The 114,727-nt window shown below is 38.9% G+C and overlaps 1 protein-coding gene across 6 annotated transcripts; it reads right to left on the bottom strand.

The window, feature by feature from the left end:
* Window positions 1-21,015: 21,015 nt before the first annotated feature.
* Window positions 21,016-102,104, bottom strand: LOC124711284 (zinc finger CCCH domain-containing protein 4). Of its 6 annotated transcripts, none has more exons than XM_047241285.1 (14): window positions 102,020-102,104; window positions 52,962-53,487; window positions 51,109-51,277; window positions 49,502-49,857; window positions 48,882-49,103; window positions 44,586-44,964; window positions 34,188-34,482; window positions 33,827-34,008; window positions 33,608-33,723; window positions 31,668-31,781; window positions 30,110-30,372; window positions 28,929-29,360; window positions 26,906-27,293; window positions 21,016-22,119 (listed from the first exon to the last, which is right to left on the bottom strand). In XM_047241285.1, exons 2-14 carry the CDS (start codon window positions 53,484-53,486, stop codon window positions 21,496-21,498), a joined length of 4,065 nt encoding a protein of 1,354 aa, XP_047097241.1. In that variant the 5' UTR covers window position 53,487; window positions 102,020-102,104; the 3' UTR covers window positions 21,016-21,495. The 6 variants fall into 6 exon arrangements, with proteins under 6 accessions (XP_047097241.1, XP_047097239.1, XP_047097243.1 ...); XM_047241283.1 differs by having other exon boundaries at window positions 101,828-102,098; XM_047241287.1 differs by lacking the exon at window positions 102,020-102,104 and adding an exon at window positions 101,099-101,114.
* Between the last annotated feature and the right edge of the window lie 12,623 nt (window positions 102,105-114,727).

Here is a 114,727-nt window from a genome sequence, read left to right as displayed (position 1 = left end):
GGTCATATGTAAAGTATGCCAGTGGCAAGACACAATCTATACTTTCACTGTGTGACAGCAATGGTTACGTCACTGATGACAGTGTCACTAAAGCATAGTTACTAAATACAGTTTTCCAAAATTCCTACACCAAAGAAGGTGAAGGAAATATTCTAAAATTCAAATCAAGAACAACTGCCAACATGAGTAACTTAGAAGTAGATATCCTTGGTGCAGTGAAGCAGCTTAAATAACGTAATAAAGGCAAAGCCTCTGGTCCAAATATTATATCAGTTAGTTTCCTTTGAGAGTATGTTGACGTAGCTTCATATTTAGCAGTCATATGCAATTGCTCACTCGACAAAATATCCGACGTAAAAAAAACGAATGGAAAGTAGCACAGGTCACACCAGTGGTCAAGAAATAAAATAGAAGAAATCTGCTGAATTACAAAGCCATATCACTAACGTCGATTTGCAGTAAGATTTTAGGGACCAATGACCGTCGGAGTCTGGTCCCTTTAATGTCCCAAACCAACCAACCAGTAAGATTTTGAAACATATGCATACTGTGTTTGAACATTACGAATTACCTCAAAATAGCCAATTATATCCAGAAAAAAATATTCTTGTCAAACACAAATTCACATGAATTAACAAGTGCTATCAATGGAGCATCTCCAATTGGTTCCATATATTTAGATTTCCAGAAGGCTTTTGGCACCATTCCTGACAAGCACCTGCTAATCGAATTAAGCTTATTCATTAACTCTGTGCCAGCAGAGTATCATCTCAATTGTATAACAGGATTCGTGATTTCCTATCAGAAAGAGCACAGTTTGTAGTAACTGATGGAAAGTCATCGAGTAAAATAGAAATGATGTCTGACATTTCCCACAGAAATCTTATAGGCACTCTGCTGTTCCAGGTCTATATAAACAATCTGTGCAGTCATCTAGATTGTTTGCAGATGATGCTGTTGTTTACTGTCTCGTAAAGTCATCAGATGATCAAACTGAGTTGAAAAATGATTCAGACAAGATACCTATATGGTGCAAAAAGAGACAATTGACTCAAAATAATGAAATGTGTGGTTATCGACATGAGTACTATCAGGAATCCCCAAAATTTCGGTTACTGGTATATGTTAAATCATACAAAGCCACACACACACACAGCATTAGGCACACTCTGATTGCAGTTGTCAGACAGGGTTAAGGAGTTGTCTTTGACAGTGTGAGGGAAGTGAATATAGATAGAGGTTGAGGGGTAGATCTGAGCTGTTAAGTGATGGTTTTGGCATATTCAACACTGGGATGACTGGACAGGCAGTCTTTGTAGAGAGAAACTACTAAGGCAAGAGCACAGACATTAGATATTAGCATAGGTTGGGAAGCAGCTATTGAAATTCACCAGATTGTAATGAGCGAAGTACCTTTGAAATAAGTGATAAGATTTATCTTTGGCCAGGTTTCATATTGAGAGGACACAGCAGGGGGGGGGGGGGGAGGGGGGGATGAACAAATGGTGTAGAAACTACCAGAAGTTTGTCAAAAGTTACAAATCAGTATTGAAAAGGTCAGCCATCAACAACAAATTAAGAACCCTGTTGTGCCGTGCTTCATTTGGAAAATGCTAGAAGCAACAAAAATTCATATAGATGTTAGTATAAGCAGTTAGAGCATGAACAGTACTTACATGTAGCGATGGTACAGTGTAGGTATCTCACAACTCCATATTTTATTAATAAACAGAAATTTTGAATCTGAATGTTTGACTAAGGAACACCTCACCTGGTTTACCATCTCCAACCAGCCTTAGTGTCTCCAGATTACCTTGAGGACTACAACAGAGGACAATTATACTGGCAGCTGCTGTCATCTCCAAAGGACAACTGGTGAAAATGGTCAGCATCTAAGGGGAATGCCAAGTCAGTGGGAACAGTAAATAGCAGCAGTACTTCCAATGCATTGTGTCCAAAGTCTTAAGCCATTGACAGTGTTGTGTTTTGTGGCATGAAGGAACTATACATGTTGACTGTTTGAATGCAAGTTTAATAGTGAAGATTACAGCTGAGCTTACAAAAAAGGTAGAAATAGGCTGTGATTAAAAATAAAAAGCCAGTAATCGTATGAAATGTTTATCAGATGTAAGGAAATTACTTAAAATGAGAATTTCAGGAAAGAGTGAAATATTTACAGACAGTGAATGAATTGTCAACATAGAGAGAATATTCGGCAGCAGAAGTACGTTGCCTGAAGGAAAATAAAACTATTGAAGGCACAAAGAAGTAAATCACTCGGCTCAAATCAGTGTGAAAATCTGTTAATACCATGAAAAGGAGGGTCAAGGCTCTGGAAGATACACTAACTACAAAGAGTACTGAAGTACGAGTAATGATACTGCAACACCTGTAGATTCTGTTAAGAGTTGCAACATGTAATGAGGACTTCATAAAAAATGTGAGGCACTGTTGATGGACATAAAAAATAGCTGATTGTTTCATAAACCTGAAGTTGATAAACTACTCTAGTGTGTGTTGGTTTGACTCTTTCAAACAATTGCATAACATTTACCTGTAGCATGTGTTAAACTGTGTGTACTACTTTTAAAAGAGCTAGTGTGAATGCTGTTTTCTGTTATATGTTTCTGTGCTCAACTCATCAGTACACTATAGGTGAGTGGTATTCCCTTATTTTATGTATTGCTCCATCCAGGAATTTACATTATTGTTATCCATCTAGATATTGTTATTTTCTTGGGTAGATGTCAACATCATTTGCACTACCACTTTGTTGAACTGCAGATGGAATTGCTAGTGTACTTTTATTCAGTACTTATCTGTGGGGAAAGTTGACAATCATACATCTAGCAATATATCTTTAGGGACTTTATTCTTACACTTATGTACCAATACATTAATTCCCTAGTGGTATTTGCAGTTGTTAATAATAATAATAATAGTGAAGGAAACAAAAGAAAAATTCGGAGTGGCTATTAAAGTCCATGGAGAAGAAATAAAAACTTTGAGGTTCGCCGATGACATTGTAATTCTGTCAGAGACAGCAAAGGACTTGGAAGAGCAGTTGAATGGAATGGACAGTGTCTTGAAAGGAGGATATAAGACGAACATCAACAAAAGCAAAACGAGGGTAATGGAATGTAGCCAAATTAAGTCGGGTGATGCTGAGGGAATTAGATTAGGAAATGAGATGCTTAAAGTGGTAAAGGAGTTTTGCTATTTGGGAAGCAAAATAACTGATGCTGGTCAAAGTAGAGAGGATATAAAATGTAGAATGGCAATGGCAAGGAAAGCGTTTCTGAAGAAGAGAAATTTGTTAACATAGAGTATAGATTTAAGTGTCAGGAAGTCGTTTCTGAAAGTATTTGTATGGAGTGTAGACATGTATGGGAGAGAAACATGGACGATAAATAGTTTGGACAAGAAGAGAATAGAAGCTTTCGAAATGTGGTGCTACAGAAGAATGCTGAAGATTTAATGGGTAGATCACATAACTAATGAGGAGGTATTGAATAGAATTGGGGAGAAGAGGAGTTTGTGGTACAACTTGACTAGAAGAAGGGATCGGTTGGTAGGACATGTTCTGAGGCATCAAGGGATCACAAATTTAGCATTGGAGGGCAGTGTGGAGGGTAAAAATTGTAGAGGGAGACCAAGAGATGAATAGACTAAGCAGATTCAGAAGGATGTAGGTTGCAGTAGGTACTGGGAGATGAAGAAGCTTGCACAGGATAGAGTAGCATGGAGAGCTACATCAAACCAGCCTCAGGACTGAAGACAACAACAATAGTGAATACAGGCTGGACTTTGAAATTCACAACCACAGTACTATAAGTAAAATAATTTCCATGTAGACCACACATTCAAGTCTAGGTTTCAGACTGGAGGTTTACTTTCTGGTGATAAAGTTTGTATGAAGTTGCTGGTGAACGTCACACAGAGAACTGAAAAGCCCCTGATATTAAAAACAAAGTAAATGAGTACTCTATTAGTCACATCATCTTCTAGAATTCATAAGAATGTTTGGACTCTGTAGTGTAAATTCAGCTTAACTTTAATGTTTATATTAAACAGGTTTTGACATCACCAATACGTAAATAGCAAATATTATTCTGTGTATAGTTACATAAATACTTAGTTTTATAGTATTAAATAAAACAGCTGAATAGTGTAAGAGGAGGAGCAGTGCCAATTGCTTGTTTTGAAGTAGCTGTTTTTCTCCTAATATTATGAAAAGGATAGACTGCTACTCATCATATACAGGAGATGTTGAGTTGCAGGTGGGCACAACAAAAATACTCCTAAACATGTGAGCTTTCAGCCAAAAGGTCTTCTTCTAACATAGAAAACACATACATTCAAGCAAGCACAACTATGTTATAAGAAGGCCTTTCGGCTGAAAGCTCATATGTTTCGCAGTATTTTTGTTGTGCCCACCTGTAACTCAGCATGTGGTAGGGTAAGTAGCAATGTATCCTTTACATTACTGTCATTATTCCATTCTGGGGTTTCCATTTTTTATTTGGTTTTTCTTCTAATATACATACTCATACTCATAAAAAGTCTAATGTAGAAGTAATTACTATGAGTATGAAGAAAGACTTTGTTCTGCCATGCTGTGTTTTAAAATTGTACTTAATTAAGCTTAATAAAGTACAATAATATCTTAACACACCGTGGTGGAATGATGTATTTCTTTAAATTTATCAAGCTTTGGTGGTCACCCATAAGAAACTTATTACTGGAGTTATTTCAGGTATTCAGCTGTTCATTTCACTACATGTAAACATTTCAATGACCCAAAAACATACCATTAGTAATACTCAACAATTATAAATAGATAGCATTAGTCATAATTTGTTGTTGGTATATTTCACACAAAAGTAGCGTACAGTGGCTGCTTCTACTTATAACTTGACTCATTCTACATCCCTGAAGGTTTTCCCATATCATGAGATTTATGGAACACAATGTGTGAATGAATAAATGATGACTGACCTTTATGGCTCTGATAGTTAATTTACACATACTAATCAACCAGAGCCATGATTACTTCACTCCACTAAGAGACACAATATATTCAGTTCTGCACATTTAGTGGTACAAAGTGGTGAGAAAATAATGAATAGGGTGGAAACGGTAAAATTCTTAGGCGTTCATATTGATGAGAATTGAGATCAGAAAAAGCACATTTTGGAATTCCTAAAACAGATTAATTCAGCCACATTTGCACTTAGAATTATTGCAAATATTGGGGAGAGACACATCACTAAGCTGGCATTTGATAATTTCATATGGAATAATGTTCTGGGTAACTCATCTTTAAGAAAAGAAGTCTTCAGTGTTCAAAAATGTGCTGTAAGAATATTATGTGGTACCCATTGACAATCATCTTGTAGACATCCATTTAAGGAGTTGGGTATTCTGAGTACTGCTTTGCAGTATATTTATTCCATCATGAAGTTTGTTGTAAATAATTCACTACAGTTCAAAAGGAACAATGATGTACGTAATTGCAAAACCAGAAGGAAAAATGAATTCATTACTTCACATTAAGGCTATCTTTAACACAAAAGGGGTGCACAATGTTGCAACTAAAATTTTTTATCACTTACCGAGTGATGTAAAATGTCTGACAGACAACAAAGTAAAATTTGAGAACAAACTGAAAAAGTTTCTCCTCAACAACTCCTATTTTGTAAAAGAATTTCTATTATTGTAATGTGTAAAAGGTACTGGGTAGGAATTAAAAACTCACATATTTACCCCTATTTGAAAAAAAATTATAAACAAACTCAAATGTTCAGCATGTAGCCATATTTACATAATTTGCAATGTGAATGAAAAATGACTTGTCCCACGTCATTGTCATTTGTCATGGAGAATGGCCCATGGAACATGAAACTTCAGTGATCTGCCTTTTACATATGTTATAGCTGTAATTCATTGTTGCATGGTAAGGTTTAATTCTTTGGCCATTGTCTGTAGCTGAATGGCACCAATTATCCACTGAGAAAGATGATGCAATGTCTGTACAAGTCGGGTTTGAACCTCAGTGATAACCCAGCGTGTCAGTACGGTCGATATTTGGAACAGATTATGGCAAAAATCTGGATAATGTGACCACTGTGGCTCCTGATATTTGACTACTGATTCTGAATACTCCAAAAAATGATGTGGCGTGCCCGCATGTTGTTCATAACAAGTGTGTGGACTGTTCTATTCTGCTATATTTTCATCACTTCTTTAAAACTCCACATTTGCACTTTATAGGGAAGACTTTATGCCAGCACAGCAACTTCTGTGTGTGACTGCAAGTACTTCACATGGTAACATTGTTTCATACAAATGTGAAGGTTTTTTGCCAAATACTTCACTTATTACTTGAAGATTCGCCAATTTTAATTGTCTATAACAGTCTCATTTCTTCAGCGACTTGTCCTGCTGCATTATATACCTTTGTTAATCTTCTGATATTGATTGTACACAAGTGCACAGATAAATGACTTCAATGGTAAACACACAACATCCATATTTTAAAATCATTTTTATTCGGATTTAGCTGTTCAAGTTGGGATACCCCTCATGTCAGCTGTTCAAATACAGCTTTCTCTGCAGATTAAGTTGTGGGACACCTGAAATGTCCTCAGCACAGTAAGTGGCTGGATTTTCCCGTGTGTATTACTTGCCTTGATTGATTCTTTGCGAACATTATTGTAATTCTGTGTGCTTGATTGGAACAGGGAGGAGGACTGAATAGATATATATATAAAGTAAAAAGGAAAAAAAAATGTATTAGAATAACACTCAATACAAATACAAAACTGATTATATTTTATTAAAAAAATAATGTAAACAGACTATACTGTATCACAGCCTTTATATCACAGCAGTTTTTTTTGTGAAATTGTCTCTAAACAAACTTCAAATAACATTATTATCATAAACAAAACCAAAGATCAGCTTTGCTAATAATTGACAGTCTTCAGTAATACCATACTGCATCTTATTTCAATCAACATTATATGAAACTTACGTACAATGTGTATCACCATTCATTTGATATTAGTGATTATTACTTGTTTTCTCAAAATTTCCCTGGAAGTTGTGGGAAATGTTGTCATTATCTTTTTTATTTTCGTATATTCTCAGAACTGTAAGTCTTAAAAAATTGCAAAAATATTTAAGTTTTAAAGAGTAGTAAGAATATTGTATGGAGTGTTATGAACAACACTAGAATTGCTGAATGATAAATCTTCACAATGCACATAATAGTTCATATTAATTAACTTTATAGTTTCAGCCTGAAATAAATGCAGTTTTAATGAACAGATTTAAAACATAGGTTGTATTCATAAAATATGACAGTATCACAAGTTATTAACATTACAGTAAAGTCTAAAAGCTAGACATTTTAATATCATTTTAATATCATGTGCATTCTACGTAAGTTCACAATGTTCACATGATTATGTATGTGAACAGGACTAGCATAGGAAGTTCTGTTTTCCATAAATATTTCAAAATTTGTTATATATTTTACCATTTACAATAGCTCCATATAGCCAGTTGAAAAATTATTATTAGGCAAATACAAGTGTGTTTAACAAAATTGAATGGAAACCACAAGGACTGCTTTACATTAACCAAATAGACATCACTAAGGATTAGCAGTTCCAGAAATACATTAGTATTGTATATATGGTAGCTTATTACTTTCATGATTTTTACCCACTGATCATAACTCAGTTTTGTTGAGTATTTATATTTAAAAATTATACAGTGTCATGCAACGTCATTTTAATTGTAATGGTAATTAATAAATATCTCCCTTGATATCGCACTGCAAAATTACTAAAACATTAAATTACTGCCCCTATTTAAACAGAAATCACAAAATGAAAGAAAAACACACCTAACGAAATTGTAAGTAAAAATATGCTGCCTTTACTGGAATCTGGCCTCACAGTTAATGAAGTAGCATTTTTGTAACATTCATGTATCCATATCTAAAGACAAAAATAGACCAAGGAGTATGTCAATGCTACACTGAAACAGAAGGAAAGACTACCACCGTCAGATGAGATAAGCTGTAATGTCTGTTAAAAGACCTTAAGCAACAAAGGTACACAAAAAAATTAATTTTAGAAAATTTTAAGGCTTACGCCCAAAAAATGGATGGGAGCAAGAAGCTGGAAAAAAAAAATTCAGGTTCAAGGATATCCCTTGAAATACAAAGTACGAATGTCAGTGCATGTGGAAATTTGAATGCCCTGATCATCACTAGTTTTCCTTGTTTCAGCATTTTGTCTTTAAGTTTTTTGTGACCCGTCCTTTGAACAATTATTTCCATTTCAGATGACAAGTATATTAAAAGAACTGGATCTTATTCTCTCTGCTACTACATTCTCCTACTCCTTTGTATCATGTTTCAAAGCCCTTTGTCTTATGTTTGGAGTTTACATGGATTTCAGTTTGAATTATTTTTACTACTGAAAACAATCATAAATAGACCTCATGTTAAACAGTCACTCTCTCTTGTTATGTCCTGAAGATGGCCAAGAAAATGAGTTACATAATCAGGTAGCATACATATGATATATCTGAGAGGGATTATGGAGGAAATTCACAATATGTAGAATCAGATGACTTTATCCTGTAGTGGTCTCAGCATTGTATCAGTTTACTATGATTTTGCAGCGTCTGTGTTGTTCAGAAGTACGATGCAATGTTCCTTCGAACAGGCATCAACAACAAAGGCAAGGCAAAATTGTATTTAGCTGTCGGTACTGGACAAGCGACTTTCAATTATGTCCCCCTGTACAGGAGTACACATAGAGGATGTACAAGTGCAGGTTTTAGACAGGAAGTGTGCTCAGATAGCCTAATGGTAAGGCAACTGCTTGTGATATGCAGGAAATAACGGGTTCAAGACCTGGTCTGGCACAAAGTTTCATTGTCGTCACTCCATTATACACCTGTTGGTTACCCTTATTCGCAATTATGAATACATATCAGGTACTCAATTTACTCCTCTTCTACATCTTACTGTTGGATATGGTAAAGTTTAGGAGGAGGGATTTTTGGTGATAAATTAGTAGTGCTGTGGGGTATGGTTAAGTTTAAGAGGAGGGATTTTTTGTGATAAATCAACAACGCAAGTCTTGTTGAGTCTTAATGGGGAAAAGCCTACAGCCTTTATAAATATACAGTCACTGCCACTACAAACTACCACTGTTTCATTTTACATAACTAAAAGTACATTTTTTTCATGCGAGTATAATTGTTCCATTTAAAATACACAAAGTTAATAAAACAATGTGGATGATACTGTCTAAACAGGCCAAAGATTATTTAGTGAAGCCAGAAACATCTGCAAACAAACTAACCTACTGTGTAGAAATAAGGCACTGTTTATATAAGTGAATAGCATTATAAAAAAGGCTGGTTGCAGTTTCCTTCTTTGCAAGAATCGACCTGTATTTTTTATACAGCCACAGTCTCAGTATGTCAGTTTTCAACAAAGTAGCAATAACATAGACCTTTCCCATTGTAAATGTACTGAATGGGTATCCAGTTGATATTACATTTGCATTCCTCAATCGCTGCTTAGATTTATTAAATGAAACATCACTATGCCTAAGATCCATGAAGGCAGCACACAGAAAAATTTGTAAATGAACATGAAAGTGAAGTTTTAATATTCATTTTTTTGGTACCAGTTATGACACATTTTCATCTTCCAGTGCGTGTAGCAATTATTGGAAATTATTTTTTATTGCAATAAAAATAATTGTATGAGAATATACCAATATTCCGGTGATGTAGCAAACAAAAGAATGAATGGACTGAAATGAAGAACATTTGGGTCTAATCAATGTCTTGTAGTCCAAGTTGAAACATTTCCTACTATCTTTCCCTAGCTACCCCCTCTCCCCACATATACCTTTAATGTCATTATCCCTTTGGTGCCTGTGGTAATAAATTATAAATAATCACCCTTTACATTATCATTTCCTGGAATTTAAGTATCCTTCATTTCACAACTGTAACAGACCTTTACAAGAGAGTTAAACTCTCAAAACAATAATTCTACTTTCAAAAGATGAGATTTCAAAGTACTTAGAGGCTCTGGATTCTGTAGAATTTTCTTTTTTTTTTAAAAAAAAAAAAAGAGCTGCATTGAGATAACAAAGTCAAGATTAAAAACTACTTTTTTAGGGAGCAGTGGCAACAATAAAGTGTGCACACTATGAAAAATGAGAAGAATGCTGAAGATTAGATGGGTAGATCACATAATTAATGAGGAGGTATTGAACAGAATTGGGGAGAAGAGGAGTTTGAGGCACAACTTGACTAGACGAAGGGATCAGTTGGCGGGACATGTTCTGAGGCATCAAGGGATCACCAATTTAGTACTGGAGAGCAGCGTGGAGGGTAAAAATCGTAGGGGGAGACCAAGAGATGAATACACTAAGCAGATTCAGAAGGATGTAGGTTGCAGTAGGTACTGGGAGATGATGAAGGATGCTGCATCAAACCAGTCTCTGGACTGAAGACCATAACAACAACAACATGAAGAATGAAAAGATTTGTTTTGTTGTAGACAAGGAACCTGCTGTATGCATGTCTTCAATCACTAACTACAAACATTTTGTTTTTTAAGAGGATGGTGTTAACAACTTTGGCTACCACATACACATACAAGGTCAAGAAAATACAAATTGACAATTGCACAACTATTAAAGGAGCACAAATACATATATATACACCTTATAAAGAAGTCATTACTTCTAGAACAAACTCCAAAGATCAACATACCTGTCAAAGGATTATTTATTGTGAAGCAACCCATGTGTCTATACATGCTATGTAAGACTGCACACCACTGTTGATGCATAGGACTTTTGTCCCTTCAAAAGCACAACTTGTAGACTCTGAATTTTTTTATTTGTACAAAGACAAATCACACCTTTCTTCTTTGCTCTCCCAATTGTATAAGCATGTATCAACACCAAATTTTGACTGACCCAGATAGCCACGCATGTTAAAGCATTGTTTATGGGACAGGGAGGTAAGTGGCTGTGGATTGAATCCACCCAGGTTCTACGTGCAAGCCAGCCTAGATGGGGATTTTAGGCAGTGTCCACATCCCATTAGGTGAATACTAGTCTGGTACCCAAATGACTCACAAACATTTCGAAAATGTTTGCTCACTTTCACATGAATAACACACTATGTAGACAAATTTGGATACACATATTCCGTCCTGGGGAGGTAATGGGGTGGCAACAGGAAGGCCATATGGCGAATCTGTTAATAATGCTGTTGACCTATGCTGATTCAGAACAAAGGCACAAAATAAGATCACCACCATCAAGTTTTGGCAGTGATGTGTCATCAAACGAATAAAACTCTATTTCTTTCTGTATAGGCAGCAAAAACTTGTACCTGCTGGCATAGCATATGTAAGAGAGAAACTGGTTCTGCAAATGTGCAAACTCTTGAACAAAATTAACACAAACAGTAAAGTAATTTGACAATCACTGCAAAACCAGTGAAAAGGAGTTGGGTCCTGTGTAGGTAGTCTCAATAACTGATGAACTGTCTGCAAAGAGTGCTTCAAGAATAAGTATGTATTGCAGTCTACTTAGTGTGTCACCTGAGAGCCACATTTCCATCGCTGTAGTGTGATTGCTTAGATGAAATCTTTCATGGTTGAATGCTAATTTTGAAATGTAATAGCCACTCATGCCTAGCATCAAGTCCAGTAGAGCATAGTGGTAAAAGCAGCTGCATTCAAATTTCCATCCATATTTCTCGACAGAAAGAAGATTACATTTTGAAGATGGTGTTGATGACAGGGTGATTCCTGGGATTTGGAAAGGATGTTGGTTGTCGCCTTTTCAAGGGAGCCTGTTTGGCATTTACCTGAAGTTATCTAAGAAAATCAAGGAAAAACCTAAACCTGAGTGGCAATTCATGGATTTGAACTCTACTCATCTCTAATGAGAGTCCAGTGCACTGCACCACCACACACTGTTATGATATGGAATATGATTATTGAAATCATAACACAATCTCCGATAATTATATCTTCCCTTTCACCACAAATTCCCCCCCGCCACACACACTACTTCTCCCTATCTCTCACCTGTCTAAAAGAACACCAACACCCAAGACCTACAAAAGTACAACCAATTTATATCACTGACATCATATGGCTCAGTAGGTATGTCTAGGGTTACAAAATCCAGAGGCCCAGGTCCAGTCCTCAGTTGGTTCTAGGATTTTTTCTCTCAATTAAAACTATTCTAACATCTGGTAATTACATATTAATTTCACAAATGGCATATTGCACCATTGTTCAGAATCCACCTTAAATTGTAGGCCCCTCCATGAATGGCTGGTAGCACACTTCGAGATCAGAGGCATCAAAGGCGTACCACTTACAATAAGAACATGCCTCATAAAGCACAGTGATGTTCAAGCAAACATTCAGGTTGATGATAGCTTTACTTGCAATAGACTGTGAAATTCACAATATTATCACCTTGTAAAGAGGTAATGTATATGGAAGACACCCTGATGCACAGATTTTTACAGTTACGCGAACTGGACGTCAGTGAAGACAATGGTAATGCACTTCCATCTTGAACAAGTTCCAATTGCCCTCAATCAGTGTCAGGGACTTCTCAAAGAATATCTACCAATAATGATGAGATAAATAACTGCAAAGAAAAGCATAGCAGGTGACTGGACTTGATATCACATGAAAGAACCGTAGAACATTACAGGCCACTGAGAATGGTTTTAATTATCTTGTTGGTCTCTTCAAAGACCTTAAACAAAAAGTCTGAAAGAAACTAACATATTTCTGCACCCATTACAGTACCAGGTGGTAGTCTGAAGTATCACCAAATAGAATATGTTACAGTTAGATGCATCATAATCTCATGCAGGAAAAAGCAGTTTGTTTTCATACAGTATTTATATTCTGTATGCATCAAACAACTGATGTTTCTTACCGAGTGACAACTAGAATCTGCTACAAGAGCAATGTGTACAAAAAGTAAAAATCATACATCCCAGAAAGGGTGTAGTGTGGCAGTATGAAAGGAGAGATGTAATGTGATGATATTAATGGGCACACAGGTCCAAATTTACATTATTTTGTTGCCAACACTAGCAGTGAGGTGCAATGGTATAGTGTGTACATGCTATTCTTTCTCTCTTTAGTTCAGTAATTTTTACTTAACTAGCTTTACACAGTTTCTAAGAACCTTTTTTTTTTTTTTGCAAATGTCCACATACTTTTCGTTTTGTTTTGTTTTGTTACAGCTGAAAGTCCAAACACTTCTCCCTTTACCTCATAAACCAAAGATAATTTTATTTTAATGTACTGTACGTGGTCCTTTTATGACAAGACTTGTTTGTTTTTCATTATCTGTAACCTAAATGTGTGTTATCTCCAGGTGAGGTGATCCATACAGACGGAAGATGCACACAGGAAAATGGTGAACTTAGATTACAGGACTATTTGTGAAGCGCTTTATTTGCAAGGACTCCCAAGGGCTGTCATTGAAATACTTAACACAATACAAATTACAACCTTTCCAACATTTGAAAGAGTGAAAGAAAAATATACTAAAAACAACATATTTTTACATTTGAAATTCACCAACCACATCAAATATTAAAGGTTAGGGCTCTCATGAAGTAAAGCATCCAGAAGAAAAAGACATAGTCAGCAAGTGAGAGTAAACTACAGCTGTATTCCTATTTACGGCAAAATTTAAAAATGGGAACTATATATGGGCGTAAGAGGCCCATGTTATTGAAAAGAGCAATGTGTGAGATAAGTTTAGTATGTTGTTATTATAAACCACACATGAAGGTGAACTCGGCAAACTGAAGTCAAAAGCACAACAACACACAAACCATATAGTAAAATTGGTGACATTTTGAATAGACAGACATGTACAGTCTGCAGTTTAAGTACCGGTGTCATGAATAACCTTCATACAGTGAGTCAAGATTGGAAACAGAAAACCTATCAAATGAGCAAAAAGGATGAATATATCTTTGTCACTATTGATGATTAATTTCTGAAACTTAAGAACCGGAGGTAGCAATTTCATGTGCACTGTCAAACAGATTAAAATTATATACTGTTTTGTATGCCCCAGATAGCATTTGCACAGAATTAGTTATTGCTTAGAGCAAAACATATTGGGAATAATTTGTTGCTATTTAGTGAGAACATATATTACAATCATATTAACAGAGAAACCAATATGATATAAAACTGCATACTGACAATATTGTTCCTCAATACTCCTGTTCTGTGCAAAACTTGAGTCTATTTAGTCTGGCTCATTATAATCATAAAAGAAAATAAACAATAGGAAATCAAGAGACTTTTAATCTAAGGGGACTTTCAATGCCATGACCAATAGCATCATCTTCCCCCCCCCCCCCCCTCCCCCCTTACAGTTAATCTCTTCATAATGGGAATTGTTTTTCACAAAGGTCCAACACAATTCAAAATTACATTTTGTTGAAGCAATTGTGTATGGTGATCTACTGTGTGTACTTCACCAGCCCAGTAAAATCATTACTTTTTTTCTTTAATGATCTTGGCACAAGGCAGTCATGAACTTTTTGTACCACATTCGAAAGTGAAACTTCTTGATCTTGGATGTGGGTTTTTAAGCAGTGTTACATAACTATTCTCATGTAGTTCCGCCTACAACAGCACAACACTACCAAAATGAGATATGATAACAAAAACAACGTTCAAAGTCAGAAGTAGCTCCATTTAAATCACACACATGTAAGAGACAAACTGAAGCTAACAACTGTTTTCATTTCCAATACTCCATCTCATATCTCAGTTTTCAAGACTGCCTCAAAATAAGCCACATTCTTCATAACCAAATGGCCACTGGCTCACCAACATTTCATGTTTACAATGTCCAAGCAATCCAGAAAGAAGGCATTTAGGATGACACTTGATATTAAGCTCTTAATTCAAATAACATGAAAGAAGCTCACTTCATAGTTTGCTACTCCTTTCAATGTTAAGTAATTAGATCCCCCCCCTCCCAAATGGCACTTAATTTAATGCAATCGATTTCTTTAACATTCTATGGATATTTTGCCTAATCACTTGTAATACTAATATTAATACTTCATAAACTGCAAGACAGCTGCCCACGAATTCGGGCACTAACTGCAACAAACACATTCAGCACCACTGGTGACAAGTTTTCGGCATATTATACGATTATGATGCCCAAGCAACAAAGTACAAATGGATGAGCAGTCTGTGCCAGATGACAAAATAAAATGTTTTCAGCTTCTGGCTAATGTTATAATTTGTGTTGTTCTGTTTCTTGCTCTATCATGGCATAAACTTAGCTGACCTTGACCTATCCTCCAGTCCCCCCTCCTCCCCTCCCAGGCCTAGACCCACCCTTTTCATTCCTCTCCGTAAACCAGTTTTAGTTTAGATAAGGAGTGCAGTTCATAAGCTCTATCCAATTTGTTTCCTTCAACATCTGCAATTTTACCTTTACAGCACATGAAGAATGCTGCTATCTTACTGCTGAAAGTGTTTTCAATTTTTACTTGCAAGGAGTGGTGGATCAGCTTTTTGAAACATACAGTGATATAGGTTAAGATCCCAGCTATCAAATTCTATAGCCATTCATCCAGTAGGCCCTTTGCGTGACAATCAGTACCATAAAATAAGTATTATCATATTTACTGGTTGCATGGTGTAATGGAATGGACAAGGTAAGGCCTTGACTTGCAGTAGGTTGTGGAGTCTTATCTCGCCAAGTATTTTAATTTTCTTTTACTTATAAATTTTAATCGAAATTACCTTGATCATTATTTTATTCAATTAATTAGTTTAAATTGATTTTTTTATTTCTATTCCTTCTTCACATTTTAATCATCGTATCAGTTCTTCATTTGCTCTCATTGTTCTTCCCATCACTCTTTTTCTGCATGAAATTTCTGATTGCGTGATTTTAATTAATTTTGATTTTATTTCTTTTGTTTTATCGCCCTCTTTTTTGCCCCATGTTATTACATTCATTATTTCTACTCCTCATTTTGCTGGAACTTTGTTTTACTTATAATCTCTTTTAAGGAAAAAAAACCCTTCATCTGCATTATTTTGTCCATAGTGTAATAGGAATTTAGGCTATGTTTTAAATGTTAGTATGATGATTACAAAACAGAAAACTAAATGCATAGATTGTAATGAAAAATACATTTTTGGCGCCACTGCACAGTCAATATAAATAGATTTTGTCTTTTGTTATTAGACCAATAGAGTAGCATTTTCAAATATTATAATTAAATTCACATTCACAGAAATTCTGATCGAAAAAAGAATGATAAAAAGAAAAAATGAAAAAAATTCACATGATGATTAAAATGCTGTGTTAAAGCAATAGAAATACAAGATTATAGTTAAACCAATTATTTGAATAAAAATAATGGTCCTAGGCATTTCTAAAAAGATTTTAAAATAAAAAATTTTTAGCACCTGACGAGATTCAAACCCATGCCCTTCAGTATGTATAGGCCTTATCCTAGCCATCACATCACACAACCAGTGTACATAATTCTTCTGTTTTAATACTACTGAGCATCGTGTAAAATTCCAAATTTTTGTCGTCAATTATGCGCAAACGTAAGTCCACCAGGGTGAATAGCTGTGGGGTGTGATACCCGAATTCTTAACCTACTTCACCATATAGATGGTTTCAGAAAGTCAATCCATTTGCTGGGGACCTAATTTTGTTGGTGATTATGGGAAGCCATAAGAGATAATCATCATTCACGTCACTAATAATAAATGTGAGAGAAAGCACGCAAAAATGTCAGGGACAGCAAAAAAATACTAATATACTAATCAGTCTTTAAAATTTTAAATTACTAAATTATTTTAAAAATAATAAAATATCTCCTGTCCTTACCCCAATATTTATTAGATAAGCTAGTTACCACAAAAACACCTACTCTTCATGACACCTAAAATATTGTGCTGCCCCCGCCTCTCCTTACTAAGAAGAACGATTCTCCTCCATCTTAAGAGACAAACCTGAATTTCCTGCTTTGCACAAGTAGTCGCCTTACCATAAACTATCCTAGTCATGCCTCTTGTCCAAACGAAAAGTCTGCAATTCACACAATGTTTCTGTACCATCCATGCCCCCCACCCCACCCCCACCCCCACCTTTGACACAGGACTGCCATAGATTGTTACCCATTACTGTTCATTTTTGTCACTTATCTCATACTTCATAAAATACGGAAAGAAATATGTATTCTGGAAAAACGTCATTTCTGACTTTAGCATTTTATAATAAGCTGGAGGATGTTGGAGGAAAGGTAATTGTCAGACGCAGCAAAGGATGGAAATATTAATTGTTAGTTTGTCCACATTTGGAGAAATTTGCATTATTCCTTTTTTAAAAATGTATTTTGTGTATCTCCCAGAATCTGTGGATGTCTTGCATGTGAGTAGTCATGTGATAAATGGACTTTCAGGGGTCCTAAGAAGCATGTCATACATTTTGATTTGCGAAACAGCAAAAACCAGCAGTGTCAAAAAAATGGATACAAAGTCAGATGCAATATATCTGCAGAGCTGCGGAAGATCAATCCCATTTGTTCACCATATGCTACAGCTACTTCAGGATGTCACATTATCAGAAGCATTTCACATCAGATGCCTAAAATGTAATACACAATTGTCCTTCTATCAAACGAGTGGCTGAGATATTTACAATTTTTTAATCAAGTACGCTGTCTTTAATACACATTTCAGTCCCAGTAAAGAAAAGAGATACAGTGTTACTATTGAATGAAATAATTTTTCATACTTTTAAATTTGACAGTCTTGTTCACTCTTGCACACCATTAATCAGTTGCAGAAAAAATAGTGGTGTTGCACTGAAGTAACGGAAGTAGTAAGTAGATGAATTGCTCACAATCAAACAGCACCATAGAGGAATGAAGCAATTGAAAGTGCTATCCTGCTCATGGTGGTACATTGAATGATCACATTTCCATAACTTGAAAATATTTTTTGTGAGAAAAATCAGCGTAAAAATGAATGGCTCTCATTGAAGTCAAAATTCTGGAAACGTCCATGGCCATAACAGGACTATTCATGGAAACACAAAGTTTTGTGTTAAATGTTACATGTGCACGAGATCCTACTGACTAGGCAATTTGAATGGCACCAGCTTATCAAGGATAGAATTATGTCTACTGACCCACACAGAAAGAAAATACTAAATTTCCTTCCATCAAAAATATAAAAAAAAGGCAACACATCACAATTGCCCTGAAGTCTCATGTGCTGCTACTGTATTATGAAAAGGGTACTTGCTGCTCACCATATAGCAGAGATGCTGAGTCGCAGATAGGCACAAGAAAAGACTGTCACAAAATAAGCTTTCGGCCAATAACGCCTTTGTCAAAAGCAGATTACAAGACACACACACTTGTGCAAACAACACTCTCATACAAGACATGACATGACAAGTCGTGTATGAGTTGCATTTGCATGAGTTTGTGTCTGTCGTCTATTTTTTGACAAAGGCCTTGTTGGCCGAAAGCTTATTTTGTGACAGTCTTTTTGTTGTGCCGATCTGCGACTCGGCATCTCCGCTGCATGGTGAGTAGCAACTATCCTTTCCTTTATACTGTTACATTCCATCCTGGATTTTCCATTGTTTGCTTTCTGCTGCTAGTATAATTGCATTAATATCCTAGTTTTGATTCCACAGCCACTTATGTGGTCACTGAACTGTTTCTATCCACTGCTCTGCACTGAATAATATTATTATTATTTTATTATTATTATTATTATTATTATTATTATCATCTGAAAATACATGTAGTATATACTGGTATATCTGCATGATTTACAAATTTCATGAATGTGTCGAATATTCAATCCCCTGTTTCAAATTAAAACACATGTACTTCACAATAAAGGTATGCTTTATCCAGTAAAAAGGTAAGCATTCTTTCTGTATCAGTATTTCCTTGCTGTAATATTAATGACATTACACTAGCATATCATTTGAAAAGTGAGCAGGATGTCTGGCAAAGAAGTGCTGCACAAAAAGCGTGTGTAAATCGTCATATTATCTTCTTGTTCCAACCAATAACAGTGGTTTGAAAACTACCAGTAATCATTACTTTTTGTGTACCTGTACAACAAACAATATTTATTGTTAAAGATGAGATATTGCCGGAGTTCTCAATTATTATTTTTCATTCCATTGGGGAATTTCTATTATTGCAGTAATGACACTTTAAAGCTTGTTATAACTCATGGACTGCTTGATGTGTAATACTATTGACAGCAAAGAAGGGAGGGGGGGTGAGTTACACACAGGACCTAAATCCAGTCTCCAAGAAAATAATATATGTAGCACTCCAACAGAAAAGGAACAAACTGTTTTATCTGATAAGCAGTCTACAAACATAGACAACTCGTAAAAACCTTTCACACTAATATAGTGCAAATCATGATGATGCAATCCATCACTCTGGGTTTAAAAAATAGCACCTATCAATAACAATTATTATATGTGATGCACGTCAGTTTCACTGTAATCTGAACCCATGTGCTGATTGATTTCATACTGTCCTTTTCTATAAATCCAAATCATTTGAATACTGGAATTAGATCAAAGGGCTAAGAAGAAATGCAATGGGGTCATCTAAAATGTTCTTCATGGGATCTTAAAACAGAATTTTAATTATGAATGACTAGTCAGACTACGGTTTTGTCTAACAGGACTGGCCCATTAGCAGGACATAAATATGGATCTTAAAAATAACAACTTAAGATTGTGAGAACTCTCTCTCCAGTAGAATTCTAACACAATGCAAACGAACATAGGAAAACCTTGTATTTACCACATCCTGGAAACACTCCTTTCCATCACAGAGCAGTGGTCCTCAAAAACAATGTGAAGTCTTATTATGCGATATTAAATACAAACTTTGAAATCTCAGATAGAAACTGATTTTGGAATATCAGTTAACTGTCAAGACATTCATTCTCCAACAATAAAACTTTGCTGACAGACTTCTCTTCTTTACTTTCAGTTTTCAGAAAGTAAAATTGCACCTAGAAGACCAGGCATAAATAGCAGGTAACACACATGCTCACCCAAGCCAACAAGTTTCCTGAGCACTTGCACAAGAAAGGCTTTCTTGTCTATTTAAACCAGCTTCACTAATATGTGTATTTCGTCACACTGATTTAAAATATATTAAAAAAAAATCTTTATGGACTTAAAAAGGAGAACTGTACTATGAAATAATTTTAGCTATAGTAAGAAAAACAGCAAAAAAAGAGCACAAAAATGTAAAATTATAAAGAAAAGAGAAGACTTCATAGATCTTGCGGCTAATTATACACATCAATAATAATTTCAGCCACATAATAAAAACAGCAAAACTGAGTGCGAAAAATGTGAAATTGTAGAGAAAAGAGTGAAACTATTAGGGCTAATTATACACATCTTGTACAACTTAAAGGAAAACATCAGCTCATAGAGCAAAATGATATTAAAATATTTAGAAAATTTTATTTATATTTTGATTTATGAGATTTACTGTAAAACAGAATATGAAAATAGAACAAAGCAGTATAAAAGTTAATTCACTGTACACTAACTAGAGAATGATTTGTGTAATTCATTATTTGTGTCATTATATTTACATAACACAATGCAAAAGTCCCTTTCAGTTAATGTAGGAACATCTGCCATAAACAAAACAATAGTAATGCAACTATTAACAGCTAAGAAGTAAAATATCTTAGCCACAGCTTAACTAAATAAATATTACCTTCAGCAGTTGCACCAAGTACTATGGAATACTTGTGATACATAATATAAACTATACATAAATATTGCACTTTGGACAGACTTTCAAAACTTAGTGTAGTTGTTGATGGTATGGTTTCAGTCACTCCTCAGTTTTTAATTAAGTATCACATACATTTATATCTGTACAAAATTAATTACACCACTTTCCATTTTTCCACTTGTCCATATTGCTGTCTCAGCTATTTAAGTCCTTAAAAAAAATCCAGGCTGCCACTTATAAAATTGTTCACTAAATGAGATCAAGGCTTTCTTCAGCCAGCATAATCAATGCACAAAATATAAAGAGGAGTCATATATTACATGTAAAGACTGATGAAAAATGTAGTTATGAGCACCACCTATTTTTTTCAATTTATTGTGAATGTATTGATATCAAGGTTACATGATACCACAACTCGGGCATGTCACACAAAACACCTGCACTGTTGAAGTGTAGCCATGAGAACACTCACTTCAAATACAGTCAATAAATAACATACTAGTAACACTAGTATACTCAAAGTACTGATTGAATGAACTGCCAATTATTGTGATGGGGATTGTTAAATTAACACTATAGTGATGGAGTAAAAGTCTGTCCACCAACCATATCCTGCTCACCAAATGCACCTGGGACATTTCTGCGCATTCCTCTCCATATAGGTCTCTGCTGATGTGGTTGCATTGGATTCCAGTGGCCTCCATCACCATCTTCCACAGGAAAAAATGGCATCCGCATACCTACAGCTAAGGCTGGATTGGGTGCAACAGGGAAACCTGGGGGCGCTACACCTAGCAAGCCTTGACGACCCGTATTCACTGCAGGTGTCCTTGGTAGCCGAGGATCCACATTGGCCATTGTTCCAACACCAGGCATTACCATGCCAACAGGTCCCACACCTAGATCACCCATATTTCCAAAAGGTGACTGAGGTACACCAAGAGTATTTGGTTCAGGGGCAGATACAACTGTAGAACTTGAGACAGTAACTGCAGTGTGCGGGACTGTTGATTTGACACTTGCTGCATTTGAGGAAGCTGAAGTTGGAGTTGCCAAGCGTCTAGGATCTGTCCTAGGGGTGGTTGTTGTAGCTGTAGTAGTAGTTGTTGTTGGACAGCTTGTGGAAGTCTTTGAAGAGGTAGTCACAGGGGGATCAGGTAACTTGAATATTTTTCGTAATCGTGGATCATTCTCTGCCTGTAAGAACACAAGTCAATAAACACAACATCTTACAAATAAGGGTAAGTACATTTTATGTAAGCACATCTTCATATATGATAAACATAATAATATAAACAAATTTTGGACAGAAATGACAATAAACTATATACCCTATATATCAACTGTCTATCTTTAATCTAAAAGATTCTTTTATAATCATAACCACAAGCAAAGAAACAAGCTGGTTGCAGAAGTGGATACTGCAAATGGATCTTTTAAAAAGGTGAAAGTATGAATTACAACTGTGCCTAGGATACATGAATGTTTTTAAAAAAGCTTTTGGTTCAATTTGAAGTAAATGTATATTAACAACTCTTTTGAATCCATCAAACTACTGATTCTGTATCAGCAAAATTATTCTCTTCAAAACCCTAAACTGTGAAAATTAAGAAGGAATACATATTAATGGGACACAACAGGACCACTTTCATTCTGCTGAGGCCATTGTAAGGCTTGCCTGCAGAGCAACAACTAACTGTAGAATTTAATTGGGAAAGTAAAGGTCAGAAAATCAATTATTAAGACTGAAGTAAATATACCCCAAACATTTCCAAAAGAAAATAGAGCAAATTAACAATGAAGTAACAGAAACACTTTCTCATTTTTTTTTGTATTTAGCACAGTTTACGGCAATTAATGAAAGCACAGGAAAATAAACAGAGTAAATATGGCTCGAGTGCTGAAATTAAACAGTATTTTTGAAACTAAGCTTCCAATATGCCTGAAGTGAAAGTTTATAAACAATTTAGACTAATGACAGGAACAAATGGAACTCGAATGCGAGAACATATCAAACCCTTTGAGTTGCTCAGTGAGCATTCATTATTTATTCATTCAGATTCTCGACATCTGCTATGTCTTCCTATTCACAGAGTATTGCCATTACTTTAAGTTGTATCATATCTGTAGAGTTGTGGAAACAATTGAATTAGGGAACAAACTAGAGTGGTAAATGAAGATACATCCATAATGCATATAAAGTGCAATGGGTGGGAGGTATAGCCAAAGAATGAGTGACACACGTACCAATGAAATTCTTTGTTGGATTATTAGAGGGGAAAAAGACAAAAATGATGACTGAGTGGAATGTGGGTACAGAACAATGGAAAACATGAAACAGCAATATGGAAGCTATTGCTGAAGAACATAACACATGGTGAATTTTGGAGGGCCAATATTCAGCAGTGGCTGATGATTATGGTAATTTATCCAGTTAAACTGATATATTTTTGGGGGAAAGCACACTTTACTGCCAATTAAAATAGAAAAATCGTGGTTACAATCAGTTTTATTTTTTGTTCACAAGTTAATGTTTTGTATTACAGAGTTTAAAAAATGGCAATATAACAGCCAAATCTTGTACTTGCATCAAGAAAAAAAGGTTCTCAAGACAAATAATGCAGCAGAGGTCACTGTTGGGGAAAAGATGACAGTGGGGCATACAATATGTTTTAGAAGAACTGCAGATATTTCTGCACAATAGTTTGGTCGAGATACGGTGAAGCTGTTACAGAGAAATGAGCATTAATAGAGATTTGTTTGGTATCCTAGAAGGCTAACACATTCAGAAAGTTATGACAATTTAAAATGGGAGGTAATTAAGAATGCTCTCATGTATAGAGATCAGGAATATTAGAAAACCAGTAAACATTAAACCTGCTGATAGCATTCACCATAAAAATTACAGTAATTCCACTCATTGGCTTTCCCACCTTACGTCCAAGCTGTCACCACAGACTACATTCAAGAAAGTATGTAGAGCCAAAAATAATACTGCCAGCATTATGATAGAGAGAGAGAGAGAGAGAGAGAGAGAGAGAGAGAGAGAGAGAGAGAGAGAGGCACCAAAAGAAACAATGATGACAGTAAAGTCAACCACACATCCATCATCTAGATGAAATACTTCAAGTATATAAGCACTGCAGTAAGAGACTGAAGAATGCAAGTCAGCTTCGGAAATTCTTCAAAACATTCACACACACAAACACAGAAGAGAGGGTGCCAGGAGGTGCGGGGGCAGGAATACATAAAGAGAGAAAACTTAGAATTATAATAATATTAAACAGCAAGGTTGAACTATTATGCAACAAGAGGAAAACAGTGAACTTTAAAAACTGAAAAAAAATCACCATGAAGATTTTGAAAAAGCAACACGCAATATAGCTGTAAAGAAATAACAATAAAAGGAAAGGACGTATGATAACACACAGAAATGAGTGACAATTAAATTTACAAAACATTGATCGAAGCAAATGAGCAAAACTATGTTAGACCTATACCCATTGCATGGTTATGTGAACCCTTGCTTCTTGGCGCACAACAGCACAGAAAGACGGAGATAACTTGAATGTACATGTACCACATAATAAATAGGACATACAGTGGAACCTCACATAGCGAGCATAATTCAGTCCAGAATCTTATTCATAGGGTGAAACAATCATTAAGCAAAACAACTTATCCCACATAAATTAATGTAAAATACAATAATACACCCCATGCAGAAAATTACTAAGAACTTCATCTTATTCATGCCATTTATTCAAATAAAATTATACATACAGTATTATGTGCTTTATTATTCATGATACATAACTAATTCTTTTTTACTCGGAAGCTAGCTATAGTCATTTGTTTCTGCTGACACTACAACACTTTGCAAAAAATGTGACATAGCATTATCGTCAAATATGTAGCACACGTAGCAACTGCTTTATTGGGGTAATGATTTTCAATGTATGATGCAACCAATTCCCATGCTTTCATTTCCCCTATTGAGCCAGAATATTGCTGCTTTGCTGTTACTGCTTCCTCCTCCTCCTCCTCCTCCTCATCCTAATCCTCCTCCTCCTCCTCCAAAGAAATCCTTGCCACAATTTCCTGCTGTGAAACACATTGCAACTCCACTCTTCAGTGGTCATTTATTGGCTGTGATCTTCCACGAGTTCATCAATATCATTGTTATCCACTTCTAGACTCATGCTCTTGGCCAAAGACACAATCTTGTTGACTACGGGCTCCACAGGTACTGACTCAAATGCCTCAGTCACATTTGACAACGAACTCCGGTCAAAGCTTCTTCCAAGCAGAAGTGAGAGTTCTGTTCTCTTAGTAACCTCTTCCCATGCCTTTTTTATTATCTTGACGCAGGTAACGATGTTGAAATGATATTTACAAAACTCTCTGAGTGTGAGATTGGTAGCTTCAGTTAACTCAAAGCAATGCTCAAAGAGTGCTTTACTTTAGAGCTTCTTAAAGTTAGAAGTAATCTTCTGGTCCATAGGCTGGAGAACATAATAATCTGGTCCACAGGCTGGAGTAACAGAGTGGTGTTGGGAGGCAGAAATTGGATCTCGATGAATTGAAATTTTTCCTCGAGGTGGTCTTGTGGACCTGTAGAATGGGCAGGAGTGTTGTCCATAAAAAGCAAGACATGGAATGGCAGATTCATCTCAAGCAAATATTTTTCACTGAAGGACCAAACACTTCATTGATCCAATCACAAAAAAGATCACGTGTCCTCCAAGCCTTGTTGTTGGACCTCCATGGCCTATTTAACCTACTCTCTGGACTTTACACTTCTTGAAAATTCATGGAGTTCCTGAATGGTAAACAAGCAGCAGTTTAATTTTCAAACTGCCACTCACACTGGCACAGAATAGCAGTGCAAGACAGTCTTTCCTTGGCTTGTGATTGGGCAATGCATTCTCCTCTGCCATTTTTCCAGAATAGACGTGTCTCATCATAATTAAAAACCTGTTGCGGCAGGTAGCCCTCAGAATCTACGAGCATGTTGAAGTTGCTGATGAAGTACTCTGCAGCCTTTGCATCGGGAATGGCTGCTTTGCCTTGCTTCACAATACTGTGCACGCCGGTTCTTTTCTTAAACTTCTCAAATCACCCATGGTTTCACTTAAACACTTCTTGGGCACTAATGATCCTGGTGTCTTCTTAACAAGGTCAGTGAAAATCATTTTCGCCTTCTCGCAAATGATGTTTTGGTTAATAGTGTCACCTTGTAACTTTTTTCATTTATCAACGTAAGGAGCAAACTTATGACACTGGCCAGAATACGAAACCATTCTTTACGTACTCTTGTAACTCCCTTTGAAGCATTTATCTCCTTAATCTTGTCCTTGTTCTTGAGGGTAGTGCAAATGGTTGATGTAGACCGATTGTATGTGCATGGTAAATCAGCAACACTCACACCACATTTGCGTTTTTCAATGATTTTATGTTTCATTTCTAAGGTCTTTTCTTTCTCTCATGGTTGTCTTCTAGCGGCTTTATCTTCGGGGACATTTCTATGATGGTTATTAAATTTGCACATAAAAAAACACTGCATGAACACAAGTTTAGAAAAATGTGTGATCACAAGCTGTCCTAAGATGGTAGTGGAAACAGAGCTAAACCCAGACAGCAGTATGTACTAAAGACATTGTTCATATGCCGCTGCCGACAATGAAAGATGTTCATATTGTTGGAACATTTACCCCACCATGTGCGAATGGGGGTGACATTGTCATTACTCATTATACAAACAATCATTCGTTGTGCAAAATATCGGTTGTTAAACAAGTATTTTTTTACAATTTGTTTTGCTCATTACGCAAATTGCGCATTATGAGAGGTGCTCGTTAAGCAATGTGTCCACTGTATTTCTTTGCCAATCAATAAGGTGTCACTTCTTTAAATGTATCTCTTTTAATGAACGATTTCTATAATGCATCACACTATTGAATTTGCAATGAATGTTCCTTACCTGTGGATCAGATGTACTCAGCTTCAGCCTCGTGTAATCAGGCCTTGGAATGGTGATTTCTACAACCTTGTATGGAATTGGAGGATGTGAAGTGAGAGAAGCATCTATTTCAGTAGCTGGTGTATGCATTGGTACTGGTTTAAAAGGCAACTCGAGGACACGGCGAAGATCGACATCTCCGCTAAGAGCAGCTGAAGGATCAGCTGAAATTCGTGGCCGCAGGTCAGTGTCACTGGACCCACCAAATCCTGTGATATGCCTAAAATCAGTATCTCCGACATGCCTCAGGTCCACATCTCCTGTTGTAGATGAGGATGCTGTTGTAGCTGCAGCAGTCATGCGAGGTAGGTTACGGAGATCCACGTCGCCTGGCGAAGTTATTGCATTGCTGCACACAAATGTAAATATGTTTCTATTAATTAAGATAAGTTACATGGTTATTGAAAATAATCATAAGGAATTTATCAAATGCCAAAGTATAGAATATAGACATAGCTACAAACTATTTAAAATTACAAGACACTCAACAGTAACAAACAATTTTTATCTTTTGCATCAGCAGTAAGTGATGGCTGCACTTCTATATTTTTCATGTTATTCTCTGTGAACGACTACTGTTTGGTGTGTGTAGGTACATCTCAAGTAGCAAACAATCAAAACTGGTGTAAAACAGTAAGACTTAGATCTTTAGAGATGTGACTAGATAAGTAAAGGAGGGAACATTTGCAACAAATTAAAAATAAGTACCTTCTGCAGGCAGTGCACAGGCAACTGAACTATCTGAGCACATCCTCCCAACTTCCCATTAGTTCCTTGCCATATCTCCAAAACTATTCGGAGGTTTTCCAACTATACTGTTGTACTAGCATTTCTGGGATAACTTAAGTAGTGGTGAATTTCACTTCGTCATGGCCTCAAAGACGTTACTGAAATTATGTATTTCTAATGCAGTATGTGCTACAATGAATGCCTACGAGAAACCAGAATTGTGTTTCAACTAAGGACTCTAGCCTTGATGCCTGTGAATATGCCTCTAAACAGATGAAATAAGTCATTCCATTAAACAAAAGTATTTACAACTCATTTTGCTTAGGACATGATCTAAATTTCAGAGAAAATGGAAGTCCTACTACTCAGGATGTTACACCCATCCCCCTAACTAAGTAGTTCAAGGTGCTTCTCCCACTGACACCTAAAGTAAGTCAACGAGACTGATTTCACCTCTTGGGAAATGTGCTGAGTCCCATGTTAAGGGGGGCCAAACATAAAAGGGTAGGGTCTATTAATCATTGGCAATTCAAACATATGGCAAATAATGGTACCCCTTAGGGAAAGAGCAGCAAGGAATGGGAAGGAACACAATGTGCACTCAGTGTGTACGCATGGAGGCCTCATTCAACATGTTTTAAAAAAAGGCTATTTTGGCAGCTGTTGAGGAAACAAGAGGTAATGATTGTGGATCAGACACTTGAAGATAGATGCAAACTATCCCGAGAAAACCTACTTAAAAAGTTTCTAGAACCAACTTGAAGTGATAAATCTAGGAATATGTGACAACCCCCTATGTATCACTGCCATATGGATTGCAAAGACAAAATCAGAATAATTACAGCTTGCACAGAGGCATCTCCACAATCATTCTCCCCACAATCCATCTATGAGTAAAATGGGAAGAAGCCCTAATAACTGGTAAAATGGGGCGCACACTCTGCCATGCACTTTACACTGGTTTGTAGAGTATATAAACGAAAATGCAGATAATTTAAAATACTCAGCAAATACATATGTAACCATTCTATGAACTACACAAAAAATAAAACCAATAGTAAAACATTGCAATAGATAAGATTATTTTCTTTAATGCTATGCAGTCTGCACAGCTGATATTTTTGCAGTAGTAGGATGTTACCTTGTGCAATATTCATAATGGATAGTGGATATTTTCATCTGCATTCAGATTTTAAACTACATCTTTTATACCCTGCCATTTTATGTAATGTAATTCCCATAAGTCATATTATACCTGTAGATACTCGTAAAGCTCGTCCGCCGAGGTGGTGGGCCAGACAAAACGCTTTTGCTGTGGCTGTCATCTCCACCTGGACTAGCTCCAACAGATGATGTGGATGCAGAAGCAGCTGCAGCAGCTGCCGCTGCTGCAGCCTTGCGAGGATCTGCACGAGCCGTTCGTGGGTCAGGTCGACGGGTAGGAGGAGCAGGTGCCTCAGATGGAGCAGAACAACTCGTACTTGGGGACAAAAGACCTGGAGGCCCAGGCCCCACTGATGCTGCGGCAGTAACGGCTGAAATACCACTAGTTGAAGACACAGGTACGGCAGCTGCTGCTACTGCTGCCGCTGCTGCTCTACTGCGAGGATCCCGGGAAACGCGAGGGTCTCGTATCACAGGACTGCCCTGTTGCTGAGGTGACTGTATTGGTGTCGAAATGGTCGTTCTAAAACAGCAGAAATAATGGAAATAAGACTTTTGATTCAAATCAACCACTAAGTACTATCATTAGTACATTCAAGAAAACAGTTACATTTTGTATTTAACATACAGATCTTGAATGAAATTACTGCATACATATGAAGACAAAACAAAGTTGTGTAAGAAATTTCATCTAGTATTTTGTGTAATGGCAGCGAGTTGTCAAAAGTTACATTCTGTTGTACAATGAATGTTCACTATGTAAGACATAGCCCCTGCCACATTCTCAAAATTTGTCTTGCAGCATCTCATATCACAAGAGATTATTATTATCTATCAGCAAACTCTCTTCTTTAAAAATGAAAAGGAAATTTATCTTCACAAGTAACAACTGCACAGACACTTCTGCAATTGCATTTATGATTTCTGTAGTTTACTTTACACACTTTTCTTCACTGTCATAATTTCATCCTTTCCTGTGCAAAATTTGCCTTTTGATTCAACAACAGAATTATGTCCACTTGAGCACTGCTTTAAGACATTACATTTTTCCATGACATCGCAAGTGACTAGAGAAACAGTAATAAATTTGCTTTGTAGTGTATGCGGAATGAGAAAATGGCAGAGGAAGGACACATGATGAGATGGGGAGTGTGACAAGGCAGTGAGTGAGTGAGTGAGTGAGAGAGTGTGTGTGTGTGTGTGTGTGTGTGTGTGTGAGAGAGAGAGAGAGAGAGAGAGCGCTTTCCTGTATTGTTAAACACATGGACGTACCTCTCAGGTGTCTGAGTCACCATAGCAACTGTTGATGTCTGTACAGCTATGCTGGTTGCAACTGGCACAACACCTTGGTTCCGTATTGTTGACAAAAGTTTTGTAACTGATTCTGAAATATTTATCTGTGACAAGTCTTTCAATGTTAATCCTGTCACAGTTGGGACAACTGGTGCTGAAGTCTGATCTACAGACTTTGGTGGGGTCATTTCTTTTCGTTCTTGTTCATCTTGTAGTATTTGTTGTTTAGGCGGCTGCGGCTCCTGTGAAAAATAAACAGAAAACTCAAATTTGATGCCCATATACAATTTTCTTTTGAAGTATATATATAATTTACACTCTTATCATGCAAGTGAATTATAACAAAGTTCAAAATGCAGATAGCTACAATTTTACAGCATATGATGATTTCATTCTCTTATTATTACACTGTAACATATAGTGATTTCATTCTCTTATAATTACACTGGAGGAGAGTAACAAGTGAGGTTAAAACTTTAAGAATTCCTGCAAGCATGCCAGTAAAAGTTGAAAACAAACTGCAAAAGTTTTTCCTTGACAACTCCTATTCTGTAGAAGAATTTCTGTTGTTGTAATGTGTAACAGGTGGTGGGTAGCAATTTCTAACTCACATTTGTATATTTAGAAATAAAAATTAAGAAAAAATTATTAGTCTTAAAAATGTTCAGCATGTAACCAAATTTGCAAATTATTTTGTGAAGTGAAAGTAAAATGACGCATTCCACATAATTATAATATATTGTGCAGAGTGCTCCATGGAACATGAAACAACTAATTAATTTTCTAACTACATAATAAGGAGTACACATGCAAGTGAAGAGTTTTCACTGTTTAACTTTATCTGACTATTTGTCATAAACACACATTTCAGGTGAGATTCTTCACACATATCCAAAAGCAGTATTGGTGGGTACATAAATTAAGTGCTGGTTAGCACAAATGACTTTTCATTATAATTAGGAAGAGAACTAGAAGACTGTGCAGACTGACTAAGCATAAAACCATGAAAGGTGAGGCTGTAGAGAGCGCTAACACCATTAGAGTATTTGTATGGAAGTGTCTAAAACACAAGTTGAAGTTAAGATCTCTGTTATCACACTCACTCTCAACTAGTATCTCTAACTTACAACACAGGCTCCAAACATACAATCCACACAGAGTGGAGGTCCTTACAACATACAATGTGAGCGCAGTTAACATCAGTGAACAGAATAAAAGTGTTCCTCAAGTTGCCTCCAACATTCTGATCTGATAGCGCACATGCATTTCTGAACACAGCTGCCATTTCAAGCATATGTTGCAACTGGAAGCTCTTAAATTTCTGTGCTAATAGTAAATATTTATGTATGTAGTTTGTATATTAAACTACTATTATTTTCTGTGACTTGTTCAGGACTTTTCAATGTTCCTGTGTAACTGGTCCTAATTCCATACCTTTCCTCTTCATAACATGTATTGTAACTGTCTCTTGTTTACACAGATCCAGTATAACAAATTTGATGGGCTGGGAGAAATATAAATACAAACAATAGCGTACCTGATTGGACAGCTTTTTCAGTAAGTCAGTCAAAGGTACATCCTCTTCATCACTCGAGTACCAGTTTTCATCTGCACAATTGTCATCATCATCCTCATTGTCCCCACTACGCTCCTAAAATTTAGCATTGGAATAAATAAACACCTCAAAATTTTACAGCATGAAATAGCAATACATATTCAAATGGGCTCCTTACAACAGCACTGCTAACTACTGAAATTATATAATTACTTTCTCATGAAACTCTATTCAAAGCTGAAAGAGAAATCAGACAAAGTGATTCCATACAAAAAGCTATTTCAAGGGTTCCTAGTCAAAGTTTTCAGGTCCTTAAACTGGATAACCTGATAAGGAATACATGTTAATGGTTATCTGAACCCGTGTATTTTGTGGATGACAATTTATTGTTTGTCGCTAGCACAGATGAACTATAACCATGCTATGGGACCACATCAGGTTTTAATTTAGGCTTATAAATCAATTATAATAATACAAAACAATGTATAACCAACACATTCCATAGAAAATAAAAACCAATTAATAATGAAGTCATAGTATCAGTTCATAATTTTTTGTATTTAGGATAGCTGAAACAATAACTAGATGGAAAGGAAAAGACATGAAAAGAAGAGTAACGATGGCATAGAGTGCTTTTGATAAATTAAATAAGGTTTTTAAAACTAAGCTTTTGATGTCTCAAAATAAAGGAAGTTTATGATCAGTATGTAAACATACAGAAAAATATACATATGCACATAGCTGAAAACTGTAACCCATGGAGAAGTCAAAGGAGGTCTTTATCAAGCAGTGGACATTAAATGGCTGATGACTACAATCATGATAGTGGTGGTGGTGGTGGTGGTGGTGGTTGCAGTTACTGGGATAAGTGGGAAACTGAAAAATAAATTTAGGGTGTATGTGTAGTCTTACTCACAGACTAAAATTCACTGAATGTTACATGAAATCTCCCTCCACAAAGAATGGTCTACATTTTAGACAAAAAATGTAAATTCTGAGCATCTGTAATCTTTACAAAACATATTCATGAAGAATAACAAACACACTGTATTATCTGCTATGTTATCCTGCAATAATGACACATACATTTCCATGACACACAGTACTATAGACTAGTTAATCAACTTGCTTGTCACAAGACAATATGCAGGAGACTAGCTTATAAGATGTGTGGCTTCTCATTGCTGTGAAATAATTGCATTTGTGTCATTTGCGTGACTGATAGTTAATACGAAGGAGACAACCTCACAACAAATCACCAAACAATTGTATCTAGAAATGTCCAGCACTGTTAATGTCTGGCACAAAGTCAAAATCATAATTACAGTTTAATGATTCGCTGGACATATTCACAAGCCAAGCAGAAAATTGTAAATAAAAATACATGACCCACACCGCAAAACACATAGCAGATACCAGAATAAACTAATATTATTTGCTGCATAGCGTAAAAACCAAACTCATTAAAATATTATGCTAGTGTTGTTACGCCATCTGCCAATCTTACGGATTAATGTACACCCTTCTTAACATTTTACGTATGAAATAATGTTTCATTAGAGGTCCAGTGCCACCTGACAAGCAAAGTTAGAGATGATCGTGGTGAATTACAATTAGAGTGGCCAACTGTGAATTACTAGCACCTACAAAAATGTAATACGCAACTGAAAAATCTGATGACATAATTATATAAATCAAAGATGGATATAGTATATAATGTGGAAATATGTACTGAATCAATCTCACCCAGCTGCTGTGATGAAAGCACTCACATTTGTGGCACAGGCTCAAAGCATCCACTTAATATCTGTCATAATTTATTATTATAAGCATATCGTGGTCTATTCTTTGTTCAGCACGGATTAGCATGGCTTCATAATTTATCTAACTGATATTGCAAACAGCAATAGCTTCCTTCATACCTGACTGCTGTCTGCTTCTCTCTGTTGCTGCTGTATTCTCAAAAACAGTTCTCGCTGTTTCTTGGGAAGGTGGAGAGGAATATTGGCTCCATCGTTGCTTTCAGTGCCACTTTCACCTAGGAATGTTAATTCAGATTAGATGTTATGAGAGATCCTTAACTTCAAGACACCTTCTTTTCTCGAATCAATTATGTGAGCTACATAATTTAATAATTTTACCAGTCTCTGCCTGAGAATCTCGTGCATCATGTGCTGAGTCAATCTTCTGTGGTTTCTCATCTTGCGGCTCTGATTTAACAATACTTATTTCTTCAGAATTTGAAGATTTTTCATCTGTTGTAGTCATGCTGAAACTTTTACTTTTTACAGACTCGTCCAGTGTTGCAGAGTCAGGAGAAAGCCTGTAAAAAAAATTCCACTTAAATTATTATGTATGTAATTATTGATGATTTTCTTCATACAGTCTATCATTGATTGGAGGAAATAAATACAGAAAGATGCAGTATGTGCCTTCTTTTGAATCTGTAGCTTCAAATCAACATCATAAAATCTATGCAGAAATAAAATACTATTTACTCACTTTGGGCGTTTATGATGACTTTCTCTTTTACTCTTGTGTTCTCTCTTCCTATGCTTATCATCTCCCTTTCGATGTTCTCCTTCATCAGAACTTAAAGTATCTTGATAGAAACGGAAAGTCGGCCTTTGTACATCATGTTGCACATCAGAGTCATTCTTTCTCTCTGGTGTTTTCTCGGCATTAAATTCTTTGTTATGCCCTGATGGCATTGAGTTATCAGAAACCCATCTATTTTCCTTGCTTCTAGACGGCCTTGACTCCAGTTTTGAAGATGAAGTAGGTGAGTCTGTTCCATCTGTAACAGAGAAGTATGTGTTGCATACACTGTTTTTACTCCAATGAAGAATATTTAAATGTCTGGAATGTATTTTTTGTAAATTTAAATGTTTATGCAAATAAATCACTTTCACCTAGTTACATGTAAACTGACTTGTCCAACATCTTATGCATAAGCTGTTTTTGTAGGAAAAAGGACCAATGAAAATACAATATAACATGAATCACCATCACAAAATGAAAAGACCACACAATGAAATTGTTAAATGTAAGAGAATGTCCTAGTAAGATTGCTGGCATGTAATATTATGTGTCATTTTTCATATATGTATAGCTTCATAAGCATGACAGTATAAACATTGATAATTGTGTATGCAGTGTGTTAGTGGTGGCTATGGCTAATGCAGTGTAAGCTATAATTATATAATAGTAGTTTTTGAGTAACAGCGTACATGAGTGTGTGTGAGCAATCCGGCTGACAAGACATAATCAAGGTGGACAACAAAAACTGTGGTAAAGAATGGTTACTAATTAAAGAACTGTGTTCAGTCTTTTCATAAGTAATATCTCCGATTTGCAAGCATGGAGAGGGTTCTACACTTACTTGGAGAGAAACTTAACACTGTTTAAGGTTAACAGGAAGAAAATTAGTCCTATGAACCAAGAAGATGCACAATATACCGAGTCATACGTTTTCCCAGCACCCGCCTTGCATTTTACTGCTACAGTTTGCCACTGGTGTTGCAGTCATGGCTTCTGCATACAATGGAGCAATAGTAGATTATTACCAGCTCAGCTGGAATGGTAAAGTGAAGACTCACTTCCTTAAATGATTTCTCCTGTCTATTTGTGCAACTGTTATTGCTGTCACATAACAACATGCAGCACATACACACAAAAAAACTAAGATGCAGTGATGTGTGCCTGTACGTTAAACACCTGTGTTAGACCTTTTTCTTAAACACAAGACCTAAAGTAATGTAGTAAATCATCCCTACATATTAAGAAGTGTCATTCTCAAATATATCTATGTCTCATTAAGTTAAGAAAGTTGTGGAGGCACTTACTGGGATCCTATCACCAAAAGAAAAACAAAATTAATGTGTCTGCCATACATTGTTCTAATATTGTTCTTGGGTGGCTTTTATTCACACAAAATAGTCAGTGCCATAGAAAGGGGATCTCAGATTGATCCTATATTTCAAGATATGGTCATAATTAGTAGTAACTGCCAAAGTACAGATGGACTCCCCATTTGATTTGGTTTTATAGAGAGAAAACTACAGCACTGGCACATTACTTAGCTTGCATTTATCACGAATCTCTTGCTAAGCATAAAGTCACAAGCAACTGGGAGAAAAAAATAAAATAAAAAAAATCATAAGTGTCACCTGTATGTAAGAAGTGTAAAAGAACAGACCACTATCCTTAACATCAATGTGTTGGAGAATTCCTAAACACATTCTCAGTTTGATTATAATAAATTTCCTTGAGATGGTAAAGCTTCTGTCTACAAAATAGCATGGACTTAGAAGGCATTGCTTATGTGAAACTCAGCTTGCACTTTTCTTGTACGATATCCCGTGAACCACGAATGAAGGGCAATAGGCAGATTCTGTACTCCTAGATTCCTGGAAAGCATTTGACATGGTGCAGTACTGCAGACTGTTAATGAAGGTATGAGTATATGGAATGCATTCCAGATGTTTAAGTTGCTTCAAGACTTTTATGTAATAGGAACCAGTACATTGTCCTTGTTGATAAGTGTTCATTAGAGACAAGGTTATTAAGAGTGGAGCAGGAAAATGTGGCTCTTAGTCTCTATTCATCTATTAAAAACACCAGAAGATTCAAACCAACTGCAAAATCATTTAAACATTATATCTTCATGGTGCAAACAATGACATTTGAGTTAAACAATAAAAGTTGTGAGGCCATCCAGATGAGTAATATAAGGAATAATAATGAAATAATAAGCAACCAGTTGCATAAAAAAATTTAATTTCATTATCAGTTTCAGGCACTTGAGTGCCCTTCTTCATAACTACATATCGCAATATTTTCGAGAGTCAGCATACAGCAAAATACCATGGTTACATGGTTCACAATGTCTGTATAAACAAACAGATCAATATCCCTAACATCAAGATTCTGCAGAATTCTTGAGCATATTCCCAGTTCGAATATAATAAATTTCCTTCAGACGGTAAAGCTTCTGTCTACAAATCAGCATGGACTTTAAAGGCATTACTTACATGAAACTCAGCTTGCACTCTTCTCACGCAATATCCTGTGACCCACGAATTAAGTGCAACAGAATTTTATACAGACACCATGAACCACATAACCATGGCATTTTGCTGTATGCATCTTACTGTTGACACTCGCAAATAATGTGATTTGTATAACCTTCTGAAAAAGAGCACTAAGTGCCCAAAACAAGTAGAGAAAGAAAATTTCTTTTATGCAATTGGTTGCTTATTATTTCGTTATGTACAATTACAGTTGCTGAGGATGGATAAAACACTAAATAATAAAAGAAATCCATTAAATTTTGGTTACATGATAAATCACACAAATCTATAGGCTGTCAGTTTAATTAAACACCTACGGATTACAATTAGAAACAACTTAAACTGGAATGATCACAAAGAAAATGTGGGGAAACCAAATCAAAGCTTGTGTGTGTTTCACTGTCAGAATATTTAGGAGATGCAACATATCTACTAAAGATACTGCCTACACTATGCCTGTCTGCCCTCTTCTAGAATACTGTTACATGGCGTGGGATCTTTATCATATAGGATAGATGGAGCACATAAAAAATTTCAAAGAAGGGCAGCTCATTTTATATAATCACAAAATAGGGAAAGAGTTTCGCAGCTGAGATGGTAATCATTAAAACAATGAGTTTTTTACTGCAGCACAATCTTTCCATGGACTTTCAGTCTTCTCCAGATGCAAAAATACTTTTATGATGCCCACCCACATACGGAGGAACATTCATTGTTACAGATGGGAACTTTGGCAGAATTTCTTTTTAAATGTGTTAAATCTATCTTCAATTTCAATGTGAATCTGTGCAATTTGCATTTTTGTGAATGCCAAGCAGCAGTTTTGTGTTGCCTTTCTCAGCCTTTTTTTACATAATTGCTGAAATAAATGCCTTTTTTATCATTATTTGCACCTTTATTATTAAAAATATTAATAAGTGTCCCCATGAAAAGAGGTACCAGTAGGTAAGGGATTTTTAATTATCACTTGTGTTTCCTTGGCCTATTATCAGATGATATCTCCATCAAAAGCAACAATGAATGTTGAAGCTGAGATATGGTTTCATTATTGTTCTAAATTTCTCTTTCTTTCAGTTTCCATTGTGACACTGTTGAGCATGTATCTAGTAACTTGCTGAAATGTTGTGTTCCTATCACAGTAGATTGTAAAGTTACATTAATATTTCAGGTTCCAATACATTTTATAATAACGGTAGAATAATTCTGTGCAAAAGTCACCAGTTACCCATTTTACCTCTGAAGATGTCTCCCACAGTCTGAGAGAAAATGTTAGGAGAAAGTTTTGTACACTGACTACAGCCTAACAGCTCGGAAGTTTTAAGTGATGTCTGTGAAAAATATGTTAGCAGTCAGTGAACTACAGGTTGTAGTATTATTATCGACAAGCCATAAGACAAAATAAAAAAGACCTTAGGGGAATGAAAAAGGCAGTATGGGCTACCACAGGTGACAACCCATGTCATGCACTCTGCCCACCTGGCAGTGAGTCATGGTGTGGCTACCAGAGTGCTATTACTCAAGGCGAGACCTACAAGCATAAACATTCTTTGCAATTAGCTATAATAGAAGTTATAAAACCTATACACAGGGATCTTAGTGACACAAGATTATTGGAAAAATGTTTACATGGCAGGACTCAAAATCCAAATGAAAGTTTCAACAACTGAATGTGGGAACGGATACCAAAAACTATTCTAGTAGGACTAAACACTTTGAAAAATAGGCGTGCCAAATGCTGTTCTATGTTTCAATGATGGTGCACAGCGAAGGCTTAACGTTATGGAACTGTGTTTCAACGACGGTGCAGTGTCATGGCTTAATGTTGTGAAACTGATGGGAGTGCCTGGTGGACTAAATATGCATAGAGCTCTAAAAGGCACTGACAGAAGAAGACTCTTTGAAGCAGAAAAATTGATGTTGGAAGCCCCCAAAGAAGCAACGAGAGCTTAAATTTTGTATACTGTCTTGAAACATGCGTAACTATAAAGTAAACTACTCTTGTGAATTAACTTTGAAAATAAAAAAAAAAAAGAAAGAAAGAAGAAGAAGAAGAAGAAAGAAAGAAAGAAAAACCCTGAATTCATTTCCAAAATTTTTGATAATCATACTTAAATGACAGCACCATCTTTTCAATAGTTGGCTTTCAAGATAATAGTGTAAATAACTTACAGGACAGAAATAAACGTTCTACTTTGTTTGTATTTTGCGTAATGTGTACATAAATAATTAGCATGGTTTGTTTCACTTGCAACCAAAAAAATACAATTAAAAAAAGTGTGAGCACTAAAGCTGTGGTTCATACATAAAAAATGTTCCCAAATGATGTTTCAAAAGAGGTAAGCATCATATGGGCTTACAAATCTTATCCTTTGGGTTACACTATTTATAAAACTCACAATTTTTTCAAGGTTTCCCCTGGTATTCAAGGACCGTCCCCTTAAATACATTGCAACAAGTATCCCGCTGCCCTTTCAACCAATTGCAATGAAATGATAGTCACGGATTTCAGCAACAGTTTAAAATACTTCCAGTTTTCCCTGAGATGACTAAGGTGGTGCTGCTCTGGAAGAAGAAGTATCTTCAACTGTAGCATCAAGGAAAATTCTTGAATCTTCAGACATGAGAAATGACTGAAATTTCATTGTGGTCCAGTTTGTTTCCTCCCACATGTGATCTGCCAGCTTCAAGAAAAAGGGCAACCTTTGATGCAGTGATAATGGTGGAGCATGTACCAGGGAAATGGGGTTCATTAGTTACGGAAAATTGTAAAATTGGCTTTTTCGGGAAGTCCTGATCTTGACAAACTTAGAAATATTCCAAAAATTCTATAAGCTGACAATTCTATTACAGTAAAAAAGGATCCCACAATAGCTTAGTACTTTAGGTTTGCTCTAATTACCTCTGTAGATGTTGGGAAGTCATTTACTCAGTTGAAAAATGTATTATCTGACAAGAGACTCAACATGACTCCAGAAAATTTAAAAAAGCATTTGGTTGTCAGGTGCAACCAATAAGCTGATAAGGTATTGTAATGCAGAAGCTTTCAGGAATTTTTTTTTTCCTTTTCCTATTGAGTACATTTCTCATTTTGTTTAAAACTCTAAATACTTTAAAGATATAATATGCGGATTGTGTGATTGTCTTAGTGTAGCCTAGTAAATAAATTGACGTGATAATGTCAGGTTTTTCTGTATTACCTATTTTAGCTATTTATAATGTGTTCTGTCTCCTTGTTTTAATTATTCGTACGTTCTAAACTTCTGGCCTCTGATCATCGTAATAAAATAAAATGAAGTCATAATAAAATAAAATCAGTTTGCACAAAAGGATTTTCCTGCACATTATTTGACAGTGGAATGGAAGAGAAATAGTTTGAAGGCAGTTCAACGAAACCTCTGCCAAGCACTTATGTGTGAATTGTAGAATAAACATATAGATGTAATACTAGAGCTGATAAGTAATCCCACAGAGGCTCCAACACGTGTACCAACACGAGAAGGAACCGATCACTGTATTGTTAACCCGTAACTGGTACACCTGGGTCCCAGGGACCCGAGCGAAATTTCTTTTTTCCAGCTCCGTGATGTGTGTGGTAGCACTGACTTCCCTCTCCCTGTACTCTCCTAACAATCAACTGGCTACCAGCCCACAACATTGTTGCAGGCGTTTCTTTGTTAGTTTTGTTTCTATAAAGGTGATCGGGTCCCGTGGACCCAGGTGTACCGTTAGTGAAAGTTTTCTTTTCGTGGCATTATTTCCGGTATCTTGGATTTACGGTGTAGTGCTTCAGAAAAATGAGCGAGGAAGATACTACAGATAATCTGAACGAACCATTGGACAGTGATATTGAAGACATAAGTGGAAGCGACAGTGACTATGAAATTAGTGAACATGAAACTGGAAGTGATGAAAGTGATGATGGAGACAGTAACAACGAACAATCTGGAACTAATTATATCTATGGAAGAAACAGATTCAAGTGGTCAACAACACCCAGCATACGTGGAAGAACCTCTCAAACCAACATCATTGCTCCAATTCACTTTCCTGGCATACGTAATGCAGCTAGACAGGTAACAGAAAAGACCCCTCTAGCATTTTGGGAACTACTTTTCAGCAAAGAAATGATTGCAGAGGTAGTACTCAGAACCAATGAAAAGATTATGTCATTGCCACCTGAGTCAAAAAAGAATTCTTTTTCAAATCTAACAGACAGTACTGAAATAAAAGCTGTCATAGGTCTTTGTTATTTGTGGGGAGCCTTCAAGTCAAACAACGAAGATCTGAATGGTTTATATGCTACAAACGGCACTGGTAGACCAATTTTTAGGGCAACTATGCCCTTGAAACGTTTGCTGTTTTTATTACGTTGCCTTCGTTTTGATGATGCAGCAACCCGTGACGCAAGGAAACTCACAGATAAACTGTACCACATCTCTTGGCTCTTCAATTCATTGATAGAAGCTTGTCAAGAAAACTATTCAGTCGGAGAGTACGTCACTGTTGACGAAATGCTTGTAGGATTCCGTGGTAGATGTCCATTTAGGATGTACATTCCATCCAAGCCACGGAAATACGGTATAAAAATATTTATTCTAGCTGATGCCAAAATGCACTACTGTTTGAATGCAGAGATATATTCGGGAAAATCAGCTGTAGCCATCCCGCGCCGTGTCCTCTTACCAACAGCTGTTGTCATGCGGTTGGTTGAACCAATCAAGGGAAGTAACAGAAATGTGACAGGGGACAACTGGTTCTCAAGTGTGGAGTTGGTCAATGAGTTGTCGAACTGTAATTTGACTTATATTGGCACCATGAGAAAGAACAAGGCTGAGCTACCACCAAGCTTTTCAACAGCAAAGGGCAGAAATGTGTCTTCTTCAATCTACGGATACTCTGGTTCTGTAACAATACTTTCACACGTCCCCAAAAAGAACAAGGTTGTCAACCTGATATCGACAATGCACCATGGAGAATGTATGGTGGAAAATAAGCCTGAAATAATCCATGACTACAATAAAACAAAAGGTGGAGTTGACGCACTTGACGAAAAGACGCATAATTACACGACTTCTAGAAGAACAAGGCGGTGGCCTATGGCAGTCTTCTACACTATGCTAGATATAGCAGGTGTAAATGCTTTTGTTTTGTACCATGGGAAAGAAGATACTGATGATGTGACACGCAGAGAATTCCTCATTGAACTAGGTACACAACTCATAAGTGATTGTATGAAAAGAAGATTGGATTCTCCATTTTTGAGAAAAGATATCCGAAATTCCATTTGTGATATTCTAGGCATGACCCCCTCCAAGGCATCAGGAACATCCCAGGTTCACAGTGAAGCTGATGCTACTAAATCGAAGAGGAAAAGATGCTCAGTGTGCCCATCTAAAAAAGACAGGAAAGCATCCCGGGCGTGTGCCAGATGTCGAACACCATTATGTTTGGAATGTTCCACTGCTTTATGTCCAAACTGTTTCGGTAGTCTGGATGAATGAAATAACTGAAATGGACTGGTGAAGATGCTGTATAATTGAAACCTAATATTTTGTCATAATTTCTGCTATTTTCAAAGATCACATAGTCATTTAGCTGAGAAATGTACTAAAATTTATCCAAAAGTTGTGCCTGCAGAAATTTTTATATTGATTTTGAACTTTTCTTCTGGCTTACTGTTGTGAAGCATAGTACATTTTGTGTTTAAACGTGAAGTTTCAGTTGTCTATCTTACTATTTGTAACTGATGTGCAGGACTTTCCAAAAGTATATTTTTCACATTTCGTATTTTATGCAGTTTATTGTCCTTTTTTGTAACATCTTTAAGGTATGACCATAAATGAGGAATGTGGTTTTAAAACATTAGTAACAAAACATTAATAAAAGTTTCATATTTAAATTTCATTTAAATGTGTTTTTTTTACCAAAATATACTCAAAACTTGGGTGGGTCCCGAGGACCCAGATGTACCTTATGTGTTACAATTTATAGGTGTACCAGTTACGGGTTAAGATTCTAGATCAGCATTTACACTATTAAAGCATTTATACAGTGGAATTAGTAATCACCCCACTATGTACAACTGCTCACATTATTATAAAATAGTCTCCATGATGAGAAACACTGTTGCATAAAGGCTCACAACATCAAAAAGGGAAATTAACTGGTTACATCTTCATTCAGGAAGCCGCTCACAATGAAGTAATTAGTCATTGTGGAATTGCAGCCATTTATTTCCTACAAAGAGTTACATGGAAATATGGAACAAAGAATGGTGGAATCCTCAAAAAGTAAAGGAACATCTCAAGCACAAGCATATCCTTCACCCCCCCCCCCCCCGCGGCCCTGTGTCATTGGTGCAACATCTGCCGATGTTCAAGGAGCTTATGAACCATCACTGTACTTACAAAGTTCGATCAAATTTGTGTCAAAAAACATACTAGATATGTTAATGCTATCACTTCATAATGGGTACCTACTGCCCACAACAAGTTTGACAGAGAGAACATAAATTGGATGCAATACGTAAATATTAGTTTGCTGTTGGGCAGATAATGTTCAAATACATGCAGATCCTTTCTATTATAAAATTTTTATTAGTTTTTGACACTGGTTACCAGCATGAGGAATCTATCACAAAGTGAGGGTACAATGCTATTTAAGTCTATAAGAACCCAGAGCCATCTGGCATTTTTATTTTCAAGGAGAATAGTGGCAAACCGCAAAATACAAATTTGCGATTTCGGAAGAAATGGCTCTGGGTACATTTCCTAGTAGTCAATATGATGTGCAGCGGTTTATTTATTTTTACTGACTAAAATTTTTAGAGTCACAAGCCTAGAAAGAAATGGCACCAAGCATTTTAATTTGCATTCAAATACAAACTGTCTTACAGAAACCTTTTTTTATGCATATGTGGACACTAACTTTAAGTGACATCACAAATCATCATTCAAAAGTAACTGCAGTAAAAACAAACGAGAAAGTTATTTGCATTATGACCAAGTACCACAATATGTGTCTGTATTAGGAGACTTGAATGATTCTTGATCTACATTCTAAGCCACAGTCTCAACAATAGTAAAGCTGCCTTAAATCTGGAGATTGGTTTGAATAGCATGGTTCTATAATATCCAAGACTATTTGAAGTGGTGTGGCCTTGCCTCCTCCAGCCAATGAACTGACTAACCTATCTGATTAAAGAACAACCTACAGTTGAACATTTATCCTGAAGCGCAGTGCAACTTTCCTTTTCATAGGCAAAAGAAGCAACACAATATGAACAATCAGATCAGTGTAAATAAGGGCACATGTTTTCCTACCAGTTGGGTAGAATGTCAGCAATACTGATGGTAATTTGCAATGGTGGTCGTTCTGCTGCCAGTTATCATTGTGATTAGGATAACCAGTGTGGACCTTGTTTTAGCCTAATCATTTGACTGTACATACATTAGGTGCCTCAACTATGAAAGCCACAAAAAAACAGGATATTGAATAGCAAGCCTTTTTTTTTTTTTTTTTAATTGACACACATACACAATTACAAAGTGCAATTTAGATGACTGCTCAATCTTTAAAAGATGTAACCAATCACAAAACCATTCAACTGTATTAATCAGAGATACATTTAGGTGACCAGAGAAGACATGTGAAAACTAATGAAAGAAATATCCTTCGAGTCCGTAAAGCAATGGGCTATAAACTGGTAAATAAAATGTGATACAAATTTCCATGGTTACAGTCACACATAAAAGGAGAGGAGCTGATGCATTTCAACGAAATGTACTATCAAATAACAATGGGAAATGAATACTACATTTTAACATACCTTCATTTTCAGATTCTGGCATGGGTGTAGATCGACGTGCTGGGGAATTTTCTCCGTCAACATCCTTTTGTTCAGCTAACCGCTGCACATGGATTGGAACCTCTATGTCAAAAAGTGATGGGATGGATCTGGAACCTCTCTTCGCACTCCCATTCCCAGATCGATGCACAGAACTCCTGTCACTCCTATCAGACCTCTCCCCTCTTTCCACCCTCTCGCTTCTATCTCTTTCCCTCTCCCTATCCCTTTCCCTGTCATTTCTGTCTGGACGATCGCCTCGTTCATTATCTCTTCTTTTGTGGTATGATCCAGAAGAATTACTGTCACGACCCACACGTGGGTAATCACCCAGCAAGTCTTTTGGTGCAGTCTCCAGATGCTATAAGAAACAGATAATTTCATAATTAAAATTTAAATTTTGGGGACTATGTTCATAAAATGCTACATTCAGTTCCTTTACTTATTTTACGCAACCCATCTTGTCAAGTAGCGCAGCACACCATCTACTCCCAACTATAAGTCACAAAGATAAACCAGAAGGGCCATCAGACAGAAATTTAAAGTGATATCCAATATTATTAAACATATATAATGAAATATTTGCCATGGGGTAAATGCATGTCAGTTCCATTTGCCAAACCAGTAGTTTAAAAGCTAACACATTCAAACTAAATGGAATGCCGTCACAATTTGTGTAGTATTCAACTCCTCACCCTCTGCAATAAACCATTTGTCATCACAGTCTACGTGTGGTCCTGTGCAAGTTTAATGACAGAAAACCATCGTTTTGATAGATTATATTGTCTGGAAGAGAAGGTGTGTTTGAACTATTGTTATGCTAGTGACAGGCGAAATATTTGCCTAGATTTCACTGTCACAAGCCACAAAGTGAAAAACTTTGAGAGAAATAAATAATTTAAAGCTTAAGACAACAACCGCTACTTCATAAATTAGAACATATGGACGTCAACCATATTCAGCCTGTTGACGTTAGTACTAAAACATGACACCAAATGTGTATTTTGCAGCTTACAGCACTCATTATTAATGCTACTGATGGTCTATACACCATAACAATTTTTCCCACAGCTATTTTTTGACCAGAAAAGAACAAGACCAGTTTAAGATTCTGTAAATACCACAGTTGATGATTTTGGTTAAAAGTAGGAACTAAATGTAGTACATTCCAGGTGGATGGAAACATGTTGAAAAGGTTGTAAAAGTATTGCAGAACAGATTGTACTGAGAAATAATCTTAAAACAAAATCAGTACTTTGCATCATTTCTGAGTTAATTAACATTGAAGTTAGCTAATCAGGTCGTTGTGCACGCAAATTCAAGCGGCTTGCCAGAGATGGTGTCGCCAAATGTGTTCTTCATTCACTTTCCTAAAACTGAACAAAAGAGTGATACAGAAACTGGACATGGGACCATAGTAAGAATCAAACAAAGGCTGAGTTGTTTAATGTGCTATCATCTACACTACATAGCAATTGACACTAATTGTATCTGGTAGGCTGCTTGAATTTCCACATGCAATGGCCTGATTGGCTAACTTCAGGCACAACCTATCTGAAACAACCTTATAAGCTTTTCAGACTGTTTCTGACTACCCTGTATACTAACCCCCCCCCCCTCCCCTACCCTACCCCCCCCCCTTTTCTCTCTCTCTCTCTCTCTCTCTCTCTCTCTCAACCACCGCACTCCACCAGTGAACGATATATGATACAGCACAACGTTTTGTCACTGGAGAAAGAAATCATGGATGACCTTGTCTATTTTGTCTGCTGGGAACAATTTCAGACTACCTATAACTCACAGGTAGGATCAGAGAATAATATGAAATTAATCACTGTCCTTTAAATCACTTACATCCATGACTAATATCTGCTGAAATCATTTAGTAGACTAATACTGTTGATATTCACAGCCAATACTATTCTTCTTTTAGTCACTATAAGGTGCACTTATGATGATATAAATACTATTAGAACAGATGGTGAAATGTGACCTCAAATATTTCAGGAATTTTCATGACCTCAGTAGTAAGGCGGAAGGAGGCAGTCTTTCTCCAGTATCGTTTGTTAGCATCAATTGCACCTAGTTCTCCAGTTACTTCTTTACTTGCATATCTTTCATTTTTGCTTGTTGTGTATCTAACAATTCAGTTGTTGCTCACATAAAAAAAAAAAAAAAAAAACAAAGAAATGTGAATGTGGAGCTCAATAAAATACACTGTAAACTGCTCTGCCACACAAAACATGTTTTAATATTCTTGGAACTACTGAATATGTACTGTCTTTGATGTAAAACCTGCCACCATCTTGCCACCACAAACACTAAGTGTGAGTTGTTCACTTAAGAGACAAGTAAAAATGGCCACACACCAGAATTTTAAGTCTATCCATCTGCATGATCTGAAAATATAGTAAGGTATGAAAGTTTCTGGAGGAAGCGTTGTCTTCCACTTGAGTTGTTGTTGTTGTTGTTGTGCTATATTTGCTTGTGATCTGGTGGTAAAAGTCTCACATTAAGATGCAAAGACTGAAGTCCCAGTTCACTCCTTACTTTAATGTTTTAACTGTATTTTGTCTGTCTGCTTAAAGTACAAGTCCAATGCAAGCCCAAAAATAACAACAGTATAGGTACCTTTCCACGAAAGAGCTTGTGGCTGAGTAAAGATCACAACAATTTGCACTTAAGAGTTTCCTTGCCACGCAGCAGACAGTGGCCCCTGGCAACAGCCATCATCCACTCAGGTGATCATGATGCAATGTATCTTGAGCATGTTTCTGATCTAACATTGGCAAGCATATGATTGTTTGATGTTTTAGTTTGATTTTTCTAAAAACTTTGATAAACTAAGTGGACAGCATGCAATAACACCACAGTGCAGACATTGCTCACACAGCATATAACATGAGGAACACTGAAGGGAGCAAACTACCATCAAAGTTAAGTTGTCTACAACAAAACTGGTTTAGTGTATAAGTTTGAAATGTTTATGTTTGATGTGTTGGCAAATAGGTTAGCATCAGTGTATCAATTGCCATTTTCCTCGAAATTCTAGTATTTGCCTTGCAGTTGCATATTGGATTTTGCATATTTGAATCTTAAAAAATCTTGTTTGTGTGTTACAAAATATGGTCTCAAGAGGGAGGACATCTAACATTTGTGACATATTGTTCATTTTGGATTTAATAGAGGTGTTAGGCTGTGGAGGCTGCTTGAAACATATGTGCTGTATGTGGGGTAACCTGCTATTGAAGAAATTATCTCAGAAAATGATTTTCTTGATTCAAGAAAGATTGTTCTGGCATGAATGATTTTGGTTAATTGGCAAATATGATGCACTTTTACCATTTAACCTTCATGCGACATTTCCATTCAATGGACAAGGTTCAGAAATCAGGTGCAAGATAACTGCATGCTCTAACTGAAAGTAACAAAACTCAAGGGGCTGAATGTATCTGCTTTTCTGCTTGAAAGTCCTTAATTTGCTCATTGACCATTACTATGTAACACTGTTACCAAGTCACAAGTTATAACGCCATTTTAACTTCATAAAATGAAATTATTGGCCATTTCCTAACATAGGATGCCTTCTCAAGCAAACATCAGCGTAGACAGATAATATTTTACATTTGATGGCACAAAAATGGTGGTTTGTAATACTAATTGCTCCCCAGGAGTGTGTCCATTGCAGCAGGCATTTGTTGCCAATAACTGAGATATCTTTCAGTTGCAGTGTAAGAAAAAACACCAAGAAAACTGAATCAAGTATTGCTATTCCAAGATAATGCCCACCTGCACTTGGCTGATTTCACCAGAGAAGCTATCAGAAAAACTTTTTTCTGGACAAAAATGCATTCTGAACCTGTTTCATAGAATCTTTAACTACAAACCATTAGGTTTCTTCAAGTGTGGAATCGGTGTACTGCTTGAGCATTGTCAGACTGTCTTAAATAATGTAACAGAATATATAGTTATTTTATGATTAATTTATCTCTTACATTTCCTGCTGTGTTCAATAAACTGATTGAAACACATCATAAAATATGCACTACACTAATAACTTAGCACAATAACCTTACGACCAAAGCTGATCTTAATAAAACATACAGTACATTTAACATGAGCATGCCTAAACTGTGGCTTCCAAATTTAATACTACATATTTCCATAATTAACCAATCATCCACATTATATGTTGAAATTTTAAGTTTTACTTAGAATTAATTATGGTATCTAAAGGAAATACTGAATTTTCGTTTTCAGATGTCTTTAGTACCTTACCTTCATTAGGACAGTTCTCATTTGTTCAGACAAAGGGCCATGGCTGAATTTGCATCGAGCACCTGAATAGCATTTGAGCCCAGTATGAAAAAATTTACATGGGAAAGACTCATGTAGGTACAAGCATTTGTCTTTCTTTGCGCAACAATCCATCAAATAAAATTTGCACAGTTCATTTTTTCGGGCGGGCATGGCATCATGAGAATATGGACAATCTTCACCCTGTAAATACAAATTTAATTATATTACAATTCACCTTTATATAATAAGCTTAATAGCTAAATATTTATTTAATTATTTAGTGACTGAAATTGGAGCTGGTCTACTCCAATTTCATATTTAAAAATTAACAATCATTTTATTTGTGGCTGATATTTAGAAGTGCAGTTGGCATAGATACATTAATCTGTCTTAACCTGCACAGAGCTATATCATATGACCAATTGCTGCCACTAATTTCAAAACAAGTAAAAAATGTTGTATGTGCTTACTCGTAGCCTGATTTCTTAACTGACATATTACTACACACGGTGTTACATTAAAATTATGAGAGCTGTGCCCTACGAGAAAGTTGTTTCTGTAAAGGCTGAACATAGTTGGATTTATTGAGATTTACTAACCTTGTGACATTTCCCTTGCATGAAGAACATACAAACATCAGAGCGATTGTCACGTCCTCCTATTCGTCTCATACCTCCACGCATCTTGCCAATGTTCTTTCCACTTGTCACATCCTTCCGACTTAGTGGCATTCTCTTGTTCATGTGATGTCCTCCACGTTGGCTACCAATGTCTCCCCCACCACGTCCCATCGAACCACTCCCACCTCGCATTCTTCGCTTTGCTCCTCGGCCAATGTTTCGGCGCAAACTGTCTTCATCACTACCTCGTGCTCCCCTCCGAACAGGGAACTCATCTCGTGCTTCATAGTCAGATCCCTCTTCATGGTAGGAATCATATGCCTCATCAAATGCACCTGGAAACAACGTCACTTAAATTAATGGAACACAAAGAGAATGGAAACATCCTTTATAAAAATATGCCCCTATATTCCATACACAAAGAGAATGGAAACATTATTTATAAAAATATGCCCCTATCTTCCATAATCTTTTGATGTTTAACTCACATTCTATCACTTGTTTTCACAATTTCTCACAAATTTATTCCAATTATCCAACTCAGAATCATTCTTTACACATTTGATTTCACACATTTTGCCCAATTCAACTGAAGTTTCACCTCCAACCTCCATCTCCATCTCCACTGCCCAGAACAGAAATCAGAAAATTGTTAACATTCAGTGGTCAAATATTGGTGGCTCTTTCCTACTGTTTTCTTTAAAAGTTCCAAAATATTCTAGCTCGCAGATCTAAGTATTAATGGTATCTCATAAAATGACAAATAAGCCTCTATTTCTGTTTATTGCATAAAGCCAGTCATCTCACAGATAGTTAATTACTGTAGTGACTTACAAGCTTTCAGTATCTTCAGATACATAGCCTTGGAATCCACAACACTTGTAGTTACCTAGTTCCCAATTAAAAGAAGTGTACCTAACTGACACTCATTATTCTCTAGAAAAACTGCCACAGTCTTACATGTGGAGAGATTAGTACTTTTAGATCGTATTCCACATCTATCTAAATTAGTAAATGCCATTTCCCTAATTCAGCTGTAATGGCATACTATAGTAAACAAACCTCAATGCGATGGTATGATCCTCATTAATGTAATCTTTATCATATTTGATCCTAAGGGTACATGGGATCTGTTTCTACGGATCACTTGGCCATACCTAATACAGCACAAGCTCATACTGAAGATAATGACTACTTAAAATGAACTGTAAACAGTGATGTATGAGCCCAAAGTAATAAAAGACAATCCATTTGTAGCATTTCAGAATTGTGTTAAATATTCAGACAATTCCAATATACTTGAAGTTAATTAGAACAAATAAATATAACAAATGCATAAATCAAAACAGTGAGTAGTCGAAGAAGGTTAAGAAAGCTCACTAAGATATCAATATTACTGAGAAAGGAAAAATAATGTAAGAAAATTTAATAAAAATACAATGTTTTGGTGAGTATTTAATATGTGCTGAGAATTATAATTGTGAAGTGCGTTATGTGGAGAATTTAACAATGCAGTTACACTTTTGCTTGAAGACTGACTGATTCTACCAAATAGGAATAAATACAACCATTTACATTACACTAACCTTGATCACCAAAGAAAGAGTTCTCCCCAAAATTTCTGGAAGGAGATCCTTCAGGGTGGAAATTACTTCGGGTGTTAGGAGATGCTCCTCGGACAAATAACATCTCATCTTCATCTCCTTGTTCGTCCTTGTCTTCCCAAACATCTTTATGGTGTGATTTCCTCCGTTTCTAAATATACCACAAAATACAATCTTTCTTTGCACTTTAAATGCTAACAGAAAGCACAGTTATAATTACTTGCATAGAAGAAAAATTATCATTTGTCGACCTGAATTTAAAAAATTTAAACCAATGGTAAACAACAACAGAAGAAAAAAATTATAAGAAGCAAAAGTAGAAATAAATCAGAATATTTCTGTGACACTTTACAAATGCATTTTGAAGCAATAAGTAACTATGCTCTGAAGACATGGCAATATACCCAAAGGACAGCACTCTCAAGAGGGGCCTCAGATATATATTTTTCTTTTCACTGATGTTTTGGCTTCCATTTCTTTCATTTGACAAAAAATACTCTCTCAAACATCATTCAAGTATAGGAAGACCATATTTTTCACAAACTAATGCCTAGTATTCTTTCTGTGAATTGACAGTTCTTGGTGTCTTGTTTGCCTCAAAGCTCTGTACTAGTATCTTTCAAAAAAAAAAAAAAAAAAAAAAAAAAAACAATATATAATTCATAACAGGTACTAACTACTTAACACATTTTAACATTGTGTTATTTATCACAAAAAATCCAAGGGAAGTGGTAGAACATAAAAAAGCCTGTCCCTTGACTGAAACTTGGCTTCAGTTGTGTTGTTGTCAGTGAAACCAGAAAATGCCACTTAGAATTCAGTCAAATGCACGGCCAGACATTCAATAGTGTAGCTCTTGCACACAGTCACTAAGCAATGTACAAACCTGTCTGACCACGCATTTCAATAGCGGCAACCACTGCCTAACTGCCTATCCTTTATTACACATACAGAAAACAACAATACAGTTTCTCATCAGGAGTGATTGTTACTGATAAATCTAACAAGTAAGGGAGAACTTTCACACAAAATAAATAGTACTAGTAGTGCAATTAAAGATCTGAGGACAACAGGGAGACCACAGACAAAAATAATGATATAGGATGTACAGATGTATTGGATTCAATATTTTACATAACTATCATACAAAATTATTATGAACTGTGCAGACAGACTTCAGTGTGATCTTTGTTTTGTTGGTGTGTCAGACATGTCACTCAGTCTCACATTCCAACCAGATGTCAAACAAAATCCCTATCACACTGGAACAGGAAAAAAATATTCTGTGCTATGGTCTTAAATCATAGCATGCATGACAATCTGACAACTGCTAGAGTAAAATTGTATCTGCAAGTAGAAAAGCAAACATAGTTTGAATTGCATTGTTATGAGGGACTTTCCATCACACAGTCATGCTTGGTTGTCTTCCACAGAACTCCCACCAACCCTCTCAGGACCAACGGAAATGTTTTGACAGGTCTGTCCTAATGTTACCCACAATTCAATGAACCTAACTGCTTCCAGATTTTAAATATAGAATTTCTTAAAGGAAGAACTCGACTGTAATGATGTAGAAATTGAATGCACTAAAAATGACTAAAACATATTGAAATAATGCTTGTTCAGTCTATTTAGTGTCAAGAGAAAATTACTTTCATTCAATGCTAATGTTGCCTAACTTACAAAACAAATGTTGATTGAAAGTATTGTGAGCACACTAAAACATGCTACTAAAAAACAGAAGACAATATTTTCTTATAATGAAAAAAAGAAGTTGGAGATGCCAAGTATTGTCTGTGTCAACTTATTTTTTTCTTATTTGTAAATAAAATTACCTTAGAATCTCTCTTATCATCTTCATCTTCATTCTCCTCTCTGTGTTTCTTCTTGCGTTTCTTTTTCTTTAGTCGCCTTTCATCATCTGAGGATGTTCTATTTTCGTCCTTCTCTTCATTATCAGTAGTGGTTTCATTTTTAGACACAGTTGTAGCATTTGGACTAGCGGAGCTGGCAGGTCCAGTTGCTGCCTCAGTACCTGCTAAAGCTGCCTTCAGTGCTTTCTCAACATTGCTTGCCCAGTCATCCTCTTCTGTTTCACTGTCATCATTCATCAGCCGTCGTTCATGGTAAATCCGAGGACCCATTTGTCTTCGGTGGTGCTGTGGTGGATGGCGGCGGGGAGGGCGGGAAATCATAGGTACACGGCGTTCCTTCTTTACTGGAGGTGGAACAACTGGAACTTGCACTGGTACCTGTTCAGTCTTTGGCACTGGTGGAGTTTCATCAGGAGTTTGCACCTCACCTTCTTCTGGTAATTCTCCATCTTCAATCTCACCCTCTTCTAGATCAGCCTCAGTCATACTGCAAAATGTTCATGCCATTGTCAGACATACGATAAATCAGCGAATACATATTTTCATTTACTCACTATATCTACATAAATATTTATCAGATTATTTCCCATTAAATTATCTTATGCTCTGGTACCATTAAACTACTTTACATTCTCTCCATTTTATTATTGAAAATTATTATTTCAGAAGCTAAAATTCTGTATGCCGTCATCGAAAATTGTGTCCTCTCCCCCCCCCCCCCCCAACCTCATCCTTTCAGAATGTTACTGTGTTATATTTAAATAAAAATTCTTCTTGAAGAGAAAATTTATGATGAACTGACAGCCGCACCATAGGTGCAACCACAATGATGGAGTATCTGTCGAGAGGCCAGACAAACATGTGACTCCAGAAGAGAGGCAGCAGCCTTTTCAGTAGTTGCAAAGAACTGTTTAGATGACTGGCTGATCTTGACCTGCAACATCTACCAACATGAACTTGCAGTGTTTCTATTGTAAACGATTGAAAGCAAGCCATTATTTTTCTTGAAGACGTGCAGCCCTCCCGTATGGTTAAATGGTAATGGCTTCATCTTTGGTAATATATTCCAGATGTAAAACAGTGCCCCATTTGGACCTCCAGGCAGGCTCTACTCAGGAGGACATTGTTATCGGGAAAAAGAGCATAATTTAATCACTGCTAACACCTGGTTTAAGAATCACGAATGAAGGTTGTACACGTAGAAGAGACCTGGATACACCAGAATGTTTCACACTGATTACATAATGGTAGGACAGTGTTTTTGGAACCTGTTTTTAAACTGTATGACATTTCAGGGGCAGATGTGAACTCTGACCACAATTCATTGGTTATGAACTGTAGATTAAAACTGAAGAAATTGCAAAACGGTAGGAAATTAAGGAGATGGGATGTGGACAAGTTGATAGAACCACAGACTGATGGAAGTTTTGGACAGAACATTATGCAACTGGTGACTGAAACAGAGAATAGATATACAGTAGAAAATGAATGGGTACCATTGAGGGATGAAATGGTGAAGGCAGGAGACAATCAAATAGGTAATGAGATAAGGTCTAGTAGAAATTCTTGGATATCACAGGAGATAGTGAATTTAACTAATGATAGGACTAAACTGAGAAATGCAACAAATCAAGCAGTCAAAAGGAGAAATGTTTGGGGAAAAGAAAAAAAAGCAGTATTAATATCAAGAGCTCAGATGGTAAACCAGTACTAAGCAAACTTGGGGAAGCTGAAAGGAAGGGGGGGGGGGTGGCAGGGGATATGCAGAGGTTTAACACAAGGGAAATGAACTTGCAGACAGTATTATATAAAGGTAATAGGACATAGATGAGATATGATACTGCAAGAGGAATCTGACAGAGTTCCAAAAGATCTAAGTTGAAACAAGGCCCCTGGTAGAAGCTGACCTCAGGGAATGTCAGTTTGGATTCCGGAGAAATGTAGGAACACTTGAGGTAATCATGACTCTACAATTTATCTTCGAAGTTAAGAAAAGGAAAACATATGTTTGCAGCTTTTGTAGATTTGGAGAAAGCTTTTGACAACCTTGATTGGATACACTGTTTGAAATTCTTAAGCTAGCAGGGGTAAAATACTGGGAGCGAACGGTAATATACAATTCGTACAGAAATCAGACAGCAATCGCAAGAGTCAAGAGTCAAGAGATATTGAAAGGGCAGCAGCTGTTGAGAAGGGATTGAGACAGGGTTTTACCCTACCCCCAAAGTTATTCAATATGTACTTTGAGCAAGCAGTAAAGGAAACCAAAGAAAAATCTGGAGAAGGAATTAAAAGTTTAGAGAGATAAAATAAAAACTCTGAGGTTTGCTGATGGTATTGTAATCCTATCAGAGACAGCAAAGGAATTGGAAGAGCAATTGAATGGAATGGACAGTGTCTTGAAAGGAGAATATAAGATGAACATTAACCAAATCAAAACAAGTGTAATGGAATGTGTTCAAATTAAATCAGGGGATGCTGTGAGAATTAGATTAGGAAACAAAACACCATAAGTAGTACTTAAATTTTGCTACTTGGGCTGTAAAATAACTGATTATGGCCAAAGTAGAGATTTAAAATGTAGATTGGCAACAGTAAGAAATGCATTTCTGAAGAAGAGAACTTAGTTAACATCAAATATAGATTTAAATTAGGAAGTCTTTTCCAAAGATATTTGTCTAGAGTGTAGCATTGTATGGGTGTGCGAAGTAGACGATAAACAGTTCAGATAAGAATGCTGTATTACAGAAGAATGCTGAAGATTAGATGGTTACAGCATGTAAACAATGAGTACGTAATGAACAGAACTCGCAAGAAAATGAATTTGTGGCATAACTTGTCTAGAAGAAGGGATTGGTTGATAGGAAACATTCTAAGACATCAAGGATCACCAGTTTAGTACTGGTGGAAGGACAGGGGATAAAAATGTGTAGGCAGACCAAGATATGAATACAGTAAGCAGATTCAAAAGGATGTAGGTTGCTTTAGTTATTCAGACATGAAGAGTCTTGCACAGGAAACTGTATCAACCCAGTATTCCAACTGAAAACCCTAACAACAGCTTCAGCTTTGTCGTTAATTTCATACATATTCCTAAGTCATGTAAATAGATGAATAGTAGTCACAAATATGGTTGCCCAAATTACACTTCATAGTTCACACCAAGCTCCAAAATTTGTGATGCTGTATTTGGATGTCCATAAACATAAATGAAATATTGGGCAACAAAATATTTTGTAACATTTGTATTCTGGGAAAGGTAACAGGTTTTAGTATACCAGTAAGTAATTGCATGCAGTAAATTTTTGGATAAAATTTCATCTTTTAATCTGGACTCAGCAACTTCAGCCATTCTTGAAAATGACACTGACATAAATCAGCTGGGTGATATTTGATATGTATGTTGCTGCTAGTCCATGCCCCAAATGTCTCAAGTTCATCATACTGGTTTCAAGAATGGGCTATGTTCTCTAACAGCATTTGTAATACATTTCAAACACACAATAACTGATATTTAACCACAAAGAATTAAACACTTCAGCTTAAAATAATTGGGGTGTCAGCATGGATGTCAATAAAAATTTACCCAGGGGGCAAGGAGGGTGGAGGGCCAAGACTCTAAAATCACCAGTTTTTTTTTTTTTTTATTATGAACATGTTAGTTTCGAGAGATATCATGTGACAAATCCCAAAGCTTATAGATGACACAAAAGAAATTACATCCCAATGAACTGATGGTTATTCACTCACTTCTAGAACTGTTTGAGACTTTTGTAATGAATGAAAACTCTGTACTCCAGATTCCAAGCATGCAGTGGGAAGGGCAGAGACACATGGATGGAGAGGGGAGGGGGGTCATTAGTGCACGCTCAAGCACCTTCCGCCTGCGGCTGGCTGTTTGTCCGGTGGGAAAATGTTCTTTTTTTTAACCTTCCCATAAAATGTTAGGACCCGCTGTTTAAAACATCCTCTCTATACAAATAGCCTACGAATTTGTTCATTACTGCAAAGAAAGGAGCCTCTCCTACTCTTCCAGTGTAAAGTGTGTGCATCACCTACATCCGCACATGCAAAACAAAAAAACGCCTTATCGTGCACTTATGAGAATAGCTGCAGCAAATCTTTCGTACTCTCTACTACTAAATGACTGACGTCGCACACCCGGAAATTCCGAAGCGCTGAATTCATTTCCGCTGCCTACGTGTAACTATACGACTACGAAAGTAACCCTAGGATGTAACAGACGCAAGGTCTGGAAGGATGTTTAACACATCTTCCAAACTGGACTAAGTTATAAGCACCATCTCCTCCTTTCAGTTCCTTCCACGCAAATCGCGATTCATTCAATGTGTAAAGAGCTGAAAGATAAATACGCATTCATATTATCTTTTACTACTTCGATTATCATGTGGATATTGTTGAACGCATTGGAAACTGAAAATAGTGCTAGTAGTCAGTCACAAGTATAAAAAGGCAGATCGTTTACTTATGTCCTATAAAAGTACTGCAGAGCTGTGACCTTCTTCGTTCTTTACCACGTGTTTTTAGTCCCCGTACCTAACACACTAATTTCGAAAAATACATAGCACGCGATATGTGTTAAGTTGTTTTTACGTATCTCGTAAGAATTTGGCTAAACATTACTAATGCACAATACATTCAAATACGCACTGCGGCAATCAACTGTATTTATGTTGACTACATTACACAGATAATTAAGAGTATTATGTAGATCCGATCTGTAACGCCTATGGTTCAAATGGCTCTGAGCACTATGGGACTTAACATCTGAGGTCATCAGTCCCCTAGAACTTAGAACTACTTAAACCAAACTAACCTAAGGACATCACACACATCCATGCTCGAGGCAGGATTCGAACCCGCGACCGTAGCGGTCGCGCTGTTCCAGACTGAAGCGCCTAGAACCGCTCGGCCACACCAGCCGGCGTAACGCCTATCCTGGACAAAAAAAGTGAGAAGTGCGCCACCACTACATAATATGTGTGCAGTTAAATGCGCCTATGTAGCCTACTTGAGTTTGCTTGCTTTTTTATTGCCACTGCCACCACCACTATCCCCCCCCCCCCCCCCCCCAACGCGCCACCCACAAGGGTCACTGACGCAACAGATCAACTGTTATGCCTAAATGTGACAGTAACAAAACATAGAGGCATTCACTATTGCAATCTCAACGCAAATGTCGAGCGAAAAACCATCATCAACTCTTTAACGACGACGTTCTAAATTCATTGTGTATTTCTACAATAGAGGATTATGTATTATTTCAGAATAAATAAACTTATCTACAGTACACGTTCAAAGTATTAAAATCCACATTTCTGAACAGTCTTTTGCTCGAGAAAGTCGGAGCCCAGACGGCGAGGAATGGATTGTTTTGAAAGGTGTCAAACTTATGATCCACCTAGCAACTGATAATTTCCTGTACAAGTTTCAGTCGAAAGCAGGCCCACCGTGAACTTCGTCTAGAAAACAGGTTTGTTTATTTCATAAACAACATGAGGCAGTGACTGAAAGATATTCAAATGGAATCATGTAATGTCATTTTAACACATGTTAACCGTCGCCTCTCGTCACAGACGCTTCCCTCTGAACTGAGTGGAGATCGTTGGTTTTACGGTAATGTTCTCAACAGCAATAAATCAATAGACATAAGCATTTCTTTCCAAAAACTAATCAACACCCGACACAATTTGTTCGGCTAACCAACAACTCGCGTGATCTTGATCTTGCTGTCGCGCAAATTAATCTGCAGTGGACTGTCGTTTTTTCCCTCTCAGAAGTTTTCTTATGTTCATAATATTGTTTCTTATGTTTCAGTGTTTCAACGTTCAATCAGCGTTCTGATATCTGCTGCAGGTATTTTACTACGGAAGAACGAAAGAAAGTAAATTACGGAAGAACGTATATGGCACAAAGAAAGAATGTAAATTAGTACATCTGCTGCATGTCATCATCTAGTGAAACTGCAAAGAAAGCAGCTATGTCAGCAACATGATGCTGCTCATACGCGTAAGCCAGTCACATATAATTCACAGAAATAATAATATAATGGTAATCTAATCTCGTACAACCCTAGATCACATACATTGTTACGTGAGCTAGGATACAATTAAGAGTTCGGTGTGATGGCTCTGAGCACTATGGGACTTAACATCTATGGTCATCAGTCCCCTAGAACTTAGAACTACTTAAACCTAACTAACCTAAGGACAGCACACAACACCCAGCCATCACGAGGCAGAGAAAATCCCTGACCCCGCCGGGAATCGAACCCGGGAACCCGGGCGTGGGAAGCGAGAACGCTACCGCACGACCACGAGATGCGGGCAGTTCGGTGTGAAAATTGACTCCAAAAGAAAAGGTGCATTTGACGCAAGTCACTAGTACACAGCTGAAGCTCTGACGAGCATCACGCAAAATATGGAACGGTGGCAAAAAAATCTCCAATATCTCTCCCGTCCCGTAACCGCGCCGTACACGGGTGTACGAAAAATCCTAAGAAATCAAAAGCGCATTTGCAACCGCATATTCAAGGTCCCACAGAAATATTAAAATTAAAATGCATTTCTACACTTGACAAAATTTTTAATGTGACAATGGCCTTTCAGATTTCTGAATTAGTGTACTGACTAATGCACTAATTATATATTTTATGGAGTAGGAAACAAAGCGTATCGTCGACTGTTATTGGAGGACCAACACCATCAAAGGACCAACGAATCTTTGCAAATACAGTGTTTCTGGGGACAGAAATTATAATTCGGAATAAGCAAAAAATTAGCTAAACTAAAACCGACGGTGTACACAGTTAAAAACATTTCAAACAACGCAAAAACTCTCTTACGGATGAGAACGTTATTTTCAGTGCATTCACAACATCCTTCGAAGCGCGATAAAGTCTATATCGGATCTGTTCTCTTAAGAAAGTTATCCCCCACGACATACACACGCTGCTCTCAAAAACAGTTGCCCCTCACAGTCTTAAATTTTCTTACCGTTCGTATTTTACTTCAGACAGTTCTGTTTCAGATTGATCTACTAGCGATAGCGACATAGAGACAGGTAGAACTACTGTAGTATTGTGCCATCGAACGTACGAATTGTGAATAAAATTCTGCTGCAGGAGTATTAAAACAACGTTCTGCGAAAAAATATTGTGCACATTTGCCATTTGTCTATTCACTGAAGCGCATGACATTCCATGGAAACTTTTCACAGAAGCTAATAAATTTTTCTATTCCAAAGCAATTCCTGGCATAAATTTAACGTATCATTTCTATAGTTTCTGTGACATTCAAAACATTAATACATGCCTAATAAACGTGTCGGAACGATTATTGTAATTCTTTCGAAAGACTATATTTCGCCTAGATTTGAATATAACCCTAATGATGAGAAGTTCATTAATGATATGTAGATGTCGATTAACGTTCCACCTGAAACGAAACCAAGGTTAACTTTCTAATATGAATGGGATCCTTGAGTTAGTACAAACGCTGCGAACATCGATTGTTTGCTAATTTCTACGAGTATAAATAAAACCGTAAACAGCCTTTCGACAGTCATTTTCATTTTTGCATCTAAGGTACGATCGGGCTTGTAGCTGAAACACAAAGTTTATGACTAGTGAGCTATTTAAGACTTTTTATTACTGAAAGAATACATATGAACGGAAGCGTACTTTTGTCTTCCTGGAATCTGTAATACGCCGCGAACGTCGGTTATAAATCTGCAGTGAGCTTCATGAATAGTAATAATGTGCATGAATTTTAATAATGTGTGGATTGAAAACTGTTGAAAATTAGGATACAGGGTAACCCACAATGTCCGCATACAGACTAAAATATTCGAAGGTGATCCCGTTTGCCTTGTTTTGGAGGAAGTTCAATCTCAAGTACGTTTGCATTTCAGTTTAAAGTGTGTTTCAGATAAGACTGTGCCGTAATCATTACAAAGAAGTGATCTCTGAGTTCGTCTGGCTCAATTCACAATTAAATCTCATAATCCGGGCGCTAACAACCTAGCAGTGGTATGGTTTAAAGTAAAAATCATCAGAAGAATTCACCCTTATAACCAATGACACACAAATTCTCATTCCTTATGCTCTGATATAAATTGAAACACGACAAATCTTTGCGCCGCGTAGCAGCAGGGACTGGAATGCTATATAAGAATGAGGCAGGCCATCGTCAGTGACCATCTAAAAACATCATTTTGGCATTCGCCTTAATTTATCTTGGGAAACTACGGAAAATGTAATCAATAAAAGTTCATGTTTTAGCCACTACATGAGACATACAGTAGGTCTATGGGAGTGTTTTACAGGTAAGATCTGCAGGTTTCCTACAAGTACCATCGGACGTTCCGACAATACTGTTAAAGTGAATATGAAATTCCACCGAAATGACTTGCTCATTTGGATACTATGTCGATGTTCAGGTTAATCAGTGAATTTGCTTTGCTATTAGGTATAAACACGATCCCGCTAAACGCTACTTATTTCTTAAGAATTTCACGTGTGAAAAAACTGGGAATTAACGTAAATCAAGAGTGCCGAGCCAAAAACTGCTGGAAACTAAAAACACTGAAATAAATTCGTCATTTTGGTGATATAAATGTCCTATATGATTGTAATAATAGATAACAGCTATTCAGTCCGTGGAACATGCTTTATAGTTGTACAGAAATCTGAAGGGAAACAAAAGATATTTTAAAACAAATGTCTCTATAATGAGCTGCTGTGGCACACAAATCTACCATCAAACCACAGACGAACTCAAATTTGTACAGCAAGCCAAAACTTTTGCGAGCAATCTCATATTCATGATAATATGTGGATGTAACACCTTTCCCATACGCTAGGCTGTGTAATAAAATTTCACTACCTTGATGGAAAACGTTTATCAGTACTTTCGTGATTTGTCCACATGAAGATGTTCCTAAGTTTATTTACTTAAACATACCATATATAATCACATGCTTTCTCCATAAAAAAAAATGAGAGGCGACCCCTTTGAAAAGAGTTTGAGTTTTAAATAAAACAACAATAAAGGCAAAATGACAGCCTGTAACCCTAATGACAATACCTACAACTACATTCTACTGATCAGTATAAATTCATATCGGTTAAAATAATTCAACTCTTCTCACTCTAAGTGTTTACAATTTTTTTAATATCATCAATATAAACCGGTAGTACAGCAGAAATCTAGCAAGTATTTGGAAAGATTCTTTCTGCCGCTAATTAGTCTTAGGGAGGCAGCTACCCTGCATATCAATGAATACCATAACCAATAATTACGGATGGTACAGGTAAGATTAACATAACTATCCTTTTACCAACAGTCGTTAAGTCTTGCAGTTACTTCGAAATTGTTCGTCATACTACGGCAACAAAAATCTGAAACCCTGTGTGTCCTCCCCAGGACGCAAGCTAGTTTTTCAAGAATTTAAAGAGGAATGGTAAATGGAACGCAGTAGTCGCTCCTAATAGTTGTGACGACACACCGGAGACAGCGACGACGGAGACTCGCGAGTCTCCGTGCAGGCGGACAACCCAACTGGCGACCCGTGTCTGGTGGCTGCTGCAGCATTCCCCCCCAGCTCTTGAGCTGGGCCCCAACCCACAATTGCGGCGCAAATCAATACAGCAGTCCTGCTGGAACACGCGTGTGGCAGCGCCAACGTAGATGAGCGACGGGTATTACACATCCCGCCGATTTGTTCGCGATGGTCCACATCAATACAAGGGCATCATTATTGTAAAACCTGTGGAAGCATTTCAATCGTACTTACACACAGTCCATCTGCTTCCTTATTCAAGTTTATCTATGCGCAGACTTTCTTAAAAAAAAAATCTTCGTGCTATTTCTCACATTGTACTTCAGTAAGTCTATCATTTCTCCTTTCTGTTGAATTCGCAGATGGCACGCGCGCAGAAAATTTGTCAGTACCTTAACATACAGGGTTTTACCATCTGAGTTCTATCATCATCATCATTATTACCACCACCACCACCACCACCACCACCACCATCATCGAAAACAACAACAAAAATACGACACGCTTTCATCAGTCACCTACACGACGCAGTCACAGTAAAGATATCAGACCGGCTAATAACCTAAGTGGTGTCAACTAGAAAATCTTCTACCAGGCCTTAAGCCCCATCATTTATTAGATAAAAATGTGTACGAACTAATTTTTCTGCTTTCATCCTGGAGGTCAGTAAAAGATTGCAAGTCGGGGAAGTAATGTTTGACTGATTGATTGAAGAGGGTTATGGGACTAAACGGCGAGGTTATCGGTCCCGCGATTCCAAAGTTACTCGCGGAAGAGAGCGGGTCCACTAAAAGTGGACGGATCCAGTCAGACGCATCAAACTATAAAACGAGAAAGTCAAAACACTGAGTAGAAGGCATAAACGGGGAGAGCAAGGAAGCAATGTTTCGTTATCGTATTTATACGTGACTCCCGGCTGTTCGCGATCCATAACGCCATTGTACTGTCCCCAAGTGGGAGTTGTCGAGCACTTCTGCGAGTTAATCGCACTGGCTGAACCACCCGGCGACAAAGCTGCGCAGCGTCTTTCGGGTAAAGGATATTTCTCTTACGATTCTTCTGAGAACCTTTCAGGCATCAGAATTCCTCACAACTTCACTTGTCTGGTCGTTCCACCTTAATTGGTTATATTCCAATACTCCTGGATACTCTACAGCTGTGACTGATAAAACTATCTGTTAACCGATCGTGTAGACAAACGAAGTCACATCGCCGCTTTTAGAACGTAATAATTACAATATGTAGTACGTATCGATTAAAACACGCATACTTGTCTACGGTGGAATTCAAACTCCTAACCCATCGTTTACAGTCAACTACAGCGATAAGTTTAACCAGATTTATCATTACAAATATTCTGTTTCCATTGCGTTTCTCGCGCCTGCTTAGCTGGGTGGTTACGTGCTTGCCTCCCATGCAGCGGGTTCGATTCCCGATCATTATCATCATCGTCATCATTTCATCCTCATCACCGGAACGCAAGTCGCCCAGTGTGGCGTCGACTGAAATAAGACTTGCACTCGGCGGCCGAACTTCCTCTTCCCCGAAAGGGGCCTCCCGGCCAACAATGCCATACGTCCATTTCATTTCATTTTTCTCCCACTGTGTGTTCCGATACTCCTAGAAACCTGTTAGTTACAAACATGTACATTGCGTAGCATGTAATCTGGATGACAGGGTAGAACATCATTTTTTCTCAATGGGGATCCACTGTCTTAACCAGCGAAACCTCGCTGCGTACAAAATTATTAGCTTATGCTGAACAGCAAGCTTTTTAACCAGCGTTATTGTCTGCCATTCTTTTACACAATTCAAAGAAATAAGGTTTTAATGACGGTTTGAGAGCTGGTTGCAAGAGCTGTTACTTTTCATGGTTACAGTTTACTCCCATTTAACAATTAGTATCGTAGATGCGTCTTGTCAACCGCTACTTCTCCTACGTGTACCTCTTATTTGCAATTTCATTTTCAAAATGTTCAAATGTGTGTGAATTCCTATGGGACCACACTTCTGAGGTCATCGGCCCCTAGAATACTACTTAAAATAACTTATGCTAAGAACAACATACACACCCATGCCCGAGGGAGGACTCGACCCTCCATCGGGAGGGACCGCGCAATTTCATTCTTATTTCTAGATTTTGGTGGGCAGTAAGGGAAAGTAAGGACAGTCACAGATACAAAAAATAGCAAATGAGCCTGTACGGAACACCACACACTATCGTAAATTTTACCACTTAACGAAGCAACATAACAACGTGCATTCTTCCTTATGAGACTTAATGGTTTCCCGATTTTTCCTTGTTTCTCTCGTTCTACAGCATAAATGAGGTGAAGACGCACGTTATCCATTTATGGTTAACGTAGCTCTGAATAATGTCAGACATACGCAAAATACGTATAAAAATATCGCTCCCCAGATGAGTCAGTCACATGGTGCCGCTCTAGCGTTTTCGTAACCCGATAGCTACTTACATACATCGCAGGGTGGTAGTTAAATATTCTTCTAGAATTAATACATCTGGGAAACGCCCCCGTCATAATAGTAAAAGGGTAAGTGGATGACAGACGTGCAAATATGAGATAAATGGCCTAGAAAGAGAGAAATATTACGGTTTCGGCCTAGCAAGAGAGAAATACCCGTAAACAACGGAAAACTAAAGCATAATGGTCGAACGGTGAACAAAATCTCTTATCCGAATGCGAATCGAGTGTAAAAACCACTGCATCACTTAACTGAATAAAACTGTCAAATTACACCAAACACGCAGTGGGCAAGTACCTGAAAAAAACGTGTGTGAATATTTCGTATTACAATAATATATAGAACCCATAAGTCGTTAGCACATCAACTATTTTGAAAGCAGACGAAACACAAAGTTTCTATTTAATAGAAATATCGTATAAAGTTAATAGTCCTTATCCTATTCTGATATAATAGCCCTGAATCTCTGCAACTTGAACGTGAGGAATAAAAGTAGTAAAAAACAGCAAAATTATTGTATCACCCTCTACCACCACAAGTACGAAAAGTCCTGCCAAAGGAAACAAAATGAGTGATAACACAATGTAAAAATTCCAAGCCTATTTTGTGGGACGCCACGACATACCTACAATATAGTTTGTTGAGCACAATCACCTACTGTGTCAATAGCCATCGGTAACGTTAGTATTTATGCTAAATATTATACAAACTGGTAGCGCCGAAAGTTTCTTTACAAAGTAACCCGTAGATACAATGTTTCGAAGCAGGACATATTGCTCCGCACTTCGCAACACGGAAAGAGAAATGCTTTAGCAGAGTATTTGTTTCCCGGTCATCGGATTAGTCTAGTGCTTAACTCAATAAGTACGTTGTTCTTGTGTGTGTATGTGTGTGTGAGAGAGAGAGAGAGAGAGAGAGAGAGAGAGAGAGAGAGAGAGAGAGATGGAGGGTGGGCGGAAGGAGGAGGAAAGAGCGCGCGAGGAGGGAGGGAGGGAGAGGGAGAGATTTATGGGGGGGAGGACTGCAGAACTAGAGAGAGGACGGGTAGCAGCTCGCTGCAGTGTCGCAGTGAAAAGGAGGGGAGGGGCCGGACAGAGAGAGAGAGAGAGAGAGAGAGAGAGAGTGTGTGTGTGTGTGTGTGTGTGTGTGTGTGTGTGTGTGTGTGTGGTCTTTTAAGTAGGACCATGATATTCTGCTTCCTAGAACACGGTGCCATTAATTACTGTATCTGAATAGGCCCTTCTCAAACTTTTGACACGAGAAGATAAAATTTTCCTTAGCCGGATATGACAGAAAGTCGTATGGAGAGGACAAATAACACATATTCAAAGCCATCATGAACAGATTTGTTCCTTAAAAAAAATGGCTCTGAGCACTATGGGACTTAACATCTATGGTCATCAGTCCCCTAGAACTTAGAACTACTTAAACCTAACTAACCTAAGGACAGCACACAACACCCAGTCATCACGAGGCAGAGAAAATCCCTGACCCCGCCGGGAATCGAACCCCGGAACCCGGGCGAGGGAAGCGAGAACACTACCGCACGACCACGAGCTGCGGACTTTGTTTCTTCAATTGTGATTTTCGGAGTAGACATCTAATTACTTTGGTTTAAAAAAATATATTACTTGGTCTCATCTTCGCCGTCCCTCGTTTTTTAAAAAAAAGAAAAAAGATATGTTTGTATCTATTAATTCAATATTTTTCCGTGCTAGAAGAAGCACCTGAAGTCATTTGTGAAATGGTCGAATGGCACTGCTGGCCGGCGGATCCGCCTGGGGTACTTCGGCTCAGTACAAGTCTTGCTATTTGACACCACTTCGGCCACTTGCGTGTCGATAATGAGACGACGATGATGAGGACAGCACAACACCCAGTTCCCTAGCGGACAAAAATCTCCAACGCAGACAGAAATAGAACCTTCGACACCAAGCTGACGAGGCAGCTACGCTAATCATTTGATCACGAGATACGGGCTCAATCTTTGGTAATGAGTGGAAATCAAGCGCGTTGCAGTTTAATAAGATAAAGGAAAGCTGTAGTCATAGACAACCGCATAGAGATTTAGAGAACGCGAAACATTTTTTTGTATGTCAGTTTTTCCTCTCAGTCCATGTCACAAATCTATTTAAATCGTCGGATACGAAATACATCACATTTTTCCTGAAAAATATTTCAATGTAGAACCCAGAAGCCTACTTACATGTAACATCCAAGGTGCAGTATTACTTCTTTCTCTCATACATGTAACGAAGCCTTACCCATTTATATGAGGAATACAATTGTTTTACGTGGAATCCAACCCACTGTGCAAACTGACATTTTTCACAGCCATGTAGAAAAGTTTCTACCTCCCACTTATTCGCTCATCATCTGACATTAACACGAATAATTAAAAAATCACTGAAACCTATAATAAAACACCGACCCCCTCTAATAATATATTTCAATCGCTCTTCCCTCCCACGACTCATAATGATCGTTCATTTTCTGTCGTTTGTTTAGCCAAACCTGAAATGATTTTAGGTACGTAACACGGTGGTTCAGTACCTGGAGCTGAATGTTCCAGGAACCATGGATAATTAATGGATTTCCTAGTACATAACATTCTCCTCGTATCGACAAAATATCATCAAACGTCATAGAAAAACAAATGCAACGAGTGGAAAGCAATGATGTGAATCTGTTAATAAAAACATAAGGGATTGTTTACGTTTTTGGTGTAAGAAAGGCGTCGACGCTTGTAGAATCATTTATGACACCAAACAGAGTAAAGCAGCCCGCAGGCGAAAACATGGCTTTTTACGACAAGTTTCGAATGTGGCCATGCTGTAAAATTTCACTAAATTACAAAAAACAATAGAGGTGGGGTACTGGTTAAGACACTTAACTTCTATCAGAAAAATAGGTAATCCATATCATTGCACGAGCACAAGTATTTTTGTTTATTTGCAGGGCCATCTTCAGCAGCAGCTGTTCTTCACCAGACGCCTTACTTCTATTTGCAAAACACGTCCTTAATCTCCCTGGAAATATGGTATACGTACTGTCTTAAGATTTGAATATTAAATTGTACGCCAAATTTATTGAGAAAAAATGTTTTTAATCTACAAACGGCAAAGTACAGAAACGCTATCTACTTGTATACAGTCTTTCCAGAATGACCACAGAGGAAGCTTTGTAAATACAGTAAAAACGAAACGCGTCTCATGGAAAAGAGCCTTAAATTACTGTAAGCGTCAGACGGAAGAAAGAATAATAATTTGTGTTTCACTGGCCTTTGTACATCAGCCATTCAGCTGATACGAGCGGGAAAGGCTTAGATATGTAATGTATTTTCCTATTTGAGTTTTAACGTCTTTAGAACTGAATGCTTTTATTATAATTGCATTCAGTTCAGATTCATTTAAATCAACACCCATGCCTAAGACAGTATTCGAACACACTACTTCCGGTATACGAATCAAGACCACTTGACATCCGCGCTATGTTTTCGTGGTTTCCCTAAGTCACTCTACAAAACATACTGTATTGGTTGCACTGAATATCCCTTGGCCGATTGCCTTCCCCATTCTTCTTCAACTGAGTAAGTGAAGCACCGACGCATAATCCAAGAAATACATCATATTCATGCAAAATTGTTACAATTTTTTTACACCTAATACGAATTATTGGGAACATCAAATAAAAGAACTAGCTGACAGTTTAAGGTTTCCCATAGCCGTTAGGTTTTCTACCACAATGAAATGAGCTGACAGAACCAATGTGATATCTTTCCCTAAATTGTATTTGTATCCAGTAAATAGCATAAATCAAGACGACAAAGAGGGAAGGAGATGATAACGTCAGACGTAAAATGCGAGAGAAAAAAAACTATATAAATCCATTCCTAAACGAGCAAAGTATAAAAATATGCACAAGAAAGAACGGTAATGGCAGACATATAGTTTACCACGTGGTAGTCACAATGACGGCTGAAAACGAGAAATTAGAGTACCTACGTTCAAAGACCTAAGTGACGCCTACGAGACAGAGACGTTTTAGGTCGTGCTTCCAGTGTGAACAGCTCTTTACGGGCTGGAAAACGACGGTTGGGCAGTGAGTTCAAAGGAGATAACCAGTACACAATGCTCTCACAAGGTGTTTCAGCGCGGCCTCCCTATTGTGCTTCCTCTCGGCCGCCTGCAAGAACTCGCTACCTTGCAGCTGCATACCTGAGCAACTCTCACCAAGCGACGTTGCCGCGTTGTGCGCACACTTCCGTAAGTGTAGCGACCTTCGAACAGCTGCCGTCTAGCTTTCGAGTACAAAGAGAGGCGCCTAGCTCCGTATGTTTGCATTTACCACAACAACAATGATTTCATCACACTACATTCTTACAATAAACCAAGAGTTGTAAATATCTAATGTTAAACTGCAGACCACATTATAACAGCCTGGTAAGTCAGTTCGAAGGTCGGAAGGATTGTAAAGAGTGTACCACCTCCAAAAGGACCGAGCTCAGTGAAGCATTGCAGAGTTCAAACAATTTATCTCCATAACAATGGCACCGTATACCGTTATCCCGAATATTTCGACAGATCTTACAATATCTAACTGAACTTTTTTACAAAATTTCGCGCAGCCGACTGAACCTAACCCTCCAGTTCGCCAGCCAACCACGCCATGGACTGTAATTTTTACCGGTGCTATTGAATTAAAGGCTACAATGCTATAATTTGAGCATCTTAGAGGAAGATGGTGTGTGATCTTTTCTAATGAATAGCATTCGTCCAATTTAAATTTACGCTATGTTAGACTCACTGCACTGGCCGAATAATGGTGAAGTGTGGTTCAGGTTAGTTGCTAATTGTTTTCGAAACTGCTTATGTGAAATCTTAAAGAACTACTAGTCATCTGATTTGACGACGGACTTAAACTAGCACGTAGAAAGGCGGTGTAAAACGAGGAAAGAGTTCACTGAAATCCGTCTGCTGTATGTTCAGCAACGAGCTTAGAAAGGCGTCAATATTTAATGATCGTTTGTTACGTAATACCAATTACCGCTGCTCAAGCAGAGATTATATGACAAAGATCTCTTTAAAGCTCATATTGAAACGAAAGACCACATTCCGTTCTTCCAACTCACGTATGTAACGGCTCACAACACTCATATATGAAAAAGTACGCGACAGCTTACATTTACGAGCTCAAGAATCTCTAGACCCAAGTTACAAAGAACACCAAAATTTTTTGTCGTCCAACGGGAACTGCAACATATGAATTTTCAGCTAGAGCCTGTTGTGAAGGTTCCAAAGCGAGATTCCCACTTTAAAACTGTTGCAATACTTATGCCAAGGCACGGATTTTGGTCGAAATGTTGCATCTAGTTGTTCCCCCCCCCCCCCCCCCCCCCTCCCGCACTCCTCACTCAACACAAGCTTTTCCTTTCTTTCCCTTTTCGGAGTTTCTAGAATCACCAAGATATTACTATTTAACAACCGGGAGAGGCAGATGTAGCGCAGTGGTTAATTCAATGAAAACTAGTGAAGCACGGTTCACTCATATCACGCGACCACCCTGATTCACATTTTTCGTGGTTTCGTTAATTCACTGTATGATAAATACTGGGTCAGTTCTCTAAAGTGCGCTCTGCTCTATTTCAGTATCGCTGAACTAGTTTTCGTCTAATGACCTCGATGCCGACAGAACTAACTTTGGCCTAGCCTCTATTGCCTTAACAAAACAGCAAAGCAAACTCGCTCGGATAACAGCGCGTCCATTTTTTTTCTTCATTTCACGTCTCCCTACGTTAAGGCAATGGTGGGTGACGTGCGTAACACATTCAGCCATCCTGCTGGAAGTGGCATGAGAACCTACTGCAAGAAAACGTCCGTGCAGTGGATTGAAACATATGGATAGCGATGACACTATTGATTTCGATATCAAAATCCCCCACCCATAATCAATAATGTAATTATACGACCGCCAAACTTCGTAACATTTAATTTTCATAGTCGTTACCCGGCGCAGTAACGTTGTGTTCGGATATCAGACGTTTCAGTACACTAATCAGTACACTCGTCCTTACTGGCAAACCGAGTGAAATAAACTTTCAGCATTGCGGCACCTCCGGGCTCCCCTAAAAAAAAAAAAGATTGATACTCACGAACCTCGAATAGCAACTTTAGCAAGGTATGACAAATGTATAAATCCCCGGTGAAGTATGAGTTCCTATTCCCTGCCTCGGAACATTTAAACCAGCAACTAAATACTGAAACGAACCTGGAACGACTGTATTTACAGAATGAATATTTCCTGTCTACGGTGGGCACAACGCAAGTGTCCTTATGAAAGTTAACTGAGAGGTATTATGAATCGCGCAGTTCCACTAAACAGTGTGCCGTTAGCCGACAAACATGAATCATACATCACACACACTCCCTCACCACGGTTGTTTCAGTACTTGTCGCTCTCTCTCTCTCTCTCTCTCTCTCCGCCAAGGAAACTACACACAGTTTCCGATTTCACAAGCAAAAACGAATGGTGTTCATTTTGTGATAATTGGAATTACCATCAACGTAAAACTCACATCTAATACTGAAACATTTTAAGCAAATGTTAACAAATTACTGTTTTGCATACCCTGTATGCATTCTAAAGTTGTTCATAGTTTTTCTTTTTTCATTTTGTATCTAGGTGCGGCACGTTTACTGAGCTGTCACAATGCCAGTTGCAGGTGTTTTCGGGTACAAACATAGCCGTGTGTCAATCTTCCAGGTGATTCATGACAGTATGAGCCGAATTAGGGGATTAATGTGTTATTTATTCTGATCGGGTGTGTACAAAGACGGAGAGTAATCGCCATTACTTTCCTGTAATTTGTTTCATTTACATTCATATGTTTTGTGTTGATGAAAAACAAAGTGGTATATCTCAAGTTCGCGAACTACTACCCTAACTGGATAGCGGAATGTCTCATCGGTTATGTGATATTGCCTTCCAATGTAGGAAAAAAAACACTCTCGTAATACTTTGATGTTTATCTGTGAGCCCTGTGTACGGAAATGACGTTCAGTATGACTGTTTTCGCGAATAACTACATTTTCTCACATCTGGTCAGCATACGACTGCAAGTTTCGCCGAAATTAATACCTGCTAAACTATTCTCTGACCAGTATTACAAAAACGATTGAAACTGAGACAAACAAACCGACCGGAACGTGAATGGCGTCACATACCGTGACGCATGAAAGAACTACGCTTATCACTATGCAGTTACCGTTATCGCTATGCCAGTATGTTGTTTGGCGCTCGTCCCACGCACCAGCACTACAGATGATAATTCCAAACCTCTGGAATGTTGTTTCATTCCTAAATGGAATTATGAAGATTCCTAATTGTACGGAAACGAGTTAATTACCCAGCAAAATTAAAAAAGAAATAAAACGAAAAAGTAACATTACATATTTCCTCCTCGCCTGATGGCAATAAAAATCATTGAAATGATATTTATTTGTTTATTATGTTCGGCAAAAATAACAGAATGCCCACTCTTGTGTCCTCCAAAGTCTTGTAGCATTCAAGCTGTTCAGAATTTACTTGTTACAGTATTACGAACAGCAGATATCGCGAAAACCAGGGATATTCCGTCTAATTTTATTACTGTATCTCGGCTATAACAGCTGTTACCATGGGGATACATTTACAGTTCAACCGGGAACGCACAAAACACGAACTCACACTAATTTAATAAGGGCTACAAATAGCCTCGGGCGAGGCCCCGCGATGACGTCAGCAGTGGCCACTGTGGCACGCAGTAACGGGACAAAGGAAATCGTTGAAAACGTTTCAAACTTTTGCAAGTAAATATTTACTACATTTCATACCACACTTATGACAGAATACCTCATCTCCTCTTTGATGCGATGGTACGACGGCGTGCGATTATTTTTTGCCACTCATGTCCTGTGACGACCTGATGTTAAATTATGTTCTACCGTCGAGCACCGATTTGTGTAACTTCCACTGAATGTGGCGGATACACGTTTCTGTGGGTTAGATTTCCCTTGTAAGATGTAGACAGCCTCCCGATTCCTGTAAAAATCCGGATTATACGTTCAATATGACTACCGTCCGAACAGTAGCGACGCAGTATTTTCGTCGCTGTGCTACTTTCGTCTGGAACGTTCAAGCAAACAAAGCATAACTAAAGGCCTCATTTCAACGTTCGCGGTAAGGTTCCAACTAACGAGAGTCATTTCGGAACGTACCCCGACAACGAGAGTACGCTGCGTAACTAAAAAAAAGTGATTTGTTCAAAAAGTGTAGTTATATTTAGCTCAGAGCTAAATTAATAAACTTCACTGAGCATTTAATAATACAAGCACTTAAGCTCGTCTGCATGGGCGTTAAACTAAGAAATCCCCAAGATGAATAATTCTTTTATACGAAATCGACGACGGCTGCCGTTCCGGCATTTTGCTTTTCGTTCCCCCTCGGCGCGGCCACAGTCGCAACGGATAGAAATAATTCCACAGCGAAGAGAATTTAAGTCGTGATGATGCAGTAAACGACACAAGTCTCACCAATGGTTTACAACGCGTGCGCCCCCCCTCATTTTGAGACTGATCACAGATCAAAAGGCAGGCGGGCGGGCGGGCCAGAGAAGAGATGATGGTCTTGCGTTGCTGGGTCGGCAGCTGCAGCTACTACTAGGCAGCCGAGAGCCGCGCGCCTGCGCACTGAGCTCGCCTGTGACGTCACTACCGGGCGAGCGCGCGCCTACTTGCAGCGCCGGGTACGGGAAGGAGGAAGGTTCCGAAGGCATGGCGAGGGTAGGGGGAATCGGTTTCCACAACAGGCGGATCGTTACCACGGGAGAAGCGCAGCTTGCGACCGAAGAGAGAAATTCTGTTCTGAGCCTCTTCTCGTACCGTACCTGACGCACCCAAAAGCTGGCGCGAATCGATTACATGCGGCAACATCGCACCGACCGCTGAATCACAGCTGCATGCCGCTCCGTCTACAAAGTGGCAACAGCGCGGCTATCGTACTCGATTCGTAATGAGGCCTTGCCCGCCTTTTCTTGCTAAAGCGTTGAATAAAATTTTTCGGTTTGGGGTGTGAAATACATTAACTGTCGCTATTTTGTCGATGGAAACACAGGACACATCGCGTTTCTCAAACTTGCAGCATTCTATTCTTAATTGTTATGACCATAGTATCTGTAGCTGCTGTATGAATACTTCTTAACGCTTGGAATTACTTATACTGAGCGAGGTGACGCACTGGACTCGTTTTCGGGAGGGCACTGGTTCAAATCCAGATTTAGGTTTTCCGTTACTCCCCTACATAGTTTTCAGGGGCATATCCTTGTAGTTCTTATTAGTACACGACCGACTTCTTTCCTCAATCCGTCGTCAACGGGACATGAAACCCTACTCTTTTGGAATCATTCACAATATTCTCCATGCTTCTGGGAGAATTTTGTTGCAGATCCGTAGTTGATAATTCTGGAAATAACTTTCCACAGAATATTTTATTTCTTTATTTGCTCGTAACTAGCTTCAGTGCCGAAGAGCTCACGCTCGTTGGTGCCAGTATTGGTTTTCACTGTACTAGCCTGGCACACGGATGGATAAAATCATGTTTAACGCGTCTTGGTACAAATTAGTAAAGTGTAGCAGTAGAAAATTTATTTCATGAGAAAGAGAAAGAAAGGATTGGATCTCTCTCCGGAACTACTCAATTCGTTGTCACAGATACACATATTTTACACTTACGATTCTTTTTAATAACAAAAAAAAACGGCTTGTTAACCACTGAAGAGTGTTGATGTACTTGAGATATTTACGTAATTTACTCCTAGAAAGAGTGCAAGCAGATGAGATGAGACCTTAAGAAAATGGACCCTTCAGTGTGTTAAACGAACTGTTTTTGACATCCAAATGAACCTAACTACAGAGATTGAATAATTTTCTGGCTACTGGTGTTTTTCAGTTTCAAAAAATATAAACGTGTACGGTGGCAAAATACGCATCTAATTATTGCATAGACACCTGCAGTGTTAATAAAATGTTTCTAGAATTGCGACCGTACCAATACACAAAAATACGTAGCACTTCCTGTAAATTTCACAGCTACTTCGCGCAAATGCATCACTCGTGACTCGTCTTCGGCTTTCATACGGTGATGATTCTGCGTGCAGTGACTCAATATTGGGTTTTCCGTTCAGTGCACGTGTCATAGCTAACGTAATCCGTCCAGATTCATTGTAGCCAATTTAGAAACTGCGAATGAAAAAGAATACTCCAGATCCTACAAACATTGCAAAGTAAACAAACGCAGAAATTAAACAGCATTTTGAGCCAGACAGGTGGTTAAACGGATGCTGTAGGGCGTTACCGACTACCTTGTACCTAGTGCTATCATGAGAGAGTACAATTAGCTCCAAAAACGTGGTTGTCTTCCAAAAAACAGTGGAATTCTGGAAGCTGTTCGAATAACTCATGTAGGTATCTGATATGATTAATCAAAGTTTGCCCCGATTTCTGAGTGGAACTTCAGCTGTGATGACAAGTAAACCTCAAAAATTTCGGAGTGTTTCTCGTTTTCTCTAAATTCCTCTGAGAGCCTTTAATCGAAAACTCATGATTACAAAAAATGTGGAAATTACATTTGCATCAGCTGAGTGCTAAATCTATGTTACTTATACAGGGTGCGTCACTAACTATTGCCACCAAGAATAAATCCGAGAGTATGATAGTAGCTGAAAAGTTTGAGAGACAAAAGTTGCATGGGACAATGGGGGCCATTATATGACGTTCAGAGATATAAGGATCAACCTTTTTTTTGTTGTCCCAGCTCAAGATGATTATGGGATGTTATAGTTTGGTACTTATTTTCTGATGGCAGCTATCGAGACGAATCAAATGGTTCAAATGGCTCTGAGCACTATGGGACTTAACATCTGTGGTCATCAGTCCCGTTGAACTTAGAACTACTTAAATCTAACTAACCCAAGGACATCACACACATCCATGCCCGAGGCAGGATTCGAACCTGCGACCGTAGCGGTCACGCGGATCCAGACTGTAGCACCTAGAACCGCACGGCCACAGCGGCCGGCGAGACGAATCCAATCATGTCTAACAATACGGTCTTTGAAGGTCACAAAGGTGGCATGAACGTCCATTAACAGAAGGTGTTCGAAGTGATGACCATTGGTATCAATGCAGTGCTGCAATCTTTCCATCATGGATTGTATTCCTGATCACTTCGGCACTTACCGAAGCACATTATCTGACAATTCTCTCTCGTATATCGTGCAAATAGTAAATATTAGCCGAATACGGCGTATCCATCTAACGTACCACTGACATGTAAACACCATTCGACGGTTTCGCCATACAACACTAATAGGAACGGTAAGACTAGTATCGTCGAATCAAGCGCATGTGAATGATGTATTCCTTCAAAGAACAAGTCGATATGCTTCTCATTTACGGAGAATGCCAACGAAATTCAGTGAGAGCGAGAGACTTATACGCTGAAAGGTATCCTAACCTACTCACCCTACACGTCGTACATTTAAATATGTGTATGATAAATTGAGAACAACTAGATCTTTAACGGATCGGAAACACATCCGGCAAAGGAAAGTTACCAACGACGAAACGGGAATTGGTACTATTGCCACTGTGGTTCGAGATCCTTACGTTATTCGCGTCAAATCGCAAGGGAATCTGGCATGAGCCAGAGTAGTGTTGTTCGTGCTCTGCATCGCCATAAATATCGTCCTTACCATATCTGTCTCCACCACGAATTAACTGGTACGGATTGTATGCGTCGCGCTGAATTCTGCCGATGAGCTCAACTTCAGATTCAGCGGGATGACACATTTATTAATTTGATTGTATTTAGTGACGAGGCTACATTCACGAACCATGGAAATGTTAATTTGCATAACATGCATTATTGAGCAACTGAAAATCCACGTTGGCTGCGGCAAGTTGCACACCAAAAACTGTGGTCGGTGAATGTATGTTGTGGGATGCTGGAGGACAGAATTATAGGCCCCTATTTCATCGAAGGAAATCTTTGTAGTAGGAAGTACACCACATCCCTGCAGGAAACATTACATCTGTTATTGCAAGAAATACCTTTAGGAACAAGGTACAGAATGTGTTATCAACACGATGGATGTCCGGCACATTTTTCGCTGATGGCTAGAAATGAATCGTAGAGACAATCCCCAAATAGTTAGATTGGACGCGGAGGAGATGTGTCGTGGACGGCTGGTTCGCCAGACTTGACGCCTCTGGATTTTTTTCTTGTGGGGACTCATAAAAGACATTGTTTATAAAGACGTTCCAAGTACACATGAAGATATGCGAGAGAGAATTGTCAGAGCATGTGCTTCGATAAGTGCCGATGTGATAAGGAATACCACTCAATCCATGATAAGAAGATTGTAGCACTGCATTGATACTTGTGGTCATAACTTCAAACACCTTCTGTAAATGGATGAAAAAAAAAAGTTTACCTTCATATCTCCGATGCGACCCCACCTAGCAACAAAAATCCAACGTCATATTATGGCCCCCGCTGTCCCATGCAACTTTTGTCCCACAAACTTTTCAGCTTCTATCATACGTTCGGAGTTATTTTTGGTGGCAATAGTTAGTGACTCACCCTGGATCGTGCGGTAGCGTTCTCGCTTCCCACGCCCGGGTTCCCGGGTTCGATTCCCGGCGGGGTCAGGGATTTTCTCTGCCTCGTGATGACTGGGTGTTGCGTGCTGTCCTTAGGTTAGTTAGGTTTAAGTAGTTCAAAGTTCTAGGGGACTGGTGACCATAGATGTTAAGTCCCATAGTGCTCAGAGCCATTTGAACCATTTGACTCACCCTGTATATAAGCGATAACGGCGATTTTTACTTGCCAGCTAGGTTTCTTGTCATTTTCTTTGACACTATGAAAACAAAATTTAATGCTCAACAATTTTCCTCGTATAAAAGTTTGCATCAAATTGGCCAAATCTCAGTTTTGGCAAACTGCAAAAAGAACCATTTTCTGACGTAACTCTTCTATGGCGAAACTTGTTCCAAAAGCATATTTTTGATCCTCGTTTTGGAGGAATGTGAAAAAAGAGAAAAATCGAAAATTTGTGTTTTTTTCGTCATGGCTAAAGCTTCACTTATAAATTAGGCAAGCTAAGATTATTCATATCAGAGGCCTACTTGAGTAATTAAAACAGTTTTCAGAGTTTCACAAATTTTTGGAAGCGATAACTCTGATTTTCTTGGCCTATTATGCCTGTGCACTGAACTTCCACTACAAAATTAGCAATTTATTTTGCTGATCCTAAATGTATTAAATTTTAGATGCAACTGCACTTTCAGTACTACAATAGCTTCTCTCTACTCGAATAGGGAGGATCTGGAGATTTTTAAATCAATCGATACAATTGCAATATAAGGATAGAAAAAGACACGGGTAAAGAAAGCGCATCACAGCATATAAAGTAGGAATAGCAAACACCACTACCCCCAATCAGTATAATGAATCAACCACTGCACATCCCTAGAAAATAATACCTTGTATTTTGAAAATCTACCAACATTAATGAAAACTGATACCAAATAATCCACCTAACAATATTCCGTTCAGAATAATAAAGTTATTCACCAGGTCAAAAAACTGTAACCATACTTACGTCGGGAGCCACTACACTTACTAACAAGGAATTCTTTCACTGTGACAAGAATTTCTTTTCTTTTTTACTGATCAACTAAAGAATTTACTCGTGATAAATGTTAGCAGAAGGGTGTCGCCTGCACACGCTACGTGGAATGTGCTTCCACCCCTATTGGAGCCCCACAGATATCGACCCGGCTGCAGTTTATCGCATATGTCGCAAACAGAGAGGAAACAAACGGTCGCTATACTCCGACTGATTCTCCGCGAACACTGACGGATGTTATAAAATCATTTGCGATATACTGTAAGAACTGTTTCCTAATTTTACTGTTTCTTTGAGGGGCAGTCAAATGAAAAAGTGACAGATGGGAAAAAGTATGTAAACTGTATTATTTCAAACGTATTTACCCCAATCTGAGACAACTTGTCAGTGACTTCATTGAAAATTTTTTGCGATTGTCTACGGATCCATGATTGTATCCGGGCGTGCACTTATTCGTCCGAACAAATCGACAACCACGAATGTCTTTCTTCACGGCCTCAAAAATATGGAAATCGCATCGGAAGAGATCGGGACTTCATCGAGAATGTGTGATGGTTTCCATCGAAACTCCTGCTCCATACTCTAAAGACTCTTGACAACATGAGGGCGGGCGCATACCTCCACACACAGGAATCTCTCCCATTCTTCACGAACGCCGTCTTGCTCCGAATGAAGAGGTGCGCGCCAGGGTACAACCATGGTGGTGCCGTAGGCAATCGCAAACATTTTTCCATAAATGCACTGGCCAGTGCTGGCCAGTGTGGCCGTGCGGTTCTAGGCGTTACAGTCTGGAACCGCGCGACCGCTACGGTCGCAGGTTCGAATCCTGCCTCGGGCATGGATGTGAGTGATGTCCTTAGGTTGGTTAGGTTTAAGTAGTTCTAAGTTCTAGGGTCTGATGACCTTAGAAGTAAAGTCCCATAGTGCTCAGAGCCATCTGAACCATTTGCACTGGTCAGCCTGTCTCAGAGTGGGATTAATGTACTGACAGATACAGCGATTACGTTTGAAATAATAAACAGTTTACTTACTTTTCTCCATCTGTCTCGTTTTCATTTAACTGTGCCTTGTACATAACCATCCACAAAAAAGGAACACACGTCAAATTATTACCGCCTACTTAACCGAAGAATAAACATTTCCACTTGAGATTAAAATACTATATTGAGATATCTGTAATTACTTTAGCCATTATACTGTCAGACAAGAAACGAAATAATCAAGTCACCCTTCCTTTTATATTAAATTCGTTTATCTCCTACGCCAAACCAGTGTGTACCTACAACGACCAAGAGCGGTTACGCTACTTCTTTTCTTTTTGCGAAATGCTGTTGATGCCTGAATAAAACACGATGCTGTCTCGCAGATGGTAAAGTGCCTCCTAATCGTCTGAACTGTAGCAATCACACACGATTTTTTTCCTTCTCTGTCTATATTTTAAAGTGCCACTGCTGTTGTTCGTTTTTTGCAGATTTGTGCGGTTGTGAACACGAAATAACTCCCAGTTCGGAAAACCATGTTAAAATAGGATTGCTTTAAATTCACCTCACATATCTTAACAGCTGGCCAACTGTCAATCGAAGGGCGGAATGTGTTGGTGAAAATATACACCTGAAATACGTAAGCTGTTTGTGGCTCTAGAACAAGAAAACTGTCTAACAAAGATTAGCATGGGTTAAGGGTTCCATGTTCAGATGACTACAATGTTTTTAAGGATACACCAGGATCTCTGACTCCTCAAGGATTAGGGAAAACAACGATGACAGCCTTGTGCATAGAGCCTATGCCCTATCTGTGTAGAGTGTTTAAAGGAGAAAACGAAAATAACGGTAACCCGGCGCATATATTGACAACCTGTCCTCCCTTATATACAGCTGTTTATTTGATGAGTCATTTCACTGTGTACCAGTGTATCTATACATGAAGGTTATAAACATCCGATATGTTGTGGATTCCTTTCTATCAATAGTAATGTTGCATGGCAAACACAGTAATGATAGAATACGGAAATGGCAAGTCGCCACGAAATGCTTATACAGTTTCCTGATAATGCAAAATCCGATTAGCAGTTGGATATGGAATATTCGCAATTGACTGGAAATCCCATAGGGATGCGGCTAGAGGTGATGAGGAGAAATGTTTTGAGCCCACTTACGTCTACGTCTATACTCTGAAAGCCACCGTGAGGTGTATGGCAGAGGGTACGTCCCATTGTACCAGTTATTAGGGTTTCTTCCCGTTCCATTCACGAACGGAGTGTGGGAAGAATGACTGAACGCCTCTGTGCGTGCTGTAATTATTCTAATCTTTATCGTCACAATACCTATGTGTGCGAAATGTAGGAGGTTGTTATATATTTCATGTGTCATCATATAAGGCCGGTTCTTGAAACTTTGTTGGTAGATTTTCTCGGGATAGTATACGTATATCTTTCACAAAGCTGTAATAAAGCCATTCTATAGTATTTCGTTGCATAAAAGATAACATGGTTTTGATGGTATGGTATGGTAGGTACTGTGAGATGGCTTAGCGTTCGTAATTTAAATTTACACATATCCTCTTCGGTTTAGACTCTTCTGTGTAAAGTAGAAGAAAAGTACCGACCATGGTTTACGATTACTTTGACTTTAAAATCTGTGCTAGGGTAGGTTATTCAGTATGACACTACTTTTTACTGATAACGATTACAAAATGAGATGACTGCAAATTGATCAGATTGCCAGAAGGCAGACTAGCAGAAAATGCCTTGCTTGTTTTCCGAAAATACTGCTATTCCATCCTCTTGTTACACGCTTTTTTAAAGCGTATCTAAAACGAGTCCTAGTATAAGTTGAGTAACCAACAAAACTTTCGTTGATAGCTTGCCTGTTTAATTTAAGTAAATGAAAAGTCTTGTTAGAAAAGGAAATTTGGAATTTAAAGGCACGTTGGCGTCGTTACCACCTGAAACGGAGCATAAGCTGTTAAAGACTGTGATTTAGAGGAACCAATAGCTGAAAAGGGATTCGAACCCAGCGCCTCCGGAGTAAGAACCCTAGCATTGCATGTCTTCGGTTGGTTATTCTCTATAGAAGTACTATAATTTCGCAGTACACTTTCGCATCACAGTTACATCGAAAACGAAGAGCTAAGAGATAGTGTCATCAGTGACGTTTCGACTGATTACAGCTTATTAAATTGGATTCTAAAGTAAATGATTACAAAACAGAATTACGTCTTTCTCGTAACGTTCTTTGAGGGTACCGTTAAAAAGAGATAATGAAATACATTGAGAGACCCAGACTGCGAGGATCAAATTTGGAACACTTTGACCCGCATACACTATCGATTCTAAAGCTATGCTGGCCACTTAGCTATGAGCTCTGCAGAGATGACTTTACCTCTCATCCGCATTGATCATGGAACAGACAATTATGACCAAGTACCATGCCTTTTCCTCAGCAATTACTAGTATTAACGTGGTCAGTACAGTCAATAGGAACAGCATAAAATTCCTACTAGACTAGGCAGGCCTCTCTTCACTGATGGGTGCCGTCAATTTCCTCTCCTCTGCACCTGTGATAAGCCTGATAAAATCTGGCGCTATCTAGATAAAATCTAACACTGCACGGTTTCAGGAATGTGGAACCAGACGGGAAAAAAAAGGGGGGAGGGGGAGCAGCCGTGGTCATTGTATGGTGAGAGAACAGCGCTGAGCAGTCAATCTTAGCATTTTTTAAAAGAGCCATCCATATGATTTACAAATACGAAAGGAAGCTAAACTTAGGTTATTCTGTCGGGCGTTTGAAGCGAACCCTTCTAAAACACTAATCCACTGTCTCCTACTGCGTCACGTTGATCAGTAAAATTGTTATATTTTTTGTAAGGAACTAAGAAAATTTTGAAATTTTGTATTAAGGAATGTCTGAGATTGCAATAAACACTGCCGAGTATCTTACAATCGCTGTTTCCCTAAGAGTGGTGATACGGTGAAACTTGAAACACTAACTGGCATAATTTTTAACAAAGCAAAGATCTTGGCGAGGTACCAATGAAAGCTACAATCGCATTGTGACACACAGTCAAAATTTTATAACGTACATGTATCAACATGTGTAAACATATACCGCGACGGGCAACTCGGATTGCTTTTATTAGGTTTTGCACCTTAAATCCCTGCTCCGAATATTTAAAGATTCGAACTTCCGTGTATAAAACGTCCTATCTCCCGATCTATGAGCCGTGCCATACTATATTTTTACAAGTACATCCAGTGGTATATGTGAATCCTGTCTCCAAAGTGTGTTTTGCGTAGTGTTAGTAATTACGACGTAATAAATTAAAGCATTATCCTTGATACTGCAGTTTTACTACATGAACAGCAAAAATGTAGTAAGCGACTGCCTTCTTTCATTATTTTGCAGGGGTGTCAGCGAAAAAAAGGTTCGTAAAGGTTTGAAATTATTTGTAAAGTTCATTGGATGTAGCTAAGTGATTTGCCAAATACTGCATGAATATAGTTTCGGTTATCTACGCGCCACGAGAGACGTTGTTTCAGGAGACACACATACATACACAGTTTCTGTTATACTTGACTTATTATGTTAAATCTTTATAATATTACAGCTCTTCATAAGTGGGCTCTGACAGCATTTTAAAGTTTTAAATTCGATCAATAACTGTATAAAATATTAAAAATCAATTGCTTATTGCCTCCGGAAGCCATTAGATACATACACGCAACTGGGACCGTGTCCCGTGTTAGCTGTTAGTAACACACATCACGGTTACTCTTTTAGAAAAGTTATAGTGGTAGAAATACATGGAAGGAAGTAAAAATAGTGTTTAAGGTACTGTCGACGACATTACGAAATGGAATACAAAAAAATGGGACTAGGACAAGAATGGGATGCGAAACGTAAAGTGTGTTTTTGAAAGGAAACATCCTAGTATTAGCCTCAATTTACGCAAACCACGGAAACACTAATTTCGATACTCACAAGCGGTTGATCCTCCTCATCAGAGTCCAGTCTCTTAACCACAGTATTGTGTAACAGCTTTTCTCGGGAACTTGCAGTCCAGTCGTATTATGAGTAAATTTCCCCAGTGCTTGGAGAAGATTACGCACATCCTCCTCCCATACGCCGACTGCTCAAGATTATCACATGAACTGGGTTCGAATTTCTATCTGGCTCAAAATTTCGGTTGGCCCAACACATGAATATTCAGATGGTCAAAAAGTTTCCGATGGGTAAGTGCAGTGCTGAGGCGTTACACTCATAGTTCAAGAAGATATCGCTCTCTCGATTCAAGAAATCCCATAAAAAGAGTTAGCATCTAGCTATACGAACGGCACTTCTACAACCGACGAAACCTCGCTTTCTTACTACACTGTTTTGTTAAGTCACCGGACAAGAAGAAACATATGCTGCATCTTTCGCAGTCTAAAAACACCTCTCTGTCAGAAGAGGGTTTTCTTCTTATAGGAAACGCGCAGAAATGTATGCAGCTAGATTCTTACTTGAGAAGAGCTTGAAGAGCAATCAATCTAAGATCTAGTACCATCAGTTTTCTATTTCCTTTTTTTCTTTTTCCAAGACAACGCTCCACCACACCGTTGTGAAACAGCGTTCAAAGTAATTGAGCTCCCCTCCTACAGTCCCGATGTCGTATGCATGTGATGTGGCTTCGCTGGACCGAACTCGAGCAGGCACAATCATGATAAATGCCAGATGCCAAGTAAAGAGAGGGGGTATTCGATAAGTGATTGCGATGGATTAACACCTGTACTGAATCGAGCGTAGTACTGTTTTGAGAAGAAAAAGATAGCCTACCCTAGAACGACTTACGTTTTAAAACGTAAATCAATTATGGATGTGGAACATTGCGACTGATTAATAAACGTTTCCACAAATTACTGTGGCCAGTCGCCTTTTGTCTTATTCAAATCTTACTGTCCATTACGAGTTTCGAATCGCCTTACGATTCATCATCAGATGGTACATATTAACAGCATGTTTGCAGCATTGTGGAGGTCGTGTAGAGTTAGTAGCAGCTGTTTGTTTGATACTACTAATTCTACACGATCCCCACAATGCTAAAAACATGCAACGAATATGTACCACCGAATGATGAATGGCACGGCGATTCGAAACAGATAACGGAAAATAAATACTGAATAATAAAACAAAAGGCATCTGGTTGCAGTAATTTGTGGAAACGTTGACTCATATTTTGCTCCGTCCGACTGCCGATAACAGGAGAATAACATGTGGTTTTCGGTGTCCTCCTAGCGATAATACTTGAATGATACCTGTTGCGAGGGTGCCTAAACCTATAGCTGCTGCTGTGTACAAAAATTTATACATGGTTTAAACGCCACGAAATTGTTGAATATTAAGAAATCTGGAAGGATGAAACGCTCTCGAAAATTTCACTACTCAGTCTTCAATTAACACCCATATGAAAGATACTAAGCAGCATTCTAAGCTGCAGCAGATAAATTAAGTCATGGCAGTATTGATGTTTGGGCCTAAGGGTGCAAGAGGGCAGCTAATAACAGAATGAGCAGATAGAATGTGGAAGAAGGAAGTAAGCTTACGATTTAACCTCAGGGCTATCGTAGACAGAGCACAAAGTCAGATTGCAGAAGGAAATCTGCCGTGTCCTTTTCAGTGGAACAACACCCATATCTGCCTCCGCATCTGCTTTAACTGAGTAGGAGGAGCTACCTCGCTCTGTGGCACCTATGACAAAACCAGGGCAACAGGATCACGTGGACGGCAGGCGGCACGTTTAGCTTCGCGTCAGCTTACGTAACAAAGAACGGAGACCAACTCCCAAGGTCATACCACTACCGCTGTTATCGCTGGACTGTCTTCCTCGTTCGTACGCTGAAGGTTGTATGAATCGCGAAAAGACAACTAAATATCTTTGTGTATTCGCAAGTGCAAGAGTTATTCTATCTGCCTCATCACAAATAATTATGATATAAACAAATTCGCGCACAGCTGGTCATCTGAGTGATTACTTTTCACGGAACGGGAGTGGGGGGCGGGGGTAGAACTGCTGTTAGTTCGATGCCAGACCCGGGTGGGTCACGAAGAACATTTCATGATCTGCGTACATAAACAGAACCACGCTCAAAATTGTAATTGAAGGAAGTATGAAAGGGCAACGTACGAAGTGCAGGAGAACAAAGTTTAGGTGTAACGTCGCTATACGCTATTTATGCTGAACAAGAATGAAATAGGTAATTGATTGTGGCCTTGTTTAAGAAAGCATTCTTCATTTTAGTGAACTGGTTTAAGTAGAACACCGAAAAACTAAGTCAGGATGACAGTGTTGGAATAAAAGTCCAGTATTCGGAGTTTTCCGCCATCTCGGGATCAGTAAACTATTAGTACATGAAAAGTTGGGCGTAGCTACCGCTCCCTCTAATTACGCAGAGATTGAGTAAGAGGGAAAAACACACATGAAAAAAACAACGATAAACGTCAACACTAACACTTTCCCTTGGCTTTCCACCGCTACCCAATACTGTTAAGATTTTGATAGGATTTCAAAGTGTTGCAAAGATGGGCGACTTGTTTTAAATGTAGAGAAACGTAATCGGAATATCACAAAAAACTAGTGTCCTATGACTACAATATCAACTCATTAAATACTTGGGTATGACAATTTGTAGGTATTTGAAATGGAGCGATTACAGAGACTCGGCCTGCAAAGGAGCTTGCTTACAAAAACATATGTGCGACCCATCGCAGAATGTCGCACAACTATCCCTAGGAAGACTACTTACAAACTTTCTAGAGCCTATTTTAAGTGATTAATATACCACAACCCCCTATGCATCGCTCCCACGTGGATCGCGAGGGCAAGATTAGACAATTACAGCGCACGCAACGTGTCTGAGCAATCATTCTCCAAACGTGAATGGAACGGGAAGCAGCTCTAATAAGTGGTACAATTGGAAGTATTCTCTGCCATGCACTTCACATTGATTTGTAGCGTATGGAGTCACTGTAGACTCTGAAATGAGAAGAGGCTTTAAAAGTAGTATTTTACTACTTCAGCTACTTTATTACTATTCCGTCGTAACATTGCTGCTTCGTAAATAGATGGTTGCGTATTAGATACTTGTCTCGGGTCTGGGATGATGATGATTATTAGTGTTTTAGGGCGCACAACAGCGAGGTTATCAGCGCCCGTGAGGGTCTGGGCGTAGGCACTGGTTTTAACTGACTTTAAAACAGGGAACGGGGAACTGACAGTGATAAATAAAGTAGCCTGCGCCACACAACAAATGGTACTTTTGAGTATAGATGTAGATCTACTGCGTGTCCTTAACGTTAGAACGCAACTGTTACACTACGTAGTATTCAAACTTAAGTTGTTGAACCAATTCTCCATTTTTACGCGATTTATTCGTATGTGTTTTGGAATTCCCTCGGGAGAAATGAGTTGCAGTTAGTAGTATTGATAGGAATAGCGTTACTATGTAGAGTGTGGGTAAGTTCTTATGGGACCAAGACTAATGTAGAGTGGTTGGTTGATTTGGGAGAGGGGACCAAACAGTGAGGCAGGGTGTATACGTGGTCAAGGAAAAAAAATTCCCGGATTTCCCGGTTAAAAATACACTTTCTCCCGGATGAAAATACACTTTTTCCGTGTTAAGTGACAGTATACTATTCCTCGGCACTGTAGAACTCATTAGGCCTATGGTTTTATATGCGTGAGTAGAATTTCCCGGCACTTTAGAAAACGAAACTCAAGAGGGGGGAAAACACGTTTTGAAACACCTTTGATGTGCAGCAACATGTACGCTCCATATTTTCGTATTACGAAGATATAAATTTGAATTCCACCAAACACCGCATGTTACTTTCCGAAACATTGAAATCGAGATTGCGATGCGCTTTTGTAAGCCAGTCATAGCTCTTGTCACGTGATCTCGCCAGCTGATGGCAGCATAGGACACATGATGTAGTGAGCCAATAGCAACATCACTCTTAAGTAGCGCGAACACACAAATAAGAAAAACTAATGGTTTAAATTAATATACACAGCATTCACATATAATATTGGTCTCGAAGATCAATAAGCTGGAAAAGAGGCTAAGCTTCCACATATAATGTTGATCTTTTTTGCGCGTGTTACACTTTAAGATACATCACACAAATGTGCCAGTGAAATGACGTAAATGTCTGATCTTTTGGACTCGAAATTCTTCTAAATGATCGTCCTCAAAGAGTTGATTTTTAAATGAGAGTCAAACGCTTTGTGATTTAAGAAATTCATCGTACATTCTCGCACATAGTTTATCTTGCGTAAAAAGGATATTTGCTTTGAATGTAACGCTTTTCAAACCACCATTCACAATATTTTCCCGCGACCTGTTAGAATTAGGTTCGTTTCAGCAGTTGCAAGAGAATGACAAATAACAGGCGTCACCGCGCTTGCGCAGCTACGATGACGCAGGAAGCCGATATGTTCGTACGTGTAAAACATTAAAAGATCTTACGTATGGCATAAATAACAATACATCAGATGATACTTCAAGAGCGTCGAAATTTCGTGAACCATACTAAAACGCATAATTCGGCTTAAAATGCACATTCGTATGTAAATTTTCTTGGAGTACCAGTACTATATTATCTCATGTTTGGTTCTTTATTATGGCATAATGCCATACGTGCACTTGAAATGCAGCGAACAATTGAAACTAGGCAATAGTGTGAAATTAAACGCTTCGTTTCAAATGAACTGACTGCCTCAGCAGAAAAGATTAACTTTAAGCCAAATTTCTTTACCAAACCGGCAAAAATAACTTCATTGTTCTGTCAGGAAGGTGGAAATAAAATCTGAAACTAATAACATATTTTAGCTTTCCGTAATTACGCGAACGTATTTTAATTCATTTGATAGCTCCCGGCCACAAAAATCAGTTTTGTTATCATTTAACGTGAGATCATTTAGATGGGTAGATCACTTAACTAATGAGGAGGTATTGAATAGAACTGGGGAGGAGTTTGTGGGACAACTTGACAAGAAGAAGGGACCGGTTGGTAGGACATGTTCTGAGGCATCAAGAGATCACAAATTTAGCATTGGAGGGCAGCGTGGAGGTTAAAATCGTAGAGGAAGACCAAGAGATGAATACACTAAGCAGATTCAGAAGGATGTAGGCTGCAGTACGTACTGGGAGATGAAGAAGCTTGCACAGGATAGAGTAGCATGGAGAGCTGCATCAAACCAGTATCAGGACTGAAGACGACGACGACGACGACGACGACGACAACGACAACAACAACGTGAGAGCAATAAACGGAGAGGAAACAACAAAATCACTGAACGTAAACACAGATCACGAGGACGCTGCCCACCTCCCCACAACAACTCTGACTGCTCTGTGCATCAGCCCCAGATTTGCTTCATTTCCGAACCGAGGCAACATTAAGCAGTGGCGCCCAGCCATACTTCTGTAACCAGAAGCGGGAGAAGGTACAACTCATACGCGACTCAACTGCGCATGGTCAAGAGCCCGCCCGCAACAGCTCAAACGAATCTAATTTAAACAGTTGTCACGTCACGCTCATCGGAGGAAGTTTGTTGTTATAAAGCATTACATAGTCTTCCTAAAGCCTTTGACACACTTTGCTGTTGGCAGACGCTTGTATGAGCACTGTTTTGTTGTTGTATACGGTGCCATTTCCTTTGCAACTTAAGTTTTATTTTCGTTTTCTTTTTTTCTCTCGTTCATGTTTTGTTGCTGAAGTATTATTCTGCAGTAGCGGGATACAGTAATATCCTTTGTTAGAGTATTGGTTCTCACCAGTCAGAATCACAAAAATTTAACTGAAAGCTAAAACAATGAAAAATTCCCGGAATTCTAAAAAATTCCCGGGTTTTTCCCGGTTTTCTCCCGGATGAAAAAATTCCTGGGTTTTCCCGGATCTCCCGGTTGTCCCGGGTCGTATACACCCTGTGAGGTCATCGATCCCATCGGATTAAGGAAGCGTGGGGAAGGAAATCTGCCGTGCTCTTTCAAATGAACCATTCCGCCATTCGCCTCAAGCGATTTAGGGAAATCACGGAAAACCTAAATCAGACGCGGGTTTGAACCGTCGTCCTCCCGAGTATGAGTCCAGTGTGCTGACCATTGTGGCGCGTCGCTCGGTACGATGTTGAGTGGTAACTTAGTTAACAAGGTATAAAAATAATGGATGGAATTCACTTGTCAGACCACACAATGAATTTACAAAGCATCTATGGAAGGTGGAGTTTGTGTGATGTAACTCACTTACTTACTACATCCTAAGAGAACGAAAGAGTGAGGAAGGAAGGGAGGGTAAGAGGTTGATGGGGGGAGGGTGAGGGTTGATGGAGAGAGGGAGGGAGGGAGAGAGGGAGAGAGGGAGGGAGGGAGGGAGGGAGGGAGGGAGGGAGGGAGGGATAGATAGATAGATAGATAGATAGATAGATAGATAAATAGATAGATAGATAGATAGAGAGAGAGAGAGAGAGACAGAGAGAGAGAACAGATGATTGATAGTTGAATGATGGGACGGCTGGTTGGATGCAGTGGGTACGGAAAGCAGTGTGCAACACTTGAAGTATTAGGTCATTTGCACGCTGTTCACGAGAGCTTACAAAAAGCTCACGTCTAGCTTTATACCGATCCAGCACGCGAATAAACACAGCGGCGAGCATTGATCGGTTCCTGGAAAGCCGAAAGAGCAGAGTGAATGCCACGAAAGCGAGCTCGACGGCCGGAGATTTGTCGGACAAAAATGCCGATTGTGCGATGTACGCAGTAAACAACAACGAAGCAAACTGGAGGACACCAAACGAAACGGTTGATGACTCACCCCTTTCGCAATAAAGGGAAAGCGAGGCATGGAATGACTAAGGGGCACCACAACCATATCTGAGTCATCAGTGGGCACAAACCACATCGTTGCATCTATTTTCTATTGGCATCAGCAAACAGGAAATTCATTGAAACTTCCTGGTGTATTAAAACTGTATGCCGGACAGGGACTCTAACCAGGGACTTTTGCATTTCGAGGGCAAGTGCTCTACCGACTGAGATACCCAAGCACGACTCACGATCCGCTCTCATCGTTGTATTTCCGCCAGTACCTCATCTCCTACCTTGCGAAAATTCTCAAATGCGACAATCAACATCTCATTAACTTGAATGGCAAAGTACTTTAAACTTCCGAGACCGATTCGTGTGACTACAAATCTTTATTTCTGATTAAACCATTGACCTGTTTCGGGAAGCGAGTAAAAATGCCGTTAACTGTATAGAACGTATACGCGGATCTTATCAAATCTTTGAGGTATGACCGTTTACCTATTTTAGCATTTCATAAGTTCAAGTTTGCTGATTTCAAAAAACTTGTTTGACACCGACAGAAATAAGGTGCTTACCGTGACACTGCGAAAGTGTGGAAACAGCTAACTTTCCCAGCATGAGAATACAACTGCTGTCTCATAAAACTGGTACAGTCTTTTTCGCTACACAAAATACAAGCCTCAAGCATGAAGATTTCCTGTTTATAAGATCACATACGCTACAAGATCAAAGAACAGGAGACTTGTCCAATATCGTTATATCTTGTGGAAGGAGTAAAAAACAAAAGCTAGTTCTATTAACCGACCTGGATCCTTCGTTCTAGTGATTTGAAACCGACCAAAGAGTCGTAGTAGTTATCCCATTGGTCTAGCTTAGGAAAGAATTTGAATCATATTCTCAAGTCTATTTCGAAATTTTGGATTTTCCTCTTTCACTTTTGCCAGGGTAGTGCCTTCGAAAAGGAAATTTTGCTCGGTCTACAATGGCGTCGTCGCAAAGGGACTTTATACATTAGCCTTTCTCCTTCGCACGAACACAAGGTAGAACAGTTTGTTGGCAAAAGAGCTTACGTACAGACTTGGGATCATACGATTCTGAATCAGGGCAAATAAAATATTCATTCTCGATTCTCATCTTTGTTCTAAAATAACTTCGGACACTGTACCAAAATTATTTAAACATATCTGTTGCAGTCAAATCAGGAAGACCATTCTTATGGAAGCAAAAGTAACATAATATTCGCCTAGTCGTACACCATCTGGTCAAAACAATCCACACAGTCCTATACAATGCGGAACTGACTACTAGCACCAGATGTCACTACAGACGGTCCCGCTTGTATAAAAGGAGGTGGGAAGTATTGCGTTTTTAGTAGAAAAGCAGTAATAGCAGACCGGGTCGGCCAGGTGAGTTCCGTGACTTCGAACGTAGACTAACGATTGGGCACCTGAGTAAAGAATCCGTGAGCGGCATTTCCACTCTTCTACTCTGCCCAAATCCACTGTGACGTGGAAACACAAAAGAACACACAGCTACATCAAGATCAAGCATACTGGAGGACAGGGACCGTCGAGCAATATGAATGATGGTTGTGAAAAAGCGCATGAAATGAGAAGAAAGAATAACTCTTGAGTTCCAAAGTGCTACCACCAATCCTGGTGGCACAATGACTGCGTTAGGGAGGTGAAAAGAATGGGACGCAATTATCGAGCAGCTCCTGACAGACCGTACACTTCTGTGGTCAATGCTAAGCGAAGCTTGAGGATGGGTAAACTGCGACACAACTGGATAAATGGGTGACTGAAAACGAGTGACCTGAAATGATGAATCACGCTATATCTGTGGCAATCCGATGGAATAGTTTGGGTCTGGCAAATGTCTGGAGAATGTTACCTGTCATCATTAGTAGTGCCAACAGCGACGTACGGAGGAGGCGATGTTATGGTCTGGGTGTGTTTTTCGTGGTTAGGATGTTGTCCGCTAATTGCGCTTAAAACGCTAAATTGCGGAAGTATATGAACACTCTTTATAACACTGTGTACTGCGTACAGTGGAGGTACAGTTGGGAGATGATGACTATCAGCATGATGACGCATCTGTCATAACGCACGATCAGTGAGGCAATGGTTTGTGGAAAGTAGTATTTCTGAAATGGACTGGCCTGCCCAGAGCCCGGTCTGGAACTCAACGGAATACTTTTTGGATGAGTTGGAAAGTCGACTTCACTCCAGATCCCAGCGCATAACGCCGCTACCTTCTCTGGTTTCGGCACATGAGGAAGCATGGGCTGCCATTCCGACACCTCACTGAATGTGTCCCCAGCAGATTTAAGGCCGCAATAAAGGTGAATGGTATACATAACCCATATCAATGTCCACTAATACGGTGTCCGGATACTTTTGATCAGATAATGTATGTGCCATGTGAATCTGAAAGTCATCTGGTGACAGATGGCCGGCCGAAGTGGCCAAGCGGTTCTAGGCGCTACAGTCTGGAACCGCGGGACCGCTACGGTCGCAGGTTCGAATCCTGCCTCGGGCATGGATGTGTGTGATGTCCTTAGGTTTAAGTAGTTCTTTGTTCTAGGGGACTAATGACCTCAGAAGTTATGTCCCATAGTGCTTAGAGCCATTTGAACCATTTGGTGACAGATCTCTGTAATATCTACTAAAAAATTTATGTTGAATATAATCATGTAAAATTACACGTTACAGCTCACTGGAATCAAACTAAGTCCTCTACGGGCCTATCAACCTGACTTTGACACAAAAGTACTAATTGCAAATATACGGAAACTTGGATTGTCCCAACTGTATTAGCTGTTCGATGGAATGTCATAACGCATATAGGCTGGTTTCTAGAAAGCCTCAGCCCATGATTCGAATTCAAATCAGAAATTTGGACAGGAGATGTTTTTTAATGTCATGTCCAGCACTAGTAGTTCAGAGGAAGCCAACAGAAAACATCTGACATCCATGCAGTGCGGTCATCTATCAACTTTAAAAATATATATATATACATAAATTATGTTTGCTATACGCTGTGTAGATCCAGACCTGAAGAAAAGTGATTGTTAAACCGCTGGTGCTTGCTTGTGCATGCTTGCTTTGGGATACATTAAAAGGAGGGTAAATTTATCATCACAAGGAAGGTTAGTTTTAACACCGCAGAGCTTTATTAGATAAGATTCTATTGGAGGTGGCACCTTCCTGCGTCCTGATGACATACCCAGCTAGTTATAGGGAGTCCTACCGTGTAACGTGGATTTCGAAGTATGGTGAAACTCGACATTTTTAACATTAGCAAACTTTGCAAGATGTGAAAGAAGTGACTATTAAGAGATGAAAATTCTGGGATCGACCAGGGATTGAATCCGCAGTCTCTCGATCCGAAACCTTACACTATTACTGAGCCCTCAAGCCATTAACGCCTCAAAACTCGGTAGGGAAAATGCAAGTTACAGAAACTGCTTCGTTTCATACGTGTAGTATAATACGAAATTACACTCACATTTGAATGAAAAAAAAAGCCGATAATCAGTGTCAGTGCAATATATGCATCGAGTGAAGGAGAGTAGGCACATTAGCGCCTGGACGTATGGATGAAACAATTGTTTTTAAAAAGGAAAAAAATATTTGTGTAACTATGATTTCTAGACACGGTTATAGAATTTGTGATCCTTGTTTTTAACTGCATCATTTTTTTACAGTGGATGAACGTCTTAAACTGGGAACACCCACCCACCTCTATATTCGCAGTTTTTAAGACAACCTTTACGCGGTTCGTTGTGTAATACGAATTGGATCAACAAGGCGACAAAACTCAAAATTAAGAAAAACTTTTAAACATAAAAGGTGCTTGGCTTCAGCGGACTTACACGCTGATTATCACTGTTTCTTACTCCTCCCCTCCATACTGCCATGATAATATGTTATACTGGTATATTATAACCAACAATATTTATTACTGGCTGTATTAGACTGTCAGGAAGAGACATGGTTAAGGTCTATTCTTATGCCCAATAAATATAAATTCAGACTAACAATGTATCATTAGGGGAGAATGGAAAGAATCTTGGGAGACTCCGTCTTCACGGCCATAATGGTAATTTAAAGAACTAGACTGATTTAAGGAGGAGGAGGAACAGAGTTTAACTGTCTATTGACTACGAGGTCATTAGAGACGAAGCTCAAAGCTCAGGTTGGAGAAGAAAAATGCCCGTGGCCCTTCAAACGAGTCATCCTGGAATTTGCTTTAAGCAGTTTTATTCAGCTGACTGAAAAGTCATACTCTGCCGGACAGTTATCACTTTTATTACCCCCCACCCCGCATCTGCGAATTACGATGCCCTAGCTGTCGTGGGAAGCACTAGCCAAACTCCTGTACATTTCCGAGTAATATTGATAGCAGAACTTAGCATAACTAGCAACTTCGCTCCCCCTAGAAAACTACTTCCACTCTTAAATTACGCAGACTGCAGGCACACAACAGGCCAATCTGTCAACTCAAAACTATACACTTAAGCGAAGCAGTGTGATTCACCGTTTGATACTCCTCACTACCGAATCCCGCTAGATACATTATTATTATTATCTCCTTGAAAATAAATCAGTCCGTAATGGATTCAGCTGCGAAGAGAGAGGTCACTATATGCTTCAGTTTTGATCAGGATGGGATGGAGGTACTACGGTGGTAGTCCCCCGTGATCTCGTATAAGGAACTATGAGCTGTTATTTATACATAACCCGTAATACACAAATTGTGACCTTTCAGACCGCGAGAAAATTTTCGAGCTCGCTCCCCAAGGCCAGTTGTGGTGGAATGCTTCTATACTCCCCGTATCCTCCTTAAAATGCCAAGCCTACGATGTTTTGTTGTCGGTTGCGTTATCGCCTTCTGTGTTGATTGTTGAAACGTGTTACAGATAGGTGTTGGAGTCTCCTAGACAGCGTCTCGTGAACTACGTACCTGTTTTCTTCAGTACGGTACCCTATAGCTCAAAATGCGTTCGCACGAATGTGTCAGTTTTAATTTTCCGAGTTTGATAAATTGTTAGTCGGTCTATGGAGGAAGGTTTCAGTGATATGGATGAAGAAATAAACGAAAAAGCAGACGATTTTACATTAGCCAGTATCACAATTCTGCTATCGAACAGGAGTACCATTCAGATGAAGAACTTCAGGAAAGTAGTGATGAGAATCTGTTTTTTCAATGAAATAGTTAAAGTGAATGTTAAAATGGAATGTGTTCTAAGTAATGACAAGAAAAATGTAGTTCCCAGCAATGAATGTCAAATTTGACATACTTTCTTTTTGTACCTATCGGATGGAATTTTTATGCGCAAATTTAAACCCTGGAAGTTAAATTTATTTGCTACAAAGATTATATAATTTTTCAGAATGTAAAATTCAGTGTTCTATCAGTCCATTTATGTGTTGCTATTTAAAAGAACCACACAAAATTAAGTACTTTTGTGTGATAAATAGTAAAATGCTGCAGGCTTTGTTTATTTCAATAAAATAAACAAGGAGCATGTAAACAACATTTAAATAATTGTAAAAAATATTATATAGCATAAATTAAAAATTTCATATGATTCTTGCCTTAAACCTCGGTTTAAACATACGGGTCCCAGAAACCTCACCTCGTGGTATACGTTACTGAAAAGTCACCTCGCGAGCTAAGGGTTAATACGAACGAAGGTGTTCATTATGGTCAGAATTAAGAATCAGATCGCAGCCTCCCTCCTGTGTGTATAATCTACAATTCATTGTTAAGGTCATTTGCCCGTATCATTCTGTCTACACAATGGCATCTCACAAGTTTTCTTAAGGCGATCGTATACATGTTACAAACACATGTTAATACATTCATTACTGCAGAAAACCGTATCATTTGTTCACGTTTCATGAATCCTGACGAAGAGACTTATATGAGACGCAGGAGGAGATGAGAAAGGCACCAACCTTACATTTAATAGCAATCTTACCTATAAAATATCACACTTTCGGCTTTTGTGTAGAACGACTTTCTTTTTAAAATTGACAGACATCTTGAAGACATACCTCATCACACTGCGAAATCACAGAAAACTTTCAACAATATGAACCCCGAGGCTACTACTAAGAACCACATAATTGTTAGCAATTGTTGCTGAAGAACAAAAATTGTTTGCCCGAAGAAGGGTACTGCCGATTTTTGATAAGGTGGGATAGGTATAAATGGTAGATATACTCGCCAGGACCACGCTCCGGCAACAGCAGGAGGAGGAAGGGGGGGGGGGAGGGGAGGGGGAGAGAACCCGGCTGCAAACGCGGAAACTGGTAAGACGAAGATGGGATTGATTCAAGACTCTTGCACAGACATGTGGGTGCCTGCTTTTCTTAATAATCTCGATCTCTTAATAGCGCTGTAATATTATTTCTTTCCGTTCTGAATAGACCGGAGGTCAGTTTTAATTATTTGTAGACAACCTGAACAACCACGACCGCGCACTGGCTCACCTCTGCAAGGAGGAAGGAAGCAGCAATGCCGTGTCAAACGAGCAATCACAGCATTCGCGAACAGCAATTTCCGGAAACCATGGAAAGCAAAACAGGTGTTATGATCTGGACTTAAACCCTGATCCTCCTAAAGAGGAGTCCAGTCTAGCCGAATGCTCTGTGTCTGAACTCCAGTGTAAGCAACTATTCCTAGTGTTTCCGATATGAAACTAAAAGTCAGACAAATAATGTATCACTTAAGATCCTAACATCAATTCTATTATTAGCACAGGGAAACTAAGTTAGCGTAATTAGTTGCAATACGATCACGGGTACGCTGAATAATTCAAATTGCTTTACAGCACAGCGTAAACAGGAGGACGGGGTTCCAGCCCCTTCCCGGCCATATAGAGTTGGTTTTCTTTTGAAATACGAGAATAGCTGATAACTTTTCACGAAATTTGTGGAGACTAGCTCCTACAAAACATTGGGGTCCTCAATATCACAGGCCGGTCACTGTAAAAGCACTCTACTTCTTCCCTAATGTATTTTCTTAATTTGTTTTTTTCGGCGAGTTTGTGCTTTATCGAATGTGGACTCGTTAAAAAAAGCATGAAAGTAAAACGGAAGATAAACGGGTGTGTGCGGCTGTGGATTAGCGCTTGATTGAACAGTAAAGCCTATTGAATTCGACATTTTTAAAGGGTGCACCAATGAAGATGGTCGTCGAAAATACACACACTAAAATTGGGAGGATGCAGAGGACAACATTGGTAAAGTTTTTATGTCTTGGCAAAGATGAGACCGGGCACTGGCTCAGTCCTGAGAGGATGAATCTGTCATACGGCATTATAAACTAAATCCTTTCCGAGTTTGACTTATTGAAAGCACGGAAAAAGTAAACTACGAACACTGGATGGGTATCTGAACTCCGGTCCTTCTGAACAAGCGTCCAGTGTCTATTTCATTCGGTGGGAAGACTAACTACAAGAGTTAAACGTTTAATAGACATTTAGGTAATTAGAGTCGAGCTAACTTGTCGCTGTTTGATGGAAAGGAAGTGCCATAGCACTGCTTACATGTTCATGGCTTAATATCGATTGCCTGCACGGGGCTCTCACCAGAAACCAAAAATGGGTACCCATGCAAGGATCCGTACGGCAGGGGTGGGTGGACTGCTGTGCCGCCTCTATCCCCTCCTCACCTACCGAAAAAAACTACGAAAACCGAACTCACTTTGTGCGCCGCACATTAGTATGATTTCCAAGTCAACTACAAAGTAATTTTTGACTGTCAGCAAGTAAACCCCGTGGCATCTACCGTGAAATCTCCACCTACTGCGATCTCCCGATTAGTATGTTGCGTATTATCTGTTCATAGATCGGCGATTTTTTTGAAAAATAAATATTAAACCTGATGTATAATGTTATAATAATCAAAAGTTCGGGTTGTGACGACGTAGACGACAAAACCATCTGCGGGTGGTTAAATAGCGAAGCCTAGGAAGCAGTTACATAAATGAACCGGATAAAGTGACAAAGTATGTTTGGTAAAAGAAGAGATTGAATACGACGCGATCCAGTAATCCGTTAACATGTTCATCAACGCGCCGAAATGCGTTGATTTCTTATTGGTGCTGTAGGAAAAATAAGAACTATCGTAAGGAAAAGAATGAATTGGAAAAAAACATAAAATGCACGGTTATTTACCGAAAATGACCTAAAAATTTGAGACGAGGCACAGTATGTCTTAAGTGTAATTCTGTAAATAAGTTGTCAATCCGGCGAATAATGCGCAAGTAACTTTTTTCCAATGCGTATTGTAGCTGGTTCTGTAAAAGGCAGTTTGTGTTAAAAACATGTGTTTTGGTTTACCCTCTTTTTTCGGTTTCCTGTGCAGTTGCGGTTACCCATTAAAACGGATAATCGGGAGCTTGCCGTTTTTCAGCAGTCGCAGCCAAACTCACGTGAGCTGCGCAGCAGCGCCCCCCTCCTCTCATACCTGGTCCTGACCACTGGTCCGCTCTTGAACTCGTGCAGAAAAAGCTAAGCGCGTCGCTCAAACGTGGACTGACCTTAACTACAAGGTAATTACCCTGGGACATACGTTAGACTGCTCTGATATTGATATTTACATTATTTACCACCCGGAAAAAGGGAATGAGAAAGATGCTACGGTTGCGGACTAATTATCATTTTGGGTGCCGCTATTCTGAAGCTATATCTTGATTGAAATTTTATATTCTTTGCTCGCCAAAACTATTTGGCTCGTCCCAATTCCAAAATTATTGCGGAATACTACGAAAGACCCGCCGCTATCTGTGATAGAATTTCGTAATCTGTACTGAAATACGCGACTTGATAAACATGTTGACAGTGTTACAATTCACGATACGCACTGATGACATCGTCACAACAGTTATGGTGATTCTGAATTTCAATTTTGCATAACTGTAATTTGTTTCTTTTTTCTTTAATTAAGAGCGCGTCATTTATGCACTGCAACGAGGTTTCTACGAATCTATTGAAATCTCTCTTCGTGGCCTATGACCATAAATAATTCGCAAAGACCCGTGAATGCGGGTACTTCACGCTGACAATAGAAGCAACGTTCTTTGAATAGGGTTTCTACCGACGCAGTGCAAGTCCAAGGATGTCAATGCAACAGGCAAATAAATTGCATTACTCCTAAAGGTCAACAATACGTAAAATCTAGGATCCACACGCGCCTCTCCCTAACTGTACACCCACTGCAGTATAAAGTTCAATTTGCTTTCTAACGCTCTTATCACCAAGCGTGTCAGATGTCAGGTTAGTTGGAAAGAAATGAAGACATGCCGAGCAAGGGAAGAGACCGATGAAAGAGTGTTCACTGAGCTCTACAACACACAGTTAAAAAAAAAAGTTCAAATATTCACCAAAGATGTCAATCAAAGTGTAATTCACGCGTATGTGTCTTTCTCCACCCCCTGCCCCCTCACTCAAGTTAATATTACTATTTGAACCCGTATTACAATTTTTTTCGAATCTTAAACATAACTGCATATAAAAACTCTGCTGTTGTTAACAGCACATATTATTAGACTATAAACAACAGACGTACAAAGAACTGCATTTAACGAATTTTTGTCGTAGCTTGCACGTGTCGAACGGAGTAATTTACAGTTGATCATCAGTATATTACGTTACAAAATGAGACACAGTTTATTAAATGAAAGTTCCTGAAGCACCTGAGAATAAAGAGTAATTTACGTTACGTAACCAGTAATGCGGCACCCTATTTCATGCCCTAAAACTAACTCGTAAAAAGCACACTTTTTGTGAAAAAAATAAATTGTACAAAAGAAATCAGTACGAGCGTACTCCCTACATTTTTCCTTATACGTTGTTCTACGACATACTGCTACACAATTCCAACATTTTTATGGTATTGATTAGCGTATTACCTGAGAAACCGACCCCGTCGTAAGCGATTAAATGCTATATGCCGCGCCGCGAAGGATGGGATACGGTCATTCAATTAAAATTGTCTTTTGTTGTCTACTCCTAGCCTAACAAATCCACATTAATGTAGAAGCGTTTTCCCTCTATGCACTATAAAAAGGAAAAAAAAGTGGAATGGGGTACGAAATACCTAGGACATTTCTGCGGACAATACGTCCATGCAGTGAAAAATAATTTTTTAAGCTTCATTCTTACTCGTACAACAGGACAGATGATGTGCAAAACACTAAAGACCTAACAAACAGGTGGAGATTTCCGAACACAATTTCAGGACGGAATGAGGCAACGCGTCACTTACGTCATGCAGCACGTGATGTACGCAAAAAAGTATGAAGACATAACAACATAACTTAAAACATGTGCAAAGAAAAAAAAGCTACGTCGAGCATTGTATGCAACAACGGGATCTTATATTACGTTATTAATATTTAATAACACAATGCTATTCTTAAAAAAAAAATAATAAATCTCTTACTTACAGTATGTCGTCGGAAGACTAAAGGTTACTTTTAACATAACAGCTTGTACAAGATAAATTAGCGTAGTGACACGTAAACAGGTTAATACATTCTATAGTCTGGACTTAACGTTATGGATGAAACAACTATTAAGACCGTGCAGCTTACTTGGCTTCTCAGTTATTAATCAAGATTGCATAATAATTGATGGAAGCCTATTAGGGAGCTATTTTCATGTTAACGCCCTGCGTTGTCACTATACGCCCTATGGAGCGATGACGTCACAACGCCCTAGTATGGCCACATAAGCAGTTACAATCTCGACATTTTGAACATAATGAACACAAAACAAAATCCGTTACCCTCATATTTAAAATTTACCATTTTGTGAATATACTTGACATGCAACAAAAGAAGCATTAATGGTATATGCCCTGCACCAAAGCATCTTCTAAATTCTTACTAGCATACTGTATAAAATGACGACAAACTTAAAACAATATTTTAAGCCATTATTTTAAAATAGTGTACCATGAACCACTCATGCAATGAAGATCAATGACCCCACAAAATCCGTATATATCACCGACAGCTTAACTTCGTTCTTAATTAGCACAAAATTTCGATTACTTGGCTAAGGGTCTACACAATTATTAACAACACTCTCGAAGAATGGAAATTAAAATTAAATGGAAGGATAATATATTTCTTTTAATCGTTCCGTTAATTTGGGAACGTAGAAATGCAAACCTTTCTTCTTCATCCTTTATATTTGATGCCTGGGTTAATGCACTTTCGTGAGCCATTTTGCAACACAAAGTTTTTTTGTAGGGAGTCTGATTTGTTATTTAGATGCGTAAGTAAAAATATATATCACTGATCGTGAATTTACATCACTTAATAATTAAAGGAAGAAATGTTAGCTGTGAAAATAAAGACTACGCTTATTATCGTGGCCATCTTCCTTTCTCAGCCTTCTTTTTCGTGTAAGCGGAGAAACCCAAGCAACGTATTTAACTGTTTCACGTCTTGCACACGAATGGCGGCTGTTGGCTTGCGCAGGGACTGATACGTAAGCTCCTGCTCTCCCATTCGTCGCAGCGACAACACGGTTGAAGCTAAAAGCTGGAGCGCCACTGCGAGTCAGAACGGAACTACTGGCGCCCAGTTCAAAAGTTTAGATGCTACTTAACTGCATTTTACAAACGCAACGTACAGACTGCGCTGTTAAGAGCATAATAAATTGGAACAATTCTGTACCCGTTCGTCGAAGCACCTATAAAATTAACATGGATTGGGTATCAGAATATAATTCCAAGCTTTTATATACTTTCAGCTATATTTGTGAGATGAAGATCGCCACATTTTGGAACAACAATGATATTCTACTGTCGTCCTATAGAAATGGACTCCGTTTTATTACGTTAGTATACGGACTAGTAGCTACAGGAGATTTAATATGTCGTTTCCTTATCTTTTTGTAAGTTATTCCATTGATATCGAGGTCATTGCAGACAGTCATATAAGTTCGTAGTGTTGTACAATATCACATTCATTTGTTTCATCAGTTACTTTTCATTTCAGAATATATAATGCTCTTCCGCATTGTGCGAGGCAACATACGCGAAAGAAATATACGGGTAATAAATTTTAAGTGAAAGAAGGAAGAAAGTCGCCATTCTTAATAACCGCCGTAGTAACTTGCATTTTCGTTTACATACTGTAGGTTATTTGTGAAGCTTCAGTCCAGGGCAGAAGCTGTTTGAAAAGAATGCTATAACTCTCTTTTACATCATTTATTTCCCAGTAACAACGCCAGTGGCGATACGATTCCATGTGCATACAGCTGATCTCCAACCGAAATTTTGTCCCACTTAATATCGTGCTTATTGTCTCATCCGACAGTCGTGAAAAATTAAAAAAAAATTATCAGTATTCATACCTTTTGTTGTGGATCTGTTTTCTCTCGAATGAATCAGGTTTGGCATGTCTTGACATTTGCTTGTTTTTCTCTCATTTTGTTTTTGCTGCTTGTACTCTTGAAATATACTTTCAAACGGTGTTCCAGAAATTTTGTCACAAGGCCTTCATTCTGGTTCCAACCACTGGAGATAATTAACTATATCTTCCATACTTTATGAGCTGTATAATTAACTGTACAAATCTGTGATGTATGTGAGAAGCGTAAAGATCTGAACAGCAACTGCGTAAAATTGGTTTTTCAGTGGTGACGAAGGGTGACGTGAGGTGAAGGGGTTCGAGGGAAAGGCAATAAAATCTATTTACGGATTGCTGGAGGGAGGGAGGCAAGTAAACCTAGTCACACAGTTCGTCTAATTAGACGTGTTTAAGCAAAACCTTTACGCAAAAATGTATATAAATAATGTGGGATGGTGTTCAGGCTGCCAGAGCCATGTTGTTCTACAGAGAGGAACAACTCATTAACATTAAAAATCGGAAATACAGGCCCAGTATTAAAGGCCCTGCTTCTTGAAAACAATTTCGTTCTTTTAATTTTGAAAATGACATCACGTACCTGAAAAGACATCAGTTCTTCTTTGTTCTGAGACCACTTACGAACAAGCGTTCAGATTTACTGTGAAGCTTAATATCAAATGGCCAGAGATAAACATCCTATCATTATTATTATTTTAAAACCATTGAGCATCGCATCTTAATGGAGAAAAGAAAATCGATTTTTTCCTTGTTTGAAGAAGAAGTAAGCTTTTATTTAGTTTCTTTTTAAACTATAAATATTTTATACGCAATTTCCAAACGTAGCTTTCCTTTCCACGGTTCGGAAAAAGAATTCTTTCATATATTCATTGAATACCAGTTTTGAAAATTAAGGAGTAAGTGTCGATAGTGTTATTGTTGATCTCAAGCAAATTTAAAGTCGTCTTTATATGCTAAATGACTTCTCAGAGAATGATGACGTTACTGGAACTATTGTTATCAGAATGATCAGGCGAATAACTTCTTAAACCAATTCTTTAACCCTACGTGTACACCAAAGAGCTCTTTTCCAATAGGGGCAGCAATAAGTTCTTTTCCAACAGGGGATTCATTTCATGGTTGTAAACCAACTGTAATGATTCGCAGCTTTTTGAACTGTGCATGAAGCCTGTACGGTACAGGTTAAAGTTGCTGTTTGTGTATTTCGATCAACTCTTGGAAACGTTATGTAGATGGAGGATTTATTTGGGAGATCGTAAAAAATATGTCTTCAAGTTGGGATAGTCGCATAAGGTTCTTTAGGCTGAACCTTCGATGAGTATCATTCAGAAGGAGGTCAAGAATTTGAGACACATCTTTCTTAAATCTTCGTTTTTGTGACATTTCTTCCAGAACGGACGACGTTTCTGTGTGTTTCAGTCTCTGCTTTCAGAACATCTACAAAGCGTTTCACTCTGTTTGCATTCAAATCTGGATTCTGTAGAAATGTGGCCAGTTCGTCACACAGTTCAAACACTTCGAAAACTAATGCCATAAAAAAATATTGTCAAAGTTTTTGAGCCGCTTCGGGAGGCCCCACAGGACTGGCCGTCTTTCGCTCTATACGTGAACGTCGGTCACTGTTTACTGGACTTCTTTTCTTGAAATGGTTCAAAGAGTTTACCGGTACAGCTCTTGGAGTCTTTAGCATCAGCCGTTGAACTTTCGGATCTGGATTCGTCTTGTTGACACCAGATGGCAGAAAAACCTCTGAGAAAAAGTTTTTCCTTCTTGCGTATTCTAAAATTATAGTCGAAACGTCATTCGTAGTTACCAAGACAGTGCACAGTTGATCACAACCACTTGAAACTTACGTAGTACAAGAGCTAAATAGTTCTTTGGCTGGTCTTGAAAGGATTTAGATATTGAGAAGACTATCTACTTATACAGTGAGAATATACTTAATTCATTGGACAATAAATTGCGCACTACTGGTATATTTCTAATCTGTCAAATACATTTGACACTGTAAATCACAATATTTCTTTAAGTAAAGTGGAATATTACGGTATAATAGGAAATGTTGCAAAATGGATCTAACCTGTAGCTTTGGCAGAAAAGAAAAAGTGTCAGTGGAAGAGAGACGTGTATTAAGCTACCAGGCACATGAAAGAGATACACTACTGGCTATTAAAATTGCTACACCACGGAAATGACGTGCTAAAAAAGCAAAATTTAACCGACAGGAAGAAGATGCTGTGATATGAAAAAGATTAGCTTTCAGAGCATTCACACAAGGTTTGCGCCGGTGGCGACACCTACAACGTGCTGACATGAGGAAAGTTTCCAACCGATTTCTCATACACGAACAGCAGTTGACCGGCGTTGCCTGGTAAAACGTTGTTGTGATGCCTCGTGTTAAGGAGGAGAAATGCGTACCATCACGTTTCCGACTTTGATAAAGGTCAGATTGTAGCCTATTGCGGTTTATCGTGTCGCGACATTATTGCTCGCGTTGGTCGAGAACAAATGACTGTTGGCAGAATACGGATACGAAGTGTTCAGGAAGGTGATACGGAACGCTGTGCCGGATCCCAACGGCCTCGTATCACTTAGCAGTCGAGATGACAGGCATCTTATCCGCATGGCTGTAACGGATCGTGCAGCCACGTCTCGATCCCTGAGTCAACAGATGGGGCCGTTCGCAAGACAACAACCATCTGCACGAACAGTTCTACGACATTTGCAGCACCATGTACTATCAGCTCGGAGACCATGGCTGCGGTTACCCTTGACGCCGCATCACAGACAGGAGCGCCTGCGGTGGTGTACTCAACGACGAACTTGGGTGCACGAATGGCAAAACGTCATTTTTTCGGATGTATCAGGGTTCTGTTTACAGCATCATGAATGTAGCATCCGTGTTTGGCGACATTGCGGTGAACGCACATTGGAAGCGTGTATTCGTCATCGCCATACTGGCGTAGCACCCGGCGTGATGGTATGGGGTACCATTGGTAACACGTCCCGGTCACCTCTTGTTCGCATTGACGGCACTTTGAACAGTGGACGTTACATTTCAGATGTGTTACGACCCGTGGCTCTACCCTTCATTCAATCCCTGCGAAACGCTACATTTCAGCAGGATAATGCAGGACCGCATGCTACAGGTCCTGTACGGGCCTTTCTGGATACAGAAATTGTTCAACTGCTGCCATGGCCAGCACATTCTCCAGATCTCTCACCTATTGAAAACGTCTGGTCAATGGTGGCCGAGCAACTGTCTCGTCACAATACGGCAGTCACCACTCTTGATGAACTGTGGTATTGTGTTGAAGCTGCATGGGCAGCTGTACCTATACACGTCATCCAAGCTCTGTTTGACTCAATGCCCAGGCGTATCAGGGCCGTTATTACGGCCACAGGTGGTTGTTCTGGGTACTGATTTCTCAGGATCTATGCACCAAATTTGCGTGAAAATGTAATCAAAATGACTAACTAATCTAAGGACATCACACACGTCCATGCCCGAGGCAGGATTCGAACCTGCGACTGTAGCGGTCGCGCGGTTCCAGACTGTAGCGCCTAGAACCGCTCGGCTACTCCGGCCGGCAAAATGTAATCACATGTCAGTTCTAGTATAATATGTTTGTCCAATGAATACCCGTCTATCATCTGCATTTCTTCTTGGTGTAGCATTTTTAATGGCCAGTAGTGTATGTTCGATGGCAGCATGTGCTCTTTTGTGCACTAGAAGGGCCTTTGACAATAGGAGTATGTACTGGATACACACCACTGTAATAAGATCATTGACAATTTATGGGGCTATTATGGTATGGTTCGAATCCTGCCTCGGGCATGGATGTGTGTGATGTCCTTAGGTTAGTTAGGTTTAAGTAGTTCTAAGTTGTAGGGGACTGATGACCTCAGAAGTTAAGCTCCATAGTGCTCAGAACCCTTTTTTATGGTATGGTAAATAAAGTAGAATAGAAGGTGGCTGCTAAGAAGCTTGGCGAGGTGTGGAGATTTGCCTGCTTAGACATAACAGGCGGAATTACACGCACAGCCACAGCTGGGATGGAGACCATGGTGGACATGCACCCATTACACCTTTGGTTACAATGGAGACAGCGACAAAGGCATATAAGTTAAAACTGGAAATCTTTAGGATACCAAAAATCCCACACAAATATAGTGCATGTGGTAAATATAGGAATGGCCGGGGAAATGCTCTCTGACTGTACAGTATCCTCCACCTGCTTCAATAAATCTTCCACGATAAAAATTGGAACTAGGGAGCAGAGGAAGAACAAACCACATACCTTGCAGGACACATAGTCTTGTTTACTGACGCGTCGAAAACAGACAAGGCTGCTGCGGCAGTGGTATACAAGGTACAGAGTATACTAGAGAGAACAGTCTCTCTAGGTATCTGGCCATGGTATTCCAAGTAGCAACATCTGTTATCTGATTATGTGGGAAGGAGAATCTGCACATGTGCTACAAGGATCGTAGCAACTATGTTCATTCAGACAGCCAAGCAGCTCTGAAATTTGTATCAACACCTGCAACGAGATCAAGGATCGTGGCAGAATGCTGTGAAGTTCTTGTGAATCTAGAGGGGGGAGGGCAGGAGACCAACAGGGTAAACCTGCTGCCGATCCCTGATCACTCAGTACTTAATGGCTATGAACAAGCTCTTCGACTGGCCAGGACAGATGCGACGATTCCATTTCTTGGACCAGAACCTGTCCTAACGATTACTCAGGCGATGGTAAGATAAAACTGGATTAGGAGGCGACATGCAGAATATTTGACTTAGATCCAAAAACAAAAACATGGTAAGCTAATGATAAAGAAGTTATGTTTCAAGAGAAGTTCTGTAATCCTGGGTTTGAAATGGAGAAAGACTGAACTCATGGTAGGACTAATCACAGGCCATGGAAACTTTAATCAACGCCTACACATGATGGGTGTAGAGAAATAAACCCCTAAACGCAGACTGTGTCATGAGAGGGATGAAAGTATACCACAAACACAGAATATTCAGGTAATTAATTCCCGAAGAAATGTCTAATAAAGAACTAATAAAGGGTCTCCTTCTACTCAAGTCAGAACCACTGTTCTTTTGTCTCACAGTGCAAATCAATCAGTCAGGCTATCTAGCTGGAAATTAACTGTATGTCGTGTCCCACAAGGTTCTATCTTAGTTCAGGCAAATGCCGGAATGGTTCCTTTGAAAGGGCACGGCTGACTTCCTTCCCCGTCCTTTCCTAATCCGATGAGACCGATGACCTCGCTGTCTGGTCCCCTTCCCCAAACAATCCAATCCAATCCAATCTATCTTAGGACCCTCACTTTTTATTCTGTAGCCTATATATCAATGAGCTGTTACCAGCAACAGTACCAGATTCCAAGTTTGTTTTGTTTGAAGATGAAACATACACTGCAATAAATAGCAAAAGTGTAGTTTTAGAAAGATCGGTTAAGGAAATTTTTATGGACATTAAAATGTTGTGTAGGAAATTCTCTGTCACTAAACTTTGAAAAAAATAAATAAATAGGGAAAGATTATACATTATATACAGTTTAGATTTTGTAAGAGGTTTCCAGCCAGTATATGCCTAAAATATGAGGACAAGCATACACAAGAAGTAGACAGTGCTAAATTCTTCAGATTACAGCTTGATGTTAAATTCAAGTGGGAGGCACCTATTACAGAACTGCTATGCACCTAATCTATTTTCAAGTCGAATGTGGTCAGACACACGTGACTCAAAGACAAAGAAGCTAACATACTTTGTTTAGTTTTATTCCATAATGTTGTACAGAACTTATCATGCCAAGCTAAAAAAACATGAAACAACAGTTATTTGTGGTGTGAAAGCAAGAACATCCTCCAGAAGCTTGTTTAGTGAACTAAAGAATCTAGCTATAGCTGCACCATATATTTAAGTGGGTTAGCAAGCCGAGAATGAGGACAGGTAAACATCATGCGACACATCACATCCAGTGAGTACTCTTTCCAGAACACCTTGACAGACATTGAGAAACGTTGCAGGGTCTCGGTAGCATGCAGCCGTGTTATCAATATGTGCTTGTGATATGATGGGCCACAGCTGACTAGCAGTAGAATAGCAGGGTGGGTTTTGGACTACATAACGATCTTATCACATCTGATCTCAGCTTACAGTCCAGTGTCAGGTTATACACTTGGATTCCTTGATATCTCCCCCCCCCCCCTCCCTCCCCTCAACCCTGGCACTCAGGGAACCACCGGGAATTGATCAAGGACACCCAGGGGAGCCCACAGGCATTCCTCATCTGCCATCTCACCCTTTCCAACCCTCATCTCTGGACCAATGAGGATCAGGCATCCCTCCATACCTTCATCTCTAGCAACTTTGACACTTGAGTCAGTGGAATCATTCTGGAGCAATGTTTACAAATGCGGAGTTGGAAGATGCCCATTTGATGTATGGATTAGCACGGGGCAATAGCCGTGGCGCGGTACGTTTGTATCGAGACAGATTTCCAGAACGAAGGTGTCCCGACAGGAAGACGTTCGAAGCAATTGCTTCCGGATGCCATGAAGAGTACAGGGTGCAGCCAAATGCGGGCGGTGGCTCATGTCGGTACCAATGACGTGCGTCGCTTTGGATCGGAGTAGATTCTGTCTAGTTTTGGGCGGCTAGCGGAAATGGTAAAGACTGCCAGTCTTGCTTCCGAGATTAAGGCGGAGCTCACCATCTGCAGCATCGTCGATAGAACAGTCTGTGGTGCTTTGGTGCAGAGTCGAGTGGATGGTCTGAATCAGAGGCTCAGACGGTTCTCTGACCGTGTACGCTGCAGATTCCTTGACTTGCGCCATCGTGTGGTGGGTTTCCGGGTTCCGCTTAATAGGTCAGGAGTCCACTACACGCAGGAGGCGGCTACACGTGTAGCGGGGGCTGTGTGGAAGGGACTGGACGGTTTTTTAGGTTAGAGGGTCTAAAAGTGGGCAGGTAAAACACAGTAAGGTAATTGTAGAAACGATTGGTATTGTAGTTGTAAACTGTCGTAGCTGTGTTGGGGAAGAACCAGAGCTCCAAGCCCTAATAGAAAGCACTGAAGCTCAAATAGTTGTAGGTACAGAGAGCTGGCTAAAGCCGGAAATAAGTTCAGCCGAAATTTTTTCAATTGATCTAACAAAGGATAGATTAAATACAGTCGGTGGTGGAGTATTTATTGCTGTCAGAGGTAGTTTGCCTTGTAGCGAAATTCATGTGCAATAGTATGGGTAGAGGTTATACCTGACAATCGGACTAAACTATTAATTGGATCGTTTTACCGACCCCCGACTCAGAAGATATAGTTGCTGAACAGTTCAAAGAAAAATTGAGTCTCATTTCAAATAAGTACCCCGCTCATACAATTATAGTCGGTGCTGACTTCAATACACTCTCGATATGCTGGAAAAATTATACGTTTGAAGCCGGCGGCAGGCATAAAACATCATCCGAAATTGTACTGAATGCTTTCTCAGAAAATTACTTTGAACAATTTGTTCATGAGCCCACTCGAAGCGTAAATGGTTGCGAAAGCATAAAAAATAATCCTGGACAAATAGTGAGTGTTGTGGCGAATACAAGGATTAGCGACCACAAGGCAGTTGCTGCTAGGCTGGATACCGTAACACCTACAACCATCAAAAAGAAACGCAAAGTATATCTATTTAAAAAATTTGATAAAAATGCTCTTAACGCCTTTTTAAGAGACAATCTTCACTCCTTCCGATCTGATCATGTAAGTGTAGAAAAGTTGTGGATTGTTTTCAAAGAGATAGTATCAACAGCAATTGAGAGGTATATACCACATAAATTAATAGTGATGGTACTGGTCCCCCATGGTACACAAAACGGATCAGATTGTTGTTGCAGAAGCAACGAAAAAAGCATACCAAATTTAAAAGAACGCAAAATCCCCAAGATTGGCAAAGTCTTACAGAAGTTCGAAATATAACACGTACTTCAATGCGAGATGCTTTTAATAATTTCCACAACGAAATCTGGCTGAAAACCCAAAGAGATTCTGGTCACACATAAAGCACACCAGTGGCAAGACGCAATCAATGCCTTCGCTGCGCGATAACAACGGTGATGTCACTGATGACAGTGCCAACAAAGCAGAGTTATTAAACACGGTTTTCCGAAACTCCTTCACCAAAGAAGACGAAGTAAATATTCCTGAATTCCAATCAAGAACAGCTGCCAAGATGACAAACATAGAAGTAGATATCCTCGGTGTAACAAAGCAGCTTAAATCACTTAATAAAGGACTGGAAAATTGCTGAAGTCACACCAATATCCAAAACGGGAAGTAGGAGTAATCCGCTGAATTACAGGCCTATATCACTAACGTCGATTTGCAGTAGGGTTTTAGAACATACACTGTATTAGAATGTTATGAAGTACCCCGAAGAAAACGATTTATTGACATATAGTCAGCACGGATTCAGAAAATATCGTTCTCGTGAAACACAACTAGCTCTTTATACTCATGAAGTAATAAGTACTATCGACAGGGGATGTCAAATTGATTCCATATTTTTAGATTTCCAGAAGGCTTTCGACACCGTTCCTCACAAGCGTCTTCTAACCAAACTGAGTGCCTACGGAGTATCGCCTCAGTTGTGCCACTGGATTCGTGATTTCCTGTCAGAAAGGTCACAGTTCGTACTAATAGACGGAAAGTCATCGAGTAAAACAGAAGTAATATCCGGCGTTCCCCAATGAAATGTTATAGGCCCTCTATTGTTCCTGATCTGTATTAACGACACAGGAGACAATCTGAGTAGCCGTTTTAGATTGTTTGCAGATGATACTGTCATTTACCGTCTTATAAAGTCATCAGATGATCAAAACGAATTGCAAAATGATTTAGATAAGATATCTGTGTGGTGCGAAAAGTGGCAGTTGACCATGAATAAAGAAAAGTGTGAAGTTATTCACATGAGTACTAAAAGGAATCATCTAAATTTCGATTACGCGATAAGTCACACAAATCTGAGGGCTGTAAATTCAACTAAATACTTAGGGATTACAATTACAAATAACCTAAATTGGAACGCTCACATAGATAATGTTGTGGGGAGAGCAAACCAAAGACTGCGATTCATTGGCAGAACACTCAGAAGTTGCAACAGGTCTACCAAAGAGACTGCTTACACTACGCTTGTCCGCCCTATTCTGGAGTATTTCTGTGCGGTGTGGGATCCGCATCAGGTGGGACTGGCGGATGACATCGAAAAAGTGCAAAGAAGGGCAGCTCGTTTTGTATTATCGCGTAATAGGGGAGATGGTGTCACAGACATGATACGTGAATTGGAGTGGCAATCATTAAAACGAAGGTGTTTTTCGTTGCGACGGGATCTTCTCATGAAATTTCAATCACCAGTTTTCTCCTCCGATTGCGAAAACATTCTGTTGGCACCCACCTACATAGGGAGAAATGGTCATCACGATAAAATAAGAGAAATCAGGACTCGCACAGAAAAATTTAAGTGCTCGTTTTTCCGGCGCGCCGTTCGAGAGTGGAACGGTAGAGAGACAGCATGAAGGTGGTTCATTGAACCCTCTTCCAGGCACTTCACTGTGAATAGCAGCGTTATCACGTAGATGTAGATGAAGGTCCATGACGACTGTGAGCTGGTCCAGGACATGGCCAAGCAGGGATCATCAGTCCATACTACAGCAGTGTCTGTAGGCTTGGTGAATATAATGTACATGAATGGGGCTGGGCGATGAAAGCATCATCATCTTTTCGGATCTTGTAGTAGTTGCAAGCAGATTTCCGAAGCTGCACACGTTCATGAAATCTGAAACAGAAGAAGAAGAAGAAGAAGAAGTAGAAATTAGTCATCAGATTATTAGCAGCTGTAATGAGCACATGCAAAAATATGAGAAAAACAAAAAGCAATCATCATACCTGTAAGGATCTCGAGAGTCAAATCAGGGTCACACATCAGTTCCTCATTAGCCATCATACCCACTATCGTGTTGCATCTCTGCTGATTCTGTCGATGCTGTTGATGTTGCTGCTAGCACGTCTTAGGCTGGAATGAGATCTTGAGCTGAAGTGACTCATGTCTACAGCCGAAGACCACAACCCCTTACTTAGACACATCAAAAAAAGTTTTGCATCACCTCGGTTCCGAGAGTTCCGGAACCTATATAGGAAATTAGAATAGAGATCAATATAAACATCGAAACTTCCTGGCACATTAAAACTGTGTGCCCGACCGAGACTCGAACTCATCCTGGAATATAAACATCATTTCCGTTCTTTTTATTGCTCATGAAAACCACAGATTGCATGTTGTACCACCATACAGCGAGGCCTTCAGAGGTGGTGGTCAAGATTGCTGTTTGCATCAGTACCTCTAATACACACTAGCACGTCCTTTTGCATTGATGCATGCCTGTATTTGTCGTGGTGTACTATCCACAAGTTCATCAAGGCACTGTTGGTCCAGATTGTCCCACTCCTCAACAGCGATTCGCCGTACATCCCACAGAGTGGTTGGTGGGTCATGTGGACCATAAACAGCCCTTTTGAATCTATCCCAGGCATGTTCGATAGGGTTCATGGCCGTATAACATCGTGGTCGCTCAAGTCGAGCGATGTCGTTATCCCAAAGGAAGTCATTCACAAGATGTGCACGATGGGGTGCGAATTGTCGTCCACGAAGACGAATGCCTCGCCAATATGGCAGATGATGGCATTCAAGTATCGTACAGCCATTACGGCGCCTTCCATGACCACCAGTGATGCCACCCCAAAACAGCAGGGAACCTCCGCCTTGCTGTACTCGCTGGACAGTATGTATAAGGCGTTCTGCCTGACCGGGCTGCCTCCAAACATGTCTCCGACAGTTGTCTGGTTGAAGCCGTATGTGACACTCATTGGTGAAGAGAACGTGATGCCAATCCTGAGCGGTCCATTCGGCACCTTGTTGGGCTCATCTGTACCGCGCTGCATGCTGTCATGGTTGCAAAGATGGACCTCGCCATGAACGTCGGAAGTTGCGCATCATGCAGCTTATTGCACACAGTTTGAGTCGTAACACGACGTCCTGTGGCTGTACGAAAAACATTATTAACATTATTCAACATGGTCGCGTTGCCGTCAGGGTTCCTTAGAGCCACAATCCGTATGTAGTGGTCATCCACTGCAGTAGTAGCCCTTGGACGAGCTGAGCAAGTCATGTCACTGACAGTTCTGTCCCTCTGTATCTCATTCATGTCCGAACTGCAGTATTGACCGTCTAGGTGTGTTTGAACTACAGACAACACGAGCCATGTACCTCCATCCTGGTGGAATGACTGGAACTGATCAGCTGTCGGACCCCCTCTGTCTAATAGGCACTGCTCATGCATGGTTGCTTACATCTTTGGGCGGACTTGGTGACTTCTCTGAGCTGTCAAAGGGACAGTCTGATACAATATCCACAGTCAACGTCTATCTTCAGGAGTTCTGGGAACTGGGGTGATGCCAAACTGCTCCCAGGAGTGTTTCAAGTAGCATTCAGCTGCAAAACAGCCATGACATATCACACAGCAGTGTAGTGAGGAGGAGAGACAAAACAGCAACTGGGCTGACAGCATCTCTGGAGTCCCCTCTCTCCCAGTGTACATTAATTTTGTTCCAAAGTACGTCAATGCATATGTATCAAAA

The sequence above is a fragment of the Schistocerca piceifrons genome, chromosome 8, assembly GCF_021461385.2.
Source record: "Schistocerca piceifrons isolate TAMUIC-IGC-003096 chromosome 8, iqSchPice1.1, whole genome shotgun sequence".
Classification (NCBI taxonomy): Eukaryota; Metazoa; Arthropoda; class Insecta; order Orthoptera; family Acrididae; genus Schistocerca; species Schistocerca piceifrons.
The sequence above is the reverse complement of the archived record's forward strand: the minus strand, read 5'-3'. Positions and strand labels throughout refer to the sequence as shown.

Bases quoted from the DNA above. Each gene is read 5' to 3' on its own strand.
- LOC124711284 (XM_047241283.1), bottom strand. From the start codon at position 101,883: ATGGCTCACGAAAGTGCATTAACCCAGGCATCAAATATAAAGGATGAA. The intron at 34,009-34,187 runs GTGAGTAAATAG...TTTTTTTTACAG, and splicing joins AGTCATCATAAACGCCCAAA to GCTTTCTCCTGACTCTGCAA. The intron at 22,120-26,905 runs GTAAGGAACATT...GTGTTCTTACAG, and splicing joins TGAGTACATCTGATCCACAG to GCAGAGAATGATCCACGATT.